The 123978-nt window shown below is 42.8% G+C and overlaps 2 protein-coding genes and 1 pseudogene across 4 annotated transcripts; 1 reads left to right on the forward strand and 2 right to left on the reverse strand.

Moving 5' to 3' along the window:
- Positions 1–6859: 6859 nt before the first annotated feature.
- On the forward strand, positions 6860–25474 carry KIAA1191 (KIAA1191 ortholog). 3 transcript variants are annotated; one of them, XM_030808445.1, is made up of 9 exons: positions 6862–7068; positions 8766–8873; positions 9114–9200; positions 13267–13445; positions 16266–16392; positions 20759–20883; positions 23141–23247; positions 23474–23616; positions 23729–25474. In XM_030808445.1, the coding sequence occupies exons 3-9, from the start codon at positions 9173–9175 to the stop codon at positions 23935–23937; spliced, it is 918 nt and encodes a 305-aa protein (XP_030664305.1). In that variant the 5' UTR covers positions 6862–7068; positions 8766–8873; positions 9114–9172; the 3' UTR covers positions 23938–25474. The 3 variants fall into 3 exon arrangements, with proteins under 3 accessions (XP_012360396.1, XP_030664305.1, XP_003280542.1); XM_003280494.3 differs by lacking the exon at positions 8766–8873; XM_012504942.2 differs by lacking the exons at positions 8766–8873; positions 9114–9200 and having other exon boundaries at positions 6860–7068.
- Positions 25475–25546: 72 nt separating this feature from the next.
- On the reverse strand, positions 25547–111066 carry SIMC1 (SUMO interacting motifs containing 1). The gene is made up of 10 exons (XM_030808444.1): positions 110789–111066; positions 74683–76026; positions 70682–70914; positions 69586–69655; positions 54227–54381; positions 44848–45000; positions 42520–42648; positions 34639–34795; positions 34369–34453; positions 25547–26339 (listed from the first exon to the last, which is right to left on the reverse strand). The coding sequence occupies exons 1-10, from the start codon at positions 110915–110917 to the stop codon at positions 26077–26079; spliced, it is 2718 nt and encodes a 905-aa protein (XP_030664304.1). The 5' UTR covers positions 110918–111066; the 3' UTR covers positions 25547–26076.
- LOC105739268 lies at positions 58632–60096 on the reverse strand (annotated as a pseudogene).
- Positions 111067–123978: the final 12912 nt, after the last annotated feature.

Below are 123978 nucleotides of genomic sequence, written 5' to 3' on the forward strand. Positions count from 1 at the left end.
GTGTAGCCTGCTTTCAAACCCAAGCGATCTGTCTCCCGGTCATCCCTCAAGACCTCGGGGAGGAAATTGAAGCAAGACGCCCGAGATCACACGGCAATGGGGTGGCAGAGGCAGGAATAGAACCCAGGTCCGTGGCTCCCCGCCACCCCTAGCCTTCTTTCGCTGCCTCCTGGACCCCAGGGGTTTTGCTGGGGTCCTGGTCAGGCTGAATTAAGCAGTGTCAGGAGTTCAGAATGTTTAGAGCTGACTGCCTTGTCCTAGGTACCCCCAGTGACTGCGAAGGCTTCCACGTGTGTAGCACGAGGAGGAAGAACAGGAGAAACGACCTGAGTACAGCAGTCAGGTTCTTTTGGCTCTCCAGAGGGGTGACGCCATGTACGGCTGGCTGTAGGGTAAGTGGGTCGAGAGACCGCCTGTGGCTCTCAGGGCTACCTCTTCCTCTTTATATTGTCTCAACTCTTCACCTCCTTTTAGTTCCCGATTCCTCTGTACCCCTGGCTCTGGGTCCCAGCCCCTATTCCTTCTGATTTGGCCCCCTTTCCCTTTGGCTACATATATATGCTCCTCTCCTCCCAGATAGTGATGTTTTAGCTACATCTTATTTCTTCCGGCATTGATTCTTTTGAAAAATTTATTTCTGGCCGGGTGTGGTGGCTCATGCCTGTAATCCCAGCACTTTGGGAGGCCGAGGCAGGCGGATCACCTGAGGTCAGGAGTTCGAGACCAGCCTTGCCAACATGGTGAAATCCCGTCTCTACTAATACTACAAAAATTAGCCGGGCGTGGTGGCGGGCACCTGTAATCCCAGCTACTAGGGTGGCTGAGGCAGGAGAATCCGTTGAACCTGGGAGGTGGATGTTGTAGTGAGCCAAGATCTGCCATTACACTCCAGCTTGGGCGACAAGAGGAAAATTCTGTCCCAACAAAAAAAAAAAAAAAGAAAAAATGTATTTCTATATTAACGCTTTTGGAGGACTGCCCATGTAGCTTATTTGGGAAGTGATGTCTGGAGGCAGGAGAAGGACATTAGGAGAGTAGGACAGGGAAGAAGGAAAGGAGGCCAATGTCAGGGTGCAGCATCAAGGACTCTGCCGTGGACCTTCTGGGCCGAATCCCATTGGGACCTCTAAGGGCACTAAATGCCTCTCAGAAGGAAGAGAGGTTGGAGCATTTACTCACATCGGTTAATGGTTGCCTCTGGGGTGCGTATTGACATTGGTTTCAGAATGTGGTTTTATTGTAAGCCACTCCATGCCATTTTGTAGACCAGGAAGGACTAACTTATAAATCAATTTGCCCCCTACCCCTTCTCACTCCTTACCCCCACCCCACCCCCTGCTCTTTTCTAGCAACCCACACACATATACTCAGATTTCTCCCACTTCAGAAAACTGGCTTCTCTGGTTATTACCTCTTGTTCTTGTCCATTTTGGCCCCACTTCTGAATAATATGCACTTCCTATGCCTTGCCCCATGCACCTAGTGAAACCGTTTTCAACTATGTCTCCAACAAATCCCTTGTTGGAAAATCCATCGGGAACACCTTTAGGCCTTATCTTGCTGGAACTCTTGGAACTATTTAACATTGCTAAATATTGGGACCTTACAGAATAATAAATAACACTTCTTCTCTCCAAGTTTAGAACCAGTTGAGAAGATGCAAGAGACAGCCAAATGGAGAGAAAAATGTCACCTGCTGACCCTACAGAGCCAGGCCCCACCCCAGGAAGCAGGGAGCATCCTCAGCCACTCTCTTTGCAGATGAGCAGGGCTGGGAGGAGAGCTCAGAAGCAGCCAGTTTGAGCACATGTGCCTCCTGCCTTCTAGAATCCCCATCCAAATAAAGCAGGCCTCTGGGGAACAATGAATGAGGGTTGAGGAGAGAGCCCAGGAGTATGACTCCAGTGCTGGGGTTCAAACTGGTTCAAGACTATTTGTTGTGAAATTAATTTAGGGGTTGCTACTACAACTTTAAATTAGAAAATGAAATAGAAGGCCGGGCATGGTGGCTCACGCCTGTAATCCCAGTACTTTGGGAGTCCGAGCTGGGTGGATTGCTTGAAGCCAGGAGTTTGAGACCAGTCTGGCCAACATGGTGAAACCTCATCTCTACTAAAAATACAAAAATTAGCTGAGCATGGTGGCACACACCTGTAATCCCAGCTATTCAGGAGGCTGAAGCACAATAATCTCTTGAACCTGAGAGGCAGAGGTTGCAGTGAGCCAAGATCATGCCACTGTACTCCAGCCTGGGCAACAGAGTGAGACTCTGTCTCAAAAAAAAAAAGGCTGGGTATGGTGGCTCACGCCTGTAATCCCAGCACTTTGGGAGGCCGAGGCAGGTGGATCCCTTGAGGTCAGGAGTTTGAGACCAGCCTGACCAACATGGTGACACCCCGTCTCTACTAAAAATACAAAATTAGCTGGGCGTGGTGGTGTGTGCCTGTAGTCCCAGCTACTTGGGAGGCTGAGGCAGAAGAATTACTTGAACCTGGGAGGCAGAGATTGCAGTGAGCTGAGATCGTGCTATTGCACTCCAGCCTGGGCAACAAGAGCGAAACTCCATTTCAAAAAAAAAAAAAAAAAAAAAAAAAAAAAAAATTAGCTGGGCGTAGTGGTGGGTGCCTGTGGTCCCAGCCACTTGGGAGGCTGAGGCAGGAGAATCGCTTGAACCTGGGAGGCAGAGGTTGCAGTGAGCCCTGATCAGGCCACTGCACTCCAGCCTGGGGGACAGAGCGAGACTCCATCTCAAAAAAAAAAAAAAAAAAAAAAAAGGAATAGAATGGAAAACACCAGCATTTTATGAATTTTGTGAATGTGTGCTTGTACTGGGGCACCATGTATTTCTTACTTTGGGATGTGATAATAAAAAATAGTTTGAAAGTCCCTATTCTAGTGTAAATAAGTACCTCTAAGAAAACGAGTCAGGGAAGGTGTGCAGGCCCCCTGCGCTCCCGCCCCCACCCACCCCCGTCAGTCATTTTGCTTGAAACTTCTTTTCACCACCTGTATACCTGGGGAGCTCCTAGATGGCTTTCAACTCCTGGTGGAGGCAGGAGCTCAGTCCTTGAGGAATCAGCTCACTGGCAAAACAGGAGCCCAAGGCCTCCAAAGAGAAAAATTTAGCACCAGTTAGTTTATTCAGTACTTTGTTGACAGATAATTAAAAAGCAAGCCAGGTCTGTGGTCACAGCTACTCAGGAAGCTGAGCGGAGAGGATTGCTTGAGCCTAGGAGTTTGAGACTGGCCTGGGCAACATAATGATACCCTGTTGGTTAAAGAAAAACAAGGCTAAGATAACTTAGGCCTGTAGTGCCAGTGATTTAGGAGGTTGAAGTGAGAAGATCGCTTGAGGCCAGGAGTTTGAGACCAGCTTGGTCAACGTAATGAAACGCTGTCTCTACAAAAAATAAAAAATTAGCTGGGTGTGGTGGCACGTACCTGTAATTCCAGCTACTGGGGAGGTTGAGGCAGGAGGATTGCTTGAGCACAGGCGTTAGAGGCTGCAGTGAACTGTTTTCGTGCCACTACACTCCAACCTGGGTGACAGAATGCGATCCTGTCTCTAAAAAAAAAAAAAAAATGAGAGAGTGAGAGAAACAATTCTCACAGGGATTTAATCTTAGCATTCCTGTAATTTTATGTCATTTCAAAGAAAAGCACCTTGGTCCCTTAAGAAATGAAGCCTCCTCATTGCTGGGCATGGTGGCTCACGCCTGTAATCCCAGCACCTTGGGAGGCCGAGGCGGGTGGATCACCTGAGGTCAGGAGTTCGAGACCAGCCTGACCAACATGGAGAAACCCCGTCTCTACTAAAAATACAAAAAAACTAGCCGGGTGTGGTGGCACACGCCTGTAATCCCAGCTACTCGGGAGGCTGAGGCAGGAGACTTGCTTGAACCCAGGAGGTGGAGGTTGCGGTGAGCCGAAATCGAGCCATTGCACTCCAGCCTGGGAAACAAAAGCGAAACTCTGTCTCAAAAAAAAAAAAAAAAAAAAAAAAAAGAAATGAAGGCTCCTCAAGGTCTAATTTTTTGAAGACCTCGAGGTCTAATTCGGCCTTGCCTCACCTTTCCTGCCTCCTGAGTGAGTAATCATTCTCTTAGGTCTCTCAGCTGGAGTCTTGCCACCCTGTCTCTCTTTCTCTCTACCTTTTCATTTTCCTTTCCTTTTTTTTTTTGTTTGTTTTTTGTTTTTTTGAGATGGAGTTTTTCTCCTAGGCTGGAGTGCAGTGGCACAATCTCAGCTCACTGCAACCTCCACCTCCCAGGTTCAAGCGATTCTCCTACCTCAGCCTCCTGAGTAGTTGATATTACAGGACCACACCACCACACCCAGTTAATTTTTGTATTTTTAGTAGAGATGGAGTTTCGTCATGTTGGCCAGGCTGGTCTTGAACTCTTGGCCTCAGGTAATTCACCCGCCTCAGCCTCCCAAAGTGCTGCGATTACGTGCGTGAGCCACCGCGCCTGGCCAGGAGGGGCCCTTCGTAAGTCTTGTGATTCAGTTGTGACTTAATCATCCCTACAGGAAGCCTACGAAATCAAACCATTTAGCAAAATAGTTTACTTGAAGAAGGCTTGCATGGGAATCTAGGCATTAAAAGAATTAGCTCCTCCTTGGGCCGGGCGTGGTGGCTCATGCCTGTAATCCCAGCACTTTGGGAGGCTGAGGCAGAAAGATCACCTGAGGTTAGGAGTTCGAGAATAGCCTGGCTAACATGGTGAAACCCCATCGCTACAAAAATTAGCCAGGTGTGGTGGCACGTGCCTGTAATCCCAGCTACTCAGGAGGCTAAGGCAGGAGAATCACTTGAACCTGGGAGGCGGAGGTTGCAGTGAGCTGAGATTGCACCACTGCGCTCCAGCCTGGGTGACAGAGCAAGACTGTCTCAAAAATAAAAAATAAAAAAAATTAGCTCCTCCTCAAAAATATACCCACTTAGAGGGGAAAACCCATGAAATTGCTAAGATTAAAAGTTTGGCCGGCGCGGTGGCTCACGCCTGTAATCTCAGCACTTTGGGAGGCCGAGGCAGCCGGCCAGATCATGAGGTCAGGAGAGCGAGACCATCCTGGCTAACACGGTGAAACCCCATCTCTACTGAAAATCCAAAAAATTAGCCAGGCATGGTGGCAGGCCCCTGTAGTCCCAGCTACTTGGGAGGCTGAGGCAGGAGAATCGCTTGAAACTGGGAGGCAGAGGTTACCGTGAGCCAAGGTCGCGCCACTGCATTCCAGCCTGGGAACAGAGTGAGACCCTGTCTCAAAAAAAAAAAAAAAGTGTTTACGGTCTATTATTTGTGGAAAAGAAATAGGTGCTCTCACATAGGTGCTATGCACCAAGACCATGACAGCTTCAGACATTGGTACCACAAATATCAGGGATAAAGTGTTGTGTTTTTTTTGTTTTTTTGAGATGGAGTCTCACTCTGTAGCCCAGGCTGGAGTGCAGTAGTGTGATCTCAGGTCACTGCAGCCTCCCAGGTTCAAGTGATTCTCCTGCCTTAGTCTCCAGAGTAGCTGGGATTACAGGCACCCGTCACTACGCCTGGCTGATTTTTGTATTTTTAGTAGAGACGGGGTTTCGCCATGTTGGCCGGGATGGTCTCGAACGCCTCAGCCTCTGAAAGTGTTGGGATTACAGGCGTGAACCACCGTGCCCAGCCAGATAAAGTTGTTTTAATCAAATAGTAACTTCCAGGAAAGTCTTACGTTTTCATGTATTTGTGGCTAAGAAATAAATGAGATGATCCCACCTTATGATCTATATAAGGGTGCAAAGTGCTATTTCTTCCTTTTCTGACTGAGAGGTGATATACATCCCTTCCTGTGGTGGATAAAGAGCAAGGTGCCAGCTTTGCTTCCACAGAGGTTAAAAAATATAGCATATTTTAAAAGCTCCATATTAACAAAGGAACACCTTTAACACACACACACACATGCACACATATACACACAATTATACTGCAATGTAATTGTGCTGTTCATAAGCTAATTATATAATTCACCAAAGACTTTAATTCTTAGTGCACTCAAGCACCCTGGTCTGGAAACAGCGCTTAAGTTTCAAGTTGCATGAGCAAGGCCTCTCAGTTCTGCTAGTATGGCTGGAAGCCTCAAATGCTGAAATCTAAATGTGACATTCACCCCGCACCACCAATCACAGCCCTCCTGAGATGAGTTTTGATGGCGAGCTTTGGACTGGGGTAGAAACGTGGATAGATTTTTGCAACTTCTGCTTTAACTTCGTTGCTTCGCCTTCTTTGTGAACCCTTCAGGGATAAGAGAAGTCTTCCTTCAGGATGTGACTGACACCTCAGCTGGCGCCTCTAAGCCTCACTTTCCTTAATGTAAAAGGGAAATGATATTAGGATCGCCTTCCCTAGGGGAGGCAGGTGAGGTCGGTTCCCTTTTTTGGTTCAGCTACTAGTATGAACCCTGCCTAACCCCGCTGTTTTGGGAGACAGTCCGTGCTCACTGCACCGCTTATTAATCAAAGTGACTTCTCATCTCTCCCAGTCTCAGCTTCACCTCCGTGAAGTGGGAAAAACAGGATGACAAGTGCTCGCACTTGGCAGCCCTTTTTGAGCCTTGAGGGCTTGGGTTTGTGGGTGTCATTTTACTATGCTACTTCCGTCTTCCCTTAGCTTGTCACGGACCCAGGAACAGCACACGCGCTGAGGAAGTGGTGGTGAAGTGTGGCGTTTCCTCTCGGGGCTGGCGGATTCCACACGCGGAGCTGCGACTCCACAACCCGCTGGGCAGCGAAGGGCGTGGGGAGGGGGCGGGTCTCGCGATCGTGGACAACAACTCCCAGCATGCCCTGTGTTCCGCTGGGCCAAGTCTCGCGCGAGATCCCGCGGTCTCCGGAGGCTTTATCAGCAGTGCTGCCTGCCCGCTGGGTGGGTAGTGCTGCCTGGGGGTTCCTGGGGACCTTCGAAGTCGCCGCCGCTCTCGCCATGGCTTGGGTCCAGGCTGCGCCACAGCCTCTCGGGAGACGTGGGCCCTCGGAACCTTTTTAGTGCCAGACTCCGGGCCGCAGGCAGTCCCGCGGCAGCAGGATCACAGGTGAACAGATGGCGGGCCTGGGCCCTCCCTTGGGGCTGCGTTCTCTGCCGATCAGGAGGGGCGCTTCCGGCGAGGCTCGATCTCGGGGCCCCTCCAAGCCACTCCCCTCTCCCCACACCCCTTAACCCTTCATCCCGGCTCCGAGCTCGGCTGGGTCGCCTCTTGCCTCCCTGGCTCCGCTCTCTGGGGTCTCCGTAATGGGGCTCCTCTCCGGGGATGCCCTGCAGCTCCCGTACGAGCTTCCCCTCCGCTTCGTGGGACCAGCCCAGCCCGAACCCCCGCGGCTTGTCCTCAACCTCATCTCCCCACACCCCGCCTTCGGCTAGGGTCCTGGCCCCTAATCTTAGCCTGGAGGGGTGGGTGAAGCAGCTGGCCTTTTATATCCTGGCGGCACCGTCTTGTATATTGTGAAGGAGAGGCAGAGGGACGGTGAGCTGGGGGTGGGGGCACAGGGAAAGGGAAAGGGGAAGGGAACGTGTCTGGGGCAGGAATGCTCCCTGGACTGGGAGGATGGCTGAATTCGGCCTTTGCGATGCTCGTTAGTGAAGAACTATCAATAACTGGTTTGCTCTCTCTGAGTCCTATCGGGATAGAGGGACGGTGTAGCAAGCTGAAAAATAATACAGTAACTTTCTCAGGCCCTCGTTTCAACTCCCCTGTAAACTGGGCATGAAACTACCTACCTTGCACACGGACCACTTAGCTGTGACCGCGGACAAATTTACTTAACTCCTCTGATTTTTAGTTTCCTTCTCTTTATTATTATTTTTAAATTTTTAAAATTTTTTTAGTTTTTATTTTTGAGACTGAGTCTCACTCCGTCACCCAGGCTGGAGTGCAGTGGTTCGATCTCGGCTCACTGCAACCTCCGCCTCCCGGGTTCAAGCTATTCTCCTGCCTCAGCCTCTCTGAGTAGCTGGGATTACAGGCGCCCGCCACCATGCCCGGCTAATTTTTGTATTTTTAGTAGACACGGGGTTTCATCATGTTCGCCAGGCTAGTCTCGAACTCCTGACCTCAAGTGAACTGCCCGCCTGGGTCTCCCAAAATGCTGGGATTACAGGCGTGAGCCACCGCACCCGGCCAGTTTTCTTCTCTTTAAATTTGGGATAGCCTTTCTGTAAGAGATAGCTTAAAACGAAAATTGGGGTGGGGCGCGGTGGCTCACGCCTGTAATCCCAGCACTTTGGGAGGCCGAGGTGGGCGAATCACAAGGTCAGGAGATCAAGACCATCCTGGCTAGTGTGGTGAAACCCCGTCTCTACTAAAAATACAAAAAATTAGCCGGGCGTGGTGGCGGGCGCCTGTAGTCCCAGCTACTTGGGAGGCTGAGGCAGGAGAATGGCGTGAACCCGGGAGGCGGAGCTGGCAGTGAGCCAAGATCCCACCACTGCACTCCAGCCTGGGAGACAGTGAGATTCCGTCTCAAAAAAAAAAAAAAAAAAAAATTGGGATTGGGATAAATAATATCTACTTTGCCATCTTGCTGCAAGGATTAAAAGACAAGATGAATGCTGTAAATATTTATAGTGTTAGCTATAAAGAGCAAATTTCCCTACTGTAGTATCTAGCCGCTTGCTGTGAGTTAAGAAAATCAAATGAGTGTAAATAGCCCTTGCAAGGTTGTTGTGGGGAATAAACAAGTGTTTGGCAGACTCTGACGGGCTGTTCCAATGCTGGCTGTTTGTTGTTATTAGAACTTCTGGATGGACTCTTCCTGGGAAGCTTTGCTAATTTGCAGCAACTGGACCATGTTCCTCATTAACATCTGTCTGTCAGCTTAGTCGTCACATCATTTCACTGTGGTAAGGTGACTTATTCACCATGTATGGCGTCTTAGCTCTGTCATCTCACAGGTGTTAAGATCAGCCACAGGTGTGGTGAGACCTTTGACTTTATCCTTTTTTCATTGGCATGTTTGTCACCCACTGGCTCTTGTATGTGTGTTTCAGCCTTGTAAACAAGCCATACAATGCTGTGTGCCTGTCAGAAGAACAGCATTGGTGCTGCTCACCATAAGAAAATGCCCTTTGTTATTTTATTAGGTGGCAGGGACTCAGCTCGGAATTCTGTATAGAAAAAGCACCTGGATCCCAGTCTTTCAATGGCTTCAAGACAACCAGAAGTGCCTGGTAAACTTAATTCTTTTTGGTAAAATCATGTTTTGCCCTTATTAATGTTTTAAGTTAGACAGAAACCATTTTATCTGAACTATATGTTAATGGTTAATCTCTGCTACCAAATGAATATTTAGACTTAATAGATTGGCTTATTTTATTTTATTTTTTTGAGATGGAGTCTTGCTCTGTTGCCCAGGCTGGAGTGCAGTGGCACAATCTTGGCTCACTGCAACCTCCACCTCCTGGGTTCAAGCCATTCTCCTGCCTCAGCCTCCCCAATAGCTGGGATTACAGGCGCCCGCCACCACACCCAGCTAATTTTTGTATTTTTTGTAGAGATAGGGTTTCACCATATTGGCCAGGCTGGTCTGGAACTCCTGACCTTTTTTTTTTTTTTTTTTGAGACAGAGTCTTGCTCTGTCGCCCAGGCTGGAGTGCAGTGGGGCGATCTCAGCTCACTGCAAGCTCCGCCTCCTAGGTTCACGCTATTCTCCTGCCTCAGCCTCCTGAGTAGCTGGGACTACAGGCGCCCACCACCTCGCCCAGCTAATTTTTTGTATTTTTAGTAGAGATGGGGTTTCACCGTGTTAGCCAGGATGGTCTCGATCTCCTGACCTCGTGATCCACCCGCCTTGGCCTCCCAAAGTGCTGGGATTACAGGCGTGAGCCACTGCGCCCGGTGGAACTCCTGACCTTGTGATCCGCCTGCCTCAGCCTCCCAAAGTGTTGGGATTACAGGTGTGAGCCACCACGCCTGGCCAGTTTTATTTTTGAGATGGAGTCTCACTCTGTTGCCCAGGCTAGAATGCAGTGGTGTGATCTCAGCTCACTGCAACCTCTGCCTCCTGGGCTCAAGTGATTTTCCTGCCTCAGCCTCGAGTAGCTGGGATTACAGCTGCCTGCCACCACACCCGGCTAATTTTTGTATTTTTAATGGAGACAGGATTTCTCCATGTTGGCCAGGCTGGTCTCAAACTCCTGACCTCAGGTGATCCTTCCGCCTTGGCTCAAAGTGCTGGGATTACAGGTGTGAGCCACCGTGCCTAGCCTTAGATTGGCATCATTTAAATATTTTATTAGCCACTCAGCCATGGTATGAAACTTAAAGAGAATAGTCACTTCATTTAAGGGTATTATGACAAATTTGTTACTTTCCTAGTTATCAAATAATAATTCAGAATAAATTGTGCAGTTCTTGTAGTATGTACCAAAGTGATTAAACTCACCTTTTTGGGGGTGATGGGGAGGTGGGATGGAAGTCTTGGTAAAAAGGCACCAGCCTGCTTAAATGGCAGATTGAACTTAACCATGAAAATATTCACAGCAGCCCTTAATGAGTCAAGTTCTGGGTTATTAACACCATTGGTGACTACTTGAATTGTTTCATGAGAAAGGAAAGTGATTTTTAATTACATCTGAATCGCTTAATTTCTGATTCTCGGTAAAGTATGATGACGAAGAAAGATGATGGTTCCTATCTCTCAGGGTTGTGAAGATTAAACAAAATATGTAAAAACAGGAGTGATAAAAATTAGTGATAAATATGTATTTACTGCCCAGAATGCATTTGGTCTGTCTTTTTTTTTTTTTTTTTTTTTGAGTCTGGCTCTGTCGCCCAGGCTGGAGTGCAGTGGCGCGATCTCGGCTCACTGCAAGCTCCGCCTCCCGGATTCACGCCATTCTCCTGCCTCAGCCTCCCGAGTAGCTGGGACTACAGGCACCCGCCACCACGCCCACCTAATTTTTTGTATTTTTTTTAGTAGAGACGGGGTTTCACTGTTTTAGCCAGGATGGTCTCGATCTCCTGACCTCGTGATCTGCCCACCTTGGCCTCCCAAAGTGCTGGGATTACAGGCGTGAGCCACCGTGCCCGGCCTGGTCTGTCTTTATACATATTTTCTAGTAAATACTAGCTGGCTTTATTGGTTTTAGGATGGCTGTTCAGTGGGAGTCTTTAAGATGTTTTTGAAATTGCTCACCAAGTCTCCCGTATTCCCCAATATAGATCCATCTCTAGTCTTAACATCATCAGCTCTGTTTTAGTTTGTCTTTCATTGTTGCTGTGATTACCATAAACTCCATGTAGCCATCGCGAGCCACAGGGTTGTGCCCATTCAGTGAATGCTTTGTAGTGTGTTGCATGCAGAGTGTGTGCACTGGCTCAGGTCTGTGTTCCAGTTCCCAGCGCACTCTTTCAAGCTAGGTGATACTGGGCAAGTTGATTGTGAAAATGGAAAATTTGAAAATGGGAAGAATATCTGCTTAATGAGGATTAGATAAGATGAGGGATGTAATTGTCTAGCAAGGAGGAAGACTTAGTAATTATTATTTGCTGGTGTGTGTGTTTGAGATGTAATGCACATATCATAAAATTCACCCATTGAAAGTGAACAATGTTGTGATTTTTAGTATATTCACAGGGTTGTGCAAACAACACTACTATCAATTGCAGTACATTTTCTTTTCTTTTTTCGAGATGGAATCTCGCTCTGTTGCTTAGGTTGGAATGCAGTGGCGCGATCTTGGCTCTCTGCAACCTCCGCCTCCTGGGTTCAAGCAATTCTCCTGCCTCAGTCTCCCAAGTAGCTGGGACTACAGGCACACACCACCACGCCTGGCTAATTTTTGTATTTTGAGTAGAGATGGGGTTTCACCATGTTGGCTAGGCCGGAATGCCTGACCTCAGGTGATCCACCCACATCAGCCTCCCAAAGTGCTGGGATTACAGGCGTGAGCCACCACACCCATCCAAACTGCAGTACGTTTTCATAATCTCCAAAGGAAAACCTCATACCATTAGCAGTCGTATCCTCACTCCCCCCCACCCACTCCCTGGCAACCTCTAATCCTCTTTTTATTTCTATGGTTTTGTTAATTGTTACTAATAGCAATAGTAATAATGACAGCGGCTTGGTCCCCTTGCCGTTTAAATGGAATCTTTTGTGGTTTTGGACTTATTGCCAGGCAGGTTGATAGAGAGTGTGATTATATGATTTTAGCAACAGGAAAATGTCACCTTTCAGGTAGGCTGTGGACATTAGTTCTGATATGCAAGGATTAGCAAACCAAACACAATGAACTTGGCTCCCTGGTCTGGCACAGCCGAGAGTGCCCTTGAATGGGGTGGCTGCATCACAACCGGACATGCTAGGTGTCAGTTCCAGGGGACAGGAATGGCAGGATCAGCTGGTGGTGGTTTGCGAGAGTGGTTGTCAATAATTTCTGTGATGGAAAGTGACTCTACTGTTTAAATAAATCATACAGAACAGTTGAAACTACAGACGATGCCAGACAACATTTCTTGTAGTGCTGGTGTTTTCTTTGGTGAGGACAGGAAGGTAGAGGATTCACAGACCTTGGCTGAGCCCCAGGTAGCCATTTTCTGAATGAACTTGGGAAGGTCACTTTACCCCTAGGCCTTAGTTTCCTCATCTATGAAATGGGAATGAGAACTTCGTACCCTTGGTCATTTCGTATCCTCAGTCTTGCATGAACCGAGAGCCTTAGTATTGCAGTAGGGGGTGGCTTCTGTGGCATAAAGGACACAGCTTTGAAATCAGATAGGTTTGGGTTTTGATTCCAAACTGTACTTTGAAGCTGTGGTCAAGTACCTTTAAATGGAACTTCAGGATTCCTGATCCATGAAAATTAGCTGGATGTGGTGGCACATGCCAATAATCCCAACTACTCGCTAGGCTGAGGCACTTGAGCCCAGGAGGTTGAGCCTGCAGTGAGCCGTGATCGTGCTGCTGCCCTCCAGCCTGGGCAACATAGACTGTGTCTCTAAACAAATAAACAAAAAAGGATTAGGTCCGCTGAGTGGGTTAAGTGGACCACCCAAGGTGTCAGGCATAGAGGAAGGGATGGTACCACTGCCTTTCCCGGATGGGATTAGCTACTCCATAGAGGAAGGGATGGTACCACTGCCTTTCCCGGATGGGATTAGCTACTCCAAAACAAGCTATTTTGCTCTGTTCAAGAACAAGAGTATTTCAGAGCTTTCCTTCCTGCAGATGAATTTAAAGCTACTAGTATGTCCAGTTGCTGAACCTGTCTTGACAGGTGTCTCTGTTCTTAGCTCTTGAGGCTAGTGGGCCTCTAGGCAAGATGTCCCTGCCCATCGGGATATACCGCCGGGCACTCAGCTATGATGATACCCTCGAGGACCCTGCGCCCATGACTCCTCCTCCATCGGACATGGGCAGCGTCCCTTGGAAGCCAGTGATTCCAGAGCGCAAGTATCAGCACCTCGCCAAGGTATCTGACCCTGCTGGCCACTTCTGGCATACGCAACCCCTTTGTCCTTCCTCTGCTCCAGAAGCCTTCAGCGGCTCCCTGTGCCCACGGAACTGGGCAGCAACCACTCCCTGTGTGTGTTTTCTGTGCCTCAGTTACAGCTGTCTTTTTTTCTTTTTTAAGATTTTATTTTGTTTAAAAAAAAAATCAGTAGCTTTAGGGTTACCCGAGGTGTTGTTCGCATGGATGAACTGTACAGTGTGGTGAAGTCTGGGCTTTTAGTGCACCCGTCACCCGAATAGTGTACAGTGTACCCAATAGACGGTTTTTTAAATCTCCCTCCTTTTTTTTCTTTTTAATTCAAAACTAGAATGGCCTTGTCTGCTCCTGAGACTCTTCATATTCCCCACAGAGCTAAATCCAAGCTCAGCATGATCCACGGTTCATGTGATCTAAGTCCTGCCTGCATCTCCCCAGCTCCCCTACCTAGTGCTTGAACCATGCAAGTTACCTAAAATTCTTGCACTTAGCAGCGTATTTTCTGCCTGTCAGTTTTTGGCTCACACTGCCCTGATTGTTTAGGATGTTTGTCATCCGCATCCTGTCGTCTCACCTCTTCTCCCACTCCATTTGCCTGAAAACTGGTATCCTTTAAGTCTTAGCTCAAAAGTCTCTTCTGTGACAGTTTTCCTGACATCTCCGTCCTCCTGATAAGGCCATCACCTCTCCCTCTGAGCTCCCCACGGTACCATGGTCCCCGTCGTCATCCCTGCATTGCTTTCTCATACTCCATTAGCTTCCTGAGGACAGGGGCCATGCCTAGGTTTGTACTCTTATCTTCAGGATCCAGCCGATGGCCTGGCATAGATTCCCAAAAAAATGCTCATTTTGTGATTGGGGAAAAAAATTGGCCCTTTCTTGAACACATGCTGTACTTCTCCTCATGCTATTCCTCCAGCCTCAGCTGCCTTTGCCCATGGCCGTCCTCTGTAAGAACTGCCTCCTTCCTAAGGCCCTTCCGAACACACCTCACAGTCCTTCGTGCAGTCTAGTTTTGTAGGTTCGCATTATTGGAGCCTCTGCTTCCCAACCTCAGGGACTCTCTCCCCTCTGACTGTCCAGCCACCAAGAATACAAGAAAGGCTAGACTGTTGCCTGAATAAAGTAGGCCCGCCAAGTTCACATAAGGCTGTTTAACCTGTAGCTACAGTTTCTCTGAACTTTGAGCCACATGATAGCTCAGGGCCTGACGGGCAGTACACAGTAAGGGTCCACTGAAATAGGCCTGGGTGTGAGTCCCAGGTGGTCTGTCCTAGCAAGACCTTGGGCACACAACTTTACCCTGAGCCCCAGTGTCTCCCTCTGAGAGCTGGGAATACCTTATGTCATAGAGATGTTGTGGGGATTCAGTCAGGGGATGTAAAGGGTTGGCACATTGTGTGTTAGCTGTGTAGCTGATATTATGACCGCGGGCTCCCTACTTAACGTTCTCTTAGTAGAGCCATATTTGATTCTTTCTAAGGAGTGTTTTTCCCCCTCCAATAGACTCTCAGGGCAGAAGGCTCCTTTCTAAGAAAGTGCCCCCTACAGCTCTGGGGGATATTCCCTCTATCAATTATCTACTGAAATATGACCCAGTCAGTTGTTCAGGAGAGAGTATTCCATGTAACAAGTAGCAAAAGGGCAAGGAGAAAAGGCCTACTGCAGCTTGCCTGTGACGTCAGAGCAGTGGGCTTTAGGGTCCAGAGCAGGAGGTGAGCAGGGCTTCTGGTGGCGCTTCCCGGGCCACACACCCTGCTGATGGCTCCACAAGGCAAGGGATGAGCGGGCTTCCAGGTTTCTTCCGGACCTCAGCCGGAACAGCTGACGGCTTGGAACAGCTGCTCCAAAGGAGAGCTCCGCTTGACTCATCGCATGCGATCTTTCATTTGCCCTAACTCTTCCCATGTTAGGAATCAACCGTCTTCCCAGTAAGGAAACAGGCTCAAGTTTTACTCAAGGTCACAGCTTAAAGGTATAAATTCTGTTTTGTAGTAAGGATACAACATTTTTCAGTACTTTTTATCTGTCCCCCCTTTTTTTCAACTATCTTACTTTCTTCTCAGTTCTTCCAGACAAGCATAGAATAAAGAATAGGTCTTGTTCTCTCCTCCCTGCTAGGCCTGAGCAAGGTATCAGGTGTTTTGATTGCAGAAGGTGGAGGCTTGCCAGCTCCTGCATGTTGAAAATAAGGAGCTAAGTAGATTTTTTTTGTTTGTTTCAAAAGACCATTACTTGAACCTTGGGAGCAGTGGTCCTCAAGGTGTGGTCTTGGGACCGGCAGCATCAGTAACACCTGGGAATTTATTAGAAACAAATTCTTGAACTCCACCCCAGACTAACCGGGACCTACTGAATCAAACTCTGAGGTGGAGCCCGGCAGTCTGTTCTAATGGCTGGCACAGGGTCAGAACCACTTAGCCAGTGCTCTCATCAATTAAGATCTAGCACAGTGCCTGGGCTGTGGTCAGTGCTTCGTAATAAGCATTTCTTCTGCATTCTTAGGGCATAGTACTATAGTATATTGGAAGATCATAATCTGGGAAGGTAGTAGACGTCAGAGCTTCAAATTCTGGCTTTCCCACCTTTATAAATGTAAACTATTCACCTAATGTCTTTCTTTGTTGTCTCTATAGATAATACCTATCTAGCTGGGTGGAGATGACCAACTCCTCCCTTCAACGATTTCCTCACTTACCAGATTAATGTTACTTCAGTAACTTCCTCCCCAAAGTAGTAAGTTTAGGTGTGTGACTCCCCTGCCCTGCCTAAGTGCTTCTGTACTGTACCTCTCTTGAACAGGTGGAGGAAGGAGAGGCCAGTCTACCCTCCCCTGCCATGACCCTGTCATCGGCCATTGACAGTGTGGACAAGGTCCCAGTGGTGAAGGCTAAAGCTACCCATGTCATCATGAATTCTCTGATCACAAGTAAGCACTCTTCACCCTCAGAGTAGAGTGCCATAGGGGCAGGGAAGAGTTGAGGCTTCCTACAAGCCGATTGGAGATGATTCTGCAACACGCTCGCCTCACCTTATCCTAACAAATGTCAGTTTGGCTGCTGAATCATGTCAGTATTGAAGCTCCATTTATTAACTGGAAGATTTGCCAAATGTTAAGCATCTTATCTGATTTAGGTGCATTCCTACTGCTTTGTTGATACAATCTAATTTTCCCAGCTCTGTCACTGTGGCCTTGGGCAAGCTACTTAACTACAGAGACTGCCCCGCTCTAAAATGGGGAATTTCACTGGCAGGTTGAGGTGAGGATCAGAGGGCCCAGTGCTCAGTGGCTGGCAACTGCTGCTGTTACTGTTTCAAGCTCTGCTGGAGAAGGCATTTCCCACTTGCCCCAGTTTTTTTTTTTTTTTTTTAACAGCTCAAAGTTGGTCTACCAGGAAGAGGACCAGGTCCAAATGTCTTTAGTCTTAAGAACGTATGATTGGTCGTCCTAATGAACCCTGATATGAGAACTTGGATTTTTTTTTTAACCTTATAACAAGCTAACTAAACTTCTTCATTCGGAGGACTGTACAGGTTGCTGTGGGAAGTTAACAATTAGATACATGGCTCTGCTTGTCAGCAGTTATGCCCCTACCACGGTAACGTACATAGAGGTTCTCCTTGGTTGGCTCATTTTTGAAGTCAGAAGCCCTTGTTTATCTTCTCCAGGAGGGCATCAGTTTGTCCTGGGCAATTGCTAGTGAATTCACCAAGAACCAAAGGTCCAAACTCTTACTTTGGTTTCTCTTTTTTTTTGAGTCTCACTCTGTCACCCAGGCTAGAGTGCAATGCTGTGGTCTCAGCTCACTACAACCTTCGCCTCCCAGGTTCAAGCAATTCTCCCGCCTCAGCCTCCGGAGTAGCTGGGACTACAGGTGCCCGCCACCATGCCTGGCTAATTTCTGTATTTTTAGTAGAGATGGGGTTTCACTCTGTTGGGCAGGATGGTCTTGAACTCCTGACCTCGTGATCTGCCCGCCTAGGCCAACCAAAGTGCTGGGATTACAGGTGTGAGCCATCGTGCCCCACCTATACTTTGATTTTCTTATTCACATCTGTTGAATCAGCAACACTACTTTTATTTTACGAGCTTGAGAATGTGTTCTAGCAGTGTTACAAAACTTATTCATTGTTCTTTTAGCACAATGTAACTTTTTTTTTTTTTTTGAGACGGAGTCTCGCTCTGTCGCCCAGGCTGGGGTGCAGTGGCACGATCTCGGCTCCCTGCAAGCTCCGCCTCCCGGGTTCATGCCATTCTCCTGCCTCAGCCTCCCAAGTAACTGGGACTACAGGCGTTCGCCACCACGCCCGGCTAATTTTTGTATTTTTAGTAGAGACGGGGTTTCACCGTGTTAGCCAGGATGGTCTCGATCTCCTGACCTCGTGATCCGCCCGCCTCGGCCTCCCAAAGTGCTGGGATTACAGGCGTGAGCCACCGTGCCCAGCCTTTTTTTTTTTTCTTTTTTTTTTTTTTTTGAGACGGAGTCTCGCTCTGTCACCCAGGTTGGGGTGCAGTGGTGCATTCTCGGCTCACTGCAAACTCCGCCTCCTGGGTTCACATTCTCCTGCCTCAGCCACCACACCCGGCTAGCACAATGTAACTTCTTTTTTTTTTGAGAGGAGTCTTGCTCTGTCGCCCAGGCTGGAGTGCAGTGGTGCAATCTCCACTCACTGCAAGCTCCACCTCCCGGGTTCACACCATTCTTCTGCCTCAGCCTCCCGAGTAGCTGGGACTACAGGCGCCTGCCACCACGCCTGGCTAATTTTTTGTATTTTTAGTAGAGAAGGGGTTTCACCGTTTTTTAGCCAGGATGGTCTCGATCTCCTGACCTTGTGATCCACCCGCCTCGGCCTCCCAAAGTGCTGGGATTACAGGCATGAGCCACTGCGCCCGGCCACAATGTAACTTCTTTAATGAAAATAGTTTATTTTCATTAAATAAATTCATCATCACCGGGGGTGATGGCTCAGGCCTGTAATCCCAGCACTTTGGGAGGCCGAGGTGGGTGGATCACTTGTGGTCAGGAGTTTGAGACCAGCCTGGCCAACATGGTGAAACCCCGTCTTTGCTAAGAATACAAAAATTGCTGGGCGTGGTAGCGTGCGTCTGTAATCCTAGCTACTCTGGAGGCTGAGGCAAGAGAATCGCTTGAACCCGGGAGGCAGAGGTTGTGCTGAGCTGGTATCATGCCGCTGTACTCCAGCCTGGTCAATAAGAGCGAGACTCTTGTCTCAAAAAAAAAGATAGTTTACCAACAGTACAGAACATTCTGACACTCCAGTATATGAATGTCACTCATACTTATTTGGCTTACCCACTTCCACATACATGCATATTTTTATATAACTCTAGGTATAGTAAATATACCATTTTTTTTTTTCAATTAATACTGCCATGAACTTTAGATGTTGCTATAGTCTTAGGTTTTAAAAAGCAGCAATTAAGGTTGGGTGTGGTGGCTCACAGCTGTAATCCCAGCACTTTGGGAGGCCAAGGCGGGCGGATCACGAGGTCAGGAGTGTGAGACCAGCCTGGCCAACATGGTGAAACCCCATCTCTACTAAAAATACAAAAACTAGCCGGGCGTGGTGGCATGCGCCTGTAATCCCAGCTACTCGGGAGGGTGAGACAGGAGAATTGCTTGAACCTGGGAGGCAGAGGTTGCAGTGAGCTGAGATCGCACCACTGCACTCCAGCTCTGGGCGACAGAGCAAGACTCCGTTCAGGAGGAGAGGAGCGGGATGGGAAAGCTGCATTTAAACTCATGGTATTAGTTGGGTGCAGTGGCTTATGGTTGTAATCCCAGCACTTTGGGAGGCCGAGGCAGGAGAAATGCTTGCGACCAGGATTTTGAGAATCAGCCTGAGCAACATAGTGGGATCCTGTCTCCATTAAAAAAAAAAATTCCTGGTATTGGTATACTGTAATTCATTAAATCCCTTCTTTTTAGATTTTCAAGTGACTACCTGGTAAGTCTGGAGAACATCTTTATGCATTTAGGTTTTTTTCTTTTCTTCTATTTCTGATGGAAATACCTCCTTAGAAGAGTAATGACTGAGTCATAAAAGGCATCTGGTATCTAGTCTTTTGGTCCACAGCTGCCACATTCCTGTATGTAACAGTGTATTATGTAGTTTGTGCACAGATTAAGCAGCAAGTCAGCCGTTATTCATTCTATAGCAGAACTAACTTATTATGAGATAATCAAGTCAGACTGAAGGAATGTTGAGTGGAGTATGTCAGCTGTGCCAGGCACCGGGATGGGTCATTTCACACAGGAGAAATGTGCAATCAGTAGGCTTTGGCTAGCTCAAGGCAGGCTATCTGCTTTGAATCTAGATGGTACCTTGGTGCCATCTAGCCTGAATGTGGCCAATTTCTCTTTGGCAAAAGTTTTTGTGTGAGTGACGAGGGTGGTGAATCTCTCTTAGAAAGTTTTATATTTGAAGAATTTTTACTGTGTCGGGATATCAGCCGCCTTCTCCATGCTGCATTTCTTTTTCTTTCTTTTTTTTTTTGAGACAGAGTCTGTTGCCCAGGCTGGAGTGCAGTGGCACAATCTTGGCTCATTGCAACCTCCACCTCCCAGGTTCAAGCGATTCTCATTTCTCAGCCTCCCAAGTAGCTGGGATTGCAGGCGCCCGCCACCATGCCTGGCTAATTTTTGTATTTTTTTTTTTTTTTTTTTTTGAGATGGAGTTTTGCTCTTGTTGCCCAGGCTGGAGTGCAATGGCGTGGTCTCGGCTCACTGCAAACTCTGCCTCCTGGGTTTAAGCAATTCTCCTGCCTCAGCCTCCCAAGTAGCTGGGATTACAGACATAAGCCACCATGCCCAGCTAATTTTGTATTTTTAGCAGAGACAGGGTTTCTCCATGTTGGCCAGGCTGGTCTCGAACTCCTGACCTTAGGTGATCCTCCTGCCTCGGCCTCCCAAAGTGCTGGGATTACAGGTGTGAGCTACTGCATCCAGCCCCATGTTGCATTTCTAAATACAAAGAAAATGTCACCATGTACAACTAAGAGGAGGGTGGGAGTATTGACCTCAAGTTTCTTCAGCTGTCCCTTTAGGAATAACCTCTTCAGCTTGGTGTGAGGGAAGGCTTCCTTCTGGCTAGAGCCTTTGTGTGAGGTTCAGAATTACTACTATGGTGCCTCTCTGGGGGAAGGTTTCCTCTTCTTTGAATGGTCAGCGTGGTCTCTTGCTTCTGGGGAGAGTAGTAGATATTCATGTTGTCCTCCCTATTTTGTGATGGGAGAAGGGAATGGGCATGACTGTCATCTCCTCTGTTCCCAGAACAGACCCAGGAAAGCATTCAGCATTTTGAGCGACAGGCAGGGCTGAGAGATGCTGGCTACACACCCCACAAGGGCCTCACCACCGAGGAGACCAAGTACCTTCGAGTGGCTGAAGCACTCCACGTAAGCTCTTAGGAACTTTCAGAAACAAAACCTTCAGTGTTCATGGCTTGAAATGTGGCTGTGGTTTCGAAGTTACCAGCTCAGTTAGTTGGGGGCTGTGGAGTTAGTCTCGCCCCCCAGCTCTTAGCCTCGTAGTTTTTGCTTATCCACCTATACAGTGGGATGTCTGTCTTGCTGCTTCTGGTTAGCAGGATCAAGTGAGAGCCTCAGCTTATATATACATAGGAGTACTTTATGAACCATAAAGCAAATGTGGAGTATCTTGGGGAGAACTGGGCAGCCTCAACAGAGGTAACAGCTTAACTGGAAAGGAACATCATGCTCTGCATTTAATTTTAACAAGTTAAAATCAAATGTGGAATTGGAATGTTTTTGCTATTTCATTTCTGTAAGTGAAGAATTTTGGTAAGGGTTAATTTAGTGATAGCCAAGTATTTGAATGAATAGTTTCAAATGACTTTCTTTCAGCGAAGACCGCTTCATACTGGATAGTGTTTTATGATTGTGAAGCACTTGCATTCATTTCACCTCACAATCACCTTTCGGGGCAGATGGTCTTCTCCATATTTTGTAAATGAGTAGATTGAGGTTCGAGGCCATCTATTCAGCCAGTCATAGTACCCGAACCCAAGTCTCCTGATGCCTTACTTCCTGTTGGCTTCTTCCTCCTCATTCCAAAGCAGCCTGGAAATCTGGCTCCTGATGGGGCTCATATGGAAGTGAGGGGCAGATTGTGAAGAGACACAATCACAGTTAAGCAACTTGGGCTGGCTTCTTTAGGCAAGGGTGGGTCAGAATCCAGGCTTGTTCAAGCTTTAAGAGTTCTGAACAGGGTATGATGAGGGCAAGGTGAGGAGAGCACAAGACGCAGGAAAGAATCATGGTATACATTATACGTAACGAGGAATAACCCGGATCTGGTGGTCTGTGGGTGGGGATATAAAACTGTGGCCTGTATGCAGTCACCCAGGCTGGAGTACAGTGTTGTGATCTCGGCTCACTGCAACCTCTACCTCCCGGGTTCAAGTGATCCTCCCACCTCAGCCTCCCAAATAGCTAGGATTACAGGCATGCGCCACCATGCCCGGCTGATTTTTAGTAGAGACGGGGTTTCACCATGTTGGCCAGGCTGGTCTTGAACTCCTGACCTCATGTGATCCACCTGCCTTGGCCTCCCAAAGTGCTGGGATTACAGGTGTGAGCCACCACACCCAGCCCTGTTTGCATTTTGTAATGAGCATTCCAGATGATTCTTTTGCAGGCTAGGTTTAAAAACTGCTATAGGAAATCAGGTTTGGGCTGGTGGCCAGTTTAAGCTTTCAAACAAGACAGATGCTTCCAGAGAGGGGCACCATCAGCCTTTGACCCTTAACTGAGAACTTTCCAGGATAGGTCAGTGAGAATTCTATTTGAGCAATTCACCTTATATAATGGTAGGATTGACTTTGGTTGACCCATTTTCTGTGTCTTGCCCATAGGAGTAGAACATGAGGATGGCTGAAATATTAGCTGTAACTTACATCTTGTAACAGATTGTCAGCTTACATGAATGGATCTGTTGAGTGTTTGAAAAATTCAAACGTGATCATTGTTTGGCGTGCAGCTTGGGTTAAGCAGTGGCATGGCAGGCCTGGAGGGAGGAGACAGCATGGGAACCTTGCTCTAGAAGAGCTGAGATGTAGACCTGTCTCTCCCCATTAGACTGCGAGTCAGAGGAATGCTCACGGTGCTGAGGGAACCCAGAGTGGCTGACTATGGGAGAGGAGGAGGAGAGAATGGAACAGGCTCCTCAGAGGAAGCATTTAGCTGAAGAGAAGCAGCATGCCTGAGTACTGGCTTGGAGAAACTGAGAATGGCAGGGCTTTGTACATGGCAGGAGCGGCAGCGAGACAAGAGCTTAAGCCCTGCTTAAAAGGCCAAGAAGGCCGGCAGCTAGAGTTCTGGCTCTTCCATTTTACTGTCTGGGGGAATGTGGGGCAATTACTTCACTTTTCTGAAAGTAAAAGTTGTAGTGTAAAGCTTTTAAGTACAGGGATGTTCATGATATAGTGTAGAATGAACACATTTTTAAAGGAGATGGAGTTCCATCTAGTATGGCAAAAACAAAGGACTACCTGTTAGATCATCCGAAATCATTCCACCTGTAGATGTCTTCTGCCTAAAGTTAGAATGTGAACCAAATTGTTTATGCCTAGACTTAGCTGTTTGGAGTTTGCTTTCATTTTTAAAAAGTCTCTCTTCTTACCCATCTGAGCAGAAACTAAAGCTACAGAGTGGAGAGATAACAAAAGAAGAGAGGCAGCCTGCATCAGCCCAGTCCACCCCAAGCACCACTCCGCACTCTTCACCTAAGCAGAGGCCCAGGTGAGCCCTTCCTGTGACCCTTCCGAGTTCCTGCGTACTTCAGGAAAGCTAGTGTGGCCCTTCCGAGTTCCTGCGCGCTTCAGGAAAGCTAGTGTGGCAGACGAGATTGTATTTAAGCCTGTGGTTTCAGACGGAGAAAGGATAGTTCCCTGTTCTTTTAGTGTGAGACATTTCTAGGAGCGAAGGAAGAGGTATTTTAGGATATGTTTTGTTCTTTCTTTCCCAGGGGCTGGTTCACTTCTGGTTCTTCCACAGCCTTACCTGGCCCAAATCCTAGCACCATGGACTCTGGAAGTGGGGATAAGGACAGAAACTTGTCAGATAAGTGGAGCCTCTTTGGACCGAGATCCCTTCAGAAGTACGATTCTGGTAAGGCAGCACCTTCAAAAAAGAGAGCGGCATGGCAGACATCTTACCATATTGTATATCGGGAGCTGCCTACTGGTTTTGAAATCATTTGCACTCTGGTTCACTTTTGTAGGAAGTTTTGCCACCCAGGCCTACCGAGGAGCCCAGAAGCCCTCTCCATTGGAACTGATACGTGCCCAGGCCAACCGAATGGCTGAAGATCCAGCAGCCTTGAAGCCGCCCAAGATGGACATCCCAGTGATGGAAGGAAAGAAACAGCCACCACAGGCCCATAACCTCAAACCCCGTGACCTGAATGTGCTCACACCCACTGGCTTCTAGAGCCCTCTTTCCAGGGATTCTGGTAAAGGTGGTTTCTTGTACCCCACTCCCCTTTCACCTTGGCTTTGACAAAGGAAAGGTATATTTAAAAACTTAATCAGCTGGGTGTGGTGGCTCACGCCTGTAATCCCAGCACTTTGGGAGGCCAAGGTAGGTGGATCACCTGAGGTCAAGAGTTCAAGACCAGCCTGACCAACATGGTGAAACCCCGTCTCTACTAAAAATACAAAAATTAGCCGGGCGTGGTGGTGGGCGCCTGTAGTCCCAGCTACTTGGGAGGCTGAGGCAGGAGAATCACCTGAACCCGGGAAGCAGATGTTGTATTGAGCTGAGATCGTGCCATTGCACTCCAGCCTGGGTGACAGAACGAGACTCTGTCAATAAAGAAATAAATAAAGTAAAAAACCTATTAAATTGAGGCTAGAGCTGGAGATGTAATTGGTTTTTGAGAAACATTAGTACAAAGGTTGCCCTTGTTGTGTGGAAGAAGCCATTTTGTACTGCTTTAAAGTTAGACTAATATTCTCAGCACGGGTGTATGGGGACCTCATTACCTATTTTTTTCATCATTTACCCTAGGTAAGAACTTTGATCACTGCTTACTAGGTAAAGAATGTTTGTTTGTGCTGTTCCAAAACAGAGGCTTCTTGATTCCTTTACCACTATCCATGTGAGCATTGACAAATCATGGCTTAGAGGTGCTCACTGACTCGCTGAGATGACTTTGGCCCTGTTGATGGCTGGTGCTGTGCTCCAGCCTTATCAGTTAGGGGACCCAAGATGTGTTTGGGACCTGGGTACAGGTAAAAGCCAGACTTAGCAGGGACCCCTCTTTCTAGGCTGAACCTTGAGTCCCCTGCTTTTTGGTAGACCTAATGGATCACTGTCCTGCAGCTAGTTCTTCATGTGGGGCCTCTTAGGCCAGTGCCAGGGGAGAAACGCTCCTCTTTCCATGCCACAGAACAAACACTACTCTAGCAGAGCCTTTCTTGCACTTTAAAGTGAGATTAATTTAGCTCTAATTTGGTTAAAAACTTCCTAAGAGAGAAAATTAAGTCTACTAATTTGGTATAGGTAAATGGACATTAAACTTTTTTAAAGGAAAGGAGATGGTAGGTACAGTTAGATTATAGTCTTGAGGTTCATGTGAAGCCAGTGGTGTTAACTTATTTTGATTTCCTTGTTCAGGTCAGGGCCTAGAACGCCTGTGTGGGGAGGTGAATGAATTCAAAATTTTCTGTATGAAAGCATTTTTCACCAAAATGAGCCTCATCCCTTTATGCAACACATAACCTTACTGAGGGAGGGAAATACAGAAGCCACCTTTTTATTTCTCTTCACTGTGTACAAGTTCAGTTATTGTCTTGAACACTGTCTCAAATACCTGTTTTTCGTTTTGAATAGTACCTTGTCTGTATAAGAAGCTGGCCTTTCCATAGAGAGGCCCTGGAGTCTAAAATTATGAGAACAATTAATTTATTTGTCTTCTATTATGATCTCTTGTTTTGACAATAAAAATCCTTACTACTTTCTCAAATGTGGCTATTTTTTTATCCTTTTAACAATAGTTATTCCACTCTGCCTACCCAGAGTCACAGTGAACTTGGTATTTTGAAAAACCATTGCCTTTTTATTGTCTCCTTTTAACATCAAATGTTTTATAACACACTTGATCCTTTTGTTTCTACCCCCTATTCATTACAGTCAAATTAATAGGCAGTATAATAGGTCTAACAGAATGCTTGCATTTCATTAGGGAAAAATGAACGTCTCTCTCCTGAAACAGGTTGTCGACATAATATTGGTGTATAGAGTGGGTTCAGCAGAGGGATGTTTTTCACATCTTGAATGAAAATGTTAAACGTGGTGCACACAGTATTAACCTGTTTCAAAAAAGTATAGATAAATAATTTATTAAAAAATATATATACCTTGTATATTTAAGCCATATTTGAGAACAGGCTAGGATAGGATTATTTAAAAAAAGATATTTACTAGAGTTAGAAATTGCAACCTACTGATTAAATAATACAGGTTTGGTCCTGTAAGATTTGAACCACTTTTCTTACTTTTAGAGCTTCTAAGTAGTTGGAGATAGAGTTCAGGAGGTATTCTTGGCATTCAGTGCTTGGCAGGCCCTCAGGAGCTGCTCCAGCCCTTTTGAGAGGGCTCTGCATCAGGGTTCAAGTCCGCAGCATAGAAGAGCAGGAGCTTCAACAAGTGCACTTTGTCTTGCAGTTGGGGGACAAGAGGCTCCCCCAGCATCTGGATCAGGCGGCTGCGGAAGGCCTCAATGTGCTTCTCTACGTCCACCACTGTGATGTCATCTCCTTGCTGGGGTTTGGGCTTAATCCTTTTGATTATTAAGTCCTTTCGGTCGATCACGGAACTCCTTAAGTGTTCTGCAAGAGGGAAAAAGTCAGTTGGGTGCTCCGAACTGCTTTTTAATTCCTTTTTTAAGAAGTCTAATTTTGGTAGGTAGAGACTTGGCAAAGACTTGTTGACTAGCTACAGGGATACAAGTCGAAGGCTGTGTGAGTGCCTGCAGTAACTCCACTTCCAAAAGGCCCTTTGTTCTCGGGTCCTTAAGAAGTTTTACATTAAAAAAAGTGATATGGTTTGGATCTGTCATTTTTTATGATCACATAACATGGTCAAAAAATGAAAATACTGAGGAAACAATTAGACATCTTCCTCTATTCCATGTTCTAGCCAATAGTATTTAACATGAGTATGATCATGAATAAACAACTAGACAGTCCCAAATTGTAATCCCTGATGTTGGAGGTGGGGCCTGGTGGGGGTGATTTCTCATGAATGGTTTAGCACCATCCCCTTGGTGCTGTTCTAGTGATAGTGAGTTATCATGAGGTCTGGTGGTTTAAAGTGTTTATGTGGCACCTCCTCACTCTTTATTCTGCTCTGGCCATGTAAGACATGCCTGCTTCCCCTTCAGCCATGATTGTGTTTTCTGAGGCCTCACTAGAAGCAAAGGCCACTATGCCTCCTGTACAGCCTGTAGAACTGTGAGCCAACTAAACTTCTTTATAAATTACCCAGTCTCAGGTGTGTGTGTGTGTGTGCACGCGTGCGTGTGTGTATACTCCTGACCTCAAGTGATCCGCAAGCCTCGGTCTCCCAAAGTGCTGGGATTGCAGGTGTGAGCCACCGTGCCTGGCCTACTCCATGTTCTTGTCAACAGTATATAACATGAGTGTGATCGTGAGTAAGCAATTAAACAATCCCAATCATAGGACATGTACAAAATAACTGGCCTGGACTCTTAAAAAATGTCTATTATGAAAGACAAGTAAAAGCTGGGAACTGTGCTAGACTAAAGGAGACCAAAGAGTATGACTGCCAAGTACAGTGCTTCATATTTGACCGTATCCTGGCTCAATCTAAAATCAACTACCTACAGAGGATATTACTGGGACACTATTAGATAATATTCTATCAAGAACAAGTTTCATGGCAGGCTGTGGTGGCTCATGCCTGTCATCCTAGCACTTTGGGAGGCGGAGGCGGGCAGATCACCTGAGGTCAGGAGTTTCAGACCAGCCTGGCCAACATGGTGAAACCCTGTCTCTACTAAAAATACAAAAAAATTAGCTGGGCATGGTGGTGCGTGCCTGTAATCCCAGCTACTCGGAAGGCTGAGGGTGGGAGAATTGCTTGAACCCAGGAGGCGGAGGTTGTAGTGAGCCAAGATCACACCACTGCACTCCAGCGTGGACGACAGAGCTAGACTCCGTCTCAAAAAAACAAAACAAAAAAAACAAAAAAAGAAAAGTTTCGTGAGTGTGATAATGCATAGTGGTATGAAGTACAATATCCTTACGCTTAGGAGATACATGCTGAACATGCTGAAGTACTTAAGCAATAGAATTATGATGGCGCACTTATCAACTGTTTCAGAAAAAATGGTATATACATGGATCAATAGGTAAACCAAATGTATCAAAATCTTAGCAGCTAATGAATCAGCGTAAACGGTATATATATATGAGCGTTCGTTGTACTATTCTTTCAGCTTTTCCGTAAGTCTAAAAATGAAAATACTCAGGAAAACAAAAAGTTATAAAGGTATCTCATCCCAAATCTACAGGCCAGCCCCAATAGATTCTAGAAGTGTGTGGAATTGAGGCAAATGAGCACAAGGTCATATTAGGCAAATGTATTGAGACAGTTCTGGGGACTTGAAGACTTCCAGTTCACATAATACACCATCATTTCTCAGTCTCCTCATTTATCAAACGGGGATGATGGCACTTTCACTAACAGTTATTAAAAGGATTGAGCTACACTGTATCCAGATTTAGGACATAGAACAAATCATTTTAAGCGGTATATCAGCTTACATTTTAAGCGGTTTATCAGGTTACATTTTCAAGTAATACATTCAATATGCTTTTTCTCAACCTTCAGATGAAATGACGGAAAAGTAAAATCTCTCAAAACTAAAGTCTGTAATCTGTGAAGAAGTACAATAAGTATACAACAGCATGTTCAAAAAGTCTGGAAACACAGGAGACAAAGCTGCCTTGAGATGGAAGTGCAAGGCCCTTTCAACATTCAAACAGCACACATTTACTGAGCACCTACTGCATATCAGGAACTGGCTAGAGTCTGGGGACACAGTGGAATTTAGAGCCTTGGGCCCAGTCCTTGTGGACTGATATTCTAGTTGCAGGAAGCCTGACAATAAGTTGGTCAACAATATTGATTATAGTTTGTGGCAAATGCAATCAAATAAATAAATCAGATGCTGTGATAAACAGTAACACTGAGGGGAATAAGGGAAGCAGCCCACTCTAGCCAGGGAGCGTCTGTGAGCTGAGTATTGATGGATGAGGAGGCAACCACGCAAAGGTCAAAGGGAAAAGCAGTCCATGGAGAACAGCAATAGCAAATGCCCTGAGGAAAAGCATGCTTTGAGAATGAGACAGAAAATCAGGGTAGGAAGCCTTCTGCCATGGTAAGACGCAGCAAGAAGTCCTTCCTGGGTGCAGCCCCTAAACCTTGGACTTCCCAGCCTCTGGAACTGGGTGGAAGCACTGGTACCACATGTTAATGGCATCCATGGAAGGCAATGAAAGTTACATTTGATACTTAAACTGTTTCAGCTAACGTAAGGTAATGACTTTAAAAATTGAGAAACTTAAAAAAATCAGAGTAATAAAAGGGAGACAAGTACTAGATGAGATTTGAAGGTAGGGTAGGCCACATTATAATGTGGAGTTTGGCCTTTGAGAGCAAACAGGGTATCTATAGACTTAAAGGGTTGTAAACAGGGAAATATGAGCTGTTTCATTTGAGACTTGTTAAGAACAGTCTTAGGAAGAAAAGAGCCTTTTTGTAGACTTTGATTTTCTTAAGGCATGTGCCACTCTGAAAAATGTAAAAATGATTTTGAAAGAAGTGGAAAAAAAGTTGACTGAATAGGGTGGGACAGGGGAAACTTAGAGGGCTAGCAAGAAGAATTCGGAGTTTACTAAATCATGCAAGAAAGTTAAAGAAGCAAATGTTAGCAGTGCCCATCTCAGCACTGTCTATGGGGGAGGAAACCCTGGCTGGTGGACTTCAGCCCTGCTGGTCTAGTCAGCAAGGCCTTGGATTTTATGCTTCGGTAGGGATGAGAGTTGTTATGTCAGAGGTTGCTGATTACTGTATGAGGACATTTAGCATTGAAAAGGGTTTGAGCCATAATGCCTGGCTCAAGATATTTCAGCTGACAGTATTGTTAGTAGTTTTGGATCAATACAAGAGTTAGCTATTATTTCTTCTTCTTCTTCTTCATCATCATCATCATCATCATCACTATAGCAATCTGCATCATCATCATCATCACCATAGGAATCTCCTACCTAATACGTCAAACCTGAGCTCTTGATCTTTCTTGCAGATCTTTCTCCATGTCAGTAATGGCAGAACCCTGGGAGTCACCCCTCAGACTCAGTCACTTAAGCCCTGTCAAAGTTATCTTCAAAGTGCTTCTGTCCCATCCACTGCCTTCTCCACTGTCCTTCTGTCCTTGCCACACCCTTGTCACCATTATCCCTCCCCTGGCCCCTCTGCCAAATGATTCGCTACACATCAGGTAGAGTGGCCTTTAAATTTGCAGATCTGATCATGACACTCCCTTACTTGGAACCAACCACTTTGATGGCTTCACTCTGTTCTTGGAACCAGCTGAATTTCCTCAGCATGGCCAAGATGGCCCTTCACAACCTCCCCCATGAACTATTCTAGTCTCATTTAGTGTTATTCTCCCCTTACTCACTACATCGTTGCTCTGCTAGCTTGTTCTATGTTCCTTGGACTCACTAAGCATCTTTTTGCCTCAAGGCCCTTGGACATTCAGTTCCTTCTTTCTGGAAAACTCTTGTCTCCCCATTTGCCTGGCTAACACCATTACTTCATGTATTTTATTTTTATTTTTTTTGAGATGGAGTCTTGCTCTGCCGCCCAGGCTGGAGTGCAGTGGCACAATCTCAGCTCACTGCAACCTCTGCCTCCCGGCGTCAACCGATTCTCCTGTCTCAGCCTCCCAAGTAGCTGGGATTACAGGCACCCACCACCATGCCCGGCTAATTTTTGTATTTTTAATAGAGATGGGGTTTTGCCATGTTGGCCAGGCTGGTCTTGAACTCCTGACCTCAGGTGATCCATCCACCTCAGCATCCCAAAGTGTTAGGATTACAGGGGTGAGCCCTCACGCCCCGCCTACTTAATGTCTTAGATGAGGTATCACTTCTTCAGGGAGGCCTTCCTGGGTCCCTCCAAAAATAGATTTTGTGCACTTGTACTTCCTTCATAGCATTTATTTTATGTAACTATAGGTTACTTGTGTGATTACTCATTTAGGATCAATCTCTCCTAAATCTTACTAAACAGTAAGCTCTATGAGGGCAGAGGCCATGCTGGTCTTATTCATTAAGGTTTTCCCAGTGAGCACAGAGGACAGAGAGGACATTCAGTAGATATCTGTTGCCTGGATAAATATATGAATTGAACCGATCCTACCTGCTTCTGCTTTTCCCCATCCGTGGACAGGGCTCCTTGCAGGGAGACCGTGTGTGTGACTGTCCTCAGAATGACTGTGACTGACTTCTGTAAGCTATGCTGGCCAGATGAGCAGGATTCAGGAAAAGCATGCATTTGTTCATTGAAATATTATATGTTCAAATCCCTAGAATTCATACTCATAAACTCCATGACAGGCAGCACTTTGTAATTTTGCTGAGGCTGAAACTTGAGCCACACGGCTATGCAACTGGGGTGGGGGGACTGATTCTCTCGGCCAAAGAACAAGAACATGAGCTCAACTGACAGCCCAGAATCCACGTCTCTGACAGACCTGTTTGAATCCTAGCTCTGCATTTGCTTTCCTCTCAGCCTTTGTTTTCCCATCTGTCACAGTGGGTGATACCTTCACAAGGTTTTTGGATTATATAAACCAGTGCAGGTGAATTTACCTATCTCTTTTCCTTTCTTCCTCCATGCTGAGAGTTGTTCCCCTAAACAAAAGGAAAGCTTGGGCTCTCTAATCCCTTCCCTTCTTCTCCCACTCTTGCAGCTAGACAACTAGTGGAGCTAGACAACTCAGACTGATCTCAAAATGCCCTCAACAACATCCACAGACCACTCGCAGAAGGCAGAGATGACAAAGGGGCCCTCACAGTAAGATGCTTACTGACTGACAAGGACGCTGACTATTGCAGGGTACCATTTGGCTGTGTTCTTTGCAGGACAATGTTTTCAAACTACTAGTGCTAATTTTCCTCCTTCCTAACTCTTGGACCCCAAAGAAGCTGGAACGAACATTTAAGGATGAAACAGCAACTGCAACGCACCCCATTTATTCTTGGTCAATAGATAACTGGTCTGAGGCCTTTCTCTTATCAAAACATAAAAAATATTCTGTAATAAAAGTAGATTCCGTTTCCACCTTAAGTCATTATTGCCCATGATAGTGTATTCCCTGGGAATCAAAACAGAAAGGAACAAGAAATGTTAAACGTGAACTTTAAAACAAGCTGTTTAATATTAACCTTTCTGGTAATCTCCAAAACAATTACATAAGCCTCACTGAGGCTAAGAACACATGGAACTTGCCTTCGGGTCTTTGTTCGGAGAAGGACATGCAACTTTCTTTGAGGGTGCTACAAATGCACAAACTGCACAACCACATGTCATGCATAGACTGGACAACATACTCTTCTATTTATTTATTTTTTTTGAGACAGATTCTCACTCTGTCGCCAGGGCTGGAGTGCAGTGGTGAGATCTTGGCTCACTGCAACCTCCACCTCCCGGGTTCAAATGATTCTCCTGCCTCAGCCTCCTGAGTAGCTGGGATTACAAGACCCCGCCACTACGCCCAGCTAATTTTTTGTATTTTTAGTAGAGACAGGGTTTCATCATGTTGGTCAGGCTGGCCTCGAACTCCTGACTTTGGGATTCGCCCGCCTCGGCTTACCAAAGTGCTGGGATTACAGGCGTGAGCCACCATGGCTGGCTGACAATGTACTCTTTTAAGTGTTAGTTACAACAGTCTGAAACACAGAGAAGACCCTTAGCCTACCTCTGCCCAGGGACACAAGAAGACAGATTCAAGGAACATTAAACACATTACTTTTTTCACTCATTAATAATCCTTGCAAGTTACATACTATCATCTCCATTCTATAGAAGGAAGAAACCGGGGCCTAGAGACATAGTTAGCTGCCCAACACGGAGTAAATGGTGAAGTTTGGATTTGAACTCAGACTTTGTCTTAAATCCAGTACTTTTTTTTTTTTAAAGTCTCTACAACCGCTTTCTCAATTCCTGGCCTGAGAGGGTCTGAGAGCTATCTTACTTTCCCAAGTGCCATTACTGAGTTAAAATAAACCTCAATATGATCATGGGCAGGTGCATTTCACTTGTATACTTTTTTCCCTCACTATTTGGGAATAAGTTGCAGACACTGTGCCCCTCTACCCCTCAATACTTCAGTATGGATTTCCGAAGGCCAAGGACATTTACTGTCATAATCCAGTATGATTATCAAAAATAGAGAATTTAATATGGACATAATACTGTTATCTAATCTATTAAAGTTTTACCAATTGTCCGAACAACGTACTACAGCCTTGCCCTGCTAGTTTGTTCTATGTTCCTTGGACTCACACTAAGCAACTTCTTGCCTCAAGGCTCTAGGACATGCTGTTCCTTCTTTCTGGAAAACTCTTGTCTCCCCATTTATGACTTCTTTTCTCCTGTTCAGGATCCAGCCTAGGGTCATGAATTGTATGTAGTATTTATGTGCTTTAGTTTCTTTTAAATGTGGAAGAGTATCTCAGTCTGTCTTTGTTTTTAAAACACTGGCACTTTAAAAAAGTACAGGTCAGTTATTTTATAAAAGGTCACTCAATCTGGTTTTGTCTGAAGTGTCCTGCCATTGGATCCAGGTCATGAACTTTTGGCAAGAACGTTACATACATGATGATGCATCCTTCTCCGTCAATCACATCCAGGAAGAATGCCAGGTTTCTCCCCTAGCAAGTTACTATTTTTCCTCTAGTAATTAATAATTCATCAGTTCTTCAGTTTTCCCACAGGCCTCATTAATCCTTGGCTAATAAAATCATTCTCATTTGAAGCAGCTATTCCATCATTATCCTGGTCAACATTTACCTTCTGAGGGTTACCTGGTCTAACTCTCTTACATCGTCATTGGTCACTGGCTTCACCTGTGACCTGAGCAGCTCTGAAGAGCCACTTTCACAGACTTGGGGTACCTTACATCTTCTGCAAGATGTACATGTTCACCTTGCTCCTGATTTGCTCTGTACTTCCATTGTATTGCCAGGTGTTTACAATGTCCACAGTCAGTGAGCAAAGATGCTGCAGTGACAGGCCAAGGGAGGATGCCAGGGGTCTTCAGGTCATCCCTGAGTCCTTCTCAGGTTCTGATGACTTCTCTTTTTACCCCCTCCTTGAGACACGGTCTCACTCTGTTGCCCAGGCTGGAATGCAGTGGCATGATCTTGGCTCACTGCAACCTCTGCCTCCCGGGTTCAAACGAGTCTCCTGCTTCAACCTCCTGAGTAGCTGGGAGTACAGGCATGTACCACCAGGCCTGGCTAATTTTTGTATTTTTAGTAGAGACAGGGTTTCACCATGTTGGCCAGGCTGGAGGTTCTGATGACTTCTGCTTACCTACACAACCTTACAACTATGAGACCATGTATTGTTGGCCATAACAAAAACATGTGAATTCTTTTCACAGTGGTGACTCCGGCTATGTCATTTCTTTTCCTTTATAATAAGTTACATACAACCAAGGAACAATGTCAACAAATTAGAATCTCCTGTGTAGTTATGATTAATACAAATGTCCGTTGAGACCTCCCACAACTCCACTTGTGAAGAAATGCTCCTTACCTCTTAAAACATGTTGATAACTGGACAATAGAAACTGCAGATGCTCAACCAATTCGTCCCAAGTCTGCCACTGGCTTTTATCTGACTGCAAAGATAGTAAAATGGATTGATAATACATGCCTTCCCCAGTTAAAATTTTTGTACAGTTTTCAATTCACCTTTACAGAATGCTCAAACAGTTGTGTTTTAAGCTAAAATCCTATGGGAAGGGTTCGGGCGTAGAGCAAAGAAAGGTGCTCTAGGCCTGAAATTGGGCAGGAAAAAATGTACCTGACACTTGAGCAGTGACGTAGAATTATTTAGAAAGTAGAGGGCCTGGGCCAGAGACAGAGGCAGGCGGGTGGGTGTCTCACAGCTGTGGAGGAATATGATTTCTAACACTTTGCAGCGCAGAAGGTGGCTTTCCATGGTAGTAAAGAACATCTCCCTGTGTGGAGAAGAGGAAGAGGGAGTTAATCATCACAACTATGCTTCAAAGAACATAAGCCACAATTCACTCTGAATGTACAACATTTGTCCTAAAAAAGACAGTTAAGAAGGAATACCATGGACGCCCACAAAATCACAAAACCTGTGGACAGGGTAGAAATGGGTTTGTTGGATTATCAACTGCTAGAATGAGGAAAAAGTCTTTCACATTTGGCAAAGACAAGTTTAGGACACATTAAAAATAATTACTACAGGTTGTAACTGTGAAAATTAATCATGAGAATATTTCTGAATGCCTATGATGTGCCAAATACTATCTGGCACAACAAGGAATATTAAGATAAATAAAAGGAGGAACCACTCTCAAAAAGCTGATAGTTAAACAGGGGCAAGGGGTATGCAAAAGGAACTTAAAAAAGTGCAGGGCAAGTGTACTTGTGTGCAAAGTGCTAGTGGTGCTCCAGAGATACACCGAAGAGAACACATTTGGGGACTGGAAGTGGCCTTCCTATGGAGGCAGAGGCACTGGTGAGAGTGGTCTAGGAGGGGCAAAAAAGGTTCAACGCAGGAGGTATTTCTCTCTTTCTCTTTCTACTCTCTCTCTCTCTCTCTCCCCCTCCCTGCCTCCCTCCCTCTCCCTCGCTTCATCCCTCACCCCACCCTCGCCTTTCTGACATGTCTCACTCTGTCATCCAGGCTGGAGTGCAGTGGTGTGATCATCATACACTGCAGCCTCAATCTCTTAGGTTCAAAGTGATCCTCTGACCTCAGCCTCCCAAGTAGCTGGAACTACAGGAGTGTGCCACTGTCCCTGGCTAATTATTATTTTTTTTGTAGAGATGGGGTCTCACTATGTTGTCAGGGCTGGCCTCAAACTCCTGGGCTCAAGCAATCTTCCCACCCTGGCCTCCCAAAGTGTTGGGATTACAGGCACGAGCCACTGTGCCTGGCCATAATATTTTTTTATTTGAAACTATTTTCTCATCTAATTTTTATGCCAGGGCTTGCTTTATAATCTGCAGATGGTAAACTCAGAGATCTACAAAGGACAAGGACATAATTTCAATATATTGAACACAGTAGGAACTGTAGATAGAATTACCTATAGCAATTCAAATTAAAAATTTAAAAACAAGGCCGGGCATGGTGGCTCACGCCTGTAATCTTAGCACTTTGGGAGGCCGAGGCAGATGGACTGCCTGAGCTCAGGAGTTCGAGACCAGCCTGGTCAAAAATGGTGATACCCTGTCTCTACTAAAATACAAAAAATTAGCCAGGCGTGGTGGCGTGCACCTGTAGTCCCAGCTACTCGGGACGCTGAGGCAGGAGAATCGCTTGAACCTGCGAGGCAGAGGTTGCAGTGAGCCGAGACTGCACCACTGCAATCCAGCCTGGGCAACAGAGCGAGACCCAATCTAAAAAAAAAAAAGATACAAAGAAAGGCCAACATCTAGATCCAGCCTCAACACAGTAACTGGTGTTGGACTTTCCTTTCTGTCATAATCAATGATAAAACCAGAGGAAATATAGAAAACAACCATTTTCAGGCATTGGAGAACTTACTACAAAGGACTGTGATTTTTTTTTTTTTTTTTTTTGAGACAGAGTTTCGCTCTTTTGCCCAGGCTGGAGTGAAGTGGCCTGATCTCAGTTCACTGCAACCTCCAGCCCCACCCCTCAGGCAAGCAATTCTCCTACCTCAGCCTCCTGAGCAGCTGGGATTATAGGCACCCACCACCATGCCCAGCTAATTTTTGTATTTTTAGTAGAGACATGTTTCACCATGTTGGCCAGGCTGGTCTCGAACTCCTGACCTCAGGTGATCCACCCCCACTGCCTCCCAAAATGCTAGGATTATAGGCATGAGCCACTGTGCCCTGCAGGACTGTGATTCTTGAGAGAAGGGAAACAAAAGGTGGTAAACTTCATCTACTACAGATTTCTTGCTGGGGGCACTTTCTAATGAAGGCAGAGGAAGGTGTGGGTCCAAAATAGAAGAGAGTGGGCTTCTTGGGCAGACAAAACAGAGGCTGGAGTTTAGGACAGCTGAGGTGTCTAGAATTCATGTCAGAGAATAGGGTGCTCAGGAAATGTTGTAAGGGAACCTGCTGGCACATGTGTAGGGGGAAGCCCCAAAAGCCTGGTGGAGAACAGCTACTGGGGGGCTGCAAGCTGGCTGGAAGTTCTGGAGATCTCAGAGTGCTGAAAGATACTGGTGTGTCAAGGAGTCAGTGTGGAGAGATCTCACTGAATATCTTGGAAATTCAGTTGAGACCCCAGAAAGACTAAGCCTCGAGAATGTAGCTCCTTAATAAGGGCTGCTGTGGAACCATCCTCACAAATCCTAGAAACAAGCCATAACAGGAAAAAGCTAATCTGCCAGCAAATTAACTGCCTGCCAGAATAAAAGTCAATACTCTTTAGAGAAAGAGATCAAAATCCAGACTCTCAACAATGTAGTGCCCACAATATCCAGGACACAATAAAAATTACCAGACAAGTAAAAAAAGCAGGAAGATGTAATTCATAACCAGGAGCAAATGTCCATAGAAACAGACCAAGAGGTGACATACAAGTTGGAATTAGTTGCGAGGGGCTTTTAGACAACTATTATAAATATGTTCAAGATTTTCAAAAGCAAGCAAGTAAATTAAGATGTACATAATGAGTGACTAGATGAAGACTTGCAGCAAAAAGAATAAAAAGGAACCAAATGTTAACTCTAGTTCCAAAAAATACAATAATAGACTTAACAGCAGATTGGGCACTGGGGGAATTAAAAAAACGATTTTAAAGACTATTGAGAGAGAGAGCGAGAGAAAACAAAATAAATGAAACTAAACAGCAATAGAAAAAACAGAGCCTCAGTGATCTGTGGAACAGATCTATATGTACACTTAGATTCCCAGAAGATGAGAGGTTGGGGCAAAAAATAAATATTAAAAATCTATATTTAGGCCAGGTGAGGTGGCTCACACCTGTAATCCTAGCACTTTGGGAGGTCAAGGTGGGGGAATCAACTGAGGTCAGGAGTTCAAGACCAGCCTGGCCAACACAGTGAAACCCCGTCTCTACTAAAAATACAAAAATTAGCTGGGCGTGGTGGTGCGCACCTGTCATCTCAGCTACTTGGGAGGGTGAGACAGGAGAATCACTTGAGCCTGGGAGGCAGAGGTTGTGGTGAACTTAGATTGCACCACCAGACTCCAGTCTGGGCAACAGAGTGAGACTCTGTCTCAAACAAAACAAAACACCAAAAAAATCCCACAACCTGGATGAATCACCAGGGAATTATGCTGAGTGAAAAAAGCCAGTCCCAAAAGGTTATATACCAAATGATTCCATTTATATCATTCTTTTTCTTTTTATGTTTGAGATGGAGTCTTGCTCCGTCGCCCAGGCTGGAGTGCAGTGGTGCAATCTTAGCTCACTGCAACCTCTGCCTCCCATGTTCAAGTGATTCTCCTGCCTCAGCCTCCCAAGTAGCTGGGATTACAGGTGTGCGCCACGACGCCAGGCTAATTTTTGTATTTTTAGGAGAGATGGGGTTTTGCCGTGTTGGCCGGGCTGGTCTTGCACTCCTGACATCAAGTGATCTGCCCACCTTGGCCTCCCAAAGTGCTGAGATTATAGGTGTGAGCCACTGTGCCTGGGCCATTTATATCACATTCTTGAAATGACACAAATATAAAGAATGGAAAACAGATAAATGGTTGACAGGGGTTAAGAAAGGGGTCGGGATGGGAGGGAAGTGGGTGTGGCTATAAAAAGGCAAGAAGAGCAATCCTTGAAGTGATGGAAATGTTCTATATCTTGGCTTATGTCAATCACAATATCCTGGTTGTGATACTGTACTATAGTTTTGTAATATATTACCATTGGGGGAAATTGGAAAAAGATTATCTGGGTTGTCTCTGAACTCTTTAATAATTTTAATATTGAATAAAGTTTATATTTATTTTTATCCAATAATATGTAATATTGAATACAATATTTATCTAATACTATTTAACATTCCCTAAAATTGCATGTGAATTTACAATTATGTCAAACTAAGATTTTAATCTAAAAATAAACTAAGGCCAGGCGTGGTGGCTCACACCTATAATCCCAGCACTGTGGGAGGCTGAGGCGGGTGGATCACCTGAGGTCGGGAGCTCGAGACTAGCCTGACCAACATGGAGAAACCCTGTCTCTACTAAAAATGCAAAATTAGCCAGGTCTGGTGGCACATGCCTGTAATCCCAGCTACTTGGGAGGCTGAGGCAGGAGAATCACTTGAACACGGGAGGCAGAGGTTGCAGTGAGCTAAGATCATTTATCATTAATTTATCATTAATTTATCATTTATCATATATCATTAATTTATCATTTTTTACAAAAAGATATGTATATTTAATATAATACTTTCGTATTTTGCTTTTTAAACTTATCTTAGAATTCAGTTCATAGAAGGCTGGGCCTGGTGGCTCACGCCTGTAATCCCAGCATTTTGGGAGGCTGAGGTGGGTGGATCACCTGAGGTCATGAGTTCGAGACCAGCCTGGCCAACTTATCTTTCTTTAAATATGCATAAGGAAACATTATGGAAAACACTAAACATTACGGGAAAATAAAATTACAGGTCAATATCCCTTGTAAACATCGATGCAAAAACCCTTAGCAAAATATTAGCAACTTGAATCCATCAATATATAAGAAGGATAACATCACAACCAAGTAGGGTTTTTATTCCAGGAATGCAAAGTTGGTTTAACGTGAGTAAATTAATCAGTGTATTACACCGCATCAACAGAATAAAGAAGAAAAACTATGATTATCTCAATAGATGGAGACAACATATTTGGCAAATTTCAATGCTTATTCTTCATAAAAATAATAAACTAGAAATGGAAGGAAGCTCCCTCAATCTGACAAAGGGCACCTATGAAACATTTATAGCTAACGTCACACTTAATAGTCAAAAACTGAATGTTTTCACCCTAAGATCAGGAATGGGGCAATAATGTCTACACTCACCGCTTCTCCAACATTTTCCTGGAGATACTAGTCTATGCAATATGGCAAGAAAAAGCAAGCAAAAGGTATACACAGATTGGGAAGGATACAGTTAAAGTGTATTTTTAGACAACGTGATTGTGTATGTAGAGAATCCTAAGGAAAACAAACAAAAATCCTACTAGAATAAGTTAATTTATTAAGGTTGCAGGGTTTCTATACACTACTAATGAGCAATTGGAAAATGATAGGTCAAGAAGGTATATGCATTTGTCAAGACTCACTGGATGGTAGGTATGCAAGTTAGTTTACATAATTTAATTGTATGTAAATTATACTTAATCTTTAGAAAATTAAAATAAATCGAGGTAAAGGCCAAGTAAAGTATCTTTTAGTATAATTTGAGTGAGTGGCCAATTTGCCCCTTCTGAGAGAATTTTAAAGTAGGGCCAGGTTTCGTATAAATTATGTTTGTCTGTTTTAATTCCTAATTTGTTTTTGTTACCCATTCCTTAGCTTTCCCATTTCTTACCAGCATCTGGGCTTGTATGAATGAATAGTAGAGGAGATGGACCCAAATGAAATACTCCTGACAAAGTGTTAGAGCAAGCATGGTATTCAGGTGCACTTTCTTCTGTCTGACCAGTACAACATACTGCCTCCTTTGAATATTGAATTTGGGATTAAGCAGCCCTGGGTTTAAATTTGGATTCTGAACCTGATTAGCTACATAAACTTAGGCTAGTTAACTCCACCTCTTTGAATGCTTTTCTTACTCATTAAACAGAGATAACATTGCCAGGTGCAGTGGTTTACGACTGTAATCCCAGCCCTTTGGGAGGCTGAGGTGGGCAGATCACCTGAGGTCAGGAGTTTGAAACCAGCCTGGCTAACATGGTGAAACCCCACCTCTACTAAAAATACACAAATTAGCTGGGTGTAGGGGCGTGCACCTGTAATCCCAGCCACTCGGGAGGCTAAGGCAGGAGAATCGCTTGAACTCAGGAGGCAAAGATTGCAGTGAGCTGAGATCTCACTACTGTACTCTAGCCTGGGTGACAGAGCGAGACTCTGCCTCAAAACAAATAAATAAATAAATAGGGATAACATTATAAGAAAAATAAATAAGGTTGGGTGCAGTGGCTCATGCCTGTAATCCCAGAACTTTAGGAGGCTGAGGCAGGAGGACTGCTTGAGTCTAGGAGTTCAAAACTAGCCTGGGCAACATAGCAATACCCTGTTTCTAAATTATAAAGAAAAAGAAAAAAAAAACAGAAAACAAATGAGATAATTAATGTGACAATGACTGGCACATTGTAGGGACTCAGTAAATGTCTTAATCTTACCAAAGCATTTTAATTAAGTCCTATTCCAGTACTATTCGGCATAACATTTTCTTGTAATAGAAGAAACCAGAGCTGCACAATAGTTGTCTTCGTTGTCAGCTGGGAGTTTATTCATTCTAGTTTATTTTTCTTCCTCTGGATTTTAAAATTACTGGTTCAAGGAAGGAATCATTGTTTTTAGCCAAAAACCATTTCTTTATCCCTTCCTAATGAAATACTTCACTAATTCATGCTTAGGGAAACTGAATTCCTAATTCTTACTATCTGGGGTCATTCTACAGGTACAACTCTTCATTCTTGTGTCACCTCTAGTTCCTCTAATATTGGATATACCTATTTCATTCACCCACCAAGCCTTTAGTGAACACTTCTGCCAGGCCTATGGATAAAGATCAGAGAAGAAGGCAGGGCTTAACAGTTACATTTTTATTTTTATATTTATTTATTTTTTGAGACGGAGTCTCGCTCTGTCGCCCAAGCTGGAGTGCAGTGGCGCAATCTCGGCTCGCTGCAAGCTCCGCCTCCAGGGTTCACACCACTCTCCTGCCTCAGCCTCCCGAGTAGCTGGGACTACAGGCGCCTACCACCACACCCGGCTAATGTTTTTGTATTTTCAGTAGAGACGGGGTTTCATCGTGTTAGCCAGGATGGTCTCTATCTCCTGACCTCGTGATCTGCCCGCCTTGGTCTCCCAAAGTGCTGGGATTACAGGAGTGAGCCACCACGGCTCGCCGTTATTTTTTTTTTTTTTTTGAGATGGAGTCTCACTCTGTCACCCACGCTGCAGTGCAGTGGAGCAATCTCAGCTCACTGCAACCTCCACCTCCCGGTTCAAGTGATTTTCGTGTCTCAGCCTCCTGAGTAGCTGAGATTATAGGTGTGCACCACCACACCCAACTAATTTTTGTATTTTTAGTAGAGACAGGGTTTCACCATGTTGGCCAAGGCTGGTCTTGAACTCCTGACCTCAGGTGATCTGCTCGCCTAGTCCTCCCAAAGTGCTGGGATTACAGGCGTGAGTCACTGCACCCAGCCTTAACAGTTAAATATTGAAAGAAGAGTAAAATTGTTAGGAAAATTGATAAGGTTAGAAAATTTAGGCTCCATTTAGGGTACTGTGCCTCTTCCCAAGAAATTATATCTCAGTTGTAAATAATAATAATTAGCTGAGACCCTCCTTTCCAAAAGTCAAAGACATAAGAATAATCCTTCTACTATTTTCTTCCTATCTTAATTAGTTTGGAATTTTCTATTGTAAAATTCTGTTCCTGACAGGTAGCATAGATAGAAAAGTTAATTTAATAAAAATTATTTCCAAGAGGTTTTTTTTTTTTTTTTTTTAAAAATAACTGCTCTCCCCAACAAAACTAAGACTCACCTCTGGCTCCTCTCAGGAATGTCCAGCACAAACCCAAACATCATCTCGGCAATTTTATTGGAGCTGCAGGTGGGGGTCCTGTCCACCTCTACGGCTATGGAGAGCATCCTCTGAAGCTGGCACACAATCCTGAGTCCAGAACATAGGACACAGATGAGTGTGAGGATCCGGCATGGAGCCACTCTGTGGCTGGGAGGAGGTCCCCACCAGTGTACACAGAGAGTAGAGACTACTAAAGGATCTTATAAAGCACACACAAGATCAGGGAAAACTACTCAAACCATCAGCATGCTTTTATTTAGCAATTTCACCTACCTGAATCCCTTTTCCCAGAACATACTATCTGAACCTCTCAGAACCTGGGGTTGAGCTGCAAAAGCAAGCTGCCTTGAAATTCAAAAATAGAACCACACAACCTTAAGGATCTAGAGAACTATAAGGGTCATCTAATCTATAACTTCCCTATTTTGCAGATGAAGAAACAGGTCTAGAGTGACTTAAAATGATTTAAATTTCTTTGATACGGGAGAAAATATGTATTTGCCATACAGTTTTCTCCTGTTACTGTTTCCTTTCAATAGTTTCTTACTAAGTTCAGTCTCAGAACCTCCCCTGGTGGAACCTGACCTTCTCTCCCATTAGATCTAACTGTGGGAGACAGCCAGCCTGATGTGGCATTAGGAGTCTGGGCAACCTCTCAGAAAGGTGAGGCTGGCCTGACATCAGCCTTTTCTAACACGTATTATTTTAATTTTTATTTTTTGAGATGGAGTCTCACTCTGTTGCCCAGGCTGGAGTGCAGTGGTGTGATCTTGGCTCACTGCAAGCTCCGCCTCCCAGGTTCACGCCATTCTCCTGCCTCAGCCTCCTGAGTAGCTGGGACTACAGGTGCCCGCCACCATGCCCGGCTATTTTTTTGTATTTTTTTAGTAGAGACAGGGTTTCACCGTGTTAGCCAGGATGGTCTCCATCTCCTGACCTCATGATCTGCCTGCCTTGGCCTCCCAAAGTGCTGGGATTACAGGCGTGAGCCACCGCGCCCGGCAACACGTGTTATCTGTGACAGAAGAAAGGCTTTACTTTAAGAAAATCTGCAGCTAGTAACACAACAGGTGGGCCAGACCAGGTCTGGCCTCAGATTCTGTCTCTGCAATGATAAGCTGTTCAACCTTCAACAAGTTACTAAACTGCCATGAGTCCAAGTGTTCTCATCTATAAAAAGGGTGAGCAATAATATCTATTTTGTAAAGTTGTGAGTGCTATATAAAACATCTCAGATAGGGACTCTCTAGTGATAAGTGGTAGCAACTTATTATTGTTGTTAAGATCATAACAAAATTGACTTTTAGGGGACCCTATTGTTATTTCTACTAATGTGTATTTATAAACATTTATTATGATGATTGTTATATGATATTAGCTTCCACTGAAGGAACAGTGTCCACCTCCCTCTTGGGTCTGTATGTGGCCCGTATGGGAGAATGCCACTTTAGGGCCTTCCTCAATCTGTCCAAATGCTTCATTGTTCCAAAACATTCCCCTTTAGCTATAAAATTGTTTCCTAAATTAGTTATAATTATTTATAATTTAGGAAACAATTTAAACTTGTAGGCCTTCCATAAAAATCAGGTTGGTGCAACTAGATTATAATATAACATTGTGAATTCAGACACAAATGTTATATTTGAAATGCCCAGTGTGACTGGCTTTTAACAATATGATTGACATGGAATACTGGGTTATTTGTGCAAGGGTAGCCCCATCCCCTAATATCCCGGCATGTCTCAAAAAATGCCAAGGCCACTCTCAACTCCATAAAAGAAATGCCATGAATTTCTTTCCAGTGCAGTCTGCGGTGATGAGACCTGCCTTGTTGTGTTGGAACCTGCAGGCTGAACTGCTATTTTTCTCCCGGGACCTGGGGAGAGAAACCCAGGTCCTTGAGGACTCGAGGTTAACAAAACTCACACTACACACCACTCCTTCTCTATGGCAACGGATATCTGAAGTGATGAGGAGCTGTAACCCTTTACTGTCTCCTGAAATGCAGGAAGTGAAGGGCAGTGTCCTCTAGCATGTCTTGGGTCTGCGTTGTGACTTCGTATTCACTTTGTGAAGTCCTATTCATTCTAGGGGTGAAAGCACCTGGTTTTGTTCTACCTTTGAAATTAGAAATGTAGCCTTTAGTTAAACTAAGTCTTGAATAAGCATCAGCCTGTGTTCTAAGATCTTGTTAATTTGGGGGAAGCTGCTCTTAGGGATTGGTGCTGTTCCCTCTAAAACACTAAACCCCAAGAGCCCCAGGAAAGATAACTGCCTGCCCCTTACAGCTGATTGGTGTTCTTTGTCAGGTTGGGCTGGGAAGAAGGGTGGCTACTGCCGGCCTTCAAGATTCCTGTTCCTGAAGACGTTTGATTTCCATTTGGGGGCTGAGTCAATCCATCTTCAGTTACTGCTTTGACCAGCCACTTGATAACATCCCTGTAATGGAAAAAAGAAAGAAAAGGTTTATTCTTTCTTTTCCTGTGCAGAAAAAAAAATAAAGAAAGAAAAGGTTTCAATGTCTGTTGTATTTATGGTGCTCAGAACTACAGCCTTAACCTGGGCCCCCAGATCCCTGGATTTCCCTATAGGCAACAAAAGAGCCCTTTGGCTATTTTCAGTAATTAAACAAGTCTAATAAAAACATCACATTTAACTGCAGTAAGGCTATAAAAGTCAACTAAAGGCCAGACATGGTGGCTGATGCTTGTAATCCCAGCACTTTGGGAGGCTGAGGTGGGAGGACCTTTTGAGACCAGCCTGAGCAACACAGCAAGAACCCATCTCTACAAAAAAAAAAAAAAAGCTAACTAAAATATCAACATTTTTCTTTGAGTTATAAGTATTCAAAGGTAACTTCAGGGTAAAATAGTACTATCTGTGCCTTCCTGACCAGGAACATTCCCAAACCAAGTGAAAAGTTAGACTGGATGACCATAGAAGTCCTTGCCAGCTCTATATTATTGTCGCCTATTAATGTTAACAACTAAGGTTTAGAGTGTGTGCAGTGGAATCATACTTTATACAGGGCTGAGGCTCTACAAGTTAACAAGGTAAAAATATCTCATATAGTCAAAACTACTTTTAATGATCACTTAGGTAACCTAGGTAAAAACAGTAGATTGAATATACACACCTAATTTGTTTTCTCCTAAAACCCCACTAATATTATAATAAATAACTTTTGAAAAATATCCACAAGGAAGAAGAGAAGAGGAGAGAAGATGATAGCAGTGAGTTTTTTTTTTTTTTTAGACGGAGTCTCGCCCTGTTGCCAGGCTGGAGTGCAGTGGTGCGATCTCGGTTCACTGCAAGCTCCGCCTCCCAGGTGATAGCAGTGAAATTTTGAAAGGTGGAAGGCAAATGAAGGATATGAATATGAATATCAATATGAATAAACTACAGTGACAGGCAACAATATGGACAAATCTTGGTACTATAAAATAGTAAGTGAAAAATAAAATTCTCAATAGATCACATACAGCGTGATACCTTTTAATATAGAGCTGAAGGAACTAAAGTAAAAAAATATATTTTATAGGAATACATGTATATGCAATAAAACTACATAGAAAGGAAAGAAATGAAATGATGACCATGCAGAATGATGATCACTTGGGTGCAAGGGTGTAGAGATGGGTTCTGGCTATGTTGCTCAGGCTGATGGATGAGGGGTGAGGTAATTGTCAAGGGCTTAGTCTTTGATTTGGGAGTAGGTTGAGAGATGCTGATTACAAAATTAAAAGCAACCAATTAACTGAGCAAATAAAGGCACTGTGCCATGTTTTAAGATGATGTTTAATCCAAGCCTATGAATTAGGCAGAGGAATACATTTTAATTGACTTAGTTGAATTGACAAAGCTGAATCCTAAGCCAGCAGCAGAGAAGAGCTATCCTATTTAATCCTATTTACTTAAAAAAAAAAAAAAAAAAAACTTCAATAAGCTCTGCAAGCGGTAGCACCAGGTTTCTCTGAAGTGATGGTGAAAGAGGGGCAAATTGAAATATGTAGGAGGTGGCCAGGCATGGTGGCTCACTCTTGTAATCCCAGCACTTTGGGAAGCTGCGGTGGGCAAATTGCTTGAGTCCAAGAGTTTGAGACCAGCCTGGGCAAAATGGTGAAAACCTGTTTCTACTAAAAATACTAAAAATTAGCAGGGCATGGTGGCGCGTACCAGTAGTCCCAGCTACCCAAGAGGCTGAGGTGGGAGGATCACCTGACCCCAGGGAGGTCAAAGCTGCAGTGAGCTGTGATTGGGCTGCTGCACTCCAGCCTTGGGCAACCAGAGTAAGACTCCACCTCAAAATAAATAAATAAACAAACAAACAAACAAACAAACAAATAAATTAGGATGGCTTGAAAGCTGTTTAAGAAATTTTTAGACCTCTAGAACTTCCCCAATCCTGCAGACTACAAGTTAACTTTGTGGAGAGATAAAACAGATGGTCTCTGAACTGGGATACCAGGCACGGCTTAGAAGCAGACACTGAAGCAAATGGGGCACTAAATGAACATAGGCATGCTGAATGCAGAGACCCTTGCCATCTTCTCACACATGTCTTCCAAAACCTTGGCATCCTGTCTTTATCCTTCATATAAGAGGTTGGATGTCTTCTCTGTAAAACCGAACCAGCCCAAGAGGAAAGACCTTGACTCAAATTTTCTTAGAAATGAGAAATCAGTTCCACCTAGAGGGAAGTGCAGAAATGACAAGTCCTCTCCTGTCTTCAGAGCTTCCATTATCTTTTGAGTCTCGCACCTTTAAATATGGATAGACTATAGACTACCAAGGTTTACCAGACATCTATGGAAAGCTTTTAACATAAAGAGATAGAGACCGAAATAGCCGCTCCTTCCTTCCAAAAAAGCAACTTGGAGAAAACAGACATTATGTAGAAGAGAAACAGAGAATAAAAATGAAAATTCTGATTAGCAAAATCAAAGATATGAGATGACACGGATCCAGGAAAGAAGAAAATAAGAATACAGTTTATATATATATATTTTTTTGCAGAGTCAGGGTCTTGCTATGTTGCCCAGGTTGGTCTTGAACTCCTGGCCTCAAGCGATCTTTCCACTTTGGCCCCTGAAAGTGCTAGGATTACAGGCCTGAGCCACTGTGCCCAGCCTATTATTATTATTTTTTAGAAACGAGGGCTTGCTGTGTTGTCCAGGCTGGAGTACAGTTGTGCCATCATAGCTCACTGAACTCCTGAGCTCAAGCGATCCTTCTGCCTCAGCCTCTCCAGTAGCTGGGACTATAGGCACATGCCACCATGCTTGGCTTATTTATTAATTTTAATAAGGAAGACACAGATAAAAAATAAAAGAGCTCTTGGAAATTAGAAAGATAATTACAAAAGTGAAAAATCCTGTTTATTAGAAATAAAGGACATTTTTCCAGACTGAAATGGCCCACTGAATGCCCAACCCAATGGATGAATATAAACCTAGGATAGGCATATTTGGCAAAAAGAGAACTTTACAAACTTCCAGAGGGAAAAACCAGGGCACATAAAAAGAATCAGTAATCAAAATAGCTTATGACTTCTTTTTTTTCCCCAAGACAGGGTCTTGCTCTGACACCCATGCTGGAGTGCAGTGGCACGATCTTAGCTCAGTGCAACCTCTGCCACCCAGGCTCAAGCAATCCTCCTATCTCAGTCTTCCGAGTAGCTGGGACCACAGGTGTGTGTCACTACGCCCAGCTAATTTTTTGTAGTTTTGGTAGAGATGGGCTTTTGCCATGTTGCCCAGGCTGGTCTTGAACACCTGAGCTCAAAGTGATCCACCTACCTCGGCCTCCCAAAGTGCTGGGACTACAGGCGTGAGCTACCACACCTGGCTACTTATGATTTCTTAACAGCAATTCTGGAAGCTAGAAGACAATGGAAGATTTCCTTTGATGTTCTGTAGAAAAGTTATTTCTAAGCAAATAATCTATCCTCAGTCTAATTATCAATGTATGAGAAGATAAAGACATTTGCAGACAAACAAGATCTCAAAAACTTTACTTCCCATACACCTTTCTTAAAGCTACTAGGAATGGATTCCTTAAATGAAGGTATGAGCCATGAAAGAGAAAAGACAGGACAAACAAACAAGTCATCCAGTCTTGACAATCATTAAAGAGGACTCTCAAATTTATGATGAAGACTGGAAAAGAGGACGAGTGATCTAGATTGAAGGAGATCAAAACATTCTACCTCAGATTTTTGAGAAGAAACTAGCAGGACAATCCAGTGTGAATATCTTGAGGGGATATTGAGACCAACTGAGGCAAGAAAATAGGGTCTGGAAGCAGGGAACCTAAGGCCAATTCATGTTGAATTCCTAGAACTAAATCAAAAGGAAAACCCCAATTTTCCATGCCCAAGTAACAAAAGGACCAGAGACTTCTCCCTTTGCAACCTTGCTACCCTCCCTGCTTTTTCTGAATGGCAGATGAAAAACTGAAAGTACCTCTGACTGCTCCCCTCCCACAACCAATCAGGCTGGTCGTGGGCCAAGTCTTCATTTGCATAGGAGTAAAACTTTGTAACTTCACTTCAGCCTCTGACTGGTCCCCTCCCACAACTAATCGAACTGACGGTGGGCCACTACTTCATTTACACAGGGTGTACATCAAGTACAATGGGAAACCTCTAGAAGGTATTTAAACCCCAGAAAATTCTGTAACCAGGCTCTTGAGTTGCTTGCTCAGGCCTGCTCCCACCCTGTGGAGTGTGCTTTCATTTTCAACAAATAGCGGCTTTTGTTGCTTCATTTTTCCTTGCTTTGTTTGTACATTTTGTCCAGTTCTTTGTTCAAGATGCCAAGAACCTAGACACCCTCCACCAGTAACACAACTAGGAGAATTTGGGGTTGAATTCTGATATGCACAAGGAAAGCAAGAAACTTAAAAATAGGACAATTATTAACCTTAGGGAAAACAAAAAGATATGAATGAAAGGAAAAGCAATCATGGTTTAATACTTGGTAAAATTCTGACTAGCATACATAGTCATAGTAATAGAAACATTGAACACTGATATAAAAATTATAATTATATTAATGATATAGGGGCTGGGAAATATGTGTGTGATGGGGAATGTGGGGAGGAAAAAGAGCGAACTCCTTATCTTTCATGTGAGAAGTCCACAGATAATGGCTAACAATGGAAAACCAAGAAGCAGCATTGCAAGCATATTATTTTGCCATATGGGGGTAAATATTAAAAAAACCAATTAAAGAGAAACAGAAATGCAGGTGAGGGGACCGGGAGACAAGTATATTTCTGAAGTCTTGTAGAAACTAGTCTACTCTTTGTATGCATAGTTCAAAATGAAAGAAATAAAAGAAAATCCCTTAAGAGGGGGTCATATGGAGACGGATCATCTCTCTCTTTTAAAAAATACCTCTTTGAGGTATAATTTACATACAATAAATTGTCAAAGTTTTGTTTGATGAATTTAGATAAATATATGTATACATCCTTGTAATCACCAACTTATTCTAATATCCATTTCTTAATGAATCAAAGATAGCTCATTTTCCTGCCAACTGAAACAAATGATTTTTTTCATTGAGTAAGCACAAAACAGAGGACCTGGCCTAGATTTAGAGGTCACAAACACCCCTCAAAAATGCCTATCTTTGTTGTTGTTGTTTTGTTTTTGAGATAGAGTCTTCCTCTGTTGCCCAGGCTGAATTGCAGTGGTGCAGTCCTGGCTCACTGCAACCTCTGCCTCCCAGGTTCAAATGATTCTCATGCCTTAGTCTCCCGAGTAGCTAGGATTACAGAAGTGCACCACCATGCCTGGCTGTTTTTGTACTTTTAGTAGAGGTGGGGTTTTGAGGCCAGGCTGGTCTCAAACTCCTGGCCTCATGTGATCTGCCCACCTTGGCCTCCCAAAGTGCTGGGATTACAGGCCTCAGCCACCATGCCCGGCCCAAAATGCCTTTATTTATTTATGAGACAGAGTTTCCCTCTTGTTGCCCAGGCTGGAGTGCAATGGCGCGATCTCGGCTCACTGCAACCTCTACCTCCTGGGTTCAAGCAATTCTCCTGCCTCAGCCTCTCAAATAGCTGGGATTACAGGTGCCTGGCACTATGCCTGGCAAATTTTGGGGTTTTTTTTTTTTTTTTGTATTTTTTAGTAGAGATGGGGTTTCACCACGTTGGCTAGGCTCGTGTCGAACTCCTGACCTCAAGTGCTGTGCCCACCTTGGCCTCCCAAAGTGCTAGGATTACAGGTGTGAGCCACCGTGCCCAGCCTTAAATGCCTATCTTTTTTTTTTTTTTTTTTTTGAGACGGAGTCTCGCTCTGTTGCCCAGGCTGGAGTGCAGTGGCGCAATCTCGGCTCACTGCAAGCTCCGCCTCCTGGGTTCACGCCATTCTCCTGCCTCAGCCTCTCCGAGTAGCTGGGACTACAGGCGCCCACCACGACGCCCGGCTAATTTTTTGTATTTTTAGTTGAGATGGGGTTTCACCGTGGTCTCGACCTCCTGACCTCGTGATTAAATGCCTATCTTTAAACCCAAGAGTCATACCCTGTACAGTGAGAGGCTCACACCACAAGAGGTGAAAATGAAAGCAACTGAGAGGATAGTGCCTTGGGTATCCCACTCACTCTTAATGCCTAGGCTCGCAAAGCATAACGGTAGATGGAATTGTTCTCATTATGTAAATTATTTTTCACTTTTTAAAATTTATTTTTTATTTGCTTTTGAGACAGAGTCTCGCTCTGTCACCCAGGTTGGAGTGCAGTGGTGTGATCTCGGCTTACCACAACCTCTGCCTCCCAGGTTCAAGCGATTCTCCTGTCTTGGTCTCCCAAGTAGCTGGGATTACAGGCACATGCCGCCATGCCCAGCTAATTTTTGTATTTTTAGTAGAGACAGGGTTTCACCGTGTTGGCCAGGCTGGTCTTGAACTCCTGGACTCAGGTGATCTGCCCACCTCGGCCTCCCAAAGTGCTGGGATTACAGGCGTGAGCCACTGTATCTGGCCAATTTTTCACTTTAAAATTCAACTATGTAGGCCGGGCGCAGTGGCTCACGCTTGTAATCCCAGCACTTTGGGAGGCCGAGGCGGGCGGATCACGAGGTCAGGAGATCGAGACCACGGTGAAACCCCGTCTCTATTAAAAATACAAAAAATTAGCCGGGCGTGGTGGCGGGTGCCTGTAGTCCCAGCTACTCGGAGAGGCTGAGGCAGGAGAATGGCGTGAACCTGGGAGGCAGAGCTTGCAGTGAGCTGAGATTGCGCCACTGCACTCCAGCCTGGGTGACAGAGCGAGACTCCGTCTCAAAAAAAAAAAAAATTCAGCTATGCTGTCTTGTGCTCTTTGTTGATTCTCTTACTGATTTTGTACCCCTAAAATTACTAACATTTACTCTTTAGATAAAATATCACATATAGGGAAATAAATATGGGCATGTAAACTAAGGGGGTGGGAAAACTGACCAATGCCCAAAACATAACGAAACGTCCTCCTTTTTGTTAGAGGATTTATCATAGTCAATGCCCCATGTTGACCTGTGAATACTACTTTCAACAAATATGTAAGAACATATGAGAACGTAAATGTGGAAGAGTTTCAATGCTGCTCTGAACAAAGAGATGCTGTTACACCCTTCTAGTAAGAGCCATTTCCAAAAAAGCAAGGGATGTTCAGATGCTCAACCTACAATGGGGTTACATCTGGATAAACCCATCTGATATAGCTTTGATATTTGTCCCCTCCAAATCTCATGTTGATGTGATCTCCAATGTTGGAGATGGGGCCTAGTGGAAGATGTTTGGGTCATGGAGGCAGATCCTTCATAAATGTCTTGGTGCTGTCCTCATGGTAACGAGTGAGTTCTCACTCTATTAGTTCACTTGAGAGCTGACTGTTTGAAAGAGGTTGGCATTATAGCCCCGCCCCCTGTCTTCCTTCCTCCCTTGCCAGGTGATACTCCAGCTCTCCTTCACCTTCTGTCATGAATGGAAGCTTCCTGATGCCCTAACCAGAAACAGATGCTGGAGCCATGCTTCTTGTACAGCTTGTAGAATTGTGAGCCAAATAAACTTCTTTTCTTTATAAATTACCCAGCCTCAGCCATTCCTTTATGGCAACACAAAGGGACTAAAACACCACTGTAAGTTGAAAATATTTTAAGTTGAGAACACATTTAATGCACCCAATCTACCGAACACTGTAGCTTAGCCTAGCCTACCTTAAATGTGCTCAGAATACTGACAGCTCACAGTTGGGCAAAATCATGCAACACAAAGCCTATTTTATAATAAAGTGTTGAACAGTTTATGTAATTTATTGAATACTATGCTAAAAAATGAAAAACAGAATGTTTGTTGGGTACTTGAGGTATAGTTTCTACTGAATGGTTATCACTTCTGTACCAATGTAAAGTCAAAAAATCCTAAGCCAAACCATCATGAGTCAGGGCCGTCTGTAGTTCCAAAAGGAAAATTCCAGCCCACGATCCCCTACCCTAAAGATCATATTTTTCCCCGCTTGGTATAAGCATATAGTAGTTCCATGCTTCCAGAAACTCTGACTCTGATTCTGCAAAAAAGAACACATGCTTACTATCTAATGTATCTTATTGTCAGCTACACGACCTATTGTTATAGATATTACTTTCCAGAAACTAGTAGTGACAAATGAGATTTACATTGAGGTTCATCGGGGGATAGGAATAAATGTAGGTTAATAAAAACTGAAAAGTGGGCCGGGCGCGGTGGCTCACGCTTGTAATCCCAGCACTTTGGGAGGCCGAGGCAGGCGAATCATGAGGTCAGGAGATCGAGACCACCGTGAAACCCCGTCTCTACTAAAAATATAAAAAATTAGCTGGGCGTGGTGGCGGGTGCCTGTAGTCCCAGCTACTCGGAGAGGCTGAGGCAGGAGAATGGCGTGAACCTGGGAGGCGGAGCTTGCAGTGAGCCGAGATTGCGCCACTGAACTCCAGCCTGGGCGACAGAGCGAGACTCCGTCTCAACAACAACAACAAAAAAAATTAAAAAAAAATAAAAATAAAAACTGAAAAGTTTTATATAAGGTTTTTCCCTAGATTTCATAAGGTTGTTTGGACAATATTGAAATAGACCAAAGGAAGTCTGTTGGTCTTGAGAGAAAACTCGCTCAAGCTATGCGGTGCCAGCCGCATTGTTGGTTTCTTTTATGATTATCAAGAGGGGTTTCTTTTATGATTAGCTAAGTTTTATTTTTAAAAATTAATTAATTATTTTTGAGACAGAGTCATGCTGTGTCACCCAGGCTGGAGAACAGTGACGCAATCTCGGCCCACTGCAACCTCTGCCTCCTGGGTTCAAGTGATTCTCCCACCTCAGCCTCCAAAGTAGCTGGAATTACAGGCATACACCACCACGCCCTGCTAATTTGTATATTTTTAGTAGAGACGTCGTTTTGCCATGTTGGCGAGGCTGGTTTCGAACTCCTGACCTCAAGTGATCCACCCACCTCAGCCTCCCAAAGTACTGGGATTACAGGTGTGAACCACTGCACCTGGTCTATCTATAGTTTTAATAATTAGTCCTATTAACACTATCTACTGACTAGAAAACCTCACCTGGCTGATATTCTGGCCTTCAGCAGCTGCCCACCTATAATTCCTTACCTCTTCTCATCTCAGGGCTCAGGTGGCTGCTTACCTGACATTGTGGGGCTGCTTGTCACAGGACAGCACCATGTTTGCAATGGATTGCTGCAGGTGCTGCCGTTGCCTCCTCAGGGTCTGCTGGAAGTCATCTTCTAGGGTCTGAACGACATAACGCAGGAAAAGGACTCGCCCAGGCAGAGTTTGTCCCTGTGGGAAAAAGAATGAGGTCAGTCTTTCTTCTCAGTCTCCTGGATGACAGTCAACACTGGGCTCTCATAGATACTAAGCCCAAGAGAAGGCCATGCATCAACAAGTATGCCTGTGCTTAAAAGAGAGGCTCCTAGGAGAGGGCAGGTAGTCTGGGTCATTATGAGAGAGGACAAATAGGGCGACTGCTGAAAAAAATCATACCTTTTAAGGTTTCAGAAACCATTTTTTAAGTATTATTACTTGTTCAAAGGATCTAGGCATCTGCAGATAATTACAATTTTCTAACACCTAAGCTGCAATCAGATATCTCCTGGAATCTCTAGGATTGTAGATCATTTGATTTAAGAGGCAGCCATGGGAAGTCACTCTCTCCCTCTCACTGAACCTATCAACCTCAGGATATACCCAAAACTAAGGATGGCAAAACAGAGAAAGAGAAACTGGTTCTTTAATGACTCCTGTGCTGCTAGATCAAACCGCCATGATGTCCACTCTACTCATGAACTTCCAGTCATGCGAGCTGATTGAGCCAAGTCTGTTGGCTTGGCTCAACTTGACTGTTGGGCCAAGCCTGAGTTGGGTATTCTGTTACAGGTGAAATGATCCTAACTGACAAACAGTTAAAGAGCATGGGCTTTGGAGGCACACAGCATTCAGTTTTTGTTGCTGTTTGTTTTAGACCTAGCTCTGTCCCTCATTTAAGCCCTCTAGGACTTACTGTCTTTCTAGTTTACATGGGGGTAATTCTAACCTTACCAAAGACAGTGTAAGTACCTGTCACATAGTAGGCAGTCATGCACAATTTGTTGGTTTCCCTTTACTACCAGACAAGTGCTGAGAGCTGAGGCTTCAAACTTCAAAGAACCAGAAGGTACCAAACTATTTCTGGACTATGTGGAAACCTCCGAAATCCAGGGAATAGGTATATTTTCTCAGAACATGAACCAATGGACCAGGATATGATTCAGTCAGTAGGAAACAAAGTGACCATTCTAAATACATACCATTTCTTTCTTTTTTGGGAGGAGGTGATGATATCTTCATCTTCCAAATGTGTTTATTTTTCTCTAATCCTTGATAACTGATGCAAATGCTTTTTTAAAAAATCAAGTACCTGTGCTAGATTTTTTTTTTTTTTTTTTTTGAGATGTTGTCTCGGTCTGTCACCCAGGCTGGAGTGCAGTGGCGTGATCTTGGCTCACTGTAACCTCTGCCTCCCAGGCTCAAGCAATTCTCCAGCCTCAGCCTCCCAAGTAGCTGGGATTATAGGTGCCTGCCACCAGGCCCAGCTAACTTTTGTATTTTTAGTAGAGACAGGGTTTCACCATAATGCTCAGGCTGGTCTTGAACTCCTGACCTCAGGTGATCCACCTGCATCGGTCTCCCAAAGTGTTGGGATTACAGGCGTGAGCCACTGCGCCCGTCCTTGTGCTAGATTTTTGATAAAAAGAAAGTCTTCTACTGACACCACTTTCCACCACTACTTGTCTTCTCCAGTATCCTAGAATAATTTTTAACTAATTCTTCTAGAAGTCACCATAAACATCTCTAAAGAAATAGGCTTTTATTACGATTTCTTGATTTATCAACTGTAGACATTATCTATTGGTTTCTGCTATGCTAGATAAGAATTTACTTAGGCCAATCCCCCACCTCTTCTCTTCCTAAAATAAGTGTATTTCTATCATCTATAGACAGTATCTCTTGACTCCCCATTTTGGAAGGTAAGAATGTTACACCAGCCCTACTATTTTCAGAGGTCCTGTCCCTTTTCATCTCCCAACCTTTATCTTCTATACTTTCCATTTTACATCGTCAAGGCTAATAAAATTGTCTCCTATGTTTTGTATATAAATTGATTCTAAATGTTATAACTACATAGTGTTTACAGTGTCAGGATTCTGTTAAGGTATTTACTAAATACTTTTACTAAATACTTTTAGTAAATCCATATAGTATACTAAGAAAATCATTCCTTTCTTGTGAAGTTTTTTTGTTTTTCTAGAGTTTTGTTTTTTTCTCCCCTCCTTTAACTACCTGTAATTATAATATACCTCTTTCAACTCAAGAATAGTGCTGAATCTTGAGAATACCTTTTTTCCCCAAATAATTCTCTCTCTTTTTTTTTTTTTTTTTAAAATAACGTGGGCTGGGCATGGTCATTCATGCCTGTGATCTCAGAACTCTGGGAGGCTGAAGTGGGAGGATCATTTGAGGCCAGGAAACAAGACCAGCCCCGGAAACATGGTTAGACCCCATCTCTACAAAAATAAAAATAAAAAAATTAGCCAGGCATGATAACATGTGCCTGTAGTCCTAGCTACTTAGGAGGCTGAGGCAGGAGGATCACTTGAGTTCAAGAGGTCATGGCTGCAGTGAGCTATGATCATGCCACTGCACTCCAGCCTGGGTGACAGAGGAAGAGACCCTGTCTCAAAAATAAACAAATAAAACAACTTTATTAGCATACCATAAAATTCAGCCATTTTAAAAGTACAATTCAATGATTTGTAGTAAACCTACTGAGTTGTGCAAACATTACCATAATCTACTTTTTAGAACATTTCCATTACCCCAAAAGATCCCTCATGGGCACTTACAGTTCCCTTTCCAATCATCAGGCCAAGGCAACCACTCATCTGCTTTCTGTCTCTCTAGATCTGCCTTTTCTAAACATTTCTTAGAATCATATAATATGTAATGTTTTGTGTGTGGTTTCTTTCACTTAGCTTATTTTTTTAAGGTCTGCCCATATTAATAGTATGCATCAATAGCTCATTGCTTATTTTTTAATTTTTTGCTATCTAGACTACAGACTTTATTCAGTATCACCAGATTTTACATGCATTCATTTGTGTGTATGTAGGTCCATACAACTTCAGCACAGGTAGAGATTCATGTGCTTAACCTCATAATCAAATGTTATAATCAACATCATAATCATCATAATCATATAGAACTGTTCCATCAGCACAAAGGAACTCCTTGCGTCATCCCTTTATAGTCATACATACCCCACACCTCCTCCAGTCCCTATCCCTGGCAACCATTAATCTGTTATTCATTTCAATAATTTTGTCACCTCAAGAATGCTATATAAATGCAATCATACAGTATGTGACCATTTGAGACTGGCTTTTTTTGTTCACCATAATACCCCTGAGGTACAACCAAGTTCTTGTATCAACAGTTAGCTCCTTTTCATTCCAGAGTAGTATTCCAAGTTATGGATGGTTTGTTTAACCATGTACCTGTTGTAGCACATCTGGGTTGCTTCCAGTTTGGGGCTATTACAAATAAAGCTCCTATGAATATTTGGGTACAAGTACAATATAGGTTTTCATTTCTCTGGAATGAATGTCCAGGAGCACAACTGCTGGGTCTTATGTTTAACTTGATTAAAAAATTATGTTTAACTTGATAAGAAATTTATAAACTCTTTTCCAGAGTGGCTGTACCATTTTACATTCCTGTCAGCAATGTATAAAATATCCAGTTTGTATCCTCATTAGTATTTGGTATTTCTTTAGCCATTCAGGTAAGTAAGTCATAGCCTCACTGTGGTTTCAATTTGCATTCCCTGATAACTTACGGAGTTTAACAGCTTTTCATATGCTTACTTGCCATCTATAGATCCTCTTCAGTGAAACATCTATTCATGTCTTTTGCCCATTTTCTAATTGGACTGTTTGTTTTTATTGTTGAGTTTTTGTGGCCTTTTTTTTTTTTTTTTTTTGAGACAAGGCCTCACTCTGTTATACAGGTTGGAGTGTAGTGGTGTGATCATAGCTCACTGCAGCCTCAAACTCCTGGGCTCAAGTGATCCTCCTGCCTCCCTAGTAGCTGGGACTACTGGTGTGTGTCATGGTGCCCAGCTAATTTTTAAAAAAAATTTTTTTGTAGAGACAGAGTCTCATTACGTTGCTCCGCCTGGTCTGGAACCCCTAACCTCAAGCACTCCTCCCATCTTGGCCTCCCAAAGTGGTGAGATTACAAGCATGAGCTACCATGCCTGACTTCAGTTGAGTTTTTAGCACACTTTATATATTCCAAATTGATCAGATATATGCTTTGCTAATTCATCTCAATCTGTAGCTTATCGTTTCCTCTTCTTAAATCACAAGTTTTTAAATTTTGAAGAAGTCCAATATATCAGTTTTTATCTTTTACAGATATGCTTTTGGGGCAAAGTCCAAGAATTTGTCATCTAGCCCAAGATCCTGAAGATTTTACTCCTGTGGCTTTTTCCAAAGTTATATAGTTTAATGTATTACATTTAAGTCCATTATACATTTTGAGTTAAATTTTATATAAGATGTGAGGTTTAAGTAGAGGTTCTTTTTTCTCCTCGCTATGGGTGTCTAATTGCTCCAGCAAAATTTGTCAGAAAGGCTATCCTTCCTCCATTGAATTGCTTTTGCACTTTTTCAAAATCAGTTGAGCATATTTATATGGGTTTATTTCTGGGTTCTCTCATCTGTTCCATTGATCCATGTGTCTGTTCCTCTGCCAATACCATCTGTCTTGATTACTACAGCTTTATAATAAGTCTTGAAGTCAGGTAATGTGAGTCCTCCAAGTTTTTCTTCTTCAAAATTGATTTAGCTTAAGTAACTTTACACTGGATATTTTCATCTTTCCCCATTTTGTCTCCTGCTTTATTCTAGAGAAGAAAGTTCTTGCATAAGCTCTTCCTTTTCTTGTTGCAATTACTGCAAATGCTGTTGGTTTTGCTCCAGTCTGTCCTCCAACCACTGTAGAAGACGCCCGCTGACTGCCGACATCTGACTGCACAGATTCTTGGTAAACACTGAGCCATTATGGATCTTGGTTACTGAGTCCAGATGTGTAAGGCTGTGGATCCTCCAATATGCATCCTGCTCCTCCTGGCACAGGATCTTGGGCAGCTCTACTGCTGATTCAAGGCACACTTTCCTGATAGTGACATGAAGTACAATATGGATTGGGATTTTGATTCTCTCATACCTTTCCTCTTCCTTCTGGCCCTCAATGGAGATGTGCTGGCTGGGGCTCCAGAAGTCTTGTGGACCATGAAGGGACTCTGAACTCTTTTGGGCCTGTATGGATTGGAAGCAAGTGTAGAGTACCCGGCCAGTCCTTGTTTTCTTATCTTCTATGAAACAGGAAAAAAATAAGTCCTACAAAGCCTTGATCCATCATCTGGTACGTGGCTCGTGTGCGAACATCAACATGTGAAGGCCAAACAGTTACATGAGGGTGGGAATGATACCAGCCCACAACTCTCATGGGGTGGCCTGTCAGTTCAGCCAACCTCTCTGCCTCTGTTGAAGCTGCAGACAGCTGCCCTGGAGAAATTTCTACTCAGTCCTTCCACTTATCAGAACGTCGTAAGATGATGACAGAATGAATGCGAACAATTCTGAAGGCATCAACCTTTTCAGCAACTGTGGGCATTTCAGTTCCAGTATATGCAAATTTGGAGTCACTCCTTGTATCATCGTTCAACTCCCCTATGCATAGCCCCATCACTTCCTCCTTCTCTGTGCTCAGAGCATGGTTGAGACAAATGAGGAAAGCGTCAGACTCGAGATGAACTGCCTGCACTGCCTGCACCACCTGCACCGCCATCTTGGCCCAGCTCACTGCTTTTAATTACTGAATAGTATTTCATTTTGTTTATCCATTCACCAGCTGATGGACATTTGGGTTATTTCCACATTTTGGCTATTACGCATAACACTGCTTTGAACATTTGAATGTAAGTCTTTGGCTGACAGAGGTTTTCATTTTTGTTGGGTCTATATCTAGAATTGGAATAGATAGGGCAAATAAATTTATGTTCAACTTTTAGAGAAATTGTCAAACCATTTTTCAGAGTGCCTGTACTATTTATATTCTCATCAGCAGTGTATGAGACTTAAGTTCTCCACATTCTTGGCAATGTTTATTATTGTCTGTTTTCTTTTCTTTAACAAAAGTTTAAAAATTGTGATAAAGGCCAGGCGTGGTGGCTTACAACCTGTAATCCCAGCACTTTGGGAGGCCAAGGCGGGTGGATCACGCAGTCAGGAGATCACGACCATCCTGGCTAACATGGTGAAACCCGTCTCTACTAAAAATACAGAAAATTAGCTGGGTGTGGTGGTGGGCGCCAGTAGTCCCAGCTACTCAGGAGGCTGAGGCAGGAGAACGGTGTGAACCCAGGAGGCGGAGTTTGCAGTGAGCTGAGATCACGCCACTGCACTCCAGCCTGGGCAACAGAGCAAGACTCGGTCTCAAAAAAAAACATTGTTATAAAAACCACATTATCATTAAATTTACTATCTTAAACATTTTTAAGTGTACAGTTCAGTAGTGTTAAGTATATTCACAGTCCTGTAAAAGAGCCCCAGAACTTTGCATCTTGCAAAACTGAAACTCTATATCCATTGAACAACTTCCCATTTCACACTCCCTCATACTGTTTTCCATAGCAGTTGCACCACTTTACAATCCCACCAAGAGTGCACAAAGGTTCTAATTTCTCCAAATTCTTGCCCACACATTTTTTTTTTTTAATAGTGGCCATTCTAATTGGTATGAGGTGACATTGGATTGTGGTTTTGATTTGCATTCCTCTAATGACTAGTTATATGGAGTATCTTTTCAGAAGTTTGTTGGCCATTTCTTTTTTTTTTTTTTTGGAGACGGAGTCTCGCTCTGTCGCCCAGGCTGGAGTGCAGTGGCACGGTCTCGGCTCACTGCAAGCTCCACCTCCCGGGTTCACGCCATTCTCCTGCCTCAGCCTCTCCGAGTAGCTGGGACTACAGGCGCCCGCCACCACGCCCGGCTAATTTTTTGTATTTTTAGTAGAGACGGGGTTTCACCGTGGTCTCGATCTTTTGACCTCGTGATCCGCCTGCCTTGGCCTCCCAAAGTGCTGGGATTACAAGCGTGAGCCACCGCGCCCGGCCTTGTTGGCCATTTCTGTATCATCTTTGGAGAAATGTCTATGTAAGTCCTCTGCCCATTTTTAAATTGGGTTATTCATTTGTTGTTGAGTTGCTGGAGTTCTTTATATATTCTGGATATTAACCCTCATCAGATATATGATTTATAACTATTTTCTCCCATCCCATAGGCTGCCTTTTCACTCTATTTTTGTATTTTCTATTTTTATTGCTCACTCTGTTGATGCACAGAAGTTCTGAAGTTTGATGTAGTATTATTTGTCTACTTTTGTTTTTGCTGCCTGTGTTTTTGGTGTCATATTCAAGAAATCAGTTGCCAAATCCAATGTCATGAAGCTTTGCCCCATGCTTTCTTCAATGAATTTTATAGATTTGGGTCTTATATTCAGGTCTTTAATGCATTTTAAGTTAATTTTTATATGTTCGGAGTCCAACTTCATTCTTTTGCAAGTGGATACCCACTTTTTCCTATGACATTCAGAGACGGTCTTTTCACCACTGAGTAGTCTTGGCACCCTTAATGAAGATCACTTGACCATGTACTCAAAGGTTTATTTCTGGGCTCTCTATTCCATATGTCTATCTTTTTTCCTGTACCACACTGTTTTGATTACTGTAGCTTTATATGTTACAGTCAAGAAGTGTGAGAACTCCAACTTTGTTCTTTTTATTTCAAGATTGCTTTGACTGGCTGGGCATGGTGGCTCACACCTGTAATCCCAGCGCTTTGGGAGGCTGAGGCGGGCGGATCATCTAAGATGGGGAGTTCGAGACCAGCCTGACCAACATGGAGAAACCCGTCTCTATTAAAAATACAAAATTAGCCGGGCATGGTGGCACATGCCTGTAATCCCAGCTAATTGGGAGGCTGAGGCATCGCTTAAACCCAGGAGGCGGAGGTTGTAGTGAGCTGAGATTGTGCCATCACACTGTAGCCTGGGCAATAAGAGCTAAACTCTGTCTCAAAAAAAAAAAAAAAAAATTGCTTTGGCTATTTGGTGTTCTTTGCAAGATATCAACTTTTTTTTTTTTTTAAGACAGAGTCTCACTCTGTCACCCACACTGGAATGCAGTGGTGTGACCTCAGCTCACTGCAACCTCTGCCTCCCGGGTTCAAGCAATTCTCTGGACTCAGCCTCCTGAGTAGCTGAGATTACAGGTGCCCACCATCATGCCCGGCTAAAGACACCAACTTCTGAAAGACTAAAAGTTGGTGTCCCTTGGGATTCAACATGAATTTTAGGATGGAATTTTCTATTGCTACAAAAAAAAAGAAATGCTGTTGGGATTTTGATGGGAATTGTGTTGAACCTGTAGATCACTTTGGGTAGTACTGACATCTTAACCATATTAAGTCTTCCACTCCATGAATATAGGAAGCCTTACCATTTATTGGTGTCTAATTTCTTTCCACAACATTTTGTAGTTTTCAGTGTACAAATCTTTCACCTCCTTGGTTAGGTTTATGTCTGAACATTTTATTCTTTTTGATGATATTGTAAATGAAATTGTGTTATTTCCTTTTCAGATTTTTCATTGTTGGTTTAACAAAAATGCAACTGAGTTTTGTGAGCTGGTTTCATATACTGCTGTTTTGCTGAATTCACTTATTATTTCATTTACTAGGTTTTTTTTTGGTGGAATTTTAGGATTTTCTACATATAAGATCATGTCACCTGTGAACAGAGATATTTTACTTCTCCCTTTCTAATTTGGATGCCTTTTATTTCTTTTTCTTGACTAACTGCTCTGTCTAGGTCTTGAGGTACTATGTTGAATAGAAGTGGCAAGAGCAGGCATGTCTGATCTTAGAGGAAAATCTTTCAGTCTTTCACCATTCAGTATGATGCCAACTGTGGGCTTTTCACATATGGCTTTTATTATGTTGAGGTAGTTTTCTTCTATTTCTAGTTTGAGTGTCTTTATCAAGAAAGGGTGTTGAATTTTGTCAAATGTGTTTTCTGTATTAATTGAGGTGATCGTGTGTTTTTTCTCCTTCATTCTGTAATATGGTGTATCACATTTATTTTCATATGTTAAACCATCCAGGAATAAATCCCACATATTCATGGTTTACAGTTGGCTCTCTGTATCTGTGGGTTCTGCATCCACGGATTCAACCAGCTGAGATTTGAAAATAATTGAAAAAAAATTTACATCTAAACCGAATATATACAAATGTTTTTTCTTGTCATCATTCCTTAAACAATGCAGTATAACAACTATTTATATATAATTTACATTGTATTAGGTATCATAAGTAATCCACAGACGATTTGAAGTATATAAGAGGATGTGCATAGGTTATATGGGATTTGAACATCTGCAAATTTTGGTATCCAAGGGAGGTCCTGGAACCAGTCCCCCAATGTAGTCAACCAAGGGATGACTGCATACCCTTTTAATGTGCTGTTGAATTTTAGTTTGTTAGTATTTTGTTGAGGATTTCTTCATCAACATTTATCAGGTACATTGGTTGGCAGTTTTATTGTAGTTTTTTACTTCTGTTTTGTTTTGTTTTGTTTTGTTTTGAGACAGAGTCTCACTTTATCGCCCAGGCTGGAGTGCAGTGGCACCATCTTGGCTCACTGCAACCCCTGCCTCCCGGGTTCAGGCGATTCTCCTGTCTCAGCCTCCCCAGTAGTTGGGATTTCAGGTGCTCGCCACCATACTCGGTTAATTTTTGTTATCTTTAGCAGAGACGGGGTTTCGCCATGTTGGCCATGCTGGTCTTGAAATCGCGGCCTCAAGCAATCTGCCTACCTTGGCCTCCCAAAGTGCTGGGGTTGCAGGCATGAGCCACTGCGCCCAGCTGCTTGTAGTTTTTTTGATCTGGCTTTGATATCAGGGTGTGTCATGCTACTAATAAAGAGATACCCTAGACTGGGTAATTTATAAAGGAAAGACGTTTAGTTGACTTACAGTTCCACATGGCTGGGGAGGCCTCACAATCATGGCAAATGGCAAATGAGGAGCAAAGTCACGTCTTACGTGGCAGTAGGCAAGAGAGCTTGTGTAGGGGAACTCCCCTTTATAAAACCATCAGATCTCATGGATTTATTCACTGTTATGAGAACAGCACAGGAAAACCCGCCCCCATGATTCAATTACCTCCCACCAGGTCCCTCCCATAACACGTGGGAATTATGGGAGCTACAACTCAAGATGAGATTTGGGTGGGGACACAGCCAAACCATATCACAGGGTAATGCTGGCCTCATAGAATAAGCTGAAATAAGTTATCTCTCCTTCTGTTTTTTGGAAAAGTGTGAGGAGGATTGGTGTTAATTTTTATTTAAATGTTTGGCCAAATTTACTAGTGAGGCCACCTTGTTCTAGGCTTTTTTGTTGAAAGGTTTTTGATTACTGATTCTATCTCCTTACTAGTTATTGTTCTGTTCAGATTTTTTATTTCTTCATGAGTCAATCTTGATAGGTTTCTAGGAATTACTCCATTTATTTTAGGTTATCCAGTTTATTGGGGGTACAACTGTTGGTAGTATTCTCTTATAATCCTTTTTATTTCTGTGGCACTGGTTGTAATGCCCCCTTTCATTTCAGATTTTAGTAATTTTTAAAAATTCTATCACTGAGCTATCAGTGCTGATTTTAGTAATTTGAATCTTCTCTCTTTTTTAATCTAGTTAAGAGTTTGTCAGTTTTGATCTTTTCAAAAACCCAACTCTGTGGCTAGGTGCAGTGGCTCATGTCTGTAATCCTAGTACTCTGGGAGGCAAAGGTGGGAGGATCACTTGAGGCCAAGAGTTCAAGACCAGCCTGGGCAACTTAGCCAGATTCCCACCTCTAAAAAAAATAATAAAAAAATTAGCTGAGTATGGTGACGCATGCTTGTTTTCCCAGCTACTTGAGAGGCTGAGGCTGGAGGATAGCTTGAGCCCAGAAGTTCAAGGTTTCAGTAAGCTATAATTGTGCTACTGAGCTCCAGCCTGGGTGACAGAGTGAGACTCTGCCTCAAAACAAACAAATGAAATGTTTAAAAACCCCATCTTAGTTTTGTTCATTTTTTCCCTATTCTCCATTTATCTCTGCTCTAATCTTTACTATTACCTTCCTCTGCTAACTTTGGGTTCAGTTTCTTCTTTTCCTACTTTAGATATAGTCAGGTTGTTGGTTTGAGATCTTTCTTCTTTTTTAATGCAAGCATTTATTTACATCTGTAACTTCTTAGTGCTGCTTTTGCTGCATCCATAAGTTTTTGTATGTTGTATTTCCATTTTAATTTGTCTCAAGGTATTCTAAAATTTCCCATGAGATTTTTTTTTCTCTGAACCATTGTTGTGTGTTGTTTAGTTGCCACATATTTGTGGGTTTTCCAGATTTCATTCTGCTATTGATTTCTGGTTTCATCCCATTGTGATTGGAAGATACTTGGTAGAATGTCAATGTTTTTATATTTTGTTTAAGTCTTGTTTTGTGGCCCAACATGTGGTCTATCTGGAGAAAATTCCACGTACACTTGAGAAGAATGTGTGTTCTGCTGTTGTTGGGTGGAATGTTGTGTATATGTCTGTGGTTAAGTGGCCTATAGTATTGTTCAAGTCCTCTGTTTCCTTACTGATTTTCTGTTGGGTTATTTTATCCATTATTGAAAGTGGGGTATTGAATCTCCTACTATTATTGTGTTGTCTATTTCTTCTTTCAATTCTGTCAGTGTTTGCTTTACATATTTAGGAAGTCTGATGTTTAGTGCATATATATTTGTAATTGTTAAACCTCCTTGGTGAATTGACCCTTTTATTATATAATGTCCTTCTTTGCCACTTGTAACAGTTTTTGACTTAAAGTCTTTTTGTCTTGTATTAGTATAGCCACCCTTACTCTCTTTGGATTACCATTTGTGAGGAATATCTTTTCTCATCCTCTCACTTTCAGCAAGTCTTTCTATTTTTCTTTTTTTTTTTTTAGAGACATGGTCTTGCTCTGTCACCCAACTGGAGTGCAGTGGCACTATGATAGCCTACTGCAGCCTAGAACTCCTGGGCTCACAGGATCCTCCCACCTCAACCTCCACAGTAGCTGGGACAACAGGTGTGTGTTACTATGCCTACTAATTAAAAAAACTTTTTTAGAGGCAGAGTCTTTCTATGTTGTCTAGGCTGGTCCTGAACTCCTGACTTCAAGTAATCCTTCTACATTGGTCTCCCAAAGTGCTGGAATTACAGGCATGAGCCATTGCACCTGGCCACAAGAGTTTGGTATTTGAAAAGATACAAAGTGAGACTCTTGTAGATGGCATATAGTTGGATCCTGGTTTTCAGTCCATTCAGCTAATCTCTGTCTTTTATTTGGGGACTTTAATCTATTTGCATTTAAAATAATTACTGACAGGGAAGAACTTACTATGGCCGTATTAATTATTTCCTATATGTCTTGTAGCCTTTTCAGGCCTCCTTTCCTTTGTTACTGTCTTCCTTCATTTTTTGTTGATTTTTTTTTTTTTTTGAGAGGGGGTCTCGCTCTGTCGCCCAGGCTGGAGTGCAGTGGTGCAATCTCGGCTCACTGCAAGCTCCGCCTCCCGGGTTCACGCCATTCTCCTGCCTCAGCCTCTCCGAGTAGCTGGGACTACAGGCGCCCGCCACCACGCCCGGCTAATTTTTTTTTGTATTTTTAGTAGAGACGGGGTTTCACCGTGGTCTGGATCTCCTGACCTCGTGATCCGCCCGCCTCGGCCTCCCAAAGTGCTGGGATTACAAGCGTGAGCCACCGCACCCGGCCGATTTTTTTTGTAGTGACATGTTTTGATTTCTTTCTCATTTCCTTTTGGGTATATTCTATAGATATCTTACTTGAAGTTACCAATGAGATCACATAACATAAAGTTATAACAATCTAGTGTAACAACTTCAGTTGCATACAAAAACCTCTACTTCTTTACTACTCCACCGCAATTTATGTTATCAATGTCTTAAGTTAGATCTTTACATACTGTATACCCATAACTTGTTTAATTTTTTGAGACAGAGTCTTGCTCTGTTGCCCAAGCTGGAGTGCAGGGGCATGATTTTGGCTCACTGCAACCTCCACCTTCTGGGTTCAAGCAATTCTTGTGCCCGAGTAGCTGGGACTGCAGGCATGCACCACCGCACCCAGCTAATGTTTGTATTTTTAGTAGAGACAGCGTTTCACCATGTTGGCTGAGCTGGCCTCGAACTCCTGACCTCAGGTAATACTCCCATCTCAGCCTCCTACTCCAGGACAGGTGCGGTGGCTCACACCTGTAATCCCAGCACCTTGGGAGGCCGAGGTGGGCGGCCAGGCAGCCCCCGGACAAGTCAGTACATTGCATGCATGGTCCACTCTTTTGTTTCTGGCCCAAGGGAAGAGCCAAGGTATGGGAGGTTTTCTCCTGGTTGAACTATGCTTTGCCAGGGAGGGAGAGGGACACGGGCGCGCAAAATGCCACAAACTTGCCTAGCACTTTTGATAGACTATGTTCTTGGTTAGGCATTGGCTTGGGCACTGAAACTTCTTAATTCGGCTCTAGAGTTCTCACAGTATATTCTGGTCTGTATATGGTTGTTAATTCAGTGTCTCCATGGGGTAACAAGGGCCTGGAGCTTCCTAGTCTACAATCTTGCAGATGTCTCCCAGATTGTTCCTATTTAAAGCCCTCTGTTATTTCACTCCAGTCTGGACTAATTGCTTCCTAGGTGTGCTATTCATTGTAATCTTGGGACTTCAGTACTCTCCTGCATTAATTCTGATGTTCCCTGAATCCCGTGCCTCCCCCCTTTTTTTGATTACTTCCTCATTCCTTTGATATACTACCTCAGGTGACCTCCTAAGAAACAGGGTATGGGGATATATTTTCAAATTCCTGCATAGCTGGAAATGTCTTAATTCTATCCTCACACTAACTGATAGTTTGGCTAAGTACAGAATTCTAAGTAATTTGTTTTAGCCAATTGCTTTAGGTGAGCAGACAGAAAGTTGGCAATTAAACTTGGGGATCCTTAAAGGTCAGAATGTGGAAGACCTTCTTCCTGTAGCACCAACTCTGCACTAGCTGTCTTTGTTTATTACAGATGGTTCATTCAACATTTTTTTTTTTTTTTTTTTTTTTTTTGAGACAGAATTTCGCTCTTGCTGCCTAGGCTGGAGTGCAATGGCATGATCTTGGCTCACTGCAACCTCCATCTCCCGGGTTCAAGCGATTCTCCTGCCTCAGCCTTCCAAGTAGCCGGGATTACAGGCATGTGCCACCAGACCCAGCTAATTTTGTATTTTTTAGTAGAGACAGGGTTTCTCCATGTTGGGCAGGCTGGTCTCAAACTCCTGACCTCAGGTGATCTGCCAGCCTTGGCCTCCCAAAGTGCTGGGATTACAGGCATGAGCCACCGTGCCCGGCCTCATTCAACTTTTTTAGACAATAAATTCTCTGACTTTTTGCCTGAAGGTAGGTAACCTAGCTACTGATCCTTCTGCCCTCAGCAATGAAGAGGTTGGCTGTTCCATCCACAAACTTTCAATAAATATCCAACAGCCCACATCTGACTCCTGCCCTCTATTAGATATTGTGTTTCTAAGTCCAAGACCTCTCTGGTGCTCTAAAGTGAAGATTCGTCCTTCCTTGGCTGTAGCCTCTCTACATGTATGTGGCTTTCTCTGCCCAGCTTCATCAGTCATCACTCTTACATTCTCTGTAGGTCTCCCTAATCTTCATTCAAATCTACTATCCTTCCTCTTTTTTTATAGCCATGAATTCATAACTTTCTCTATTCATTTACTATTATTTTTAATGGGATCTCAAGGAGAGGTATAAGTAAATATACTAAATCTTGAATTGGAAGATAGCATATACCATTTCAATAGGAATTTTTTGGCAGGGGTGGGAGTATCAGGAAGGAATAATGGTGTAGACTTTATTACCAGATTTACTGTCACTTTTCTTTTTTCTTTTAAGACACGGTCTTGCTCTGTCACCCAGGCTGGAGTACAGTGTTGTGATCATGGATCACTATAGCCTCGACCTCCTAGGCTCAAGCAATCCTCCTGCCTCAGCCTTCTGTGTAGCTGGGACCACAGGCATGCATCACTATGCCTGGCTAAATATTGTATTTTTATTTTTGTAGAGACAGGGTCTCACTTTGTTGTCCAGGCTGGCCTTGAACTCCTGGGCTCAAACTGTCCTCCTGCCTCGGCCTCCCAAAATGCTGGGATTACAGGTGTAAGCCATGGCACCTGGTATCACTTTTCTTTACAGTTAAAACTTCCCCTACAGAACATATAATCTTATAATTGTTGTTACCTCTTCCTCCATGACATAGGTGAGCAGTTTCCAGTCCCACTCCACTGTCTTGGCATTGGCTGGATGTAGCCTGAAAGTCAAGTGAAATCAATTAGAATTATGGAGAATTTAGCGGAAGAAGGGATAGGATCTGGAAGGTGATAGAAGGAAGAAGCCTCTTCTTATCCTCCATTATCCTCCATGCTCTTGCTCACCTTCTGGTATCATACCATGTCAATCTGAGAGTAGTGGGACTTCATTGTTTTTTGCTACCCAGTATCCACTCCCCTTTTGGAAAGCTTTAGTACTATAATTTTGTCTTAAGAAACAACTCTTCACTACTCTTAACCAATAGTTTTACCTACCAGAACCCCAAAATGAAGTATGTGGCTTTTTTAGCCAATCGTGCTGTTCTACCCCTCAATTCATGGTGATCGGCTCAAAGATAAGGTCATGTCTCTCATTAGGCCAATTAAATCCTGCAAGACTAAATTTCAGAACTCTTGGGTGACTATAAAAGAAGCAGACACTCTTTCCCACTGGAAGTGTCATAAAAGCCTGAGGCTGAGAGGCTACCACATGCAGCCCCAAACAGAACTGAGGCTGAGAGGCTACCACATGCGGCCCCCAAAACAACTGAGGCTGAGAGGCTACCACATGCGGCCCCAAAACAGAACTGAGGCTGAGAGGCTACCACATGCGGCCCCCAAAACAACTGAGGCTGAGAGGCTACCACATGCGGCCCCCAAAACAGAACTGAGGCTGAGAGGCTACCACATGCGGCCCCAAACAGAACAGAGGCTGAGAGGCTACCACATGCGGCCCCCAAAACAGAACCGAAGTAGAGCTGCAGAATGAACGCTGGTAACCATTTTTGTTACTGAATCAAGTCACATCTCACTCCTCGGTTTCTAGTAACACGAGCCATTAAATTCTCTTTTACCAGTAGTTAAGGTCTGTTTGGACTGGGTTTCCTATCATTTGCAATTCAAATAACACTAATATACTAAGTCACCCACTGTAACGGTTAGGTTAAAAAAGCCTGTCAAGAGAAAGCTATGCCCTGAGTCCAAGATCCCTAGAAGATTCGCCAACAGCCAGAGGTTACGGTTCATACTGTTGAATTTTCATGAGAAGCATGTAGGCCTCCTTTAGGACATCCACAGTCTCAGAGCCACTGAGCAAGATTTTCTGGATGATGTGAGCCACAATTTCTCTTGGTGGGTAATGCTGGGGTGACACAAAGTCCATCAAAAACTGCACAGTCCCCAGGGGAAAATTCTCTTCAATGGTATTTGTTACCATTCTTAGTCTTCGATGAGGGATGGGTTCTAATTTTTGACCCTTGTTCTGTAGAGATTAAAAAGAAGGAAATTAGGAGGATTTCTTTTTTTTTTTTTTTGAGACGGAGTCTCGCTCTGTCCCCCAGGCTGGAGTGCAGTGGTGTGATTTCGGCTCACTGCAAGCTCCGCCTCCCAAGTTCACGCCATTCTCCTGCCTCAGCCTACAGAGTAGCTGGGACTACAGGCACCTGCCACCAAACCTGGCTAATTTTCTTTTGTATTTTTAGTAGAGACGGGGTTTCACTGTGTTAGCCAGGATGGTCTCAATCTCCTGACCTCATGATTCACCCGTCTCAGCCTCCCAAAGTGCTGGGATTACAGGCGTGAGCCACCGCGCCCAGTCGGGATTTCTATGGTATACAAAAATAAGAGGTTCTAGAATAGATTGAAGATGGCAAAGTTTTCCAGGCATTTGCAATATTTCATGATTAAAAAAAAAAAGAGGATGGGTGCAGTGGCTCACGCCTGTAATCCCAGCACTTTGGGAGGCCAAGGCAGGTGAACTGCTTGAGGTCAGGAGTTCGAGAGCAGCCTGGCCAACATGGTGAAACCCCGTCTCTACTAAAAATATAAAAATTAGCCAGACGTGGTGGCATGCATCTGTAGTCCCAGCTACTTGAAGGCTGAGACATGAGAATTGCTTAAACCCGGAAGGTGGAGGCTGCAGTGAACTGAGATGGTGCCACTGCACTCCAGCCTAGGTGACAGAGCGAGACTCCAAATCAAAACAAACAGACAAAAAAGAGCTTTATCTAAAAAACTTTTAATGACATGGGAAAAAGCTTATATAAAGTTAAAAAATCAGAATTCAAAATTGTACATATAACATGATTTCATCTATGTTAAAATATAGCATAGACAGAAAAATACAAAAGGGTCAAGAGGTAGCCTAGGTTGATTTTGGGGTGAGGGTAACTAGAGACTTAGGGATAGCTGTGATACTATATCAGATACCGAAATAGATAAGAAAGAAGTTTTAAATTCATTTTGTTGTTAGGAGAAGAATTCCATTTTTTTTTTTTGTGAGAACAGTAAATAGTTAAGTTGCTTCTTCCCCCAAAAAATATGTATATAAAGACTGCAAGAGAATACGTGAAAAGTGATTTTCTATTATGTGGGTGGTAGAATTAGGGGTGATTTTTTCTCTATGTGCTCTTCTATATTTTTCAATTTTGTCCATAATACACTTATTACTTTTTAATTAGAATTAAACAATTTTAAAGTTTGATATGAGGGTTTAGAAACAATAAATTTGGAGCTCTTTTTTTTTTTTTTTTGAGATAAAGTCTGGCTCTGTCACCCAGGCTGGAGTACAGTGGCATGATCATGGCTCACTGCAACCTCTGCCTCCCAGGCTCAAGCCATCCTCCCACCTCAGCCTCCCAAGTAGCTGGGACAATAGGCATGTGCCACCACGCTTGGCTAATTTTTTTTGTATTTTTAGTAGAGATGGGGTTTCGCCATGTTGCCCAGGCTGGTCTCGAACTTGTGAACTCAAGTGATCAAGCCTGTCTTGGCTTCCCAAAGTTCTGGGATTACAGGTGTGAGCCATCGTGTCTGGCCTTAAACAACTAATTTTTTTTTTTTTTTTTTTTTTTTTTGAGATCGAGTCTTGCTCTGTTGCCCAGGCTGGAGCGTGGTGGCGCAATCCTGGCTCACTGCAAGTTCCGCCTCCCGGGTTCACGCCATTCTCCTGCCTCAGCCTCCAGAGTAGCTGGGATACAGGTGTGTGCCACCATATTCAGCTAATCTTTGAATTTTTTATAAAGGGGGTTTCACCATGTTGCCCAGGCTGGTCTCAAACTCCTGGGCTCAAGCAATCCACCTACCACGGCCTCCCAAAATGCTGGGGTTCCAGGCGTGAGCCACCACGCCCAGCACTGAACACTTAATTGATCCTCAACTAGTTCTTACAATAATCTTAGGAAATACATACTATTATTATTCCTATTTTATAAATAAAGAAACTGAGATTTGGAGGGTAAGCATTTGTCATACAATAAATGGCAGAAGCTGGTTTCAAACACACGTGACATAAACTTCAGAGCCATCCTCTCAACCCCTACTCCCCATAAACAAAAAAAATAGTAAGTGTATATGTTAAAAATCCCAATTATTAAAATATGTAAAACGCCTACGAATAAAAAGGCAACTGGGAAGGAAATACATCAAATTATTCACAATAATAAATGCCGTCTGGGCCGGGCGCGGTGGCTCGCGCCTGTAATCCCAGAACTTTGGGAGGCAGGGGTGGGCGGATCACTTGAGGTCAGGAGTTCAAGACAAGCCTGGACAACATGGTGAAACCCTGTCTCTACTAAAACTACAAAAAGTTAGCCAGAAATGGTGGCGGGCGCCTGTAATCCCAGCTACGTGGGAGGCTGTGGCAGGAGAATCGCTTGAACCTGGGAGGCGGAGGTTGCAGTGAGTGAGCTGAGATCGTACCACTGTACTTCAGCCTAGGTGACATGGTGAGACTCTGTCTCAAAAAAAAAAACAATGAGCTAGTGGTCAGGCAGAGGCATAAAGGAGAAGACATAAAACATATTAGAAGATGTAATAATTTAAAAAAGAGAAAAAAAATCATTCTCCAAGGTCAAATCAGTGTGAATCCTTGGCTCCTGCCTACCTGGATCACTGCTTGAATGAGGAGAGCATACCTTTTGACACTGAACTGTTTCAAGCTGGTTTTCTTAATATGGGGGATGGGATGTACATAACTAAAAAACACTTCATACCGTGGAACTTAGCCACAGTTATTTTCCCTGACACATCTAGTTTACTTCTCATAAATCAATGATGACCAATGGAAAGTAGCATTCCCACTCATGTCTTAAAATTGAATTTCCTCCCCCAAAGTCAGCAAGTAATAATTTTGGAGGCCCTTAGGTGATAGAGTATTATTATCTCTGTGACATGGAAGCTGTAATAAAGGCACCACGAAGGGAAAAGCATAGGAGTTGAAGATAAAAATTTATTTATTTTTTTGAGACAGAGTCTTGCTCTGTGGCCAAGGCTGGAGTGCAGTGGTGCAGTCTCAGCTCACTGCAACCTCCGCCTCCCAGATTCAGGTGATTCTCCTGCCTTGGCCTCCTGAGTAGCTGGGATTACAGGTGTATGCCACCACATCCAGCTAGAAGATAAGAATTTACATAAGGCCTACGATGAGCCTGACACCCTGACACTTTCATGTATGACCCTGTGAGGTATGTTATTACTTCCATTTTACAGATAAGAAAGCTAAGGCTCAAAAAGGTAAAGTGCCCTGCCGGGCGTGGTGGCTCACACCTATAATCCCAGCACTTTGGGAGGGTGAGGCGGGTGGATCACGAGATCAGGAGATCGAGACCATCCTGGCTAACACGATGAAACCCTGTCTCTACTAAAAATACAAAAAATTAGCCAGGTGTGGCAGCATGCGCCTGTAGTCCCAGCTACTAGGGAGGCTGAGGTAGGAGAAACTCTTGAACCTGGGAGGCGGAGGTTGCAGTGAGCCAAGATTGTGCCACTGCACTCTAGCCTAGGAGACAGCAAGACTCGGTCTCAAAAAAAGAAAAACAAACAAAAAAAACAGTAAAGTAACCGTTTTCAAGTGTGGGGCTAAAATTTGAACCCAGATCTGGGCCTCTACACTGAATGGGTCTTCACAAGCAGAGGAAAAATAAGAAATTTCATTTATGCTTGACCTGTCCTCTCATGCATGGACTCTAGTCACACTGACCTTCTCCTAGGCCCAGGGAAAGGATACCTTCCCTGAGGGAAAATGTTAGCTCACCTCTCTTGTATCTTTATCCGGTATTAGTGTCTGAAAGAAGAGGTGATGAACCGGAGGTCGTAAGAAGTACTTCAGTCTATGCAGGCATGGTCTGTTGTACAACCCACCTTGTGGTGTTTGTGCTTGCACATGGGCAGACCCGGGTTTGGCAGGCTCTGACAGTGATATTTCTTTTCTGGCTGGGGTTTCCATGAGAGAGAGCCAAGGAACTTTCTCTAAGGGAGTTTCAGACTGTGGGCTGGGAGGGCAGCTTGGAGAGGACAGAGCTGAGATATCCATAGGCATGTCACGGTTCTGTACATCATTCTGGGTAAAGTCAGGCCTGTCTCCTGGTAAGTGAGGGATGTCTCTAGGTGAGTGTGTCACATCCCCTGATGAGTGTGGCATGTCTCCACGTGAACGTAACACATCTCCCGGTAAGTGTGGCATGTCCCCTGGTGACTGTGGCACATCTCCTGGAGACCCTAGCATGTCTCCTGGTGACTGTGGCACATCTGGTGATGGTGGCATGGTTCCTGGTGACTGTGGCATGTCTTGCAGGTATGCCACATCTTGTAGATGTAATATGTTTTGAGGCGGGCCTGATACATCTTGAGGTAGGCCCAGAGAGTCTTGAGGTGGGCTTGGTGAGTGTTGAGGATGCCATAACGAGTCTTGAGGTGGGCTTGGGATATTCTGCCGAGGGCATGGCACTTCTTGCGGTGGGTGAGTTAGAGCTGGTAGTTGGCACTGCATGGTTTGTGATGGGCATGACAAGGCTCGTGGTGGGCATGAGGAGGCTCGCGGTGGACAAGGTGAGGCTCTCAGTGGGCACGGCAAGGCTTGTAGTGGGCGAGACACATCTTGCTGTGGGCACGGCAAGGGTGCTTTTTGATTGTTGCTGCTGCTGCTGCTGCTACTATTATTGCTTGTTGGGGAGAGGGAGCTAACATCTGAAGACAGCTGTAGGCTTGCCAAGAAGCTGAGGTTACCTGTGAATGTGGCTGAGCTACAATTAGGCTCTGTTGGATAAACAGAGCCTCCACTGATGGATGTAGCGGGTGGGGGACCTACAAAGGTGTTTTCTTCCACTAGGTCCAAATCTACAGGATCACTGTTAATGATTCTCTGTGCTGTAGGCTGAGAGCTTCTGTCCACCTGCCCTTCCAACACCGCTTTGCCAGAGAGGCTGGCCCATGTCTGAAGACTGGTTGGCTCCTTCTGGGAAGGAGTGACAGGTTCTAAAGTTAAGTCAAGAGTGGCAATAGGTCTATTTTCTTCCTCAGCTCTTGTCAGGTCAATCACACACAGTCCACTGCGATCTTTTGTCCTTGGTCTGGTCTCTCTAGTTAAGTCAATGAAGTCCTGTTGAAGGATTGTATGAAGAGAAGAGGTCAAGATGGGAGTATTAGCTTTATCTGAGATGACTTAAGTCTTAGCCTTTAAGGATAAGCATTACTTTACCATTTCACCTCACTGATAAGTTACACATCTTGTATAACATAAGCAATAGTATTGCCAAAGCTGTCAATTTCTATACCTTCTTAAATTATCCAAAGGCCACATGCACATAACTAGGATCATAGCGGGATTTTTTTTTTTTTTCCTGGTCCAAGGAGGACAGGCGAATAGTAGCAGATATTCCAACCTTAAGTCACAAAGTCAAAAGCAACCTTTGTTTGGAAGGTCAAATATACAGGATAACCTAGAACAAAAGCTAAATAAGAAGTGAAGCAAATGTAAGAGAATCTATGTGCTAAGAACATGCTGAGTATTTTCACATATCTTTAATTTTCACAATGACCTGATAAGGTAGGCATTATCAATCCATCATACAGATGGGGAAACTAGAGTTCAGAGGGGTTAGGTTATCCACCTTAAGATTATACAGCTAAGTAGCAGAGACAGACATTCAAACACAGATCTGTCTCCTTCTTTCCCTGTGAGGGCCTAGGAATGCACAACTTGATTCAATATGTAATCAGCCTAGAAACAGATATGAAAGTAATATAAGAAGGGTAATAAAACCAATAGTGTAAGTCTGAGCCCTAAGTAAGTAAATTAATGAAAACTTCCGATCTCCACTTCCATTCCTTGGCAAATTGATCAGGCTATTCACAAAGCCTAATGATACAGTACGGAGGTATTGTAATCAACCTCTGTACCATGAGCCTGGAAAAATATTGCTCTACCTTCCAGGTGTCTTCTCACTTACTTGGATACTATTGCCACTGACGCTAGCAATACTATTGCTGCTATCACAGCTACCATGCTATTTCTCTTAATAGATGGTCAACACTGTCAACAGCATCAAAGCAAAATACAGAATTCTGAGTGGGTCAAGTGAGAAGTTGGCATCCTAGAATAGGGATTCCCTCATCCTGGAATAGGGATTACTTGGTGAAACCTAATGCCTCATTCTTAGGAAGCAGTCATATAGTATCACCACCTTTGGTGGCTTGGCTCTCAATGGCTAGAATGGAACATAAATAGCTGAAAGGCCATCAAAGGTCTGAACTCAACTCCTCTCCTATAGCCAGCTGCTAAAATGCAACACAGGTCTCTCCCATTTATTATTTATTTATTTATTCATTCATTCATTCATTCATTCATTCTTGAGACAGAGTCTCGCTCTGTTAGCCTAGGCTGGAGTGCAGTGGTACAATCTCAGCTCACTGCAAACTCTGCCTCCTGGGTTCAAGCGATTCTCCTGCCTCAGCCTCCCAAGTAGCTGGGATTACAGATGTACGCCACCACACCAGACTAATTTCTGTATTTTATTTAATATTCTGTATTTATTTCTGTAGAGGTCGGGTTTCACCATGTTGGCCAGGCTGGTCTCAAACTCCTGACCTCAGGTGATCCGCCCGCTTTGGCCTCCCAAAGTGCTGGGATTACAGGCATGAGCCACTGTGCCTGGACTATTTAAAACCCATCACCGGCTAGGCACGGTGGAACACCTAGGGCCTAGAAATGTTTGCTTTTGTCCTTTTACCTGGAATGACTATTATCCCTTTGATTGTTTGGAGTTTCTTGTCTTTCAAGACACAGCACACCTACCATTATGTGTGAAATCCTTCCAGATCACTTCTCCCCACTGGTTAAACTAACCCCTTCCTCTATCATGTCTCCACTGAACCTATGCAAACCTCTCTCTTTATCCTCAAGAATTTAATGATATTGAAAATAGAAATGTATTTTTACTTCATTTTCCAATTGTCCATTGCTAATATAAATATACTTGATTTATGTATATTAATACTGTATCCTGGCCGGGCGTGGTGGCTCACGCTTGTAATCCCAGCACTTTGGGAGGCCGAGGCGGGCGGATCACGAGGTCAGGAGATCGAGACCACGGTGAAACCCCATCTCTACTAAAAATACAAAAAAAAAAAAAAAAAAAAAAATACTGTATCCTGCAACCTTGCTAAGTTCACATACTAGTTTGAGTAAACTCTTTTTTGTTGATTCTTTGGGATTTCTTTTTTTTTCTTTTTCTTTTTTTATTCTTTCAATTTATTTTATTAAGTGTTTGCTTACATTTTATTTTTATTTATTTTTAACTTTTAAAAAAATTATTATAAGTTCTAGGGTACATGTGCACAATGTGCAGGTTTGTTACATATGTATACATGTGCCATGTTAGTGTGCTGCACTCATTAACTTGTCATTTACATTAGGTATATCTCCTAATGCTATCCCTCCCCTAGCCCCCCACCCCACAACAGGCCCCGGTGTGTGATGTTCCCCTTCCTGTGTCCAAGTGTTCTCATTGTTCAATTCCCACCTATGAGTGAGAACATGCAGTGTTTGGTTTTCTGTCCTTGTGATAGTTTACTGAGAATGATGATTTCCAGCTTCATCCATGTCCCTACAAAGGACATGAACTCATCCTTTTTTATGGCTGCATAGTATTCCATGGTGTATATGTGCCACATTTTCTTAATCCAGTCTGTCACTGATGGACGTTTGGGTTGGTTCCAAGTCTTTGCTATTGTGAATAGTGCCGCAATAAACATACGTGTGCCTGTGTCTTTATTTAGCAGCATGATTTATAATCCTTTGGGTATATACCCAGTAATGGGATGGCTGAGTCAGATGGTATTTCTAGTTCTAGATCCTTGAGGAACCGCCACACTGTCTTCCACAATGGAACTAGTTTACAGTCCCACTAACAGTGTAAAAGTGTTCCTATTTCTCCACATCCTCTCCAGCACCTGTCGTTTCCTGACTTTTTAATGATCGCCATTCTAACTGGTGTGAGATGGTATCTCATTGTGGTTTTGATTTGCATTTCTCTGAGCCAGTGATGAAGAGCACTTTTTCATGTATCTGTTGGCTGCATAAATTTCTTCTTTTGAAAAGTATCTGTTCATATCCTTTGCCCACTTTTTGATAGGGCCGTTTGATTTTTTCTTGTAAATTTAAGTTCTTCGTAGATTCTGGATATTAGCCCTTTGTCAGATGGGTAGATTGCAAAAATTTTCTCCCATTCTGTAGGTTGCCTGTTCACTCTGATGGTAGTTTCTTCTGATGTGCAGAAGCTCTTTAATTAGATCCCATTTGTCAATTTTGGCTTTTGCTGCCATTGCTTTTGGTGTTTTAGACATGAAGTCTTTGCCCATGCCTATATCCTGAATGGTACTGCCTAGGGTTTCTTCTAGGGTTTTTATGGTTTTAGGTCTAACATTTAAGTCTTTAATCCATCTTGAGTTAATTTTTGTATAAGGTGTAAGGAAGGGATCCAGTTTCAGCTTTCTACATATGGCTAGTCAGTTTTCCCAGCACCATTTATTAAATAGGGAATCCTTTCCCCATTGCTTGTTTTTGTCAGGTTTGTCAAAGATCAGATAGTTGCAGATGTGTGGTATTATTTCTGAGGGCTCTGTTCTGTTCCATTGGTCTATATCTCTGTTTTGGTACCAGTACCATCCTGTTTTGGTTACTGTAGCCTTGTAGTATAGTTTGAAGTCAGGTAGCGTGATGCCTCTAGCTTTGTTCTTTTTGTTTAGGACTGTCTTGGCAATGCAGGCTTTCTGGTTCCATATGAACTTTAAAGTAGTTTTTTTCCAATTCTGAGAAGAAAGTCATTGGTAGCTTGATGGGGATGGCATTCAATCTATAAATTACCTTGGGCAGTATGGCCACTTTCATATTGATTCTTCCTATCCATGAGCATGAAATGTTTTTCCATTTGTTTGTGTCCTATTTTATTTTGTTGAGCAGTGGTTTGTAGTTCTCCTTGAAGAGGTCCTTCACATCCCTTGTAAGTTGGATTCCTAGGTATTTTATTCTCTTTGAAGCAACCGTGAATGGGAATTCACTCATGATTTGGCTCTCTGTCTGCTATTGGTGTATAAGAATGCTTGTGATTTTTGCACATTGATTTTGTATCCTAAGACTTTGCTGAAGTTGCTTATCAGCTTAAGGAGATTTTGGGCTGAGACGATGGGGTTTTCTAGATATACAATCATGTCATCTGCAAACAGGGACAATTTGACTTCCTCTTTTCCTAACTGAATACCCTTTATTTCCTTCTCCTGCCTGATTGCCCTGGCCAGAAATTTCAACACTATGTTGAATAGGAGTGCTGAGAGACGGCATCCCTGTCTTGTGCCAGTTTTCAAAGGGAATACTTCCAGTTTTTGCCCATTCAGTATGATATTGGCTGTGGGTTTGTCATAAATAGCCCTTATTATTTTGAGATACGTCCCATCAATACCTAATTTATTGAGCGTTTTTAGCATGAAGGGCTGTTGAATTTTGTCGAAGGCCTTTTCTGCATCTATTGAAATAATCATGTGGTTTTTGTCTTTGGTTCTGTTTATATGGTGGATTATGTTTATTGATTTGCATATGTTGAACCAGCCTTGCATCCCAGGGATGAAGCCCACTTGATCATGGTGGATAAGCAATTTGATGTGCTGCTGGATTTGGTTTGCCAGTATTTTATTGAGGATTTTTGCATCGATGTTCATCAGGGATATTGGTCTAAAATTCTCTTTTTTTGTTGTGTCTCTGCCAGGCTTTGGTATCAGGATGATGCTGGCCTCATAAAATGAGTTAGGGAGGATTCCCTCTTTTTCTGTTGATTGGAATAGTTTCAGAAGGAATGGTACCAGCTCTCTGTTGTACCTCTGGTAGAATTTGGCTGTGAATCTGTCTGGTCCTGGACTTTTTTTGGTTGGTAGGCTATTAATTATTGCCTCAATTTCAGAGCCTGTTATTGGTCTATTCAGGGATTCAACTTCTTCCTGCTTTAGTCTTGGGAGGGTGTATGTGTCCAGGAATTTATCCATTTCTTCTAGATTTTCTAGTTTATTTGCATAGAAGTGTTTATAGTATTCTCTGATGGTAGTTTGTATTTCTGTGGGATTGGTGGTGATAACCTCTTTATCATTTTTTATGGCGTCAATTTGATTCTTCTCTTTTCTTATTAGTCTTGCTAGTGGTCTATCAATTTTGTTGATCTTTTCAAAAAACCAGCTCCTGGATTCATTGATTTTTTGAAGGGTTTTTTGTGTCTCTATTTCCTTCAGTTCTGCTCTGATCTTAGTTATTTCTTGCCTTCTGCTAGCTAGCTTTTGAATGTGCTTGCTCTTGCTTCTCTAGTTCTTTTAACTGTGATGTTAGGGTGTCAATTTTAGATCTTTCCTGCTTTCTCTTGTGGGCATTTAGTGCTATAAATTTCCCTCTACACACTGCTTTAAATGTGTCCCAGAGATTCTGGTATGTTGTGTCTTTGTTCTCATTGGTTTCAAAGAACATCTTTATTTCTGCCTTCATTTCGTTATGTACCCAGTAGTCATTCAGGAGCAGGTTGTTCAGTTTCCATGTAGTTGAGTGGTTTTGAGTGAATTTCTTAATCCTGAGTTCTAGTTTGATTGCACTGTGGTCTGAGAGACAGTTTGTTATAATTTCTGTTCTTTTACATTTGCTGAGGAGTGCTTTACTTCCAACTATATGATCAATTTTGGAATAGGTGTGCTGTGGTGCTGAGAAAAAGGTATACTCTGTTGATTTGGGGTGGAGAGTTCTGTAGATGTCTATTAGGTCTGCTTGGTACAGAGCTGAGTTCAATTCCTGGATATCCTTGTTAACTTTCTGTCTCATTGATCTGTCTAACATTGACAGTGGGGTGTTAAAGTCTCCCATTATTATTGTGTGGGAGTCTAAGTCTCTTTGCAGGTCTCTAAGGACTTGCTTTATGAATCTGGGTGCTCCTGTATTGGGTGCATATATATTTAGGATAGTTAGCTTTTCTTGTTGAATTGATCCCTTTACCATTATGTAATGGCCTTCTTTGTCTCTTGATCTTTGTTGGTTTAAAGTCTGTTTTATCAGAGACTAGGATTGCAACCCCTGCTTTTTTTGTTTTCCATTTGCTTGGTAGATCTTCCTCCATCCCTTTATTTTGAGCCTATGTGTGTCTCTGCACGTGAGATGGATCTCCTGAATACAGCACACTGATGGGTCTTGACTCTTTACCCAATTTGCCAGTCTGTGCCTTTTAATTGGAGCATTTAGCACATCTACATTTAAGGTTAATATTGTTATGTGTGAATTTGATCCTGTCATTATGATGTTAACTGGTTATTTTGCTTGTTAGTTGATGCAGTTTCTTCCTAGCATTGATAGTCTTTACAATTTGGCATGTTTTTGCAGTGGCTGCTACTAGTTGTTTCTTTCCATGTTTAGTGCTTCCTTCAGGAGCTCTTGTAAGGCAGGCCTGGTGGTGACAAAATCTCTCAGCATTTGCTTGTCTGTAAAGGATTTTATTTCTCCTTCACTTATGAAGCTTAGTTTGGGTGGATATGAAATTCTGGGTTGAAAATTCTTTTCTTTAAGAATGTTGAATATTGGCCCCCACTCTCTTCTGGCATATAGAGTTTATGCTGAGAGATCAGCTGTTAGTCTGTTGGGCTTCCCTTTGTGGGTAACCCGACCTTTCTCTGGCTGCCCTTAACATTTTTTCCTTCATTTCAACTTTGGTGAATCTGACAATTATGTGCCTTGGGGTTGCTCTTCTCGAGGAGTATCTTTGTGGCATTCTCTGTACTTCCTGAATTTGAATGTTGGCCTGCCTTGCTAGGTTGGGGAAGTTCTCCTGGATGATATCCTGAAGAGTGTTTTCCAACTTGGTTCCATTCTCCCCGTCACTTTCAAGTACACCAGTCAGACGCAGATTTGGTCTTTTCACATAGTCCCATATTTCTTGGAGGCTTTGTTTGTTTCTTTTTACTCTTTTTTCTCTAAACTTCTCTTCTTGCTTCATTTCATTCATTTGATCTTCAATCACTGATATCCTTTCTTCCAGTGGATCGAATCAGCTACTGAAGCTTGTGCATGCATCACGTAGTTCTCATGGCATGGTTTTCAGCTCCATCAGGTCATTAAAGGACTTCTGTTCACTGGTTATTCTAGTTAGCCATTTGTCTAATCTTTTTTCAAGGTTTTTAGCTTCTTTTCAATGGGTTCAAACATCCTCCTTTAGCTAGGAGAAGTTTGATCATCTGAAGTCTTCTTCTCTCAACTCGTCAAAGTCATTCTCCATCCAGCTTTGTTCTGTTGCTGGTGAGGAGCTGCATTCCTTTGGAGGAGAAGAGGAGCTCTGATTTTTAGAATTTTCAGCTTTTCTGCTCTGGTTTCTCACCATCTTTGTGGTTTTATCTACCTTTGGTCTTTGATGATGATGACGTACAGATGGGGTTTTGGTGTGACTGTCCTTTCTGTTTGTTAGTTTTCCTTCTAACAGTCAGGATCCTTAGCTGCAGGTCTGTTGAAGTTTGCTGGAGGTCCACTCCAGACCCTGTTTGCCTGGGTATCACCAGTGGAGGCTGCAGAACAGCAAATATTGCAGAACAGCAAATGTTGCTGCCTGATCATTCCTTTGGAAGCTTCATCTCAGAGGGGCACCCGGCTGTGTGAGGTGTCAGTTGGCCCCTACTGGGAAGTGCCTCCCAGTTAGGCTACTCAGGGGTCAGGGACCCACTTGAGGAGGCAGTCTGTCCGTTCTCAGATCTCAAACTCTGTGCTGGGAGAACCACTACTCTCTTCAAAGCTGTCAGATAGGGACATTTAAGTCTGCAGAAGTTTCTGCTGCCTTTTGTTCGGCTATGCCCTGCCCCTAGAGGTGGAGTCTACAGAGGCAGGCAGGCCTCCTTGAGCTGTGGTGGGCTCCACCCAGTTTGAGCTTCCTGGCTGCTTTGTTTACCTACTCAAGCCTCAGCAATGGCGGGCACCCTTCCCCAAGCCTCGCTGGCACCTTGCAGTTCGATCTCAGACTGCTGTGCTAGCAATGAGTGAGGCTCCGTGGGCGTGGGACCCTCCAAGCCAGGCATGGGATACAACCTCCTGGTGTGCCGTTTGCTAAGACCGTTGGAAAAGTACAGTATTAGGGTGGGAGTGACCCCATTTTCCAGGTGCCGTCTGTCACAGATTCCCTTGGCTAGGGGAGGGAATTCCCTGACCCTTTGAGCTTCCCGGGTGAGGCGATGCCTCGCCCTGCTTCAGCTCTCGCTCGGTGGGCTGTACCCACTGCCCTGCACCCACTGTCTGACAAGCCCCATTGAGATGAACCCGGTACCTCAGTTGGAAATGCAGAAATCACCCGTCTTCTGCATTGCTCACGCTGGGAGCTGTAGACTGGAGCTGTTCCTATTCGGCTATCTTGGAACCTAGGATTTCTATATACATTTCTATATATGTGTTGTCTGCAAATAAGTTTTACTTCCTTTCCGATCTGTATTTTTTTTTTTTTTTGCCTTATTGCAGTTGCTAAGGCATTCAGTATAATTCTGAATAGAATTGCCAAGAACAGACATTCTTGCTTTTTGTTTTTTGAGATGGGGTCTCACTATGTCACACAGGCTGGAGTGCAGTGGAGTGATCCTATGACCTCAGCCTCCTATGTAGCAGGGACTGCAGGTGTGTACCATCATGCTCAGCTTTTTTTTTTTATAGAGACGCGATGTCACTACAGACTGGTCTTGAACTCCTGGGCTCAAGGAATCCTCTTGCCTTGGTCTCCCAAAGTGGTGGGATGACCAGCGTGAGCCACTGTGCCTGGCCCTTGTGTTTTTTCTTTTTAATTTTTATAAGTGCATAGTAGATATATATTATAACCCTCAGTCATTTTGAAATGTATAATAAAATATTGCTTACTGTAGTCACCTTGTTGTGCTATCAATACTAGATCTTATTCATTGTATCTAACAATATTTTTGTACCCATTAACCATCCATTCTCTCCCAACCCCCTACTCCCCTTCCTAGCCTCTGGTAACCATCATTCTACTCACTATCACCATGAGTCTAATTTTTAGCTCTCACAAACAGTGAGGACATGCAAAGTTTGTCTTTCTGTGCCTAACTTATTTCACTTAACAGAATGTTGTCTGGTTCTGGAAGGTTATTAATAATTATTGATTCTATTTCTTTACTGGATATAGGTCTACTTAAATTTATCTACTCATACACTTTTTTTTTTTTTTTGAGACAGAGCCTTGCTCTGTCACCCAGGCTGGATCACAGCGGCGAGATCTTGGCTCACTGCAACCTCCGCCTCCAGGGTTCAAATGATTCTCAGGCCTCAGCCTCCTGAGTAGCTGGGATTACAGGTGCCTGCCACCATGCCTGGCTAATTTTTGTATTTTTAGTAGAGACGGGGTTTCGCCATGTTGGCCAGGCTGGTCTCGAACTCCTGCCCTCAGGTGATCCGCCCACCTTGGCCTCCCAAAGTGCTGGGATTACAGGCCACCATGCCTGGCCCCTCTTTACTCTTCCCTCTCCTCCTGGTGCTGTGAGTTGTGCTGCCTGAAGTTGGGGAAGGGGTGACATAAGCTTTCCCTTGGCTGCCCCAGCTGGTGTCTCACTGGATCGTGTGGACCCCAAATCCACTGGCTCTGAGCCCAACACAGCACCAGGACTTGTGCAGGAATTGCAGTCCTTGTGGCCTAGACTGCCTTTCAAATTTATTTAGCACCCCAGAGCACCTTAGCCCATGGTGGTGGGGCTAGCTGGAACTCAAGTTCCGACTTCTAGGATGGACGATTTGCCTCTAGCTATGTCTGTTCTAAACGCTTCTGCTGTGGGCACTGGCCAAATTCTGCCGTGTGTTGTTTTCTGCTGTGACAGGGCTGCAGTGAGTTCCAATGCAAAGTCTCACAATCACTTTGCTTTCCCTTCCCCAAGCACACAGATTCTCTCTCCACATCATACTGCACTGCTGGATGACGGAAGAGGCGTGGTATAGGCAATTCAAGACTATCTTTCCTAACCTCTTCAGTGCCTCTTTCCTTAATATGTTAAAACCAGGTACTGTGATTGCTCACCTGAGTTTTAGTTCTTCTGAAAGTGCTTTCTTGTGTGGATAGTTGTGCAAGTTGGTGTTCTTGCTTGGGGGACAAATGCTGAAGGGTTCTATTCAGCCATCTTGCTCTGCCTCCCCTGCTTGTTCTTAAACTTAGAAGAAAGAATTTCAGACTTCCATCATTAAGTATAATTCTAGCTGTGGGGTTTTCACAGATGCCTTTAAGGAAGTTCCCTTCTTTTCCTAGTTTACTCAGAGTTTAAATTGGGAAGAGCTATTAAATTTTGTCAAATGCTTCTTCGGCATCTGTTAAGATGATGATTTTTTGTCCTACTAATATCAGAATTTATACTGATGGATTTTCTAGTGTTAAATTAACCTTGCAACCCTGGGAAAGCTTCTCTTGGTTATGATGTATTGTTCTTTTCCTATATTGATGGGCTTCAGTGAATCGATATTTTGTTAAGAATTTTTGCATATTTATCCTGGGCACAGTGGCACATGCCTGTAATCCCAGCACTTTGGGAGGCCTAGGTGGGAGGATCTCTTGAGCTCAGGAGTTCAAGACCAGCCTGGGCAACAAAGCAAGACCATGTCTCTACAAAAAAATAAAATAAAATAAAATAAAATAAAATAAAATAAAATAAAATAAACTAGCTAGGCGTGGTGGTGCATGCCTGTGGTCCCAGCTACCGGCCAGGCTTAGAAGGGGGGACCGCTTAAACCTGGGAGGTCAAGGCTGCAGTCATCTGTGGGGTGACCACTGCACTCCAGCCTGGGCAATAGAGTGAGGCGTCATCTGTAAGAAAAAAAAAAAACTTGCATGTTTATGTGGGATTTTTATTTGTAATTTTCTATTTTTATAATTTCTTTTTCTGTTTTTGTTATCAGAGTAAAACTGATTTAATAAAATAACTTGAGAAACAGTCCTACCCCTTCTATTTAAGTTGTGTTTGAATGATACTATGTCTTTCTTAGATGTTTGGTGAAATTCACCAGTGGAGCTCTTTGCATCTGTAATTTGCTTTGCAGGAAAGGTACAAATTAAAATTACAAATTCAATTTCTTTAGTAGACATATGGCTATTAATATTTTATCTGCCTTCTTGTGTTAGTTTTATGACTTGTGTTTTTCCAGAAATTTGTCCATTTAAATTATCAAATTTATTGGCATAAAATTGTTCATAATATTTCCTATCAACTTTATAATTCTATACTCTGTATAGATTTATTCCCAATTCCTATTTTTATCCCCAATATTGGTAACGTTTTTTAAATCCCTGATCTAGCCAGATATTTATCAACTTTATTGATCTTTTGAATCTGTTTCCTATTTCATCTATTTCTGTTATCTTTATTATTTCCTTCTTTCTACTTTAATTTGTTCTTTCTCTAGCTTCTTAAATGGAAGCTTACGTTTAGAGTTTTTTCTTTTCTAACATTAACATTTAAAACTAAAAATTTCACCGTAATGACTACTTTGGCTTCATCCCACAATTTTAAAAAGTATGTGAATTTTTCTGAAGGACACAATTTTTAACATGTAGTCATTTTATTATCATGTGGTTCAGATTTACTTTCATTATGGTCAGAAAACATACTCTGTAAGATTTTAATCTTTTGAAATACACTGAGACTTAAGTCCTAACACACGGCCTACCCTGGTGAATCTTCCTTGTGTACTTAGGGAGAAAAAGTGTATTCTGCATTTGTTAGTTACAGTTCTATAAATATCAATCAGGTCATGGTAGTTAATAGTGTTTTTCAGATCTTTGATTTCTTTACTTTGGTGGGGGGGATCCAGTTGTATTATCAACTACAGAGTGAAAAGTGTCCAACTACGGTTGTAGTTTGACTGTTTTCCCCCTTAGTTGTTTGCTTCATGTATTTTGAAACTATATTAGGTGCATATACACATGTAATTCTTGTAACTTCCTAATGTATTAACTCTTTTATCATTATGAAAGATTCCTCTTAGTCTCCAGAAATCTTCCTTGTACTGATGTCTTGTTTTTCTGGTAAGAATAGAGTTACTACAAATTTCTTGTGCATACTATTTGCATGGTATATTTCTTTCTATCCTTTTACTCTCAGTGTATCTGCATCTTTATACGTAGAATGTCTCTCATATAGACAGTACATCTCATATAGATAGCACATACTTGGTTCTTGCTTTTTTTTTGGTCCAGTCTGACAATCTCTGCCTTTTGTTTAGAATTTTGGTCTATTTACACTTAATTATTTACACATTCACTTTTAAACCTACAATCATACCATCTCTTTCCTATTTCTCCTATCCATTATTTGTTTTGCTGTCCCTCTTTTCCCACCTCCCTTTATGCTAGTGACATATTTTTTGGCATTCCATTTTAATTCCTCTATTGGTTTTCTATCTATATGTCTGTTCATTATATTTTTAGTGGTTGTTCTTGGGACTACAGTGTACAAATTCAATTTATTCCAGTGTACTTTAGAAAATTTTAGATAATGTATTGAATTACTTCTTGGCACAGCATGGTGGCTCAGGCTTGTAGTCCTAGCACTTTGGGAGGCCAAGGCGGGCAGATTGCTTGAGCTCAGGAGTTGGAGACCAGCCTTGGCAACATGGTGAAACCCCCATCCCTACAAAAAAATTTGGCTGGGTGTGATGGTGCGCACCTGTAGTCCCAGCTACTTGGGGGGCTGAGTCAAGGGGATTGCTTGAACCTGGGAGGTTGAGGCTGCAGCGAGCTGAGATTGCATCACTGCACTCAAGCCTGGGGGACAAAGCCAGACAAAGACAAGCCTGGGGGACAAAAAAAAAGAAAAGAAAAGAAAAGAAAAGAAAATTTATCTAATTACTTAAGGTAAAACTATAGAAACCTTACAAAATATTCCGTTCAACTGTGCCTCATTCTGTATTTTTGTTGTCCTGTGTATTATCTGTATACATTGTAAACACATCAACACAGTAGTACTATAGGTTTTCAGTCACTTGTCTTTTAAAGATATTAAGATATAACAAAAAATCATTATTTTTGTTTTACACACATTTACAATTTCATGTGCTCTTCATTCCTTTGCATAGATCCAAATATCCATTTAGGTGTCATTTCCCTTCAGCCAAAATGTCTTATAGTGCAGGTCTGCTAGTGAAAAATTCTCTCATCACTGTTTATCCAAAAATGTCTTTATTTTCCCCTTATTTTTGAAGGATAATTTTTCCAGATGCAGAATTCTTGGCTGAAAGCTTTCTTTTTTCCATCATTTCAATATGTTGGTCCAATGTCTTTTGACCTCCACAGTTTCTGATAAGAAGTGAGGTGTTAATTGCACTGTTGTTCCCTATGTACAAATACCATTTTTCTCCGGACAGTCAATAAGTGGTTTTCTTTGTGATTATCTTGCTTTCAGTCTGCTGTACTTCTTGGGTAAGCTAATTTTTTCCCACAAAATGTGAGAAAATTCCAGTCATTATTTCTTCAAAAAATTTTCTATAATCTACGGCTGCCCCTCCTTCTAAGACTCTAATTATACCTATTATGGCTTGTTTGATATTGCCCTACATATCTCTTTTCAACTTTATTCCATCTTTTTTTCCCCTGTTTCTCGAAACTGGGTGATTTCTATTGATCTAGCTTGAACTTCATGGCTTCTTTTGCCAATTTGCTTTCTTTTCTAATCTACTGTTGAAGCTATTTAGATTTTTAAAAAATTTCAGTTACTGTATTTTTCAACTCTCAAATTTCCATTTTTATAGTTTCCATTTCTTGGTTGAGATTTTCCACCCACTCATTGATGCCATATTTTAACTCATTGAACACATTTACAATAATTGCTTTGAAGTTTCTGTTAAATCCAAGAACCAGGCTCACTCAGAGTCAGTTTCTATTGACTGCCCTTTCCCCCTCCTTGAGTATGAGTCACACTTCTGTTTCTTTGCATGCCTAGACACTGGGTTTAACTGTGTTCTTCTAAGAATTGTTGTGGGGTTTTTGTTGGTCTAGTAGATATTAATACTTAACCCGCCTAGATTCGAACTGCAAACTTTGTCTCCCTTGCACAATATAGGTACTGATATCTTTGTTCTTATGTTTTCCAGCTGCTGTTGTTTTAACCTGGCCTCTTAAGGCAGGGGGGTCCTCTGTTGTGCCTAAATAATTTGGCTGTCAGCCAAGCACCTCAGCAGTCATTATACTAAAATTTTGCGGTTCACGCTTCGTATGATTTTTCTTGTTTGCAGGGATTCCTCTGTAATTTCTTGCTCTGCCAGCCTTGACCTCTGTCCCCTGACATTTCAAGTCCATAAAATCTCAGCTTTCTGCCACCCAAGTTGCAAATGATTGGGACATGCAATCAGTTAAAAAAAAGCCGCAAAGTCACAGATATCACCCTATGCAGCTATCTTGTAAGAATAGATTCCTTTCTGGTATCTGCCTGATTTTTCACTGGGCCCTCAGAGAGTACTTTAACAGGTATGGTGAGGCAGTTTCACAGATTGGAAGTAGAATCCAACAGCATTGCTCTTCAAACTTTGGAGAGAGTCAGTTGCTCCCCTCTTTGATGGTTCCATAGCACACTGTACATACTAATATTACTTTAGCACATATGATGAGGCATTTTGCAGGGTACTTAATTAGCTTCTCCTCCATTTGAGAATAACCTCTTTTTGTATCCTATATCCTTGGTAGCTATAAGGTACTTGGATCCAACACATGATTAATAAATAAATTTAATCCAATAATATTTGTTAATTTATTCTCATTTCATTGTTCTCTTATACTCTCCCTAACTCCTAATTAAGTAATTTGCATTTCCATCACATATTGCTCCAATTAAACTTTCACAGATAACAAGTTATCTTTCTAATTTTAACAGCTGTATTGCCAGAGGGAGGAGAAACACAGATTACTAAGACATCCTGATATTTGGCATCTGCAGAGTGAAACTAGGAAATAACTCCATCAGGTCTCCTAATTAACCCTATTTTCAGACATTGTGAGGTGAATATTATTCACATTTTAGAGCAAAACAAAGAAAGCTCAGAAACCAGAACACTTTTCTTTTGGGGCTTTGGATTTAATAAATTGGAAGTGTCAGATTCACCTATACCAGCAAACTGCTGACCCAAGGCTTATCACCCACTTATGATGTTGATAATGGGATATGCTGCCTACCACTCTAGTTTCTGTTCACAGTTTTTGGTTAATTTTACTCTTTGGAGACTTCTGTTAATTCTTGCCAACCTGGCTAGCAGGAAAAATTAGTTTCAGCCAAAATCCTGTTTGTTTGTTTGTTTGTTTGAAGTGGAGAGTCCATCTAAGTTGGCTATACTCCTGAAGGAAAAAATTCCTGGTCAAGGTTTGTGTTGAATTTCTATCCAGTGACCTTGTTAAACTCCCTCAATTAGGTCCTAGGAGGGTTTTGTTGTTGTTGTTGTTCTTGGGGGTGGGTATATTCCTTGAGATCTTCTGCATAGACAATTATGTCATCTGGAAATAGGGACAGTTTCATTTCTTTTTTCCAATCTGTATGCCTTTTATTCCCCTTTCCTATTTTACTTGTTTTGTAGAAATGGTATCTCCCTATGTTGCTCAGGCTGGTCTTGAACTCCTGGGCCCAAGCAATCTTCCCTCCTTGGCCTCCCAAAGTGCTGGGATTATAGGCATGAGCCACCGTGCCTAGCCAGGTTCTTCTGACCTCAAGTGATCCGCCCGCCTCGGCCTCCCAAAGTGTTGGGATTATAGGCGTGAGCCACCACACCCGGCCTATTTACAATTTAAAAATAATGTTTATAATTTTTTTTTCAGATGGAGTCTCACTCTGTCACCCAGGCTGGAGTGCAGTGGAGCCATCTTGGCTCACTGCAACCTCTGCCTCCTGGGTTCAAGCAATTCTCAGTCCTCAGCCTCCCAAGTAGCTGGACTACCATGCCTGGCTAATTTTTTTATATTAGTGGAGATGGGGTTTCACCGTATTGTCCAGGCTGGTCTCGAACTCCCAACTCAAGTGATCTGTCCAACTCAGCCTCCCAAAGTGCTGGGATTACTGGCATGAGCCACCGTGCCCAGCCTAATGTTTATAATTTAAAATGGGAACAATTTATTTTTCGAATGATATGATTATGTACCTTTAAAACATAAGCAAACCAAAGAACCCATTGGAGGGTACAGGGTTTCCTTCTGGAGTGAAGTAAATGTTCTAAAATTAGATAGTGGTGATGGCTGCACAACTCAGAGAATTTGATGGTATGGTATGGAATTATACCTCAATAAAGCTGTTATTAAAAGACCCAATGGAATAAGGTAACACTTTACACATTAGCTAATATAAAAATACAAAACTAAATCCCTACCAGACAGGAAGGAACACTTTGTCTTCATGGGTAGCCAGACCCACCAACCTCCCAAAGACAGCTCAGGGTAAATGAGAGATGTTGGAAGTGATCTGCAGGCTTACAAGGAAGCTGAGCTTGATTTAAGACCCAAGTTAATTTCACATCTGATGTATTAAATTCAAAATGTAGATGAATTTTCCTTTCTATTCTATGGCAGCTCCATACAGCTATAGTGAATATTATATTAATAAGTTCACTAACTTATGCGATTGTGCCACTGCACTCCAGCCTGGGTGAGAAAGCAAGACTGTATCTCAAAAAAAAAAAAAAAAAAAAGGAGTTTTAAAAAACAATTTTTGTATTAAAAAACTCTGGTGAGTCTATTTTTTCAAAACCATCCATTTAAAAAATAGAATTATATTTTGTGACTTGCTTTTTTCCACTTAACCGTTTACTACTAGCACCCCCACCTAATGTTCCCTTGGAAACCTGGTATGAGGTTTGAAAAAGTTTGCCCCAGGATCTTAAAGATGGAGACAAGTGGTGGTAAATCTGCTCTACTAGTTAGCATCTGGTTGAACCTACCTTAGTTTCCTCATTTACCAAACAGGGATAATAATACTATCTACCTCATAGGGTTGCAGTGAAGATTATGAGTTAATCCAAGTAAAGCACTTGACATGGTACCTGGCATAAATGCCAGCTATTCTTATTATGTGATGCTTACCATGATTGATATGTTTAACCCCACATAGCACATAGTCATTCAGAATCAAAACACTAGCTCCATAAAAAGGCACCAAACCCAAGGAAGTCTTATAGTTTTACTGATCACCAAGAAGCAAATCTCATAAAATGAAAGTTACACTGTACTTCTGCTTAGAAAGACAATATTGTAAAGACATTAACTCTCCTTTAATTAACTTATAAAACTAATGTAGTGGTTCTGAACTGGTGCAATTTTACCCCCCATGCAGGGGCTATTTGGCAATGTCTGGAGACATTTTTGATTGTCACAAGTTGAGGGGTTACTACTGGCAGGCATCTAGCGGGTAGAGGTCAGAGATGCTATTAAATATCCTACAGGGCATAGGACAACCCCATGCAACAAATAATTACATGGCCCAAAGAAACAATCTAATGCAGTCTCCGACAAAATTATTCTAAAATTCATTTGGGGGAATAAATGGGTAGGAATAGCCAGGACATTTTTTTGGGGGGAAAATAGTAAGGAGACACATACGTACATATGTATGTATTCCCCATATGTTGAATTGTAATCCCCAAGGTTGGAGGTGGGGCCTGGTGGGAGGTATTTGGGTCATGGGGGCAGATTCCTCATGGCTTGGTGCTGTCTTCACAATAATGAGCTATTGCGAGATCTGGTTGTTTGCGTCTGTGGCACCTTTGCACCGCCACTCTCACTTTCTTGCTCTCACCATGTGATGTGCCACCTCCCACTGTGGCTTCCACCATGATTGTAAGCTTCCTGAAGTTACATCAGAAGGTGAACAGATGCCGGCACCATGCTTCCTGTACAGTCTTTGGAACTGTGAGCTCTTTTCCTGATCAATTACCCAGTCTCAGGCATTTCTTTTGTTTTTTAATTAAAAAAATTTTATATAAAAGTCTTTGATCCGTCTTGAATTGATTTTTTGCATAAGGTGAGAGATGAGTATTCTCAGGGATTTCTTTATAGTAATGCAAGAACAGCCTAACACATATAATGCTTTATGAAATCCCGAAAGAGATATCAAACATAAAAATAAAACAGGAAAGTTATGGTATTGAATAAAGAAATCAATGAAACATAATGGAAAACCCAGAAACACAAGTAAATAAAATAATTTGGTATAAAAATATGTTACAGGCCAGGTGTGGTGGCTCACACATGTAATCCCAGTGCTCTGGGAGGCCAATGTGGTATGACCACTTGAGGCAAGGAGTTCAAGACCAGTGTGGGCAACATAGTGAGACCCTGTCTCTACCAAAAAATAAATTAATTAATTTAAAAAATTAGCTAGGCATGGTGGTCTTTGCCTATAGTCCTGCCTACTCAGGAGGCTTGAGGCAGGAGATCACTTAAGCCCAGGAGTTCAAGGCTGCAGTGAGCTATGATTCTGCCACTGCACTCCAGGTTGGGTAACAGTGAGATTCTAAAAAAAAAAAAAGTGTTACAAATAATTGGAGAAAAGATAATTGTTTTAAAATGACTGACACAATTGATAACACCATATTTTATAATCTAATATCTGGAATGTTTCCATAATACACATATAACCAGGATGTATCCTATAATTAATGTATGCATTTCATGTGGTAGTGTTTCTGTTTAGAAAAGGTGTTTTTAAAATGACAGCAAGTCTTAGATTTGTTGTTGTCTTAGAAATAAGGCAAGAAATTAAATTTTATCCTTAAGTAAAATGACTAATTATTTAAGAAAGAAGGACAAAACTAAAGGTCTAAACATGCCATAGAAGGTCTGAGTATATCATGGAAAGTTTGCGAAGGATGAATTTACAAAAGAAATTTGTGGTGACCAAGTTGGCTACAATGAGAAGAAACTTACTTATAAGTATTTCTAAAGACTGCTTCAATTAAAAAATATATGTGTGTATATATATTTATATACACATTGATATGAAAACTAAAATTTTGGTCTCCTATATTAGAACAATGTTTTCTTGAAGTATTGATCTGCTTTTAATAACATTTGCAAGAGATTTTGACCTAATTCTGAAATTTGTTTCTTAAATTTTCAACCATCTTCTGAAATGCAGCTTTTTTGTTTGTTTGTTTTTCAGTCTTCATTTCTCTAATATCAGTTTTAAAATGAATCTTCTTCATTTAGAACGGTAATTTCATGTTTTGAGGTGGAGTTTTCCTGTGGAAGCTTCTCAAATTCATATCTCAGTAGTTAAACTTTTGCTGTATCTTGTTTCATGTGATTTGCAGGTCAGACATTTCTGCCTTTTGGTCTTCCGCTTTCTCTCCTTGAGAAGGTATATCTTTTTGTTTGGTGAGGTGATAATTCTCTTTTAACTTTGTCATCTTCTGTAACTTTTTTTCTCCAGCTCTAACTCTGCTTTAATGGCCTGACACTGAAATGTTCTATCTTGAAGGCCTAGAAAAGTTATGTTTTCCTCTAGTATATCCTGATTCTGTGCTCTTGGCTTTCTTACTTTTTTTTTTTTTTTTTTTAAAGACAGTCTCACTCTGTCGCCCAGGCTGGAGTGCAGTGGCATGATCTTGGCTCACGACAACCTCTGCCTCCGGGTTCAAGCGATTCTCCTTTCTCAGACTCCAGAGTAGCTGGGGTTATGAATGTGTGCCACTATACCCAGCTCATTTTTTGTATTTTTAGTAGAGACAGCGTTTTACCATGTTGGCCAGGCTGGTCTCAAATTCCTGTCCTCAAGTGATCAGCTCACCTCAGCCTCCCAAACTGCTGGGATTACAGGCATGAGCCACAGCACCCAGTCCTGAAGATAACGTTTTTATGACTTTTATTTGAAACATTATTGGTTCTTTTTTTTTTTTTTTTTTGAGGTGGAGTCTTGCTCTGTTGCTCAGGCTGGAGTGCAGTGGCATGATCTCAGCTCACTGCAACCTCAGCCTCTGGAGTAGCTGGGATTACAGGTGCCCATCACCATGCTGGCTAATTTTTGTATTTTTAGTAAAGACGGTGTTTCACCATGTTGGCCAGGCTGGTCTCGTACCCCTGACCTCAGGTGATCTGCTCACCTTGGCCTCCCAAAGTGCTGGGATTACAGGCATGAGCCACCGTGCCTAGCCAGGTTCTTTATTTAAATATTTTGTTTTCTAGATTTAAGGGAACCTTTTCTTTCTCTTAAGCTACTTATTAGTTTACAGTAATTTGGTATACTTTGTGAATAAAGGTGGAAACTTTTTTTGTCCCTCTTTGATTCCTCTAAAATTCAGAAACTATCCATGAGTATTCTTATTTTTTATGGCAAGAATTATTTACATAAGCTTAATAAAATTTGCTCTCTCTTTATAACAGGATGCAGTTGGAAACATTGGTTATATATATTACCAAGGCTTTGACTAGAGCATCATATTTGAGAATGTGCATATAACGCCTGGCTTCAAGGGTTCCCAGCCTTACAGTGAGTAAGGCTGTTAATACATCTGTTCTTAGATTATAGCCCTGTGCATTGTCTTTGAGTTCCTCTTATATACTGGTAGACTGAACTAAATCTTAAATTCTTCTAGATTCCTCCCATCTTTTCTTCCATGAAATTAGTACAAACAGGAACTGCTCTGTTCCTGAAATCCTAAAAGCTAAAACTAGATAAATTTTAAGGGGCAAGTCTCATGGCTGATGATGGGTCACACAGAAAGTTCACCAAACCAGCCAGTGCCATAACCAGAGACATTCAAAACTGCAAACCAGGACAATAAAATGACATTTTCATGCTGCAGACAGCTTTTCCCTAGACGTTAGAACAAGACTACATAATCAGACTCCTACTCCTCTTAATCCTACCTTTTCCACTTGGCAGGATAACGGTGTAATTGAAATTTCACAATCAGCAGCTTCTGTTGGTAACTTGACAGAAACTGGTTTAAGGGATCCTTTAGTCCATCTAGTGGGTGACCTTGGCAACATCCCTAATACAACTGTTGCTCTCTCTCTGCTTCAATTCCACCCAGTCATGGGATCCTAGATGATAAAATTGGTCTATATTATCTATTAGTTAAATAAGGAAATTTCTGTGCTGTTGCTAATATTTTATGCTGTACCTAGATAATGGCCTTTGGGAAAGTCCAGACCCATATATGCAAAATAAGAAAACAGGCCACGTGGTTACAAAAGGTGTCATCTAGTTCTCCATGGTCATTTGATTTATTCAATTGATTCAAAGGTTTAATTGAACCTTGAATCCTAGGTTCATGGCTGAAAACTATTACACAAACTGAGATTATCGTTTTACTTTCTATTTTTCTTTTTAAACTTTGTAGCTATTACTTGTTAAAATTCTGCCAAACTACAATGCCTCACAGAATAATGCTGGCCCAGCACTTCCAGGTGATAGGAAACAACTATGGAACTGATAAAGTTAAACTTAATAATGGGCCGGGCGTGGTGGCTCACGCTTGTAATCCCAGCACTTTGGGAGGCCGAGGCGGGCGGATCACGAGGTCAGGAGATCGAGACCACCGTGAAACCCCATCTCTACTAAAAAATACAAAAAATTAGCTGGGCGTGGTGGCGGGCGCCTGTAGTCCCAGCTACTCGGAGAGGCTGAGGCAGGAGAATGGCGTGAACCCAGGAGGCGGAGCTTGCAGTGAGCCGAGATTGCGCCACTGCACTCCAGCCTGGGTGACAGAGCGAGACTCCGTCTCAAAAAAAAAAAAAAAAAAAAAAAAAAACTTAATAATGAACTCCAGGTAAACTTAGCTTGAGAGCCACTCCCTCCAAACCTTCCTTCCTTGTTGCTCAAACATGGCTAAAAGAGTTTTGACACTGACTCCTAGTTGTCAATGACTCCCTCCAACATGGAATCAGACCAACAATCCAGGATAGGTCCATCCTGGCACTGAGGGATATCAAAACAACTATTGCCAGGCACAGCGGCTCATGCCTGTAATCCCAGAACTTTGGGAGGCTGAGGTGGGTGCATCATTTGAGGTCAGGAGTTCGAGACTAGGCTGGCCAACATTGCAAAACTCCGCCTCTACTAAAAATACAAAAAAATTCTCGAGGAGTATCTTTAGAAGAGCAACCCCAAGACGCATAATCGTCATATTGACCAAGTTGAAATGAAGGAAAAAATATTAAGGGCAGCCAGAGAGAAAGGTCGGGTTACCCACAAAGGGAAGCCCATCAGACTAACAGCGGATCTCTCTGCAGAAACCCTACAAACCAGAAGACAGTGGAGGCCAATATTCAATATTCTTAAGAAAATAATTTTCAACCCAGAATTTCATATCCAGCCAGACTACGTTTCATAATCGAAGGAGAAATAAAATCCTTTACAGACAGGCAAATGCTGAGAGATTTTGTCACCACCAGGCCTGCCTTACAAGAGCTCCTGAAGGAAGCACCAGCCACTGCAAAAACATACCAAATTGTTTTTGTTTTGTTTTATTTTTGAAATGGAGTCTCGCTGTGTCACCAGGCTGGAGTGCAGTGGCGTGGTCTTGGCTCACTGTAATCTCCGCCTCCCAGGTTCAAGCCATTCTCCTGCCTCAGCCTCCTGAGTAGCTGGGACTACAGGAGCGTGCCACCACAACTAGCTAATTTGTGTATTTTTAGTAGAGACAGGGTTTCACCATGTTGCCCAGGATGGTCTTGATCTCCTGACCTCGTGATCTGCCCACCTCGGCCTCCCAAAGTGTTGAGATTACAGGGGTGAGCCACCATGCCTGGCCAAACATACCAAATTGTAAAGACCATTGACACTATGAAGAAACTGCATCAACTAATGGGCAAAACAACCAGCTAGCATCATAATGACAAGATCAAATTCACACATAATATTAATCTTAAATGTAAATGGGCTAAATGCCCCAATTAAAAGACACAGACTGGCAAATTGGATAAAGAGTCAAGACCCATTCATATGCTGTATTCAGGAGACCCATCTCATGTGCAAAGACACACATAGGCTCAAAACAAAGGGATGGAGGAATAAATTACCAAGCAAATGGAAAGCAAAAAAAAAATCAAGGGTTGCAATGCTAGTCTCTGATAAAACAGACTTTAAACCAACAAAGATCAAAAAAGACAAAGAAGGGCATTACATAATGGTAAAGGGATCAATTGAACAAGAAGAGCTAACTATCCTAAATATATATGCACCCAATACAGGAGCACCCAGATTCATAAAGCAAGTTCTTACAGACCTGCAAAGAGACTTAGTCTCCCACACAATAATAGTGGGAGATTTTAACACCCCACTGTCAATATTAGACAGATCAACAAGACAGAAAATTAACAAGGATATTCAGGACTTGAACTCAGGTCTGGAACAAGTGGACCTAATAGACATCTACAGAACTCTCCAACCCGAATCAATAGAATATACATTCTACTCAGAACCACATCTCACTTATTCTAAAATTGGCCACATAATTGGAAGTAAAACACTCCTCAGTAAATGCAAGAGAACAGAAATCATAACAGTCTCTCAGACCACAGTGCAATCAAATTAGAACTCAGGATTAAGAAACTCACTCAAAATTGCACAACTACATGGAAACTGAACAACCTGCTCCTGAATAACTACTGGGTAAATAACGACATTAAGGCAGAAATAAATAAGTTCTTTGAAACCAATGAGAACAAAGATACAATGTACCAGAATCTCTGGGACACAGCTAAAGCAGAGTTTAGAGGAAAATTTCTAGCACTAAATGCCCACAGGAGAAAGCAGGAAAGATCTAAAATTGATACCCTAACATCAGAATTAAAAGAACTAGAGAAGCAAGAGCTAACAAATTCAAAAGCTAGCAGAAAGCAAGAAATAACTAAGATCAGGGCAGAACTGAAGGAGATAAGAGACATGAAAAACCCTTCAAAAAATCAATGAATCCAGGAGCTGGTTTTTTTTTTGTTTTTTTTTTTTTTTGAGACGGAATCTTGCTCTGTTGCTCAGGCTGGAGTGCAGTGGCGTGATCTCGGCTCACTGCAAGCTCCACATCCCGGGTTCACACCATTCTCCCGCCTCAGCTTCCTGAGTAGCTGGGACTACAGGTGCCTGCCACCATGCCCAGCTAATTTTGTTTTTGTATTTTTAGTAGAGATGGGTTTCACCATGTTAGCCAGGATGGTCTTGATCTCCTGACCTTGTGATATGCCCACCTCACCCTCCCAAAGTGCTGGGATTACAGGCGTGAGCCACCATGTCTGGCCAGGAGCTGATTTTTTGAAAAGATTAACAAAATAGATAGACTGCTAGCCAGACTAATAAAGAAAAAAAGAGAGAAGAAACAAATAGACACAATAAAAAATGATAAAGGGATATCACCACTGATCCCACAGAAATACAAACTACCATCAGAGAAGACTATACACACCTCTACGCAAATAAACTAGAAAATCTAGAAGAAATGGATAATTTCCTGGACACATACACCCTCCCAAGTCTAAACCAGGAAGAAGTTGAATCCCTGAATAGACCAATAACAAGTTCTGAAATTGAGGCAGTAATTAATAGCCTACCAACCAAAAAAGCCCAGGACCAGATGGAGTCACAGCCAAATTCTACCAGAGGCACAAAGAGGAGCTGGTACCATTCCTTCTGAAATGATTCCAAACAATAGAAAATGAGGGACTCCTCCCTAACTCATTTTATGAGGCCAGCATCATCCTGATACCAAAACCTGGCAGAAACACAACAACAAAAAAAATTTCAGGCCATTATGTCTGATGAACATCGATGCAAAAATCCTCAATAAAATACTGGCAAACCAAATCCAGCAGCACATCAAAAAGCTTATCCACCACGATCAAATTGGCTTCATCACTGGGATGCAAGGCTGGATCAACATACGCAAATCAATAAACGTAATCCATAAACAGAACCAATGACAGAAACCATGATTATCTCAATAGATGTAGAAAAGGCCTTTGATAAAATTCAACACCTCTTCATGCTAAAAACTCTCCATAAACTAGGTATTGATGAAACATATCTCAAAATAATAAGAGCTATTTATGACAAACCCACAGCCAATATCATACTGAATGGGAAAAAGCTGGAAGCATTCCCTTTGAAAACCAGCACAAGACAAGGATGCCTTCTCTCACCACTCCTATTCAACATAGTATTGGAAGTTGTGGCCAGGGCAATCAGGCAAGAGAAAGAAATAAAGGGTATTCAAACAGGAAGAGAGTAAGTCAAACTGTCTCTGTTTGCAGATGACATGATTGTCTATTTAGAAACCCCATCGTCTCAGCCTAAAATCTCCTTAAGCTGATAAGTAACTTCAGCAAAGTCTCAGGATACAAAAATCAATGTGCGAAAGTCACAAGCATTCCTATACACCAATAATAGACAAACAGAGAGCCAAATCATGAGCGAACTCCCATTCATAATTGCTGCAAAGAGAATAAAACACCTAGGAATACAACTTACAAGGGATGTGAAGGACCTCTTCAAGGAGAACTACAAACCACTGCTCAACGAAATAAAAGAGGACACAAACAAATGGAAAAACATTCCATGCTCATGGATAGGAAGAATCAGTATCATGAAAATGGTCATACTGCCCAAAGTAATTTATAGATTCAATGCTATCCCCATCAAGCTACCACTGACTTTCTTCACAGAATTAGAAAAAACTACTTTAAAGTTCATAAGGAACCAAAAAAGAGCCCGTATAGCCAAGACAATCCTAAACAAAAAGAACAAAGCTGGAGGCATCACGCTACCTGACTTCAAACTATACTACAAGGCTACAGTAACCAAAACAGGATGGTACTGGTACCAAAACAGATATATAGACCAACGGAACAGAACAGAGGCCTCAGAAATAATGCCACACATCTACAACCATCTGATCTTTGACAAACCTGATAAAAACAAGCAATGGGAAAAGAATTCCCTATTTAATAAATGGTGTTGGGAAAACTGGCTAGCCATATGCAGAAAACTGAAACTGGGCCTTACACCTTATACAAAAATTAACTGAAGATGGATTAAAGACTTAAATGTAAAACCTAAAACCATAAAAACCCTAGCAGAAAACCTAGGCAATACCATTCAGGACATAGGCATGGGCAAAGACTTCATGACTAAAACACCAAAAGCAATGGCAACAAAAGCCAAAATTGACAAATGGGACCTAATTAAACTAAAGAGCTTCTGCACAGCAAAAGAAACTGTCATCAGAGTGAACAGGTAACCTACAGAATGGGAGAAAATCTTTATAATCTATCCATCTGACAAAGGGCTAATATCCAGAATCTACAAAGAACTTACATAAATTTACAAGAAAAAAACAACCCCATCAAAAAGTGGGCAAAGGATATAAGCAGACACTTCTCAAAACAAGACATTTACGCGGCCCACAAACATATGAAAAAAAGCTCATCATCACTGGTCATCAGAGAAATGCAAATCAAAGCCACAATGATACACCATCTCACACCAGTTAGAATGGCAATCATTAAAAAGTCAGGAACCAACAGATGCTGGAGAGGATGTGGAGAAATAAGAACACTTTAATCTGTTGGTGGGAGTGTAAATTAGTTCAACCGTTGTGGAAGACAGTGTGGTGATTCCTCAAGGATCTAGAACCAGAAATACCATTTGACCCAGTAATCCCATTACTGGGTATATACCCAAAGGATTATTAATCATTCTACTATCAAGACACATGCACATGTATGTTTACTGCAGCACTATTCACAATAGCAAAGACTTGGAACCAACCCAAATGCCCATCGATGATAGATGGATAAAGAAAATGTGGCACATATACACCATGGAATACTATGCAGCCATAAAAAAGGATGAGTTCATGTCCTTTGGAGGGACATGGATGAAGCTGGAAACCATCATTCTCAGCAAACTAACACAGGAACAGAAAACCAGACACTGCATGTTCTCACTCTAAGTGGAAGTTGAACAATGAGAACACATGGACACAGGGACGGGAACATCACACACTGGGGCCTGTTGGGGGGTGGGGGGCTAGGGGAGGGATAGCATTAGGAGAAATACCTAAGGTAGATGATGGGTTGATGGGTGCAGCAGCCACCATGGCACGTGTATACCTATGTAACAAACCTGCACGTTCTGCACATGTATCCCAGAACTTAAAGTATAATAATAATAAATAAAAAATTAGCTAGGCATGGTGGCGCTTGCCTGTAATCCCAGCTACTCGGGAGGCTGAGTGGGAGAATCACTTGAACCCAGGTGGAGGTTGCAGTGAGCCGAGATCACTTTGCCTGGGTGGCAGAGTGAGACTCCATCTCAAAACAAACAAACAAACAAACCACACACACACACACACACACACACACACAAACCTGAACTATTATACAAGCTGACTGGCAATGTTTTTGGGAAAACATCTTGATCAAATGAGGGAAATGTGAGTTGTCAGTATCAAAATGGAGTCACTTGGCCAGGCGTGGTGGCTCACACCTGTAATCCCAGCACTTTGGGAGGTCGAGGTGGGTGGATCACAAGGTCAGCAGTTTGAGACCAGCCTGGCCAATATGGTGAAACCCCATCTCTACTAAAAATACAAAAAAATTAGCCAGGCGTGGTGGCACATACCTGTAATCCCAGCTACTCGGGAGGCTGAGGCAGGAGAACTGCTTGAATCCAGGAGGTGGAGGTTGCAGTGAGCCGAGATCGTGCCACTGCACTCCAGCCTGGGTGACAGAGCAAGACTCCGTCTCAAAAAAAAAGGAAAAAAAAAAAAAAAAAAAACCTTGACAAATAGAGCTAGGGAAGGCCATGAAGGGAGGATTATTATGCACAAATGCCTGATAAGTACCACAAAAGGCTCTGCAAAAACCACAACCTTAGAGAAAAAAATACTTCCATGAGGACGTCTGCCCAGCAACTGCCTGCTCCACCTTGGACTGGAGCCACCCTTATTATTAATCCTTGCAGATAAGGATAATTATCTCAAAACAATTATGTAATCCTCCTCATTTTTCCTTTAAAAGCTTTTGCCTTCCTTTACCTCCCTGAATACACACATAGTTTATTATGGCTCACATACTCCTGTTGCAATGCCATTCCTGAATAAATATCACTTTCTTTTTAGAGAGTCGCTGTTATTCAGGTTGACATAAGCATGACAACTAAGAAATCATAAAGAAAAGGAGTGGTAGAATTGACTATATAAAAATGTAAAACTTCTGTAATTAAAAAAGACAAAATCAAAAATTGAAAGAAAATTGTAACACGTATGACAGGAGGCTATATTAGTTTCCTAGTAAAAATTACCAGAAAGTAAGTGGATTTAAGCAACAGAAATTTATCCCCTCACAGTCCTGGAGGCTAAAGGTCTGAAATCAAGGTGTCTACAGAGCCACGTTCTCTTGAAGTCTCCAGGGAAGAATCTGTTTCATGCCTTTTTCTTAGCTCCTGATGTCGCCAGCAGTCCTCAGTGTTCCTTGGCTTGCAGCTGCATAACTTCAGTTTCTGATTCCACTGTCACATGGCATTCTTCCCCTGTGTCTTCACATGTTCTTCTCATAAGGACAGCAGTCATGTTGGATTAAGGGTTCACCCTACTCGGCACAACCTCATCTTCACTGATTATATCTGCCAATGACCCTATTTCTAAATAAGGTCACAATCTCAGGTAGTGGGGGGTTAGAACTTCAGCACATCTTTTTGGGAGATACAATTCCACCTATACCAATCTTTAATATATAAGTAGATTTTACAAATGAGTAAGAAATGTTGGCCGGGTGCGGTGGCTCATGCCTGTAATCCCAGTGCTTTGGGAGGCCGAGGCAGGTGGATCACTTGAGGTCAGGAGTTTGAGACCAGCCTGACCAACATGGTAAAACCCCGTCTCTACTAAAAATACAAAATTAGCTGGGCGTGGTGGCGCATGCCTGTAATCTCAGCTACTTGGGAGGCTGAGGCAGGAGAATCGCTTGAGCCAGGTAAGTGGAGGTTGCAATGAGCTGAGATTGCGCCATTGCACTCCAGCCTGGGCAACGAGAGTGAAACTCCGTCTCAAAAGAAAAAAAAAAGAAACATTATAACACCGCAACAGAAAAATGGGCAAAGGACAAGCATAGGGAATTCGCACACACACCCTATGTGTTTCCAATAAACATAAGCAAGATGTCTGGCTGTACTATATGTGAGCACACTCCCTTATCTCCAACCTCACTAGCTGCTCTTCCTCCCTTGGGCTATGCACTATGGTGTCCCCTTGGGCTAGGTTCTGGATGTTCTTCCTCTTGTCACCTCAACCTAGATGATTTTATCCAGGCCAATGACTTCACTATAACCCATGCGCTAACAAGACTAAATTTGTATCTCTAGTCAGGACTTTTCTTCTGAGCTCTAAACTCAGTACAAATGTTATACTTGGCATCTCCAGTTGGCTATTTCACAGGCATCATAAGTTTTATACCTTCAAAACAGAACTCTTGACTCTTTCCTCTAACCCTGTTCCTCCCAAGTCTGCTTCATTTCAATGCATGACACCAACATGCATTCAGTTGCTCAGGCCAGAACTCAGGGCATCTTTCTTAATTCCTTCCTTTCCCCTTGTTATCCACATTCAAGTTATCAGGACCTGTTGATTTTATTTATTACAGGCTCATGCCTGTAATCCCAGCACTTTGGGAGGCCGAGACGGGTGGATCATGAGGTCAGGAGATCTAGACTATCTTGGCCAACATGGTGAAACCCCGTCTCTACTAAAATACAAAAAATTAGTCAAGCGTGGTGGCACACTTATAGTCCCGGCTACTCGGGAGGCTGAGGCGGGGGAAATTGCTTGAACCTGGGAAGTGGAGGTTGCAGTGAGCCGAGATCGCACCACTGCACTGGAGTAACACAACACAGCAAGACTCCGTCTCCAAAAAAAAAAAAAAAAAGTAAATCAAATCATGTCACTGTCCTGCTTAAACCTTCAAAGATTTCTTACTGTATTACAATAAAATCCAAATCCCTTATTGTGGTCTCTACAGCCCTATAACCTAACCTACCTACTTCTCATCTCTTCTGACTCTGTCCATCAGTCGTTACAATGCAGCCTCACTGGCTTTCCATTCTTCCAGTAAGTCATGCTCATTCCCGCCTCCAAACCTTTGGTTTTGTTGTTCCCTTTGACAATGCCTTATTCATCTAGATCTTATAACTAATTTGTTGTCATTTTAGTCTCAGATCAAATATTAACTCTTCAGAGAGGCCTTCTCTGAAAACACAATCAAATGTTCCCAATCCCACCAAAGTTACTCTCTATTATACTGTTCTCTTATTTGTTAGTTTGTTTACTGCCTATCTTTCCACAGTAGAATGTAGTTCCATTATCATCTTGTTCACCTCTGGTCCCCAGGGTTACAGCATATGCTCAATAAATATTTATTGAATAAATGAATCATAATCAAAAAATAAAAAATGACATCTTATGGAATCTGGCTATCAAACAGCAAAGATTAAAAGAACAAAAATACCGTATTTTTTTCCTAACACTTTGTATTATCACCTGACATTACATTTATAGTGTTGTTTACTATTTGTGTCCCCTCAGTAAAATGAAATCTCCATGAGGGCAGGGACTTGGTTTTCACAGATGTATTCCCAGCACCTGTAAGAGTGCCTGGTATATAATAAGCGTTCAATAAATATTTATGGAATATCATAACAATACCTAGGGGTGACTAGGCAGCAGAGAAAGGGATATGATTGGCCATATACCACCGGTAAGAATATTAATGCACAATTTCTGTAGGAAATTTGGCAATACAGTTGATTCCTGAACAACACAGGTTTGAACTGCATGGGTCCACTTACAAGTGAGTTTTTTTCAATAAATATATTGGAAAATTTTTTGGCGATTTATAACAATTTGAAAAACTCACAGATGAACTCCGTAGCCTATAAAAATTGAAAAAAACTAAGAAAAAGATATGTCCTGAATGCATAAAATATATGTAGATACTAGCCTATTTTATCCATTTACTACCATAAAATCAACACGAATCTATTAACAAAGTTAAACTTTATCAAAATTTATGCACACAATCACTTACTGACCATACATGGTGACATTTGCAGTTGACAGAAATGTAAAGATGCAATATTAAATCACAACTGCATATTTTTAAATTTTTTTTTTTCTTTTTAATTTGTATCACAACTGCATAAAATTAACCATAGAATACACTGTACTACCGTGATAATAATGTACTACTACCACAGACATCTGCTGCTGTTGTGGTGAGCTCAAGTGTTGTGAATATCCACTTAAAATGCCATGTGACACTAATCAATTTCTGCATTACTCCCCAGTAAACTGTATATCACAGTAAAAAGTGTTCTCTCCTGGGTTTTTTCCCACATATATTTTTTTAATCATGAGTAGGGTAATATCGTAAACCTTGAATAACACCATGAAACCCATACAAAGTGCTACTAGTGACGCTGGGTGTGCTCCCAAGAAGCAGAGAAAAGTCATGACATCATAAGGAAAGTTGAATTGCTTGAGATGTACCATAGATAGAGGTCTGTAGCTGTGGTTGTCCCTTATTTCAGACAGATGATTTATCTTGTAAACAGACGATGTAAACTTATGGTATTGACAAATACAGTATAGTACTGTAAATGTATTTTGTCTTCCTTATGATCTTAACATTTTTCTCTTGCTTACTTTATCATAAGACTCCACATAACATGCAAAACATGAGTTAACTGCTTATGTTACTGGTAAGGCTTCCAGTCAACAGTAGGCTACTGGTAGTTAAGTTTTCGAGGAGTCAAATGTTATATGTAAATTTTCAACTGCATGGGGGGTTAGCAACCCTAACTCTCATGTTATTCAAGAGTTGGCTACATATATCAAAAGTAGGGCACACCTTTTGACTCAGCAATCTAACTTCTAAGAGGAACTTAATAAACAAATGAACAAGAGTACAAAGATTATGAGGGAATTTTTCACTGGGTTCTTAGAGAAAATTTAGAAACAAAGGCATAATATCCATTAAGAGGAGGTCATAAAAACATGTATGGGGAGGACACATAGGTATGTATGTATGCACATGTGTGTATACAAGTAAACATTTACATAGACATACATCAAAATGTTAACATTGGTTATCTCTGGATAATGAGATTATGGACAATTTTAATTTTCTCCTTTATACATTTATAATTGTATAATTAGATCAACAAAATTAACCATCTGAAAATGTTCTGTTTTTATAAGTAAAAAAACAAAAAACCCAAACTAAAAAGCCATGATAAACACAGAAACACACCTCATCGACTCAGTGAAGACTAAAGCCCAGGTTAAGAATCAAGAGTTCAGAAATGTCAACTTCAGCATTAGACACGGCTTTCTTAAGTTCAAGCAAGTTACTTCCCCTTAGTCAATATTTATTAAAAAAAAAAAAAAAAAAACAGAAAGATGTAAAAGTTGCTTCTTTTATTTCATTGCCTGTGAAGCTCAAGAGGGACGGGCCTGGGCTTAGAAACAACACAAAAAGTGGCAAAAGCTATCATTTATATGAGATCCTTTCCTTGCATTTGTCTCATTAAAAATCTAAAACCGTCCTGCTAGGTAGGCATTAATGTTCTCAGGCTCAAAAGCTGAGAGCTGACAGAACTTTCCAAAACTCAAATAGTTGCTATGTTGGAGATATTGATTCAGAAGTCGCTCTGACCTCAGAGCCTTCGGGAAAAGCTACAGAAAAAAGGGCGCTTTTAGACTTTATAACCTTGGAAGTCTCTCAATGCCTCTGACCTTTTACACGGTTATCATACCACTCTTATCTAATTTGCAAAAAAGATAAAACGAGCATAAGCTTGGAGCTTTTAGAGAGCTGGAATAAATATCTGGAGAAGCATGATTTAAATTGGGTACTGCTCTCTGGAACTCGCCCTTCATTTCGATTCAACTCAAAGGCTCAAGATCAAAATGCTTGCTTGAGTGGTCACAAGGGAGGGGAACAGTGGGAGAGTACGCCCACGTACGTGTGTCAAAGACCACAAAAGACTGAGCTAAGCATGGCATCTGACCACTGAAGAAGGAAACTGGACAAGAATGAGGGAAAAGGGACAACATTTGGGAGGAAAGGAAGCAAGTGGGAAGGACAAAGTTAAACAGGTACTGAGAGAAGAGACTATAGGAATGAGGAGGAACTAGGAGGAAAGAAGTATTTTTTCCCTTCCACCTTTTTTCTCTCTCTACTCTTTTCCTTGATGATCTCAGTCACTATTAGGCCTTCAACACTCCTTTCTGTTTGCATGATTGCCAAATATCTCCACTCTTGCCTTTTCTCCAACTACTGAGCTGGCCACATCCATCTACGTTTCCTATTAACACTGTAAACCCAATAGGTTCAACCTGAATTCAGCATCTCCTTCATCTCAAGCCTGCTGCTACTTTTATATGCACTTCTCTTATACTTATCAAACATCCATCTAAACCATTCTCTCTCCCCATATTCTTTCAATCGTTCCTTCAGCCAACAAATATTTATTGTGCATCTATTATGTCCAATACATTCAGCCACAGCCCTAGATATATCCATTCACTCATGAAGTCGGGTCATTTCTATCTTGGAAATCTCTTCTCTTACTACCTCATGAGCTGCCTAACTCAACTAAATTTGTCACTAAGACGTACTGAGAACCCCTCTTGCTTGAAAAATAATATGTATTAACTAGTTTTGTATGCTGTTCATTCTGTAGTGATCATCTAGCACTTGGCACTGTACCTCGGGCACAGAAGGGGTTCCCAATGGAGGTTTAGGGACTGTAAACCAGCTAGAAAGGGAACAGGGGCAGCAGAAGCTAGGAAACGTCTTGAACGAGTATTTGCATAGGAAGCATGGTAAACTGTATGATCTATACACATAACATCAGCTTGATAATCCTTGTGTTTCCGGGGGATGGCTCTGGGAGGCTGGGGAGATGTTGGAAGCCTTCTGAGAGAAAGCTCCACCTCCCACCCCTTGAGTAGGTCCTCAGTAACCACCTCATGAATGTATCACCTTATGAGGGGACCATGGAGGTTGTGTTCGCCGTTGTATCCCCAGCCCCTACAACATCTGGCCCATAGTAGGGATTCAATAAACATCTATGCAGGATTCTCGAAAGGCAGATAATTCACCACCTCATAAACGACAAAGACGAAGGGGTTCTGAGGGAAAGAGAAATAGTGCGCGAGGTTTCCTTCCCTATTCCTTCAGGGCTTGGTACAGGGTAAGTGCTAAGGGAATAAATCGCCCTCCTGTACAACTCCAAAATCGGGCCCCTCGCTCTGCAGTCAGGCCCTGGAGCGCGGCCACCATCTGGCCCAGGCCCGCGCTTCCCTCCCTCCCAGCCTGGGCTCCTGTTACCTCCCTGCACACATCTGTGCCCACCACAGGCCGAACAATTACGCGCTCCCGCTTTCCTGCATCGGCCCGGCCAGTACACCCGAGCCCCCACGTCCCGCCGAGGCTCCGAGGACGCCCGCGGTCCCGGCCAGTACACCCGAGCCCCCACGTCCCGCCGAGGCTCCGAGGACGCCCGCGGCCCCGGCCTGAGACCCCAGCCCCTGCAGCAGGCGCGCCAGGAGCTCGTCCATGTGCTCGGCCGCTTTCCAGCCGCAGTCCTCTGGGGCTTCAGCGCTGAGCCCAGGAGGCCCGGCCTCCCCGGTCCCTGCCCGGGTCCCTGACCCGGCCAGCCGCGCTGCCCGCAGCCGAGAGGCCCGGAAGGAGGCAAGGCGGGAAGTAGCTGCAGCTGTGAGGCGCAAGGGGCGGGAAGCGGGCGGTGGGCCCAGCCGAGAGTCGCGAAGACGCGCGCCCCCAGACGAGGCGACGCTCACTCACCACGGTCCGGCTGGGCAGCGCGCCGGGGGTTCGCGACAGGGCCCGGCGCAGCCTCCGCGACCGGCCCGGGCGGGCGCCCCCGGAGCTCTCAGAGCCGCTGTCGTCCGAGATCACGATGAAGTCCTCCATGGCTGCGGGCCCCGACCGAGCCAGCGCGCGGGCGGCCGGCGACCCAGGCAGTGGCGGCGGCGGCGACTTCGGTTCCTGCTTCTGAGGTGGCGGCGGCAGCAGCGGCGGGTGCTACAACCCGAGCCCTCGCCACGCCGGCCCCGCCCCGAGCCCCGCCCCGCCGGGCCGCCAAGCCCCGCCCACCGGCGGCGGGCGGCTGGGGTCAGGGCCGGGGTCGCTGTGCTTCGCGGCGGCGCGGGTCCTCCCTTTCCCAGGAGAAAAAAAAGAAAAATGGAGTCGCAGCCGGCTTCGGCAGGTGTTGGGGCCAGGCGTGCGAGACGCCGAGGCCGCGGGGACTTCCCCACCTGCTTCCAACCGACGAAAGCGTGAAGTGAGGCGCGCCCAGTCCCAACCTGCCCAGGTGTGAAGCCCCTCCCGGACTGAGAGGGCGTTGACTGAGGGGTAGGGAGAGAGGTCCTGGTGCCCGAGTGACCGAGGGTAGGTGACCTGGCTTCTGGCCGAGCTAGGGGAGAGAGACGCCACTTTTTGGTGCACATGCGCATGTGTATCTGTAGGATAAATGCCTAAAAGCAGACTTATTGGGGCAAAGGCCATGTTTTTGTAGTTTTGATAAATGATGCCAAATTACCCTCCTAAATTGTACCAGTTTTGCGATTTCACCAACAATATGTGTCTCTCAGGAGTTTAAACTGAGATTTAGGGCAGGGGTGTCCAATCTTTTGGCTTCCCCAGGAAAAATAATTGTCTTAGGCCATACATAAAATACACTAATGATAGCTGATGATCTAAAGGAAAAGAGTTGCGAAAAAAAAAACTCTTAATGTTAAACAGGGGGTTAAACAAGTTTGACGTAGACAGTTGTTCAGTTGGTATCAGGATCAGAAGCTGAAAAGGTGCACAAAAGAAGCCATGAAGTAGCAGAGGCCATGAATAATTAGATGTTGTGAATAAGCGGAAGTTATAAAGGTGAAAAAGGTTGTCCCCCGTAGAGGAATCCGTGGGTAGTTGGCTGCTTGGTTGGTTGCAGGGCAGGACCATTAAGATCAAGATAGGACCTATTGGTACACTGAATGTGGGGTATTGACAAAATCCTGCTGCTCACGCTCCAACAATTTTGCAAAATATGTTAACAGATACAAAGAATAATGTGTTTAATAGGAGAGGGATTTGTTCCTAAAGGAATGGTTATCAGGTGCTCTCCAAGCACTGTCTATTGCAGTGTTTTTCACACTTTAGTGAACATCAGAATCCCCTAGAGTGTTTGTTAAGACAGATTGCGGCCGGGTGCGGTGGCTCACGCCTGTAATCTCAGCACTCTGGGAGGCTGAGGCGGGTGAATCACTCACTTGAGGTCAGGAGTTCGAGACCAGCCTGGCCCACCTCGTCTCTACTAAAAATACAAAAATTAGCTGGGCATGGTGGCAGGCGCCTGTAATCCCAGCTACTTGGGAAGCTGAGGCAGGAGAATTGCTTGAACCCGAGAGGCGGAGGTTGCAGTGAGCCGAGATCGCGCCATTGTACTGCAGCCTGGGGGACAGAGCGAGACTCCATCTCAAAGAAACAAAAACAAAAAACCCAACAAAACACAGATTGCTGGGTTGCTGGTATGGTTTGGATCTGTGTCCCCACCCAAGTCTCATGTTGAATTGTAATCCCCAATATTAGAGGTGGGGTCTGGTGGGAGGTGATTGGATCATGGGGGTGGTTTCTTATGAATGGTTTAGTACCATCCCTTTGGTACTGTCCTTGTGATAGCGAGTTCTCTTGAGATCTGGTTGTTTAAAAGTGTGGCACCTCCCACCTCGCCCCTTTCCCCATGTGACGTCCACTCTCCCTTCGCGTTCTGTCTTGATAGTAAGCTGCCTGAGACCTCCCCAGAAGCAGATGCTTCTATGCTTCCTGTACTGCTTGCACAACCGTGAGCCAATTAAACCCCTTTTCTTTATAAATTACTCAGTCTCAGATATTTCTTTTTTTTTTTTTTTTTTTTTTGAGACAGAGTCTCGCTGTCGCCCAGGCTGGAGTGCAATGGCGCGATCTGGGCTCACTGCAGGCTCCGCCCCCCGGGGTTCACGCCATTCTCCTGCCTCAGCCTCCGGAGTAGCTGGGACTACAGGTGCCCGCCACCTCGCCCGGCTAATTTTTTGTATTTTTAGTAGAGACGGGGTTTCACTGTGTTAGCCAGAATGGTCTCCATCTCCTGATCTCATGATCCGCCCGCCTCGGCCTCCCAAAATGCTGGGATTACAGGCGTGAGCCACCGCGCCCGGCCTCAGGTATTTCTTTATAGCAATTCAAGAATGAACTAACAATCACACATCAGATTTTCTGATTGAGAAAAATAATTTTGGGGGTGGGGCCCTGAAATTTGCATTTCTAACAAGTGCCCAGGTGATGTGGATGCTGCTAGTCTGGGGACCAAACTGTGAGAACGGCTGGTCTGGTGGACAGGGAGTATATGCCCAGCAGATTTCAGACATTCTGGTCCAATGGGTGAAGTCACCCTTGTGAAAGGATTCATTAAATTGTCTTCATCTAAAGCTATTAAATATTTAGGGTTGTGATCTCTCACACCTGTAATCCCAGCACTTTGGGAGGCCCAGTTGGGAGAATAGCTTGAGGCCAGGAGTTTGAGACTAGCCTGGGCAATATAGCAAGACCCTGTCTCTACAAAAATAAAAACAAATTATCCAGGTGTGGTAGCACATGCCTGTGGTCCTAGCTACTCAGGCAGCTGAGGCAGGAGGATCCCTTGAGCCCAGGGTTGGAGGCTGCAGTGAGCTATGATACTGCCCCTGCACTCCAGTCGGGGCAGTAGGGTGAGACCCTGTCTCAATAAAACAAAACGAAACACAATACGCAACCATTTAGTGTGTCTGACTACCTGCTTGCTGAAACACTGTCTTCTCTAGGTTTCTGTGATGCTGTACTTCTCTCACCACTTTTTTTTAGTCTCCTTAGCTGACTCCTATTCCTCTACTCATTCCTTAAACTCTTCATGTCCCTTAGAGTCCTGACATCGGCCACCTTTACACACGGGACCTCTTCCCTCTACAATCTCAACTATTCCCTGGCTTCAGCGATTGGTTTTATGCCAATGGCTGCCACGAGTTTATCTCAGCCCAGTCCTGTCCTTAAAACTCCAGTTGTATACATCCAAACATCTGCTGAAGCTCGTAGGCCTCTCAGGTTGAATATGTCTAAAGCCAAACTCACCTTTATGCTCCCCACACCCACAAAAAAGCCTGCTCTCTTTGTGTGTGTTATGGTGATGGCTCCACCAGCCAGCAATTGCTGAAGTGAAAAACCTGAGCATTGCACTTGATTTCTCCCCTTTCCTCCACAAGTCCTGTCTGTTTTACCTCCTGAACATCTCCTGCATCCGTCTACTTCTTTTGGCCTCTGCTGCTGATTCTAGCCAAGCTCTGGCCTACTCTACTGTGGCAAGACACGAGAGTGTTCAGATTGTGTCTTTCTCACCAGCCATCCTGCCTGAAATGCAGGAAACTCAGGACCCCTGGTGGTATAATATGAGAACAGCTTAAAAGTACCCTGCCCTTGCTTGGCAACCCAGGTGGGATGAATACTGGCTCTGAAGTTGCCCTCCTTAATACTATAAGTAATGTCACTTATGTTTCCTTGGCCATCCTGGATTTGTCTTGAAGTATGCCGTTTACCCAAGACTTCCAAAGTGATTGTATGTTTTTCATAAATTTGTGTGTTTTTTTTTAAAGTGACACTTTTTCATAGACTCACTCCCCCCAAACCATACGTTAGTCTCATGTAAATTGAGAGGCTAATGTATTTTATGCATCCAGTGAATACTGTATTTGGTGAGTACCTGCTAGATGCTAGGCATTGTGTTAGGGGTCGGGGATAAAGCAGTGAGCGGGACAGCTATTGCCTCTGTTCTCAAAGAGCTTAGCAGTTAAGGAGGTATCACTAGTTGGTTAATGAAGAAAAAATTGTTTCTTTTCTTTTAAAATAATTTTTAATGAAAAATTCATACAAGAAAAAATGTGTGAAGATGCAAATCAAAATTACATTGAGATCCTACTTTATACCCATTTAGGATGGCTATTTTTTTAAAAAACAAAACAAATTTGGGCAAGGATATGGAGAAATTGGAACCACTGTGCGTTGCTGGTAGGAATGTAAAATGGAGAAGCAGCTGTGAAAAATAGTTTGGCAGTTTCTCAAAAAGTTAGACGTAGAATTACCATATGATTCAACAATTCTACTCCTAGATATTTGCCCAGAAAAACTGAAAATGGGAACTCAAACAGGTACTTGTCTGCAAATCTTCACAGCAGCATTATTTGTAATAGCCAAAAGGTAGAAACAAGTCTTCCTCAGCAGATGAATGGATTAAAAAAAAGTGATATATACATATAATGGAATAATATATTCAGCCATGAAAAGGAATTAAATTCTGATAACATGTCACAACATGGATGAACCTTGAGAATATTATGCTAAGTGAAATAAGCCAGATACAAAAGGACAAATATTATACAATTCCATGTTTATGAAGTACCTAGAATAGGCAAATTCACAGAGACAGATAATGGAATAATGGTTTTCAGGGGTTGGGGATGGGGAGAATGGGGAGTTATTGTTTAATGGGTATTGAGTTTCAGCTTGGGATGACAAAGAGTTCTGGAAATGGATGGTGGTGATGGTTGCACAACTTTGTGAATGAACTAATATCACTGAATTGTACACTTAAAATGGTTATAATGGTAAATTTTGTGTTATGTCTATTTTACCAAAATAGGACACACTATGTGCATGGTTTTCTTTTATAAAATTTAAAAGCATTACAGACAAGGCTAAAAGACCCTTTTGCCACCTCCCCCATCCAGATTCGCAATTCCCCCTTTTCACTGCTGTTATGTTTATTCCTCTAGAGCTGCTTCTGTGTATTTATCCGAATTCATATGTACTTACTAAAATTAAATACATTTTTAGCTTTATCGAATAACATATCTGCTCTGGTGTAGAGTTGTTTTTTTTGAGACGGAGTCTCGCTGTATCACCCAGGCTGCAGTGCAGTGGCACGATCTTGGCTCACCACAACCTCCGCCTCCTGGGTTCAAGCGGTTCTCCTGCCTCAGCCTCCTGAGTAGCTGGGAGTAGCTGGGCATGCACGCCACCATGCCCAGCTAATTTTTGTATTTTTTTTTTCAGTAGAGACGGGGTTTCACTATGTTGACCAGTCTGGTCTTGAACTCCTGACCTCGTGATCCGCCTGCCTTGGCCTCCCAAAGTGCTGGGATTACAGGCGTGAGCCACCGCACCCAGCCTGCTATTGAGATTTGAAACCATCGTTTGTGGTAAAAACATTCTAAATACAAAGCTTCCTGCCTTATTAATGGGGATTTTTTTTTTTTGGTGGTTATTCATCTTTAAAATATTTTTTCTTTTTTCTATTTTTCATTACATGGCAGGGTCAGTGCCTGCAGACCCGCTTTTGTTTATGCTAAAGCCAGCTAGCTCAAGTTTCTCCCTGCTCTAGGGAACATTCTGTCCCTTCTGTGGGATTCCAGGTCTAATCTTCCAGTTTCAGGGCACTCTTAGCTTTTCCACTGGATTGCTTCAGCAGGCGGCCTCTCAATTTACATAACTTTATTTAAATCATTTTCTTATACTTTCTCCCTGCTTCCTTCCCATCTTCAAATTTGCTGTGATATCAAGGTCTTTGTAAAAATTTTGTTTCATTCCCTATGTTTGAAGATGATACATCCTCATTTGAGAAAATTAAAGCAATTGAGAATGGTTATGAAGCAGAATGTGTAACTCCATCATATTTTGATAACATCTTTCCAGATAGCTCTAAATGGCCGATACTCACATGTGCAAAATTTTTACATAAATGGGATCAGACTATGCATATTGTATCACAGTTGGTTTTCTTAAATTAATATGTCCTTATGGTTTTCTGTGTCAGTGAACATGGATCTATAGTAACCATATTGTCTATTTTATTGGCTCATATTTTAAAATAGTGTATTTGCTCTTATATAGAAAACCACAAAGAAGCAAGCAAAAAAATATACCACGTTCTCCCATTCTTGGTATCCCTCATTGAACAGTTTGTAAAACTAAAAGAAACATCTTGTTCAGTAAAATCTTGCTACCAAAACTTACAAAATGAAAAGTGAAAGTTGAAAGCCACCCTCTCTTTCCTAGTTCTTCTTCCTAACACTAAATACTTTTATTAGTTTCTTGTAAATCCTTCAAAATATACTTACTTACTACACATACTTACCTGTTCTAACACACCCTAAAAAAACACACTGTACAGTTATTTACTTTGCTTTTTTTCGTTTATCATGGGCATTATTTCCTAACTGCAGGGTAAACATATCTCTTTTTAACAGCTTACATTAAAAAGTCATTTGTTAGGCTGTGCCACAATTTATTTAATTGGTTTTCTATCATGGATATTTTGGTTGTTTCTAGGGTTTTTATTTGTGTATTTTTGTTGTTATTATTACCAATTATGTTACAACAACATCTTTGAGCTTCTAAGAAGTCTTGCCAGCATATCTGCAGGGAAATTTTTTTTTTTTTTTTTTTTTTTTGAGACAGAGTCTCATTCTGTCACCCAGGCTGGAGTGCAGTGGCACCATCTTGGCTCACTGCAAGCTCTGCCTCCCGGGTTCACACCATTCTCCTGCCTCAGCCTCCCGAGTAGCTGGGATTACAGGCGCCTGTCACCACGTCTGGCTAATTTTTTTTTGTATTTTTAGTAGAGACGGGGTTTCACCGTGTTAGCCAGGATGGTCTCGATCTCCTGACCTCGTGATCTGCCTGCCTTGGCCTCCCAAAGTGCTGGGATTACAGGCGTAAGCCACCGCACCTGGCCCAGGAAATTCTTAAGCTTGGGGGATTGGGTTAGAAGATGTGTGTTTTACATATTGATAGAAATTACCAAATTGTCATCCAGAAAGGTTGCACCAAATAACGTATCAACAAAAGCACTTGAGAGTGCTTATCTCCCCAAATTCTTCAAGCACTGGTTATCAGACTTTTTAATTATTGCCAATCAAATAATTTAAGGTTGGTATCTTGTCCTGATTGCCTTTACTTCATTATGAGTGAAGTTACGATACTTTTAAAGTGCTCATTGGCTATTTGTAGCTTTTTCTTTAAGCTGTGTTCATATACATTGACTTTTTTCTCCTATGCTGTTCATCTTTTTCAGTAAGTGAAATTTATATGAATAGCTAACATTTAGAAAGTATTACATTGCTTGCATATTCAACAAGACACCAAATAATGAACATTTAGGATGTTTACAGTATTATCTTGCTGCTTTAAACATTCTTGCACATACATCTTTGTACTCTGGACCAGATATCTGTTTAAGTTAAATGTCTAGAAGTGGAATTGCTGATTTAAAGTTGAATTATTTGTCCAAATGTTCCAAATAGCATTGTGTGGTCCAAGTGAGAAAGTAGGAAAGAAAGGAACTAAACAGTTATTCCTAATTGCAAGGCCAGTCGGCTCTAAATTAGAGTTTAGTTAGCAGGCTAATTGATGATATCATCCTAGCTGCTTTCATCAATAAGCTTTGTAAAATCCTAACTCTCCTTCTCTATTTGAGTGCCCAGACCTCCTGGGAGTCTGCAAATTCTAGGGTTAAAAAAAAAAAAAGGAAAAAATAATTTTGTAATTTTCAGGTGAGCAATAGTATTAAAAATTATAAGCACATTCTGAATCGTTTTATGACCATACAGCTCCAACATTGGCTTTATATTTCTGTTTACAGTTGCCTGTGTTGGTGCATAATGTTTTTGTCTTTTTTTTTTTTGAGACGGGTCTTGCTCTGTCCCGCAGGCTGGAGTGCAGTGGCGCCATCTCGGCTCACTGCAAGCTCCGCCTCCCTGGTTCACGCCATTCTCCTGTCTCAGCCTCCCAAGTAGCTGGGACTACAGGCACTCGCCACCACGCCTGGCTAATTTTTTGTATTTTTAGCAGAAACGGGGTTTTACCGTGTTAGCCAGGATTGTCTCGATCTCCTGACCTCGTGACCCACCCACCTCGGCCTCTCAAAGTGCTGGGATTACAGGCGTGAGCCACCACACCCGGCCAGGTGCGTAATGTTTTAAGGCACTATGGTAGTTCATGAATTTTAATTAAGTGGAGGGAGGTAGTGGGAGAATTGAGCCAGTTTACTCATGGGGCAGGTGGGCTCCGGGGCAAGCAGAGCTCAAAAGAACCTGGGCAAAAGCAATCCTTTAAATCAGAAGAATGTAGGAAGTGATTTGAGGGAGGATGAATTGCACAAATCCTGTCTTTGTACGACTTGTTCACTAGCAGCAAGTGTAGTAGGAAACAATGACATTGTTTTACATTTCTGATTTGAGTAATAATTGGATTAGGACACCAAGTCAAGCCAAATTACATTAATGACCACAATGTCCACCTTAGTTTTACAGGAGTTATTGGGTAACTGCATAAAACCAGGCATTCCCAGGATTGTTTGGAGGCGGTTTTGACCAAGTCTGAGGTCTACCTTGAGGTAGCAAAGAACTGAAGTTATTAACACCATCTTTTCAGAATAATTATCTGAACATTTCTGCATTCATGTTATTGACAGAATCAAATAGACAAAAATTGGTGTGCTCTCATGTTTTGTTCTAATATGCATTTAATTAATAACGATATATAAAATGCTATTTTTTCTTTGTTCCAATGTTACTTTCTTGTGAAAAAAGACATCTAAGACAAAAATCTACTACTCACATTAAGTTGTCCTTTGTCCTAGTTACCATTACATATTCAGTTTTACATATTTAACAATATTGTGGTTAGACTTTGGATTTATACATTTCACTTAGCATACCGTGAATATTTTCCAATTTTGCTAATCTGTTTGTTATCTCCCTTTATGCTCTTCTTATACATTCTTTGTTGACCACCATCGTGACCACCATCACCAGGCAAATGTTGTTTGCCCAGGTATGTAAGCCTGTACATATTTCTCCATAATCATGTAAGCCTCTCCAAAGATATACAGACACATGTACACCACACAGAAATATATAAAATATGTGTAAAAGATTGTGAATTTGTCATTTGCTTTTACTAAAGTGAGATCATAAACTATATTTCTTAACCACTTTTTTTTTGCTTAATTCATCAGGACAGCCCAGCACTTAGATCAATACACTACAGATCCAACTTGTTTTAAATAGTGACATAGTTATTCCTACTGTAGAGGTACATGTTTATTTACTTTTTCCCCATTGATGGTCATTCAAGCTGTTTTCATGTTTTTTTGTCCTTACAATGTCACTATAAGTCTCAGATTCAACCTTACATTGTTAGGACTAGGATCACTAGATCAAAGGGTATGTATATTTTTGGTGTTAGTGTATAAGGCCATGTTACTTACTTTAAAAGGTTGTAGGTCATATCACCCAGTATCAATGTGTGGACTTTATTTGGATCTCAGTTCAAACAAAATATGAAAAGTATGACATAAGACAGTTGGAAATTTGAACACAGGGTCAGCTCAGGTGTGGTGGCTCATGCCTGTAATCCCAGGTCCTGGGGAGGCTGAGGTAGGAAGATCACTTGAGCCCAGGAGATCAAGGCTGCAGTGAGCTATGATCGTGCTGCTGCGCTCCAGCCTGGGCAGAAGAGCAAGACCCTGTCTCTTAAAAAAAAAATTTGAACACACTGCGTAGATGTTTCACTAAATTAAGGACTTTTTGGTTTTCTTTTTTTAGGTGTAATAATGGTCAAGAGACATTCTGAAATATTTATGGATAAAATAATTTGCTTCAGAAAGGTATTGGGGAGAGAGAAGTAGACGGAAACAGGGATAAAATGAATGGCCATGAATTGACAATTGTTGGAGCTGGTATAATGAGAGTCCATTATACCACTGTCTTCTTTTTAGATATGTTAGAAGTTGTCCACAATAATAATTTTATAAAGCTATAATAATTCACCCTATATTATCAATGTATGAGAAAAATGATTACCTTACATTTCCCTTGGTAATGGGTGTTACTACTTTTATTTTTGTCAATCTGATGTGTGCAAAGAGGTATTTGCTGCTATAATTTGTATTTACCTTACTGCTAGTGAGATTGATTATCTTGAGAAAGAGTAACACTTCATTTTTGGCAGCTAGCAGTCAGGTTATGGTGTTCCCAAACAAACATAAATAATACTTTCTAGAATATAAATAGGATATAGACAAGGCTACTGCATGACCATGTCTGGAACAAAATAGAGAAAAGCCATTTTGCAACCATGGAAACAAATAAAACATTCTCCACTTCTAACTGGAGTGACTGGTGCTCATTTACCAATGACGACTGTAGTCTTACCTTAGTCCTACTTCCTAGATAAGAATTAAGATATCCCAGCCACTGCATTGCCCTAACTTATTAACAACCCTCAACTCACAGTTAATCCTCACTTCTCCAGCTTTTCTTGAAATAATCTAGTACAAGCCCAAATCCTATGAGAAGCCCCTTTCAATTCCTTGTTGAGACCTCTACAGTTCCTTTGGAGTGCTTTCCCCGTGCCTGCAGCAAGGTAAATAAACCAAACTATTTTCTACCATAGAAATGTTCCTGATGGCCTTCAGTCAGCGGGCTTTAAAACAATCTTTTTAAAGTTTGTCAATTTGGATTTCTTCTTCTTTGGAACATTTTCCCAATTCAGTGGGTAGTTTTGAAATTTTTCCTTTTGTCTGAGAGTCAGTTTCATTTTTACCTACCCCACTCTTTAAAAATATTTTTTTGGCCAGGCATGGTAGCTGTAATCCCAGCACTTAGGGAGGCCAAGGTGGGTGGATCACCTGAGGTTAGGAGTTCAAGACCAGCCTGGCCAATGTGGTGAAACCTCATCTCTACTAAAAATACAAAAATACAAAAATTAGCTGGGCGTGGTGGTGGGTGCCTGTAATCCCAGCTACTTGGGAGGCTGAGGCAGGAGAATCGCTTAACCTTTGGAAGTGGAGGTTGCAGTGAGCCGAGATTGCACCACTGCACTTGTCATCCAGCCTGGGTGACAAGAGCCAGACTCCATCTCAAAAAAAAAAAAAAAAGTTTTTGTGGGTACATAGGTGCATATATTTATGTGTTGCACGAGACACTGATACAGGCATGCAATGTGTAGCAATCACATCAGGGTAAATGGGGGTAAACCTCAAGCATTTATCCTTTGTGATACAAACTCTCCAATTATACTCTTATGTAAAAATGTACAATTAAATTATTTTTGACTGTAGTCCCCCCCGTTATGCTAGCAAATACTAGGTCTTATTCATTCTAACTACTTTTTTTGTACCTGTTAATCATCCCCATTTCCTCCCAACCCCTGTTCTTTTCTGGGATACATATGTACTACCTAGAAGAAGTAAAAGATAAGGATTCCCATTCAGGTTAGATCACTCCAGGTTTGATGACATTAGCAAGTATTTTCAGGGTTTTGTCAGTTCTCCAGTAAGGCTACTACTGGGGGTTGAGGCTGCAGTGTTGCTAAGTTGGACCTCCTTTTGCTCTAGACTCTCTTCTTAACTACCAGTCTAGTTTGGCCGATGCTGATAATGTGTGTGTGTGTGTGAGTGCGTTTACCACTCATTGCTTATTTTGTAAGGTATTGAGGGAGAAAATTGCTAATACAATTTCATATCATCATCTTATCAGAAGTCTGATATTTCTATTTTGATTTATATATTTACAAGTGCTTATGTGAGATATATAAAAATTCAAGTTAACTGTTATTTTACTGGTATGAAATATCACCATTTGTCCCTTTTAGTGCCTTTCATCTTGAGTCGTTGGTTACATAATATTATACATAACAATTCTTTGATGTGCTGGGAAAATATTGATATTTAAGCCCACCTGTTTTTATCCAGTGTGTAACTCTTTCACCATTCAGATAACTAGACGGAGTCATCCTTTGCCTTAAAGAAGATTGTCACAATGGAACCAGAATACAAAAAGACACATTCTTGGCTTGTGAGTGTCAAAGCTGGGGCTCAGGTGTAAGATATTCTGAGCCAGTTTCTTCCCCCTCAGAGTAAGTCATGTTGCTTGTTCTATTAGTTCTATTTCCTTAGATGTGACTTCTCTCCTTCGTGCGGGGTGGTGTTTCTCATTTTTAGTGTTAGAGTTTTCCTCAAATATTTTGTCATTCTTGGTTGGGTGTTCGTCTTAATTTTTGAAGTTCCCTGTTAGCTCACATGTGAGTGCTGGATTTTTTCATGGCACCTTGTTGCCAGTAATTGCAGGAAAGAATTTGGACTTGCAGTGGGATACGGTTTGTTAGCATCTGGTCTTCTGGGACAGGCATGCGTGTGTGTTGGGGGAAACCACACAGTTACCATGGGCACTGCACCGCCCTGCCTCTGGCTCAGGTGCTCACACTCGCACTTCCTGCTCTTCAGCTTCTGCTGCCAGTTGCTTTGCAAACGCTGGAGAAGGTTACTCTTAGGTGCGCAGGGCTCGCTCCTGTTTCCTCATATCCGCTGCTCCTGAGGTTGGAGATCCATCAAGTGGATCTTTTGTTGTGGTTTTCTCCTCTGGATGTTTTAGGTTATGATTTTCTCCTTCAATCTGATACCATTTGCCTCCATTTTTCTGGGATTTCCTTATAATTCCTGCAGACTAATGATTGTCAACATATCAGGCCTCAACACTATTCTAATCAATTTTCTCTCCTTCACACACTTCCTGAGCGAGTCATCTACATTAGCAGGCTCCATTTTCTAGCCTCATACTCACTTCTCAACCCACCCCAATCTAGCTCCCACTCCTCATTAGTCAGCAGAGATAGTGCTCACTCAGGTCCCCTGACCTCTGTGGTGGTTTTAAAACATGTCCACAAATTCCTTAGAAGTCCCTCCTTCAAAAGGCAGAGTCTAATTTCCTTCCCTTTAAGTGTGGGTTGTACTTGGTTGACTTGCGTATGACAAATAGAATGCGTCAGAAGTGATGGTGGGTGATTTCCAAGTCTGGGTTGAAAAAGACAATGTGACTTCAACGTTTCTCTCCCGGATAGCTTGCCTGCTCTGGGAGAGCCAG

Source organism: Nomascus leucogenys, unplaced genomic scaffold (assembly GCF_006542625.1).
Source record: "Nomascus leucogenys isolate Asia unplaced genomic scaffold, Asia_NLE_v1 Super-Scaffold_3019, whole genome shotgun sequence".
Classification (NCBI taxonomy): Eukaryota; Metazoa; Chordata; class Mammalia; order Primates; family Hylobatidae; genus Nomascus; species Nomascus leucogenys.

Bases quoted from the DNA above. Each gene is read 5' to 3' on its own strand.
- KIAA1191 (XM_030808445.1), top strand. From the start codon at position 9,173: ATGGCTTCAAGACAACCAGAAGTGCCTG. The intron at 9,201-13,266 runs GTAAACTTAATT...CTCTGTTCTTAG, and splicing joins AAGACAACCAGAAGTGCCTG to CTCTTGAGGCTAGTGGGCCT. The intron at 13,446-16,265 runs GTATCTGACCCT...TCTCTTGAACAG, and splicing joins AGTATCAGCACCTCGCCAAG to GTGGAGGAAGGAGAGGCCAG.
- SIMC1 (XM_030808444.1), bottom strand. From the start codon at position 110,917: ATGGAGGACTTCATCGTGATCTCGGACGACAGCGGCTCTGAGAGCTCC. The intron at 76,027-110,788 runs GTGAGTGAGCGT...ATCCTTCAACAG, and splicing joins CGCTGCCCAGCCGGACCGTG to GACTTCATTGACTTAACTAG. The intron at 34,454-34,638 runs GTACATTTTTTC...CTATCTTTGCAG, and splicing joins CGTCACTGCTCAAGTGTCAG to TCAGATAAAAGCCAGTGGCA.